The sequence below is a fragment of the Eutrigla gurnardus genome (assembly GCF_963514095.1).
Source record: "Eutrigla gurnardus genome assembly, chromosome: 20".
Taxonomy (NCBI): Eukaryota; Metazoa; Chordata; class Actinopteri; order Perciformes; family Triglidae; genus Eutrigla; species Eutrigla gurnardus.
The window spans coordinates 17,422,088-17,547,996 of record NC_139931.1 but is presented as its reverse complement, the minus strand read 5'-3'; the positions used below and the strand labels follow the sequence as shown (position 1 = coordinate 17,547,996).

Sequence of the window (125,909 nt, the reverse complement as noted above, 5' to 3'; positions counted from 1 at the left end):
AACACCCTTATCTATAGCACTCTGATCATAGCACTGTTGCTCTTAAGGTACTACTTTACTCAGATGAGGACCTAACACTTGTTCTATTTTTAGCTCTTACTTTATCGGCAATGATACGTTGTGGTTTCTTTGTTTCCTTCTTTTACCAAATGTACTCATTGTAAGTCGCTTTTGACAAAAGCGTCTGCTAAATGACCTAAATGTAAATGTAAATGTAAATTTAGAGTCTTGGTTGGTTCGGTTCTCTTTGAGTGACATTTTGCTGTTGAAGGCCAGGGGGCCTCTGACACTTTTGGCCCCTGGGTTTTGGCCCTGTTAGGCCCACAGTAATCCATGCAGGGTGAACTGCTCTACCTTTCTAAATATTTCAAGCCTATCTAGCTTTGAGTATCTGGTTTCAATCTGGAGAGAAACAGTCAGAAACAACGATGCACCGGCTTGTGTCCTCTCTGGGACGGTTCTGCCGGGTCAATGCATTCACCTGCCTTCTGCCTTCTGCCTTCTGCTACCTGCTCTCCATCCTGCTGAGAGGTCTGGTGTTCACGGCCGTACACACTGGACAGGAACTACAGTTATATATCAGATCTGCAGAGCGCTATCCTGTGGCGAAGGTTGTCTTTTTAACCCATATTGAGCAGATATTAGGAGTATTTTCTTAATCTTAAAGTAACATGACTAAACTGTGGGCCTTATGGGCATATAATCATCTGTGGGAAATATATATATATATATATATATATATATATATATATATATATATATATATATATATATATATATATATATATATATATAAAATGAAAGCAGTGGTGAAGTCATGACGTATGCCACCTGTGTTTACACAATAGCCACTTAAAGCCACCAGGTGGCGCCGCTGGGGCGGCTTATCCCGTTGATGCCCGGCCTGCCAGCAGAGAGCAGTGCGTGGTTGGATGTGAGCACCACCGATCTGTCTTTACTTCCAGATCGAAGATGGCGGTCTCAGGTTTCCCCGGCGTGCGGCTCCTCTCCATTGGAAACGCGAATGGAGACATACAGCGACATTCAGAGCAGCAGCCTCTGCGGCTAGAAGTCAAGAGCACACCTGATGCTGTCCTCATCAATATAAAATATATATATTATACATACAAAATATCCATGTGTAACTTCTTATCTGATTTATTTATTTCTATTTATGAACATCACCCAGATCAGTTTAAAATGATTGTTATTATGAATTTCTTTCATTTGTACATTATACATACACAATCTGTGTTTCAAAAAGGTTGAAGATATTTGAGATTCCTGTTCTTTATTTTTTGGAGGAAAGGGAGCCTTTAAATATCTGTAAGCCTTCCAGGGAAACACAATTCATGAAGCAAAAGAAACCTTTGTTTGAGAAAAAGAAGGACGTATGGAAACCTGATGAACTTGTACGTTGATGGTCCGGTTCATACAGTTAACAAATCTCAAGTGCATTCAATTTAGTCACGTGTATGTTTTTTTCATTTGTCTGTGAAGCTCTTTGTAGCATCCTAGTTTTTAACAAATAGCAATGAATTACACTTCATATTATTGTCAATTTATTGTTTTTTCCCTGATGAAATACGATCACATAAATCAAGTTTTTGATGGAATTTCAAGACCTTTCAGTGCTTGATTTTCCAAGATGTCCCATCAGCATGCTTGTGTTTGAAAACCTAAAGCGAACCTTGCTAAGTCCCAGTGATAAGACCAATGATAGCCTGAATAAATATGCAATATCTGTACTCATGCTGCTGTGTCGACTTACAGTGGACAGCTGCAAAATACTGAGAATAAGTTAGATATGCAATATAAATGTTAGTCCAACGTCAGTGTGTCATGATTCCACATAGCTCTGCTTGCATTAACAGCTGATATACATCATGACCTACACATTACGTTATTATTACCACAATAAACGTGTCATGTTTTTGGTTACCTCATAATGTTTTTCTCCTGGGAATATTGGGAAGTCCAATGACGTGAGAAGGCCCCAGAAAGATCAGTCACTCAAGACTGTAACGTCAGACAGACCAACCTGTGCATCAAACAACAGCAGTGTGTGTAAATACACAGACTGTACATATACACATCAATATACAAATATATATATATGTATATATAGACAGTGGGGGAAGTAATTATTTGATCCCCTGCTGATTTTGTCGTGTCTCCATCCACAGAATGAACATTAACTCTCTTTTTGCTCCGCTTTGGTCTCCACCAAAATGTCTGTCTCTTCAGCTGCCGAATGCTTCCCAATGTCTGACTGTGTCTGTCTGCTGCTTGCTGCCGGTACAATACAGCGTTGCTTTTTTCACATTACAGAAAACAGTCGACTGCATCTGCTATCTTCCCAGTGAGCTGTGATAAAACGCGTGTCGTCACCACGGTAACTGGAGCGGCCATTATGAAGCACTTATTTAGACTACTCTTACATTAGATGTCAACATTCATTCATACACTGATGGCTGATTTATCCCCTTCAAATGAACCGGTGGCAGTTACAACAACTGACCACAAGGTGTCACAACGAACTAATAGATGCAGGTTTGAAGAAAGACTGAGAGCCAGCAAGGGTTTGATCAACACACGAGTTTCCAGGACTACCTGGAGTTCATCTTCATGATGACGGGATCTAACGTCTCATATGGGGGGAAATTAAATGTGTGCGCGTCAGCAAAACTGTAATAGTTCTTCTCACATTTACTTTCTACAACCTGACTTAATTGTGCATCTTGTGGAAACACTGTTTACGTCCACCGCTTTGTTGGAACTGTTCAAGCTTGAGATATATAAATCAGTGAAACATTTGGGTGTGTAGTCTTTCTAATGATGACCTTTGACACTTCGTACTTCAGCTGTTCTGGGATAATATGTGACTTTCCAGATGTGAAATGTATCTTTTAAAATGACAAACATCTTCATAATTCGTTGACTACTGTACATATTTATCCAAAATCAGGTCCGGGAACACCGGAAGGGGCGTGGCTTTGGCTCTGGATAGTCAAAAAGCAGGAACATCAGATGTTTTTTTGTTGGTGTTGTGTTTTCAGCGGAGTCACAAGTGAGTTCCCTCATTGCCTTTCTGCTAAGTTGGACCAAACATTTCCAGAACCACCAAAAAATATAGAAAATCGGAAGTAAATGCAACAAATCAGATCCCCATGGGAGACACTGAAAGGGGCGGGACTTCGCCTCTCTATGACAACTTAAAATGCATATTTGTTTCTCCCTTCTCATGTGATTGGTTGGATTGTAGCCGTGCTGAGGCACAGAGAAGACTCCAAAAAACAACTTTGGACACATCAGCATATTGTCCTCTTTTCCATTGATAAAGCCAAGTAATTATTTTAGGGCTGCAACTATTATTCTAATTCTAATTATTCTCATTATTTGGTTTTTTTTGTTTTGTTTAATATTTGTTTAATATTTGTCAGGTAATCATTTTTTTTTTTTTGCTTTAAATTTTTTTTTATTGGCAACCAAGAAGTCAAAAATAATGAATCACAATCAAATTAATCATAATTTACCAATACATTTTTTCAATTTATATAGATAGAAATCAAAACAAACAAACAAAAACAAAACACAACACAATAAAAAACATCAGACTAAACAAGCATAAAACTAACACAAAAAAGTATAGATACTGAATCACATAGATTAATTTAGAAGAGAGAAAAAGGAGAAAAAAACAAACAAAAAAAACAAACAAACAAAGTGGTGGTGTACAGATGTCGTAAATCTCAGTAGTCCAGAAGGAGGGAAGGGGGGAAACAGATTGTAGGCAGTTGAGGACCAGGCGTATACAGTCTGTATGAGCTCAAACTCACCCTTAAGACACTTAAGTTCTCTTGAAAGAGGGTATCCTGCGTATCTTATTAATTATCTCTCTCCATAAGAGCTGTTCCTCATTACACTTTTCCAGAAGATTAGAAGCAGCTCCCTCCAAAGAAATTGTCTCGAGGAAAGTTTGCAACCATCTTCCCATTACCAGATGGTCAGCATTTTTCCAATTGGTAGCGATGAGTCTTTTGGCCGTCATACATCCAGTTATTATAATTTGTTTGTGATCTTTGGGCCAAGATCCAGAGGCCATATAATTCAATAGACAAAGTACTGGGTCACAAACAACATATTGACCAATCATTCCACCCAGGGATTGTGTTACACTTTCCCAAAAGGATTTTATTTTTGGGCAGGCCCATACCATATGAAAAAATGTACCTTTTTCTAGTTGACAGTGCCAACATCGGTCAGAAACAGAGGGGTTCATTCTATGAAGTCGAACAGGGGTAAAATATGTTCTATGCATAAAATTAAAGTTTATCATTTTGTTCTTAACTGATTTTGATACTTTGTGTAATTCTTTCCAAATCTGTCCCCATTCTTCAATTCCTAATGAACTGCCCAAGTCAGTTTCCCAATTTCTTTGAACCATATTCCATTCATTTCCTGTTGGGCTGTTCAACATTTTATAAAGTTTAGAAGCAATCTTATGTTTCTGTTTGACCATAGATTCAAGTAAAGTTTCAGACTCTGTCACTGTGGGTATTCTAACCACTTCACCTAGGTAAGAAGCCAAGTGAGATCGTATTTGCATATAAAATAAGTAATCCTTGTTGTTAATTCGATATGAATTTAAAAGTTCAGCAAACGATTTCAGTTTTCTGTCCCTGGGATTTATCAAGTCACCAATAGTTCTTATACCCTTACTTTCCCAAAGTTCATTTTTGAGAGGTTTTTTCATTCAAGGTAAATTTATAGTTGTTCCATAAGGGGATCTTTGGAGAGTTATTGACTTTAAAATGAATCATCTCTTGGATTTTTTTCACCATAGAGCAAGAAAAGTTAATCAGAGGGTTGTCGATTTTATTGCATATCGGAGCATACCACAACCCTTGTAATGAAAGCTTATCTTTTTGTATATCCAATACTTCCTGTTCAATGCTTTCCCAGCTAGTATCTCTAAATTCAGCTCCGTAACCCCACTTCAAAGGATATCTAGCATTAAATGCTATATAGTATTTGTATACATTTGGGAGGCCAAGGCCCCCTGATCCCCTGTCCACGTACAGGTTTTTTATACTGACCCGAGGATACTTGTTATTCCAGATAAAGTTTCTGAAAAGAACTTCAACTTCTTTGAAACATTTTTTATCTAGAGGAAGTGGAATGGCAGCCATAAGAAAATGTATCCTCGGTAGGACATTCATTTTTATAGTATCTATTCGGCCCCAGATAGTTAATGGGAGGCTTTTCCACCTTTCAATATCTACCTTGATGTCATTAATAAGGTTTTTCAAATTAAATGAGGCGATATCTTGAGGGTTCGATTTCAAAATTAAACCCAGATAACGCATTCCCTCAGGAGACCATTTGAATGGCAAACCAGTAATATGTGACTTAAGACAGTAAGGATTTAAAGGTAAAGCTTCAGATTTCTCCCAATTCACCTTATAACCCGAGATGGAGCCAAAATCTTCCACTATCTCCAGAATATGTTTAAGGGAGGTGGATGGGTCAGATACTGTCAATAATATGTCATCCGCAAAAAGACTTAGTTTTATTTCTGTTACAGGGGCTGGGACACCTTTAATATTCTGATTATTTCTAATTGAAATGGCCAAGGGTTCCAATAATAAAATAAAAAGCAAAGGGCTTAAATTACACCCTTGCGGGGTCCCTCGATTAAGCGGAAATTGATTGGAAATTATACTGTTTGTAATAATTTTAGCTTTTGGTTGTGAATAAATCAAAGAGATATACTTAATAAAATTGGGACCAAATCCAAATTTAGACAATGTTTTGAAAAGGTAAGGCCATTCAATACGGTCGAATGCCTTTTCGGCGTCCAACGATACCGCAATAGCTGGAGTAACAGATGAGTTTGCATAGTGCATTATATGAAGTAACTTACGCATGTTGTCTGCAATTTGCCTTGATTTTACAAATCCAATTTGATCTCTATGGATAAGTTTAGAAATAATTCCCTCTAATCTTCTTGCCAGGATTTTGGCATAAATTTTTCTCTCAGAATTAAGGAGAGAAATAGGGCGGTATCCCGCGCATTGCAAAGGGTCCTTGTTTGGCTTAAGCAGAACTGTAATAAGGGAAACTTGGGAAGAACCTGGTAAGTGACCTATTCCCTTAGCTTCGTTAAACACCCTTTCCAATTTATCCACTAATAATAGGGAAAAGGTTTTATAAAAATGTATACTATAGCGATCTTCCCCTGGAGCGCGACTGCTAGCCATATTGTTGATAGCAATTTTTATTTCAGACTGAGTTATTGGTCTTTCAAGGTCCTCTTTGTCTTCATTTGTTAAAGCAGGCAATTCTATACTGCCAAAAAATCTATCTAGATCTTCTAAAGAGGGTTTAACCTCTGAAGAATAGAGAGATTCATAATATTCCTTAAATCTTTTATCAATATCTACAGGAGTTTTTAATATTTCACCATTTTCTGATTTAATGGCAGGAATAAGACGAGAAGCCCTGGCCTTCTGAAGCCGATACGCCAGCAATTTCCCGGCTTTATCACCATATTCAAAATATTTTGATTTCAAACGATACAAATCAAATTCGTTTTTTTTTTGTTCATTAAATTTTTAACTTCAAATTTAGCCTTTTGTAGTTCTGTATACAGCTTATTATCTTTTGGGTTTGCCTTATGAGCAGCTTCCAACTGATAATTTTTTGGAAGAGTCAATTATATTTTTAGCTCTTATTTTCTTTTGATTTGAAGCAAAACTTATAAGCCAGCCCCTACAGGTGGCTTTGTATGCCTCCCATGTGGTAGCAAAGAATTTAACGGATTCACTATTTATGTCAAAAAAGAATTTTGTCTCTTTATTAATTAATTCCACCAAACTTTCATTTTGAAGCAAAGAATTGTTGAGTTTCCACATGGATGACCTATGACGGTGTAAGGAGGAGGCAAATGTCAATGTCAAAGGGCAGTGATCGCTGAAAATCATATTATTGATTTCAGAGGACCAGACATTGGAGAGCACATCTTGTGTAACCCAGAATGCATCTATCCTTGAATAAGATTTGTGAGGGCTTGAGTAAAAAGTATAGTCCCTTGAATCAGGATTCATCAGCCTCCAAACATCAAATAAACCTGCATCCTTACATAAATTTATGAGGGAAGCTGAGACTGTTCGATCAGAAGGCAAGGGCTTACTACTCCTGTCTATAGTTGGGTTGGAAACCGCATTAAAATCACCTGCCATTATTATGGGTTTGCCAACATATTGTGAGAGAATTGTATTGAGGCCATTAAAAAAAGGAACCGAGTGAATGTTTGGACCATATATATTGGCAAAAACTATAGGATCGTTATACAGTAGACCTTCAATTATAATATATCTACCTTCAGGATCAACTAAGGAGTCATGAAGGACAAAAGATGTTTTTTTATGAACTAAAATAGTTACTCCCCTACTCTTACTGTTGAAACCTGCATGGAAGACCTGTCCAACCCATTTTTGCTTTAATTTAAGGGCCTCAGACTGTATTAGATGGGTTTCTTGCAGCAGGGCTATCTGTGTTTTAAGTTTTGCTAGGTGGCTTAGAATTCTAGTGCGCTTCACCGGACTATTCAACCCATCCACATTCCAGCTACAAACTGTTACACCATTTAATGTCTGGCTTGCCATTTTATTTCAGAAGACAAATATAAACATGTATCTGTAAGGTCCTTATCTCACTAAACCTAATATCCATTCCCCCTAGCCCATTTTCCAACTTGATTATTTGTGAACCTTCTGTACCAAAAACTAAAGAAATAACAAAAAAGAAGAAAAGGAAAAAGGAGAACACAAAAAAACAAAACAAACATTAAGGCATAGCAAGAACTATGCTCGATGGAGCCAAGGGGATCCATAAAAAGGTGATTAAAATAAAACAAATACTTCCAAAAACCGTCCGACAACGCTACTGTGTGGCCCGTTGCCTGAGCGCAACTCCAGTATAGTCCATAACTTTGTATATGGTTTTCCCCTTTTAAGAAAATAAAAAAACGAGCAAAAAGAAAAAAGAAAAAAGGAGGAAACAGCCAGATATATATTTTTTTTCCCCTTTCTTTTTCCCCATTGCAAAACCCATTATTTACATATCAAGTGCATATTCGCAAGACAGAGTAGCCTCCATACTATTCTGTATGTTGGCGCGAGCAAGGGAGCAGGACGCAAACCACATGCACACGCAGAAATTAAAATTAAAATTAAAAAGGGAAGAAAGGAGGAACTCATTCACAGTCCAAACGTAATCGATCAAAGCACACATTGGCTAAAGTAATAACTTATATCCACTCTCTTGACAGTTCAATCGGGAGTAGTATAGAATTCCCTCTCTACATCTGTATCGAAACTAACAAAAAGTAGTACAAATGAATTGAAATTAATTAATTAGCCTAATTAGGCCTAATTAAACAAAAAAAGGAGAGAGAGAGAGAGAGAGAGAGAGAGAGAGAGAGAGAGAGAAAGGAGGAGAGGGACAAAAATACAGACCATGTGCGCTTCACTAGTCCCTGAGTCTAATCAGAAACGGATAGCGGGTAGTAGACGTGGAAGAATTGTCAGGTAATCATTAAGTTCAGAAAGTAGTGTCCAGCCAAAGGCCAAATAAATATGTTGAAATGATATGAAGAAAAGAGAAGAATTATTTGAGAAGCTAAAACCTGAGAATGTTTTTGGCATTTTGGCATTTTGTAAACCAGGTGTGACATACCAATAGTGATTACTGTGAACAGAACAGAACAAAGAAGAACAGAAGAGAGAGAGAACAGAAGAAACTTCAGAGAATCAAGGTGAGCTAAATATAATATCTTATTTCAGCATGCTTGACCCTAGCTGAGGACTTTTATGGTGAAAGGTGGACTAAGCATTTGTTTCTTGTTATGTTTTGTTCGTTTGCTTGTTTGTTTGTTTTCTTGTAGAAATGACTTACACAGCTTGGACGAAAGCCGAAGTGTGCCATTGGCTTGAAAAAGAGGGTTTTGCTGAGATTTCTATTATTGTTACAATACGTAACATTTTGAGTACTTGTAACATAACACTGATAGTATTTTAACATTATTTAAATCAATGTGAAAACTTTGTGGGGTTCCCTCACTTTCTCATGATTCTGTTCCACTGTCACGATTACTACATACAGTATGTACTCTGATTCCTTTCATTGGACCATGCATTATTTTATTGTTTGTAGATAGCTTACAATAAGGCACAGTAAATGCACCTTGGATTGATGGAACTAAAACTCTTTTTTGTCTCCCCTTTCTGCCATGTCACCATTGCTGGAGATTACACAAATCCACGACTGAGGACAGCATGATGTGTCTGGCCTGTCATGTTGCTGATTCCACTGGACCTATGCTGACTTTTGACCTGTTCTCCCCTGGGACCTAAACAGCCTGTTCTGTTGGACTATATTTAAATAAATAAATCAATGTCAACATGATAAATGACCACAATATAATATGAACGTATCTGATCTGTAGAATACAATATGGTTCTTTATAGAACCCTCAGAGGACAAGACAGTTATTTGTGAAAACCTTTGAAAAGGGATGTTTTTAGATCCCCCTGTGTGAGGTCTAGATTAAACCCTTGAAACATGGAATGGTTCTTGGTGGAACTCCTTTTATAGGTTCTAGATGAAACCCTTGAAAAACAAAAGGGTTCTTAGTGGAATTCCCTGTGTGGGTTCTAGATGAAACCCTTGAAATATGAAAGGGTTCTTAGTGGAACTCCTTGTGTGGGTTCTAGATAAAACCCTTGAAAAACGAAAGGGTTCTTAGTGGAACTCCCTGTGTAGGTTCTAGACATAACCCTTGAAAAACGAAAGGGTTCTTAGTGGAACTCCCTTTGTGGGTTCTAGATAAAACCCTTGAAAAATGAAAGGGTTCTTAGTGGAACTCCCTGTGCAGGTTCTAGATGAAACCCTTGAAATATGAAAGGGTTCTTAGTGGAACTCCCTGTTTGGGTTCTAGATGAAACCCTTGGAAAATGAAAGGGTTCTTGGTGGAACCCCCAGTATGGGTTCTTTGTAGAACCTCTCATGGGGGGTTCTGGGTGGAATCTTACACACACAGTTCTAGGTATAACCCTTTATGTGGGGTTCTCGGTAGAACCTTCCAAAAGGGTTCCAGGTGGAACCTTTATAAAAGGTTCTACCTGGAGCCAAAAAGGGTTCTCCTATGAGGACAAGCCTTAGAACCTTATATGGTTCTACTTAGCACTTTTATTTCTAAGAGTGTATGACAACAAACGAGTATGAATTGTGAAAAATGAGGATGTAAATTACAACAACAAAACAAAATGAAAATATAAAGTGCAAAAGAAGTAATAGTAGCGCTAATGGAGTGGAGTGGAATATATATAGTACAGACCAAAAGTTTGGACACACCTTCTCATTCAAAGAGTTTTCTTTATTTTCATGACTATGAAAATTGTAGATTCACACTGAAGGCATCACAACTATGAATTAACACATGTGGAATTATATACTTAACAAAAAAGTGTGAAACAACTGAAAATATGTCTTATATTCTAGGTTCTTCAAAGTAGCCACCTTTTGCTTTGATTACTGCCTCGCACACTCTTGGCATTCTCTTGATGAGCTTCAAGAGGTAGTCACCTGAAATGGTCTTCCAACAGTCTTGAAGGAGTTCCCAGAGATGCTTAGCACTTGTTGGCCCTTTTGCCTACACTCTGCGGTCCAGCTCACCCCAAACCATCTCGATTGGGTTCAGGTCCGGTGACTGTGGAGGCCAGGTCATTTGGCGCAGCACCCCATCACTCTCCTTCTTGGTCAAATAGCCCTTACACAGCCTGGAGGTGTGTTTGGGGTCATTGTCCTGTTGAAAAATAAATGATGGTCCAACTAAACGCAAACCGGATGGAATAGCATGCCGCTGCAAGATGCTGTGGTAGCCATGCTGGTTCAGTATGCCTTCAATTTTGAATAAATCCCCAACAGTGTCACCAGCAAAGCACCCCCAAACCATCACACCTCCTCCTCCATGCTTCACGGTGGGAACCAGGCATGTAGAGTCCATCCGTTCACCTTTTCTGCGTCGCACAAAGACACGGTGGTTGGAACCAAAGATCTCAAATTTGGACTCATCAGACCAAAGCACAGATTTCTGGTCTAATGTCCATTCCTTGTGTTCTTTAGCCCAAACAAGTCTCTTCTGCTTGTTGCCTGTCCTTAGCAGTGGTTTCCTAGCAGCTATTCTACCATGAAGGCCTGATTCACACAGTCTCCTCTTAACAGTTGTTCTAGAGATGTGTCTGCTGCTAGAACTCTGTGTGGCATTGACCTGGTCTCTAATCTGAGCTGCTGTTAACCTGCGATTTCTGAGGCTGGTGACTCGGATGAACTTATCCTCCGCAGCAGAGGTGACTCTTGGTCTTCCTTTCCTGGGGCGGTCCTCATGTGAGCCAGTTTCTTTGTAGCGCTTGATGGTTTTTGCGACTGCACTTGGGGACACTTTCAAAGTTTTCCCAAGTTTTCGGACTGACTGACCTTCATTTCTTAAAGTAATGATGGCCACTCGTTTTTCTTTACTTAGCTGCTTTTTTCTTGACATAATACAAATTCTAACAGTCTATTCAGTGGGACTATCAGCTGTGTATCCACCTGACTTCTGCACAACACAACTGATGGTCCCAACCCCATTTATAAGGCAAGAAATCCCACTTATTGAACCTGACAGGGCACACCTGTGAAGTGAAAACCATTTCAGGTGACTACCTCTTGAAGCTCAAGAGAATGCAGAGTGTGTGCAAAGCAGTAATCAGAGCAAAAGGTGGCTACTGTGAAGAAACTAGAATATAAGGCGTATTTTCAGTTGTTTTACACTTTTTTGTTAAGTACATATTTCCACATGTGTTAATTCATAGTTTTGATGCCTTCAGTGTGAATGTCAATAGTCATGAAAAGATAGGAATCTCATTGAATGAGAAGGTTTGTCCAAACTTTTGGTCTGTACTGTATATATATGCCCTCTATTCAAAGAATACGATGATATATATATATATATGTACTGTGTGTGTGTGTTCTATTATGCACTATTGTTAACCTTACACACTTTATATTTATTGTAATTTACTGGGTGCCTTTTTATTCACACTTTCTGTCTTTAATTGTGTATACCTGTATTGAGACGGATCACTTGAAATGTAGCCTGTAACTGCTGTCAAGTTCACCCTTTATTTAAAGGAGATCTGTCCTTTTATGTTTCTTTGTGATTCTTTTTGTCATTTAGAATCTTGGTTGGTTATATATATATATTTTTTTATTTTATTTTATATTTTATATAATATAAAATATAATATAATAATAATATATATTTTTTTTTTATTTTATATTTTATATATTTTTTATATATATTATATGTATATATATATATGTGTGTGTATATATAAAATAAAAAAAATCAAAGCAGTGGTGAAGTCATGACGTAGCCTATGCCACCTGTGTTTACACAATAGCCACTTAAAGCCACCAGGTGGCGCCGCTGGGGCGGCTTATCCCGTTGATGCCCGGCCTGCCTCCAGCAGAGAGCAGTGCGTGGTTGGATGTGAGCGCCACCGATCTGTCTCTACTTCCAGATCGAAGATGGCGGTCTCAGTGTTCCCCGGCGTGCGGCTCCTCTCCATTGGAGACGCGAATGGAGACATACAGCGACATTCAGAGCAGCAGCCTCTGCGGCTAGAAGTCAAGAGCACACCCGATGCTGCCCTTATCAATCTCTCCAATGGTGAGTTGACCTTTTTCTGCCGCTGCTTCTCGCATGTTCGGCCTGTCCTGACTGCCAGTGCTAATGCTATGCAGCGCTAATGCTTACAGCTAATTCGGCCGTACATAGCGTTAGCCACCAAGAAGCTAACGTCGCCTTCCCCTACTTATCACGAGGGGGCCTTCAAAACTCCGAAAGTGCTCGTCCGTTTGGAACTTTAGGCTTTCGAACTTCAAGCTCTCAGCATCCGAAGTTCACCGCTTTCGAGACCTCGACAAAAGTCGCATCCCCGCAGCGGAGTTAGCGAGCAGCGCCGCTAACTTGTGTGTAGTTTAATGCTAGCTAAACAATGCCACTAGCCCGGGTCCAGCGATGATGCGCTAACGTGCATCAGCACGCACGCATCAAACGTCTTATGCCCTTCGTCTTTCACTCACGTTTATTTTATCATACAATTAATAATTGTGTATCGTATACAATATTGTGGCTAAGATACTTGGGGAGCTTTATTTAGCTGTTTTAGCTTGTGAATTAGCTCGTCTGGACCAGAGGGCATCACTCCTGACCCGCCGCCGCGCATCGCGGTCCAGGCGGCCGCCGCTGCTTTTAGCTAGTAGCCCGTCCGGCAATAAAGCGGTGAACACATACACTTACGAAGCTTTTACTTTTTTGTTGTTAAAGCGGTTTGGCGTGTTTGGTTGTCGTAGCGGGACTGGGCCCTCATTACTTATGCATTCATCTTTGTTCTCATTGGAACAATAGCCGGGTCCCCGCCGCCTACTTCCCTCCCGTGTGGAGGCAGCATCAGAGACGCTCCAGTCCTCCGCAGCTTTTCTTATTCAATGGGATGTCCCGCTGAAAAGAAACAGCTGCGCAGGCCTCCCCTGGCGTAATGCTCAAGTTGAAAAAAAGCACATCGACGTTCATTGTAAACCTTTGAGCAACTTAAGTCTGTGTGCCACTGAGAATCGCCACACACATCTCCCGCGCCCCTTAAAAACAACAACTTTAAATTATGCCTGTAGCAATTTAAGCCTAAAAAAATAAAATGTATATGATTCAAGAGGGGGGAAATGCAGTAGCCAATAAGAGTTGCAATTTCTTGACAGAAAATGTGTTGCAATAATATACAAAATAGTGTGTTCATATTCTGGTGTGCCACTGAAATCAAGAGATCACCCTTTTTTGAAATATTACATTATTTCAAATTACATTGCACTGACATTTATTATTTTGTATTTGAGTTAGATATGTTGGTTTGTAAGCTGTCTTTGTTAATAATATTAGACATCATCATATATCATATGTAATCAGACCCCCCTCTTGTGCTGCATATAAGCTAAATAATATGCAGCCATTACATTTTGTATTTGTTTTCCCTCAGCTGGAACTTTGAATGCATCTAGTATGCACAACTTACTATTTATGTTAAAGTGGAACTGATGTTACTGGTCAACGTTTGTTTACACATGTTCTTGAGTACCATTGCATGTGTGTAAGCAGTATAAAGCCTTTAGTGTGTCCAGATGAAGCTGTGTGTAGTCTGTTAAAGGTCCTCAAGTGATTTCAAGAGTCACCGTCGGTTTGCTCTGAAGACTAAAGATTAAAAAGTAGAAAAATCTGGAAGTGTGGAGTTGGAAAGAAATGAGCTCCTCAGACCTTCTGTCCTCATCACGTTACTGAGAAATAGGTCTGTTGGAATGAACTTCGGGAATCAGATCTCATTTGAATAGTAAAAAAAAATCTGTACTATTCGAACGCTGAAATTAGTATTCATTTTTTAAATATTTTTTTTAGAAACACATTTCCTAACGTTAAATGTCGCCCTCCTCGCCATGGCCTACCTGCATAAACGGATGCTTTTTGACACATGAAGTCTGATGAACAATACATTTTTCTGAATCCCAATCTCACTATAAGAAATATGTTTGAATATGTTTTAGGAACGCCCTCTAGTGGACAGGAAGTAAAACAACCACATTGCCATTGGCAATGTATAAACCTGCGGAGTGTAGTTAATAATAGGCTGAATGTGAACATTAAATATTTGAATATAATTTGAATATTGAAAAAATAATGGAATGAAATTCTTCATTTTTGTCACTACGGCTGATTACTTTTCCTCACAAACATTCAGTAAAGAAGAGACCGGGGTCAGAGCCAATCAGAGATGAAGCCCTGCCCCTACGTGGGCCTCTGATTGGCTCAGACTGTGGCGATTCATCTCTGTATGCTACACACTGACGCTACACACATCAACAGACCCGCCGAATGGAGCACCGGAGTGACCAAGGAACATATTTAGCCGCACTTCACTGATTTTTGGTCGCATGTGCGCCCTGAATGGTCGCACTCTGGAGCCCTGGCTTCCTAAAAAACGGTCCGTGTGGAACAATGATCGCACTGAGCAGGCCGCATAATGCCGAGATAGGAATTTAACGAAGCTTTGAGGCAGAGTTTTTGCCTCAAGCTTTTTTTGTAATCGAGTTACTCGAATAACTCAAGTAATCGTTTCAGCCCTAGTCGCCGCATTGTTGTTTTTTGAGTGGAGTTCTGCTGATACAGACACATTGTCCTGCTTTAATTTTCTTTAAACTTCATTTGTTGACTCTATGCTAGCATAGTCCTGCACCTGCTGTTTATTTAACAACACGAAATACAGCATGTTAGTGCTGAATGCAAGGGAACATTCTCATTGATATAATTAGATGTTAGCAGCTGTTTGCATTGGTAAACGTCATGTCATAATTATAGCAAGTGAATTGGGTGTAGCCTACATTCAACAATAAAAATATGAGTAATGTCAATAAGGAAGGCGGGTAGAACAGCAACTTACGAGGTGCCGCACAAACGGCGAAGGGCAGAAAGTTTGTCCCTCTTAAATAATTAAAATGTACGGTTACCGGAACAGTTACATTTGTAGAGTCCCACCATGGGTTGAGACTATTTCAGCTGTGTCCCACACTTTTATAAGTCACGGTTAATAACCTCCGCAAAGTATACACTGGGCCATGGCTCCTCCAGAAGCCTCCTTGTTCCCTCTAGGTGTATTTAAGGGATTGGAAAATCCACCGTGATGGCGGAGGGGGAATGATTTACGGATCACGGGAGGAGAGAAGACTCGTAATGAATTGGCGTATTGTAAAGCAGCCCATGTCTCTGCTGCTCATCATGTATACGCATGTTTGTTCTTCATCTGCACAGTAGAGGAAGGTCACACTGTAGACATTCTCTGATTCTGCTTATATAACATGAGATCCCTGTGCAAGACTTAATTATTTATGATGTTGTAGTCAGACCAGGCCTATGCATGTACTCGGACTATCCCAGTGCTTCTCTAATTTTGTGTCCCTTAATGAGGGCCATGGCTGCCACACGATTTATTAATTTCTATTTTTAATTAATCACTTTAAAAATCAAGGTGACTTTCACTTTTACTACAACAGTAGAAATAAGAAATAAACATCGAAATCACCTGCACAGCAGTTAAACTCAGACATGACGGCTCATAGTTTCCAGTCATTCTAGTAACATTTACTGGGAGTGAACTTTTCCAGATCACAGTCGTGAGAAATATCGGCTGTCGGAGCTAGCGACAGAAAAATGGATGCAAGTGGAGCTCAGAAATGCTAAAACATCTCATTCCTCAACACAGCTCCTTCTAAACGTAATGCTTGTGTTTTATTCTTAGATTATTTTAGGCCTTTTATTTATCACATTATGACACCGTAGCTGGCCTAAAGCGAAGTCTGTATTACTATACAACTCGTATTTTACGTCCTCATTTGTTTGTTAAAATAAATGAAAATCATTGTCATTTGTAGGCGCTAATTTTTAAGATTTTTTTTGGGGGGGTGGGGTGGGGGGGGGATTTTAAAGTCACTATGCAGGCCTGCATAGTCGTCACCTGCCCAAGTCCGGCTTCTCTCACTTGGTCATGTTCAGGTCAGAGTCAATAAAGCACGCATGTCTGCAGCTGTTTATATAGACTAATGTAAGGCTGTCAATGTTCTTATGTCCTGTCCAATCGTGTGTGTTTTTGTGAGATTTAATTGCAATAAACAGATAAAGGATGCTGAAATAACTACATAATGATGGTGATTTTCAACCACTTTTAAAATTCTTATTTTGTGAATGAAAAAGAAGTGATTCCGTGAAGTTTTACTGCCATTTTAAGAGTTCTACGCATATTTTGTTGATATCACTACACAAAATGTAACGTCCTCCCATGCCTGGTCCTGGATCACCTGTGTTTGTATGGAGTTAGATGTTTTTTCACATTGTTACCAAGTGTCTTGTCACCTGGTCAACAGTGTAAATGATTTGTCGGAGGAGAACCGACATGTGTGGCTGGCGTGCCTCCCACAAGAGCTCTCTTAATCTATTTGCTGGATTAGCTCAGGCTGATTTTTGACGCTGTAGGCACGACCACAAACTATTTCCAGCCTTGGAACATTTGTGCATGGGACGGTCCGGAAGTAATTCTGCAAGGCTTTCATTCATCATGAAAAAGTAGTTGTTTTTCTGCCCCAGTTTTATTCCGTTGCATTTGTTGGTCAGTAGCATTTTTGAGTTTAGAATCTCAAAGTATTTGAGGACAGCAGAAGATGACTGCAGTAAGGACATTGATGTTAAATTTCTGCTGTCAGCACACAGTCATCAATTATTCTTACAGTGTGGAAACCAACTTCCACATCGTGAAACTTCCTGTTCAATGGTCTTTTTAGTCGGTTCCTATTTTTCAAGCTCTTAAAAAACACATTTTTGCATTTGTGATTATCCCTCCACAGTATTGAGCAGCGGAGGGAGATAAAGAGGCTGAAGGAGCGTTTTATTTAACTCTCCCACACAGGAACGGATTGGGTTGAAACTGAAATGTCAGGCCAAATGTATGCCTTTTCTACGCAAGAAATCTCTTTGGTTGTACAAAAAAGAACATCGAGGCACATTTTTGACCCGACTATGCACATTTTCAAATCGGTTGTGTCTGAGGAAGTCAGTTTTACAAAAGGCAAAAATATCAAATATTGTCATCTCCAGAGGACCCTATTTAAATTAAAAACACATACATGAATGTAAAGTTTCAGTAGCACTGTTTTTATTTCAGTGGCTAAATGTCAGAGAGTCTCATATTGTCCTAACTTTTTCTTTCCAGGAGAGGAGGCGAGTGTGTTCAAGTGTTCGGTTTCCAGGGAGACTGAGTGCAGCCGCGTGGGGAAGCAGTCATTCATCATCACACTGGGCTGCAACAGCGTCCTGCTGCAGTTCTCCTCACCTGCAGGTACACACAAACGCCCCGATACAATAGGACTGTTACATGCTGTTCGTCCGTAACACACGCACACACACTGCATGTATGAGCCAAAGTTTGTGACGCAAATGTAATGTTGGACAGCTGGAAACATTGTGTTTTTAGGTTAAAAAAAAATACTGCCAAATGAAGAAGTAATTATCTGTGTAACCAAACATTGGAAATACTGAAAAAAATAATAATGTGATTCTGGGTATATAATTGCCTGTGTTCCTCAGTGGCCTTTTAAAACACTTGCTCCAGCATGGCATTTACCAACACGGCGCCCATTTTCACCAGACTTCACCCTCAGGAATCTCCTGCAGACTAGTCGGACAGCTACATACTGATGGTGAAGTGGTGCAAACATTTTGAAAGCTTTGAATAAGTCTGTATAAAGTCCTCCCAATGTATCCAAACAAAAGGACACAGCAACTGGATAAGACAAACCAACAAGTTACGACGTTTGCTAAGTTGGCAAACAGCTAAGTTAATAGCTCAAGTTGTCGCAAGGAATCAATGTCTTGGCTTATCAATGTTAAAATCTCTATTTCGTCAGAGGGGACAGGACCAGCCAGCGTTAGTTTGACGTTGGTAAACTGATGATTGGTGATTTGACAGCGGGACACGTTACTGTCATCATTACTTTCCCCCAGTAACGAGCGGCTGTCTTTCTTTCCCTGTTTGTAACCCCAGTGTGAGCCAACATGCCAACGTTCGTTATGTAAGCAGTGAGCCTGTGCTTCCCACACACTTTCCATGGAGCGTGGAGCAGCACCATACACTAACATGCACCAACAGCCTTTATCCAATGAATCAATGGACCGTTTGCTTTCTCCTGAACAGTATTAATGTTGCAACTGTAACTAGACAAGCTTTAGACTTCTTCACGTGTTGAAGCTGTGCAGGTGAGGCTGTAGTAAAAGTCACAACGCAGGACGTGCGATGTTAGCAAATTAAGTCAAACATGTCCTATTTAGCTGCTTGATACGAAGAAAAACTTGATACGAAGAAAAACTTCTCATTTTCATGACTAATCCAGTATTTGTGATTAATGACCTACAGTCGAGGTCGGCCCGCCACAGTTTCATGATGAACTCTACATATTTTAACACTATTGGAGCACTCGCTTCACCCTCTCTACCCGAGGGAGGAACGGGCGACTGTCCCGAGTGGCAGGGGCCTGTGTTGATGTTGACCCGTCTTGTTAAACGTGTTTTGTTGTCACTTATTAGCTTTCATATCTACACACCCAGTGAGATTATGAATGCTTTTACTCACAAAGTCGTTGATATCTCCAGACTCTAAATTTAATTTTCAAAGTGCATCAAACTGATGCATTTAACTTTAAAGTACATTTTTATTTTTTCATATTGCTATATGTGCTGCAAGAAAAGACATTACAATGTCAGTTTTGTTCTAATATCGAGCAGCCCTAGGTTTACAGGCATTTTTAAAAAGCCCTGTTCAAGACTACCAACATCCACTGTGTTGTATTTCCTGCTTGCTGGTCTTGGATGGAGGATAACGTTGGCAGCTCTGTCCTTATTGTTTACACTCAAGCAACATCACTTGAGATGTTACGTTTGGCTAATGTAACAACTCAGTTCATCCTCATCTGAAAATCCTTTTCTCTTGTCATGTTAAATGTTTGAAAACGGGAACATAAAAAAGTATAAAACTCAGCGGCAGACCTCTTCACCAAGATCTTTAACAGAGCAACCAAAATAGAAACGAACCGTTAATGTGAAAAGGAGCCTTTGACATACATTCGACACTACTGTCTTTTTAATACTTGTGAAAAGTATGACCTGTAATTGTTCTCGTTTGTGTGTTTGTTCTGATTCAGACTTTCAGTCGTTTTATAACCTCCTGAAGAACAGTCGTGGACATGTCAATGAGCGCTCAGTCTTCAGTGACAGAACAGAGGACTCCTCTGCTGTACAGTACTTCCAGGTCAGTCCATCCAAAACACTGCTGTAATGATGGAAGTCATCAGTCAAAGTCCAGTGCATATTCTTTTCAGAAAGCCAGTGTCTAATGGATGCTTATAAATACATTTATTGAGCTATTTTGTTGTAATTTAAGTTCCCCTGGGAAACGGTTCTACCACATACTGTTTATGTAGGGCTTTTATTGTGAAAGGTAAGAATGAAAGGAGCGCTATACGCAATAAGCATATTTGTCCAAATAAATACGAAGTACTTTGTGACCGTCTGTTATGATGCTCTTCCTACATTAAATATATTAGTGTTTCCCATACATAGACCAATGTGTGGCGCAGCGCCACAGAATCAACATCGACCACCACAAATTGATTCTGGGGTTGTTTTTTTAGTCGACGCAATTTTGAAATATAAATATCATAATCGTATAAATATCATCTCCACATAGCACTCTTTCACCCTGTCACTCTCATTCACACTCACACACACACCAGTTTTTCCCATACATTGATTTGTTTGTGGTGGCTCGCCAGAATATCAACATTGACCGCCACATTAATTTTATTTAATTTTAATTTTTTCTAACTATTTAAAATGGGCAAACAAACCAATGCTCATGCGCAGGAAGGATTGTTTTCCCGCAGAGGCTGGCTGAATTCCCGAATAAAATCAAACTTTGCTACAAGTAGTCTGTGGAGCAGTCAATTAAAGTATTGCAATGGAGCACTCACTGAGCACCCCCTTATATATATATACTCAATCACTCTATTCTCTACTCTCATCTACTCTCATGTGCTGTATTATATTTTACTTCTTGAAATGTGGGAATACTTTTATATGTCCTTAGTCAGCATGTATGATATTGCCTTCATATAGATGATGGGTTTTCTTTCCCTGCAGTTTTACGGCTACCTCTCCCAGCAACAGAACATGATGCAGGACTACGTTCGGACAGGGACTTACCAACGGGCTATTCTCCAGAACCACACCGACTTCAAGGACAAGGTAACCTCACACCACTGTAGATATTATGGATTCATCATATCATTAGACTAACATTTAGGTTCCAGTCATAATGACCAACATTTACTGATGCTAAAGAGCAGCTAAAACTTGCCAAATACTAATTATTCTCTGAATTATTGATGCTTTGCTAATCTCCTCCATCAAAACTGCAATACAAGATATCATATTGAAGACAGTTTGACATGTTGTCTTTTTAAAGTGAGTCAGCTGGAGACGGGAGAAAGTCAGATGAGTTTTCAGTTGAATCCAGCATTGGTAAAATTGACACCCGTCATCTAATCTGACAAAGTTGACGGTTGGCTAGAAATGAGAAGCTGCATCCGTGTGAAATACAAAATGAGTGCAGTGCCCAGAGAAAACCAGCCTGTTTAGAATGGGCTTGGTCCTCTGCCTTCGTGTGCATTCTTGGACTGCTCAGATAAACAACTTCTCTCTGCGCCTCATCTTTCGGGAAGCAGCAACATAAGCATGATGGTTAATATGCCACCAAAGGCTAACTTTCTAGTGGGTTCATTAAGTATTTTCATTAAGTCACTGTTTATTTGCCGTCGTCTCCAGGTGGTGCTGGATGTCGGCTGTGGCTCGGGGATCCTCTCTTTCTTTGCAGCCCAAGCTGGAGCTAGGAAGGTCTACGCTGTGGAGGCCAGCACTATGGCACAGCACGCAGAGGTACACACACACACACACACACACACACAGATTAATGCTAACATCATTTCCCTGACCCTGATATGTTTTGAATGATGGGGTTGATCGGTCGCTCTATCTAGTGGTAGCCAACACGAAGCCCACGAGAGCCTCTTCGCCCACAGGCACGTTCTAAAAATAACACAAGTTACTGGTAGAGTTGTTCGGTCAAAGCATTTTTTTTTAAATAGTTTACAATGGGAGTACCAGCAGCGGGATGAGGTGCTGATCGTACTCGCCGAGATGTTTCCTTGCACAAAAAATTGCAGCAAAAAATGATGCAAACTCTCAAACGCTCCAGACTGGACGTTTTCATAATAGCTCCTTCTGAAAAAACCTGCCGTTTGTCTCCTGATAAATGTAGCGAAGTGTACTATTCATTATTTAAAATTAAACTGACTGATGGGAATTCTATATCTTTTATAAAAGCTGATTGGTTGATGACCCCTGTCTTATTCTGACCCGTCCAATGCGGGCTTACCAGACTTGGTCTGATGGTTTACTCTGCCTTACAGGTGCTGGTGAACAGTAACCGTCTAGGGGAGCGCGTGGTTGTCATCCCGGGGAAGGTGGAGGAAGTGACGCTCCCAGAGCAGGTCGACATCATCATCTCAGAGCCCATGGGCTACATGTTGTTCAATGAGCGCATGCTGGAGAGCTACCTGCACGCCAAGAAGTTCCTCAAACCCACTGGTGAGCAGGTTTGGGGCACAGCAGAGCAGCTCCATGGGATGATATGTGGGAGATGGTAGAGTGGCGGGTGACTGTCAGGTGCCCTTCTGTCGGCTGTTTTAGATATCAGTTAACATGAAGAGGTCAAACGGCTACCAGTACATTAGGATTGTTTTTGACTGGCCGCCTCTGTGGTTGTATGTTTCAGGTAAAATGTTCCCCACTATCGGTGACGTGCACCTGGCCCCCTTCACAGATGAGCAGCTCTACATGGAGCAGTTCACAAAGGCCAACTTCTGGTGAGGAGGGAAGGATGGTGGCATGGAGGGGCCACGGTTTAAATGCATAACAACCAAAACAAGTGTCATTAGCCACGTTTTCAGCATTCAGCTCAGTTTATTACACATTCCAACGATTATATTTGTGTTTCCATTGCTGAAAGTTGTTGATGGTACCTGGTTAGAACATTTTTAGTACCACCTTGGTAGATACAGGAAGATAGAGTTGCTTCTTTAGAATTTTAACTGTGATCAATGGGCCCTCAGGTACCAGCCCTCCTTCCATGGTGTAGACCTCTCTGCCCTACGGGGAGCAGCAGTCGACGAGTATTTCCGCCAGCCAATTGTGGTACGTTATCCTCCACACACACACACACACACACACACACACACACACACACACATTTAAACACTGGCTAGGGAACAGTGTTGGATTTGAGTTGTGTGAAACTGGATTTGTTGTCGTGTTTCCTCCACAGGACACATTCGATATCCGTATTCTGATGGCCAAGTCGGTCAAATACACAGTCAACTTCCTGGAGGCCAAAGAAGAGGATCTCTACAGGTGTGTGTGTGCGCGTTTGTGTTCTTGTGCTGTAAATGTGTGTGCTTATCCAGTGTCATTAACGCGACTCTTTCCCTGCCCTTTGTTTTGGCTCCCAGGATAGAGATTCCCTTTAAGTTCCACATGATGCACTCAGGCCTGGTGCACGGTCTGGCTTTCTGGTTCGACGTGGCGTTCATGGGATCATCGTAAGTCGCTGATGGACACATGATGCCTCCGTTTGGAGAGGTTGAATCTTAAGAAAAACCTTTAATCAATCCCACACGGTTGTCTTGACCGTATACCATCTTTCTGCAGGATGACAGTATGGCTGTCCACGGCACCCACAGAGCCGCTCACCCACTGGTACCAGGTGCGCTGTCTGCTGCAGTCTCCCCTCTTCACCAAGGCCGGGGATACGCTGTCCGGCACCGCCATGCTGATGGCCAACAAGAGGTACGGTGCTCCATTCATTGGTATCCGTGGTAACCACACTGGAGATAATCACTGAAAAGAGATTTTACTCGTTTCACAAGAGTTAGAAATCAACCATGACACCATTTAGTTTCATAAAAGTTTAGTTAAGATCAGAAACTGATCAATAATATTTAAAGTAAATAGTTATCCCAAGTATCCCAACTGTAGTTTTGTTTTTCCTGTGTTGGTTTTACACTCAAGGTTTTGTACAAGTTAAAGAAACGTGTACAAAAAAAAAAATCCAACACAATAATAGTAATATGTTGCTATGATGTGATTTGTATGGTCTCATAATTCAAAGCTGATCTCCTCCTCAACAGACAAAGCTACGACATCAGTATTGTTGCCCAGGTGGACCAGACAGGATCAAAGTCCAGCAACCTCCTGGACTTGAAGAACCCCTTTTTCAGGTGAGTTGGTCTCTTGACCCCAGCTACACACCGGGATCTGACTGGCACCGTTTAACATGTAAGACGGGAGCGCTGTCGGTCGCTCCCATGTTAAACGTGCGTGTCTTTGTTAACAGGTACACAGGCACCACCCCCAACCCCCCTCCTGGCTCACACTACACCTCCCCGTCTGAGAACATGTGGAACACGGGGTCGTCCTACGGCATGGGTCAGGGGATGGCTGTGTCAGGTGAACACACCAAAACACTGGTGGATGCAACCAATCCTCCATGTGTTTACTTGAGGCGCCCAGCATCAGATTCTCAGTAACGTCTATGGCATTTAATAAGTGTCACCACCTGAACGCATGAAAACCAGAGTGGGTGATACGAGTGCACAGAGCCATATCCGCAAACGGACAGGCATCTTCACAGTGGAGCATTTCTGCTCCCTGTGTGTACTGGACTGTGACGGCTCGACTTCTATCTAGATAGGAAGATATACATATATCAAAATCTATCCAACTTCCCTTTAACTGGAATTTGAAAAGTTCCTCACAGTAACTTTTAACTAATATCTTTTACGTTGCATCTCCTCCCTTCAGTAGTGCCTGGAGGTTGGGTTTAGGATCACCTGTAGTGCTGAAAGCTGCATTCAGGAACCTGTGACAACGGCTGCACCTTAAGTCACAGGTCATTAAGTTTCCATCACGGAAAAAAGTCTTGTGTATAAGTAGGGATGGGATGATATCAGATTGTATCTCTGCTCAGGATAACAAACACAAGTTGTGACTTGGGACTTAATTCATAACTGTTGCATTCACACAAAACCGAGCGTGAAAGATGCAAACCCCATATCCCACCGTTTTCTATGATGTATTGATTTCATGTCATGTAGTGACCACCAGAGAAGATGGCGACTCCGTGTTGCCAAGTCCCAAGTCATATAATCACCAGGTCCTACGCCGATGACGTCTTCGGAGTTAGCGTTGATTGGTGTTGTTGTTGTGTCTCCCCTGCAGGGATGCCTGCAGCCTATGACCTCAGCACAGTCATTGGCAGCGGTCCGTCGGTGTCCCACAACAACCTCATCCCCCTGGGTACGAACCGCACTCCTGACTTCTCAACATCTCATGGTACTTAATGTAGTGTGGAGCGACAGAAGGTCTGCAGTGCAGCATGAAGCTGCAGACGGCTGGTTTGAACCGGGAGAAAACGATGGCGTAGTCTTTTTGCCACCTTTTGTGTTACCAAATGACACTGATGTCACATGACATGTGAGCTTAAAGTGATGTGGTTAAGTGTTTTAAAACCTACAAGTTGATGTTTACAGTGTCAGATTAGTAAATGTAAAATCTGTAATGATGAGGCCTTTTGTGTGAATCAGTAGTTGGTGGTGTACATAATGTTGTTCTTTTTCCTACAAATAACTGTTGCAGTGTGTGCTTCCTCTTTTTTTTTTTTTTTTTTTTTTTTTTACTTTTAATGACATTTCATCTGTTAGTCTTGCTCTTCATTCGACTTAGTTTTATATTTATTGATTATGATTTAAATCCAACTTGAAATCATTGTCTCGGGTCTTGGTCTTTGAATGTAAAACTCTTCTAACGTCCACTGTTTCACACACTATCTACTCCTTACTAGTGTTTTAACGATGCTAAAGTTATGACTTTGATACATACCTAAATATAAATACTGTAGATTATTTTCCTAACCATTTGAACAGTGCGTTTTGTGTAAATGGCCACTATAGATGACTATAATAAAGCAATAAAGAATAATATTGAGAATTGCTGACCGTGACTACAACTTCTCAATACCCAAAGCTGTCAGAGAGCCGACGATTAACGTGAAGGAGGTAGAAACAGCTCAGGCTTTAAGGTGGACCAGTGCTATTTTCATATGTAGTATTAGACAAAAACAGCCGTTTGGATCACATGGCGTACCGAAACACGTGCTGCACTGAACATTCCTGGTGCGACTACATGTACGTTTCCCCCGGAGTGTGTACCTGGTGTTATTATAGCTACTAACGGGAAGCCCAAGAATGTTGCAGTGCTGCACATGTCATTAACTGTGCTTTCCTCTGATTGGTCACAGTGAACACCGGAATTGTAAACCACACCCACTCCAGGATGGGCTCCATCATGAGCACAGGAATTGTCCAGGGTACGTCCACATGAGGAACAAATCAGGTTGCTTTACAGATAAACTAAACAGACCATGCAAACATGTTAGTGCGTAATGCTGATTTTTGATTTTTATTTGTATTTATTTTTTTTGCCCACCCCCCTCCCCCCCCCTCCAGGAGCCACTACAGGCCAGTCCGGTCCCAGCAGCAGTGGTACTTACTACCCCGTCACCAACCAGTTCACCATGGGGGGCGCTGCCATCTCCATGGCCTCACCGATGGTCATCCCCAGCAACACCATGCATTACGGCAGTTAAGACGAAGACCTTGCAAAGACCTCGTCGATCACCCCGCCCCCGCATGACAAGAGATCCCCAACCCCTCCCAGTGGAGCCCCCAGTCCGCCCTCCAACCCTGACTGACGCACCAACTGCAGCCAAAACCGATATACCAAAACCAGTGCTGTGCTGGCACTGCCTCCCCTTGTTCGTCCTCCTCATTCTACTTTGTTCAGTCCATCACCATCCGAACGGTCGAACGCTCTCGTATCCGTCCAGACTCTTGTCTCGCTAACAGACGAAACCCCCTCCCCCTCCTTGGATGTTTTTGGACTTTAACAAGTGCACAGCCGTTTATTATCCATCCCCTTCCTAGGTTTCCACCCTCTCCCACGTATCTCAGTCCCTCCAGTTTCTATTCTTTACGTGTCATAATGGAAGTGTTTTCATCGGATCCTTTCTTCCCTACGCATCGACTCGCTGCCAGATACCAGCACCAGTCCGTTCCCACAATGCTGTGCGCCTCTTCGACACTAAAGCGTTTCATCCGTACAGTCGGGCACCATGACCTTCACCTCTGGACTGCCGTCTCGGCTTCTCATATCTGATCCGACGCCCAAGGCCCCGCCACACTCCTCAGGAGGCCGACTCACGCAAGACAAATCACAAGGTTTCCCCCGCTTTCCATCGAGCCGGTCTGCTCCTGCAGATAGTTTAGGTTAATATATCAGCAAAGTGAAGCCGTCTGAATGCAACTACAAGAGTACGGGAAATATTTTACTTTAAAAGCTGCAAACGTGTTTTTGGGAGAATGGCATACTGGTCACCTTCCATGCTGAGCTAAGAGTTAAAGACACTGTCATCATGTCGTCCACCGTCTTTGCTTATACTTCAGCAGACACTACACTGGCTGGAGGCTGGCTCCATGCTAGCATGCGTCACCACAAGTGATAGTTATCTCATTGTAACACACACTGTGTTTTTAAAGCTGCAGGAATCAATATCTTCGAGGCTAAAAAGCCGAGTGTCACCTTTCACATTGCACTCGTTTGCTCCGCCATCGTCCGTGTTCGTACGTCTCATTGTGACGTCGTTAGCCTAGCTTAGCTCAAAGGCTAGAAGCACAATCTTTATGGAACGTTAAATTACACACCTGTCTTAGATATCTTTATATATTATTATGTAAAATCAGAAGTTTGCAGAGCAGTACGCTCACATAAGAGCTGCTGTTGTCGGCACCGTCCAAACTAAACAAAAACCAGGTGACACTTTTTAATCTTCTCTTACAACCAGTTAATAAAAGGAGTTGTTGGAAGTTGTGTTTTGTCTGATTTTCGACAGTTAGGCTAACATTTTGGCTCACCACCAGTCGTATATGTATGCACCAGGCTTAATTTCTGAGTCTTTTCATCTGACTGGGTTGGAAGACGAGCAGACAAGCGCTTTCCTAAAATGCTGCACGGTTCACTGAGCACCCCTGGGTGATGGTATGAACCCAGACAGGACGGCGTTTGGTTTCCAGGCATATCTGGGACTTCACAACGTCTACAAAGCAGCGATAGTGGTGATTTCAGCCATGATTGAGAACCTTGATGGTATCTACATGGAGGGTGACCAATGTGACCTGCAGCCCGTTCTCTAGGCTGAGAGGACATATCAGCAGCTCCTCCCCGGCCGCTCATTTGTTGAGCCACACAGCACAGTTGAGGGAGATTGTGACGGCGGAACCAGGAAGGACCAGTGACCCAGGCGGCGGCCAGCTGGCTGCCGGGATGAGAAAAGCTGTGCTGGATTGGCGGCGTCCTTGTTTGCATCCTCACTTCCCTTTCCCTCATTTCTCCTCCCGAACTGCTTTTGAGACTGTCGAAAAGAGACTTCAACGTCGAGGCGTGGAAGACGGGACCAGTCCACCCGCCTCCCTCCTCGTCCGTTCACTATGTATGACCTCCAACATATCACCCCGACTCCCCCAACGCCTTCCCCCTCCCCCTTTTATCAGTCGCGGAGAGAAGGACTGACACATTGTATGCATTGTTTCTAGTGTCACAACTATTGGACTCGGTTCATTTGGAATTTACGAGTTAGGAAGTTTTAAGAGAGCTGAGAAGAAAAAAAAAATCTTTGTAGGATTAACCTTTTTGTTACATTTTATTTTTTGTTTGTTTTCTTTCACAAAAAACAACAAACGATGAGAAAAAAAGAGAGCAAATTAAATGTGGTGGAGACGTTCCAAAACCATCCTGGAATCAGGTGTTGTAGTACTTTTGATTTGTTGAATAGACTGCAGACACACCAGATGTTTACTCGCCCATCAGCCTTGTGATGTGAAACAAGGGGTTACCAGGGAAACAAGAGGAATTTAAAAGAAGAAGAAAAGGTTAACAAAGAGGCACATGTTACGTCTTACATTTACCCAGAAACATTATTAAAAAATGAATATGGAACGCTTAAAATCAGAGGAAGGGGCTACATTACACATCTGGTTTATTCTTCAATCAGTTATTTTGCTTATTCAAGCTAAGAAGTAAATAAATGATTTGACGAATAAGTCTCATCTGGGATGACACGAGCCTGGAAGACGTTCAAATCAGGCAGTACATTTTTTAAATAAAACCCCACATCTTAAACGTCTTCATAGTAGCGTGACATGTGAAAGTGTCCCATGTGTCTTTGTCTCTCAACCTCCAGCCACTACCAGGTGACATCAGATAAGTCCCTGAGGGTGCAGGGTGTAGACCTTAAGGGGACCATCGACTCACCAAGTGTCTCTCTGTCCTCGATACTGTGGTGAGCGTTCAGGTAGAAGCTTCTGCAACAGTTTGAAACATACTGGCTCAATGCTTGTGTTTGTGAACGCACAGCAGAGAGAGGAAAGTCAACGGGAGGCGCACCATGTTGGAATCTGTCCCGGATAAAGCCCATTCTTTACCGGTCAACTCTGACGATGAAAAATATATATTACACAAACTACTTCTTTTTACTTACTAATTTGGTCAAATAAGCTTATTAACTCCACATTTACAACAGCTGCTTTCTTTCATACCTTTCACAATAAAAGCTCTCAACATACACAGCATCACTGCTGACCAGGGGATCTTAAAGTAAAACAAGCTAGCTTATAATATATTTATTACGTCTCGTCTATATGGTCCTCATACAGTCCTACATGGTCCTCTACATAGTTCTCTACATGGTCCTCTTCATAGTTATTTATATAGTCCTCTACATGGTTTTCTATATTGTCCTCTACATGGTCCTCTACATAGTTATAGTCCTCTACATGGTTCTCTATATTGTCCTCTACATGGTCCTCTATATTGTCCTCTCTGGTCCTCTACATAGTTATCTACATTGTCCTCTCTATGGTCCTCTACATGGTCCTCTACATAGCTATCTACATGGTCCTCTATATTGTCCTCTACATGGTCCTCTACATAGCTATCTACATTGTCCTCTCTATGGTCCTCTACATGGTCCTCTACATAGCTATCTACATTGTCCTCTCTATGGTCCTCTACATAGTTCTCTCCATGGTCCTCTACATAGTCCTCTACATAGTTATCTACATTGTCCTCTCTATGGTCCTCTACATGGTCCTCTACATAGCTATCTACATTGTCCTCTCTATGGTCCTCTACATGGTCCTCTACATAGCTATCTACATTGTCCTCTCTATGGTCCTCTACATAGTTCTCTCCATGGTCCTCTACATAGTCCTCTACATAGTTATCTACATTGTCCTCTCTATGGTCCTCTACATGGTCCTCTACATAGCTATCTACATTGTCCTCTCTATGGTCCTATACATAGTTCTCTCCATGGTCCTCTACATAGTTATCTACATTGTCCTCTCTATGGTCCTATACATGGTCCTCTACATAGCTATCTACATTGTCCTCTCTATGGTCCTATACATGGTCCTCTACATATTTATCTACATTGTCCTCTCTATGGTCCTCTACATAGTTCTCTCCATGGTCCTCTACATAGTTATCTACATTGTCCTCTCTATGGTCCTCTACATGGTCCTCTACATAGTTATCTACATTGTCCTCTCTATGGTCCTCTACATGGTCCTCTACATAGCTATCTACATTGTCCTCTCTATGGTCCTATACATGGTCCTCTACATAGTTCTCTCCATGGTCCTCTACATAGTTATCTACATTGTCCTCTCTATGGTCCTCTACATGGTCCTCTACATAGTTATCTACATTGTCCTCTCTATGGTCCTCTACATGGTCCTCTACATAGTTATCTACATTGTCCTCTCTATGGTCCTATACATGGTCCTCTACATAGTTCTCTCCATGGTCCTCTACATAGTTATCTACATTGTCCTCTCTATGGTCCTCTACATGGTCCTCTACATAGTTATCTACATTGTCCTCTCTATGGTCCTCTACATGGTCCTCTACATAGCTATCTACATTGTCCTCTCTATGGTCCTATACATGGTCCTCTACATAGTTCTCTCCATGGTCCTCTACATAGTTATCTACATTGTCCTCTCTATGGTCCTCTACATAGTTCTCTCCATGGTCCTCTACATAGTTCTCTCCATGGTCCTCTACATAGTTATCTACATGGTCCTCTACATAGTTCTCTCCATGGTCCTCTACATATTCCAACAACGCAGGACTTTCGTTCCCACCAGGCATCAACTTCTATAAAATGTGAAGCCTGAACATGCATTCTCTCTGCTGGCCACCAGGAGGCGACTGCTCTCGGGTTGCATAGATCTCTATGTAATTCATTTTTTGTTGTTGTTGAGGGGAATCAACTTCCCTGTACAAACACTTGAATAGCCCTTATTTTAATCAGATCATACTCCTATGTTCCTATGGTCTAAGATAAATCCCAAAAATATGAAAAACTCGATGAATAGGGAGAGTTGATTAAGGGGAATGTTCTGAGGATTTTCTGTTTTATTAAGCTCATTGGGGTGTAAAAAATATGAAACTATACAGAATAAGCTCACATTAATTTTCTATGGAGCAACTCCAGACTTTATACACAAGACTTCCTTATCTGGTTTTTAGCTTTGAAAGAAAGAAGACACTTTTGTCTGCCACAGAAACAACATTGTAATTCTTCCCCTTTAATATAATACAAACACCTTTACAGTAGATTCTTGTAAATCATTTTTTATAGATAAATACATAATAAACAGAGGAAAGGATATGATTATTTTGTTTCCACTGTTCTCTGTTTAATTGCTGAACATGGAAATGAATACTTTTATCAACAGTAGCCATCATAATATGTGGACTACTTTTCTCTGTTGTTCTTTGATGCATTTTCCAAAATATCACGTGATGCATAACAGGGATGAGTTCTTTGAACTAAATCCTTTAGCGAGTGCTCAGGTAGTGAGACTAAATGTGATTTCCAGACTCTATCATTTTGCTGGCGTACCGCTGCCTAGATCTTCTGGTTTCTTTCCGTTTTTGTATTTTTAATGGTTCGGACTCATCACAAATCCTGTCAAAACACTGCATTCAGACTACAGGATATCAGCTGAGTGTAGCCCGAGTGTCGCATCGAACATTTTGCAGTGTGTCACAGTAGATGACATCATGTCATGTCTCCGCCAAGTCGGAATAAGACTTTATGACTATAATAATAATCTGATATAGTGAACATCATATCCGACACAATCATCGTTCCGTCTGAACCATTACCTTTGTGTTGGATCATTCATAAGATGTCTGGTGTTGTGTGTATTTTGGCGTTCAGGTTTTGTTTGAAGAAGAAAGGCGTGTGTGTTTACAGCCTGTAACCTCGTCACGCCAAGGCAACGATCTGTCTCTACTCCAACACACACACACACTAGTGTTGTGGTGACTGCAGCTGCAGCAGCGTGTTCAACAAAAGACACGAGCACGAAGCGTTTTGTTGGACAGCATTTTACATAAATATGTAACAAGCAAAGCCTATTACATTAACTAATAAATGAGCAACAATGCACAGAAACAGTTACATATATCTTATATGACACAATACTTATAGATAACTATATACTGATCTCAGCGGAGGCCTTGTGTGTCAAATACAAGGGAAGCATTGAACAAATATGCCTTTTTTTATAATACCTGTGAGAAAGAACATGACGAATACAAAAGGTCATATTGATTCTTGGTATCAAACAGTCTCAGTAAACAACTTTTTTTTTCAACACTTCTCAGTAATTTGGTTCATCATCAAGGTTGTACTTAAAATATACAAACGTAAGTACATAGTTCAAAAATAAAAAAAAGACCTGATCTCATGGCACGAACAGCCTGAGTTACCAACACAATCAAATCAATTGTCCCTCAGCCCGAGGACAATCTGCCCACCTTAGTGAAGGAAATCCATTCTGAGGCGTTTCCTGCTGACAGACAGAGAGGCTGAAAACATAACCTTCATCGCCGAGGTGATGAAACCTCAAGTGTGAATCCAATAAAAGCATTGATAGCAGTATCTGACACATCAGGACGTGTAATGTAATATATATATATATATATATAATGTCAAAACACATCCGCCCCATATGAAACTTTATGGATCATAATGATAGCCCTATTCTCTGTGTGTGTGTGTGTGTGTGTGTGTGTGTGTGTGTGTGTGTGTGTGTGTGTGCGCGCGTTTAAACACATCCTTAAAGTCAGTAGTTAGCACTACTTTAAACATTAATAAAACATTTTTTCATTCTAGTATAATATTCACTTGCTATAAACTGACAGAGGGGGCGGGACTCAAAGAAAAAGGTCCCTTGCTAAGCCCCGCCCACTTCCACTACTGACAATGAAGTTAAAGAACAAATCCGGGTCGGCATTTATTCACGGTTCCAATCACTAAAAAGCATTATATAGTATACATTCAGTATACCTTCAGATGATAGAGAGTAACATAGAAGTGCTAATGCGGGTTCATGATGTAATCTAAAGCGTAGTTTTAGAAACATATTTCTCCTAGCAACCTCTCCGGGTAACGAGTGTCACTATTTCACAACGTTTAACCGGGACTGGCTCAAAATCCCCCAAACCAGCCCGAAAATTAAGAAAAATAGAGGGCGGGACTTAGCGAAGGGTCAATTCCAAATCTTTGTGCTGCTTCAGCACCACGGACAGCGCCGCAGATGAATCCGTATGCAGTTCGGCTGCTGATGTTTCAGAGCCAGAGTCCGTCTCAGTACGGAGGAAACCAACCCTCACACTCTAAAGTCTGACTGATGAAGGCTCGTTTGTAGATTTTTGCTTATTCATGGTTTATTTACACAGAATGGAATCCAGCCAACACACTTATTGTCATTGACAGCTGCTTACGTAACCTTTAAGTTAGCAACATTACTATATGTTTCATTGGCACACTGACTAGCAATAGCAGGACAGGCACTGAATAACAAATGCAACATTCATAGGTAATAAATATTTGATGTACTGGTGCCGGACAAAGAGCAAGGGGTCACCTAAATGCCATTATGAGCTACACCTGTAAATGACAGTGGCATGATTAATGGCCCAAATATATCGGTATAAATAACTGGGTAGTCCTGCCATTCATAACATAATAAAAATAAATAAATACTAGAACCTGATGTTAGTTCCATGTGGATTCTCAGGTCTTGCAATAAAAGTAAAGTTAAAAACAAATAATTATTAATATCGATGATGCTGTTTACATTAGTTATGCAGCATTTAAAGTCAAGCCGAAATATAATTTCCAGAGTATCTTGCATCCATATGGTGACTTATATCTGTTTTTGTAATTTTTCGCCACATATTGTTGAATAGGTGCACATATGACCGGGGATGTCATCTAAAAGGTTTTCATTTCAGCTGGACATTAAAGGCAGAGTATCAGAATTGGACTTTGAAGACATCACCCCGGTATTATTATTTTCTCTGACTTTCTTTTTTCGGGTGAGAGCATTTAATGTATTCATGTTATGGGGGTTTCAAGTAATATAACAAAGAATAGAATCACCTACTCAGCCTTTAATTGATTATAAATTGCCCCCCTTTTTTAAATCACTGCGTCAAAGTCTCACATAGTGGTCGTGGAGTGCCGTGCGGTGAGCGTGCGGAGGCGGCGGGACGGCGCGTGACTATGCACGAGGCTTTGCACTGCGTGCCTGTACCTGGCAGACATCAGGTTGTACAGCAAAGGGTTGACGGCGGCGCTGAGGTAGAAGAGGACCGAGGACGCCAGGTTGAAATACTGAGACAGATAGTATAAAAAATACAAGTGTGCGTCGGGCTGCGTGCGCGCGTCGTCTGGGCGCGTGTCATTGTGCTCGCCGTCACCGTGCAGACGGGTGGGTGTCACGGTGTACGCGTGCGCGGCGTGAGGCGCGTCATCAGGCGTGTTGTTTTCCGAGATTGTGCAAACGAGCGTCTCGTTTCGCGCGTTCAAACTAGTACGCGAACGTGCCGCGCGCGCAGCGGCGTCCGCGTCGGTGCGCGCGTCGATGTTGACTTCGGTCGTGGTGCACGTGGCGCAGAATATTTGGGCTCCCTCGGCTTGAGCGCGGCTAACGGGTTCCGCGTGCGCGTTGTGATCTCTGTCTACGCTGACGTCAGAAGGAGGCTTCATGTGTAGGTTCGCATCCGCGTCCGCGTGCGCTTCGTGGCTGTAGGAGCCGGTCCCCAGAGAAAGAGAGAAAATGGTCCGGCCCACGTGGAAGGGCAGCCAGCACAAGACGAACGCCAAGACGATGACTCCTGGAGAAGGGAAGGGTGGGGAGAAAAACAGGGGGAGGGGCATAGAGTCATTAACCCCGCCTCAAAATACTGTACTGGAACAAGTGTTCCTAAATCCTTTAAAGGTCCCATATTGTAAAAAGTGAGAATTTCATGATTCCATTATAAAGCATAGACTTATGGAAGTGGACGTAGTCATGGTGACGTCAGCCATTGGTTTGTGGACTACGTTTCTGAAGCCTGGAGTTCGGCATTTTGGCTGTCGCCATCTTGGATTTTGTGACCAATGTTGTTCAGTGACATCTGAATCTGCATTATACGTATATATGGTGTGAAAATGAATTTTAAAAATGAGTGCGCTTGTTCCTGTGTTTCTCACCCAGCATTTTGACAGTGTGCCGGTGACTCTGGTCCCTGCGGCTGCTTTGTGGGCGGAGCCACAGGGCCCGTCCAATCAGGCTGTAGACCAGTGCCAGGATGCAGAGGGGTACCAAGAAGTACAAATTGGAGAGAATCATCATGGCAGACAACAGTCCGGAGGAGACGGCGTAGTCCGTGCAGCGGCACTCTCTGTTGTCCATCTCTCCATCAGTGCCTTCTTCCTCTCCTCCTCCCTCATCTTCTTTCATTTTATTTCCCCGCTCTCCCTCCACTTCCATCTCCCCTCCTTCGTTATCTTGTTTTGCATTTGTCATTTTCCCTCCGTCTTCTTTCCTTTCGTCTCCATCTTCCATTCCCACTTTTATCTCTCCTTTCTCTCCGAACCATTTTAACTCCCCAGCCTTTTCTGCCCACTCTCTTCCTTCTGACCCTCCTTTCATTGAGGACATGTGTCCACTCCCTCCACCTGTCAGGAACCCTCCCTGTTCTCCTTCCCCCCCGCTCCATCCTCCATCCTCCCTCCACCCACCGAGCCCTTGCTCCTCCCCCCCGACTTCCTCCACCCCGACCATGATCAACACCGGTGCTGCGCTAACAGCCGCGCCCAGCCAGAGGCAACCAATGAGAGCCCTTGTTCTGCGCCGTGTCACCAGGGTCTTGGCTGTGATTGGCCAGCAGACCGCCAGGTACCGCTCCAGGGAGAGGAAGGTGATGTGGAGGATGGTGCAGAAGGTGCAGCACTCCGAGAGGAACATCGTCAGCTTACAGACCAGGTCTCCGAGGGGCCAGGGTCTGGGCCTCCAGAGCTGGAAGGGACAGAACAATTATCTTACCCCGACGACATCTTCCTTTCCACCTTTATTCCAACTCAGAGTTAATTACGTCACTTGTGTCACACAATTAATACATGCCAAATCAACAGTGACATTTAAAAAAAAATGCATATCGTTATTTTGTTGAGTTGCTTCTGAAGTTCCCCTGGTAAGCAGTGATGCCCTGTGTGTTGAGGGCTTTTACTGTGAAAGGTAAGAATAGAAGGAGTGGTAAATGTTGCTGTTGTCAATGTGAAGCGTATTTTCCCAAATAAATCAATACATTCCAAGTACATTGTGACCTGTGGGCTAATACGAGCACGAAACTCATTAATGTGAGGGGAAGGCAACATACCATCGTACCACCATCACATGCATGCATGAGGGAAAGGTACGTTTGTGTGTGTGTGTGTGTGTGTGTGTGTGTGTGTGTGTGTGTGTGTGTGTACCTTATACAGATCCAGAGGCAGCAGTAGGAGTATCAACAGATCGCTGACAGCCATGCTGCTCAGGTAGAGGTAGGTAGAGCTTCTCATGTGAGGGCGGAGCCAAACCACCAGAATAGTCAGAATATTTCCCAGAAGGCCAAAGAGCATCAGCGGTATGTAAATGACAGTCACGCATGCTAGAATATGAAACACGTTGTCAGTATGAATGGAAATGAAATGAAAACTCCTGAATTTTACAGCACCATGCACTTCTTGTCCGTGGACATTTAAAGGACTCATTTGCCATTTTGGGAGTTTGGCTCTGTTAAAAAGTTTTTTTTAGAGCAACAGAGCTAAAGTTAATTAATTAAAATTTTATAACTTGAACCAAAAAGCAATTACAACATTGTTATGTGCCAAACTCTCCATACCAAGTACTTCAATGAAACAAGATCAAAGTCAAAGTGAATAGGAGATAATATCAGTTGCAGCCCCACTTTTTTTTAATCTCCACCAGGAGGATGGTGCGAGTGTGAGTGAGTGAATGTGCACCCCTGTGTCTGTCCGGCAATATGGCTGCATCCTCACAAACCTCTCGTGGCTGCGGAGACTCAAGCTTAGTCAAAACACCTTTTATTGCCTGTTTTTGCACTTTTAAGGCCCGAATGGGTCATTATTGAGAACGCAGCTGAGAGTATCGTTGAGCTGCTATGCTGCTGCCAGAGACAGTGGCCGGATACAGTCACATACAGGTGGCAGAGAGCTTTCCAGCTTGGTTTTGTTTTCCCCTAAAGGCACCTTATGTCTTTTTACCTACCTAACTCAATCAATCCAAACATGGGCTCCTCCCACTGGCACTCTTGGTTCAAGCAGTCCTCCGGGAAGACAGACGCGAGGCCACAGTGTTCCCCCTCACAGCCGCTGCCCATGTCTCCCAACTCCTCAAGACCCATGACGACGCAGGGTGGGGTTGGACAGGAGAAAGGGACATCGGCGGGGGGGAGGTGCGTGTCCCCCAGGTTACAGGGCGCGGAGGTGACGCACGCCGATGGATTTCCTATGGAGCTCAAACCCAGCTAACAGTGAAGGGGACGTGAGGGTGGGGAGGCACTGAACAAGAAATCACACAAATGTAATGCAAATGTGTATAATAGTGTACATATATGTGTAATCACACATGCAGGTTGCCATACTAAGAGGATGCATACTCTGAGACAAAATTAACATTGTTTATGTTACTTATTACTTCCAAATCTATTAAAAAAATGTGCCATATACATAACAGCCAACACATCTTCAATATCAACGCAGTTAAGGTCGATTTATCAGAGTTTTAATTCCCACTTTTGTTGTTTTGTTGAACTTTAAATCACTGATATCATCAATATCAACGAGGATTAACCAAGTAACAAGTCAACTTATCATTTTTACGTCCACCCACGAAACAATCTGTACATAAAACTGCACGTTAGAGGACATTAAAACAATACACAGAAAACACACGCGGGAAAAGGTCAAATAATGTACGTACTCACCGAGAGGAGCACCCTGTCTGCTGTATCTCTCTGCTGCGACCACACACTTGTGCTAAGCCGTCACTTACATGAACACACACACACACACACACACACACTTATCTCCCACCTTACTCTCTCTCTCTCTCTCTCTCTGTCTGTCCTATTCTGTTTGACATTGTGTCACTTTTAAATATTTGCCAACAATCATATTTATCACAATAAAATGACCTTTTCATTGCAAACTAATAACTTTTTTGTCGAAAACATTTGTCATTTTTGTTAAGTTAATGGCGTTTGATCAGTAACATGAAGTCAACACTGACTATAGCCTCCAGGCAGAATTAGGTCCTATACCGTTAGATTTTAGAAGATGGTTGCATGTTGGAGCCGTCTACCGGGTAATGAAAAGCCTAATAAGTTTATTAATAATGTATTCAAAATTGCTGTGAATACAGCAGATTCCAAGGTGACGCCCTTTGCTGGGTAACAAAGAATAAATCAGGCTACTCCTGAGACTTGAAGTAGACCGAACGCAAAGAAAGAGAGTGAGAATCTGACAAGGCATTATCTAAGTATCAAATATCATAGCTGTTTACAAATATGAGTAAGACCACATTCAGAGTAAATACACTCAGGGTTCTGTTTGGTTCATGTAGGCATAAAGGGAAAGAAGGAAAGGACAAAATAGACAAAAAAGGAGAAGCTAAGTCGCTGCTCAGGAAAGAAACGGCTAATAAATGGTGATGAGTCAATTATCATCGATATCAATGCATGCAAAAACATGAATGCTCAGGGTGTTTAGAGGACACACAGGATTATGGGGTCAGATAACCATTTTGGTGTCCTAAGCATAATTCCTTTATGATGCCCCCCCCCGAAAAAAAAGCAATTATGGGGCACGCAGGTAAGAGAGTGGTTAGAGCGCATGCCATGTACGCACGTACGCATATGCCGTCGGAAGGTATTCCTCTACGGCCTCTTCCTCCTCCACAGCTCTGATCAGCAAAACCTCCGCTTCCTTCTCAGGTCTTTCAGCCCCTCCTTGCCGAGGTTCACATGCAGCACGCTGCTCCCACGTGGTTGCCCTGGTGTGGCAACTTGGTAGGTGGTTGGTCCAAGTTGTTTCTGCACCTCAAATGGCCCTTGCCACTATGCCAGGAGCTTGCTGGGCAGCATGACTAGGACCTTTGACCTGGTATAAAGGTCCTCTACCGTACTGACCTATGCGCCTCTGCCATGTGCTGCTGGGCCAGCTCAGTCATCCTTTGTAACCTTTCTCTCATCTGAACAACATAGGAGATGATATTAACAGCTTCCCCCCTCCCTTGGTTCCCCTCCCAGGCTTCCCTCAGTAAGGTCAGAGGTCCCCTCACCTCATGACCATACAAAAGTTTGAATGGGGAAAACCCAGTTGAGGCCTGAGGTACCTCCCGATATGCAAAAAGTAGGTAGGGTAGCCATTGATCCCAGTCAGAACCAGTGTCATTGACAAACTTACGGAGAATTTGCTTGAGAGTCTGATTGAACCGCTCCGTAAGGCCGTCTGCCTGTGGATGGTAAGGAGTTCCTGGGGGAAACCAACTCTGGAAAAGTACTGCAACCAATGTGAAAGCCACAGTCTTTGCTTTGACAGACTTGAGGGGGAAAACTTCTGGATATTTAGTAGCATAGTCTCTAATCACCAACCTATAGCAGTTTCCTGCTTTACATTTCTCAACTGGGCCAACTATGTCCATACCCAGACATCAAATGGCGTATTGACAATGGGAAGAGGCTGGAGCGGGGCTTTAGAGGGTCCTCTCCCTGAGGTCTTCTGGCATTGAGGGCACGTCCTACAGAACTGGGCGATATCTGCCCGCAAACCAGGCCAGTGGGTGTGTCATCTAATGCGAGCCAGGGTCTTGTGTTTCCCTAGGTGGCCAGCTTGTCTTGGGAGTGGCCCAAGACAAGCACCTTGTCTCACAATACCTTAGGAACCACTAGCTGCTAGCTGGACCATTCATACACCCTGAGGAAGGCGCAAAGTGTTTTTATAAAACATTGCCCACTAAAATAAAGGGTTTTTAACTTTTTCAAACTCACCTGAGTGCCTGTACTTCTTTTCTTTTTGATTAAATTACCCTTAGCCAGAGCACCGGTTAAACGGCGTTATTCCAAACACTGGCCGTGGGCAAGGGTTGAATGTGGGCGGTGTTAAACGTTTAACTCCGCCCACATTAAAGTCTACGGGTCTGCAGTCAGGGATACATGGCAGAATTAGCAGAAGAAAAGTAGAAGAAAACGAAGAAAAGTAGCTGTGTAGTCTCCGTCCAGAGACGGGAAGATAAAATGGCATTGAGAGCAGCGTTGAGGAATAAATGCGGCTGGGCGAGTATGTCTGCTTGTTTATGCACCTGGCATTCATTCATTATCTGAATTAGCTTTGTTAGATCAGTTTGCGGGCTGCACGGTGGTGTAGTGTGTAGCACTGTCACCTCACAGCGAGAGGGTCCCGGGTTTGATTCCCGGGTCGGGTTCAGGTTCCTTCTGTGTGGAGTTTGCATGTTCTCCCCGTGTAAGCGTGGGTTCTCTCCGGGTTCTCTGGCTTCCTCCCACAGTCCAAAGACATGCAGGATGGGGATAGGTTCATTGGTGACTCTAAATTACACATTAGGTGTGAATGTGAGAGTGAATGGTTGTTTGTCTCTACATGTTAGCCCTGCGATGGACTGGCGACCTGTCCAGGGTGCACCCCGCCTTCGCCCAATGACAGCTGGGATCGGCTCCAGCCCTTGAATACAGGATAAGTGGTAGACGAGGGAGGGATGGATGGATTGATCAGTTAGCTTGACAGAAACGGGAGCAAAGGTCAGAGGACACGGCATTAAAAATGCCCTCAGTTAAAAAACATACGCAACCTTTTTTATTTTATTTTGGTGCATCTACGCCTTATGTCATTTCACTTGTCAAAGGTGTAAAAAAACTGTTTTGGTTGGTCAGCAAGCAAGCTGAATAGGAATAAACACTTATTTTAAAGGGTGCAAAACAAGAATATGTGTACTTTGTGACCAGTCACTTTCCACACATCTTGGGTCATTTCATGCCAACTCAGCCACGCATGTACATGGTACCTCTCAGATTTAGCTGAAAAGTGGTGAAAATATGCCTTATGTTACCAAACCAGGGAATCTGAAGTTTCAGGTCAATATCTCAAACGTTTTGCCCGTGGCGTCCATTTGAATTTTAAGTGCCACACCCGTTTGACATAATTATTTTTCACTTTTTGGGTGCCCCTAGCACCACGATTAATGATCATATTTGTTCTAAACAGGATTATTTTTTACATTTGGGAACTTTGCTCTTGCCAACATGAATTTGAAGGGTATGGTACCACTGGTGGGGGTTTTATGGGGGTCCAAAAACCCTTTCGGGCAGAGGTGACTCTTTTGGAAGCCCATATTTTGACCCCCAAATGACCATGTGGGCACTTGATGATCCTAATGGGATTTATACCAGACTGGTTCATTGGAAACATTCAGATTGTTTTCATGCTTTATCATCACTAAAATGGTGCATTATGAAGAATAAATTCATATTATGGAGCTTCATAGTTTTTTTTCCATTAAAATAAAGAACAAATATGTATCTTTATCTGGTATAAATCCCATTAGGATCATCAAGTGCCCACGTGGTCATTTGGGGGTCCAAATATGGGCTTCCAAAAGAGTCTCCTCTGCCCAAAAGGGTTTTTGGACCCCATAAAACCCCCACCAGTGGTACCATACCCTTCAAATTCATTTTGGCAAGAGAAAGGTTCCCAAATATAACAAATAAACCTGTTTAGAATAAATATGATCATTAAGCGTGGTGCTAGGAGCACCCAAAAAGTGCAAAATAATTTTGTCTGTAAAAAAAATTTGGTGACCCACCTCTCACCCAAACAGTAAGGAATGTTGATTCTGCCCTAACCCTCCAGAATTGTGTAGTACAAACTACAATGAACTAACAGACCAATTTTCAGACTTCTATCACTATTAGAACAGAAGTTATGGGCCTCCAAATATGCCAACAAATGAAATGTGATATTCCAATGTGTCAAACGGGTGTGGCACTTGAAATTCAAATGGACGGGCAAACCGTTTGAGATATTGACCTGAAACTTCAGATTCCCAGATAATTGTTGTTCCGTTAATCATTTTTACTGCCCCTGAAACCATTAAATGTTTCACACACATACACTGTAGCTTTGTTAATTTATTCTTATTTAATGTTTTGAAGAATATGGCAGGTGTAGGGCCATTCCTGTTGAACAAACATATGATAGAGTTGCTCCTACTTTTACTACGGTTACTGTATCCTCTCGTCTCATTTAAAACGTTTGACTCCACCATTCTTAAGTGCAATTCTTACACGCTTGATCAATTGGATTGTCATAATATGACTGTAATGCTGCTGTAGTTTTAACTAAATTGTACGTTTTGTGTGCAGGTCTTCTTTCCCAGCGGTTATCCTGCAGCAGTCATGGCAGAGTACATGTGTCTCCTGTCCTCGTCTCTCAACAGAGGAGCAGCTCCACCTCGCCCAAGATAGAGGTGGATTTTGACCAAAACACTGGTAAACATTTTGCCAACCGATCAGTTCATCTTCTGTATGTTGAAAAAGCCATAGGAAATGTAAATCAGATATTGCTGTCGACCTTGATGGCCATCACAGTTTTTAACTGATTATAAGTTCAAATTAGAGCCTTGCCATCATCTCTTTTCCTTTTGAGACGAACCTGTAGGGAATTTATCATCTGAAGTATTGAGGTAGAACATCAGCATCTCGGTCTCTCTGCAGGGGTGGCTGTGATGCGTCTGCAGAATCCGCCCGTCAACAGCCTCAGTTTAGATTTCCTCACGGAGTTCTGCATCGGCGTGGAGAAGCTGGAGATGGATAAGAGCTGCAGAGGCCTCATCATCACCTCGGTACAGTATATATGACTTCATGGTTTCAAGCAGCAGAGCCTTTGTGTTCGTATTACAAGGTAGTTAATGATAGCGAAGCGTTATAATGCTTGTAATTGCAGTGTATGTTTTACAATGTTATGTAGATCATGTTCACTCCTGGAGTGTGTGAAACAATTTACTGCCTTACAAAAGACGTTCTCAGAAGTGTGTGTGTTGTTTTGTTGTTTGAATCCAGGGCCAGCCCAAGGTGTTCTCAGCCGGGCTGGACATCATGGAGATGTACGGGAAGAGTCCGGAGCGCTGTGGAGTTTTCTGGAGAGCCGTTCAGAAGATGTGGCTGAAACTCTACAGCTCCGACATGGTTACGATAGCTGCGATCAATGTACGTACCGCTGATGATCCCCCTGGTTGGAGAACGACTCAGACATAACATGCAGAAGAAGAATAAATCAAATCCATCTACCTTGTCGCTCCCTCCTCAGGGTTCCAGTCCTGCTGGCGGCTGTCTCATGTCTATGACGTGTGACTACAGGATAATGGCGGACAACCCGCGTTACAGCATCGGCCTGAATGAGACGCAGCTGGGCGTCGTAGCACCTTTTTGGTAAGGAATTTAAGGAAGGAGTATTTTTTCCAAAATATGATAATTGATACATTTTTCTTCAGGGAGTGAAGTTAGGGACTTTGTGGGCTAGATAGACAAACGGATTTCCATCTGCTTCCTGCAGGTTTAAGGACACCATGACGAACACGGTGGGCCACCGAACCACGGAGTTGGCTCTGCAGTTGGGGCTGCTCTACAACCCCTCAGAGGCCCTGAAGATAGGACTGGTGGACCAGCTGGTACCGGAAGACCAGGTCCTCACCACAGCCACACAGACCATGACCAAGTGGTTGGCTATACCAGGTACATTGGCACTAGGTTGCTACTACCTGTTGCTGCCACTAATACAAGTACCAGCATTAATGCAGGGCGGCATTTATTTTTTGGGGAATCTGTGAGCTAATCGTCCGTCCGTTTCCCTTTCAGACCACGCCAGATCGATCACCAAGTCTATGATGAGAAAGCCAACCATCGACAAGCTGGCGTCCAACAGAGAGGCTGAAGTCCAACACTTTGTCAACTTCATCACCAAAGACTCCATTCAGGAGTCCCTCGGCATGTACATGGAGATGCTTAAAAAGAGGAGGGGCTAGAGGAGAGTGCGTGTCGGTGGGGGTCCAGGGTGTTGTTGATGAGAACCGAAGGGAAGAAACTGTTTTTGGTCTTGACAGACCTCGACCTCTTGTGTTACGAAGACAGACTGCAGCTGATTTTGTTATGCGTCCCTGTGATAAACAATGGTATTAAATGAACCTTGTACCTTAGTTGACACTAACGATTTGTTGACAAATAAAGGTTTTCCCATCTACGTTTGGACTTAAGTTAAAATAACATCCACAATTCCAATTTTCTTTCAAAACAGCTGCTTATTTAGAGAAATAATCAGTAAGCAAGTTAGCTTATGCTAACAATTTTTCACGCTGGTGAGGTTTGTCTTGTCTTGGTTTTTTGTCTTGTGAAATTTCCTGTTTTATTTTGAAAGTAACTCCCCTCTTGTTTCAGGTCACTTGCCCTTCCTCATGTGTCCCTGGTCTGCTGTCATCCCTGATTCCTGATTGTCTCCACCTGTTGCCCATTATCCCTCTGTGTATTTAAGTCTGCGTCTCCCCTTGTCTTGTGCCAGTTCGTCTTTCGTCTCTCGTCACTTTGTCACGTCAAGATCCTCCAGCCACAGTCCATAGCCTTGCCAAGTTGCCTTGCCAGAACGAACTGGCCAGTATGGACTCAGCAGGGGTCAGGCAGTTTGTGGAACTCCTCCAGGCCCGAGAAGTTTGCTGTCCTGCCTGGAAGAGTCCCGGACAGCGATGGGGTCTCGACTCATACACCTTTCAGAGCAACTCCAGGGCTTACGGGAACACCTCGCTCCACCTACCACAGGAGCTCCACCGATCACAGCCAAGCTATCGGCCATGGTTTCATAAATCATAGAAAAGTGTTGTTTTTCTTTTCTTTTCTTTTTGTCTATTTGTGTTTTGTTTTGTTTTTATTAATTTACCTAACCCAGGGACGAGATGTCATGCATACTCCGTTACACTAGGTGGCGGTATGCACCTTATAGCTAACGGTTGCAAATAGCCAAGAAGAAGAAGAGAAGCAGCAGAAGTAGCAGAAGAAAACGAAGAAGAAGAAGAAGACGAAGAAAAGTAGCTGTCTAGTCTCCGTTCACAGACGGGAAGATAAAATGGCATTAAGAGCAGCGTTGAGGAATAAATGCGGCTGGGCGAGTATGTCTGCTTGTTTATGCACCTGTCATGCATTCACCTTCGGCTGTTATCTGAATTAGCTTTGTTAGCTCAGTTAGCTCGACACTGGTAACTGGAGCAAAGGTCAGAGGACACGGCATTAAAAATGCCCTCAATTAAAAAACATACGCAACCTTTTTTATTTTATTTTGGTGCATCTACGCCTAATGTCCTTTAACTGTCCTAGCATGTCTTTTTGGAACAAACCCCAGGCTCTTTGTTCAGAGAAGCTCAAGTTATTAATTTATTCTTATTTAATGTTTTGAAGAATATGGCAGGTGTAGGGCCATTCCTGTTGAACAAATGATAGAGTTGCTCCTACTTTTACTACGGTTACTGTATCGTCTTGTCTCATTTAAAATATTTGACTCCACCATTCTTAAGTGCAATTCTTACACGCTGAATCAATTGGATTGTCATAATATGACTGTAATGCTGCTGCAGTTGTAACTAAATTGTACGTTTTGTTTGCAGGTCTTCTTTCCCAGCGGTTATCCTGCAGCAGTCATGGCAGAGTACATGTGTCTCCTGTCCTCGTCTCTCAACAGAGGAGCAGCTCCACCTCGCCCAAGATAGAGGTGGATTTTGACCAAAACACTGGTAAACATTTTGCCAACCTATCAGTGCATCTTCTGTATGTTGAAAAAGCCATAGGAAATGTAAATCAGATATTGCTGTCGACCTTGATGGCCATCACAGTTTTTAACTGATTACAAGTTCAAATTAGAGCCTTGCCATCATCTCTTTTCCTTTTGAGACGAACTTGTAGGGAATTTATCATCTGAAGTATTGAGGTAGATCATCAGCATCTCGGTCTCTCTGCAGGGGTGGCTGTGATGCGTCTGCAGAATCCGCCCGTCAACAGCCTCAGTTTAGATTTCCTCACGGAGTTCTGCATCGGCGTGGAGAAGCTGGAGATGGATAAGAGCTGCAGAGGCCTCATCCTCACCTCGGTACAGTATATGACTTCATGGTTTCAAGCAGCAGAGCCTTTGTGTTCGTATTACAAGGTAGTAAATGATAGCGAAGCGTTATAATGCTTGTAACTGCAGTGTAGTAAATACTCTAATGTTTTACAATGTTATGTAGATCTGTGTAATTAGCATGTTCACTCCTGGAGTGTGTGAAACAATTTACTGCCTTGCAAAAGACGTTCTCAGAAAGAGAGGGAGGCTGTAATTTAAGTGAAAAGTGTGTGTGTTATTTTGTTGTTTGAATCCAGGGCCAGCCCAAGGTGTTCTCAGCCGGGCTGGACATCATGGAGATGTACGGGAAGAGTCCGGAGCGCTGTGGAGTTTTCTGGAGAGCCGTTCAGGAGATGTGGCTGAAACTCTACAGCTCCGACATGGTTACGATAGCTGCGATCAATGTACGTACCGCTGATGATCCCCCTGGTTGGAGAACGACTCAGACATAACATTTACATTTAGGTCATTTAGCAGACGCTTTTGTCCAAAGCGACTTACAATAAGTACATTTGTCAAAAGAAAGAGAGAAAGAAACCACAACATATCATTGCTGATAAAGTAAGAGCTAAAAATAGAACAAGTGTTAAATCTTCGTCTGAGTAAAGTAGTAGCTGTTCAGCAAACATACCTTAAGAACAACAGTGCTATGATCAAAGTGCTATAGGTAAGGATTTTTTTTTGGGGGGGGGGGGGGGGGGGGGGGTCTTGTTAGTGGGTCTTGCTATGCAGAGTCGAGGTGAAGTCTTAACAGCTGAGTCTTGAGCCTTTTTTTGGAAGATGGCAAATGACTCTGCTGTGCTGACATTAGTCGGGAGTTCGTTCCACCACTGAGGCGCCAGAACAGAGAAGAGTCTGGACTTTGCTGAGCGACATTTGTTTGATTTCAGCGATGGTGGTACCAGCCGGCCAGCTGAAGTAGAGGAGCGAAGTGCTCGCTTCGGGGCATGAGGTTTGACCAGTGTTTGAAGGTAGATGGGTGCCGTTCCATTGATGGCCCTGAAGGCCAGTGCCATCGTCTTGAATTGGATGCGTGCTGCAACAGGGAGCCAGTGGAGGTCACGGAGGAGGGGGGTCACATGGGAGAATTTGGGTAGATTGAAGATAAGGCGTGCTGCAGCGTTCTGGATACGCTGCAATGGTTTAATCGCGGAGGCCGGGAGTCCGGCCAGGAGAGAGTTGCAGTAGTCAAGGCCGGAGATGACCAGGAGTTGCGTTGCATCCTTTGTGAGGAAAGTCCGAATCCTGCGGATATTGTAGAGGGCAAATCTGCAGGATCGGGCCACAGGATAGTTGCTCATCGAGGATTACCCCCAGGTTCCTCGCAGTTGAGGAAGGCAAAACTGTGATGCCCTTGACAGTGACCGACAGGTCCATGCGAGGGTCTTTCCCTGGGATGAAGAGGAGTTTGGTTTTATTCAGGTTAAGCTTGAGGTGATGTGCAGTTGTCCAGACAGAGATGTCAGCCAGACAGTCCGAGATGCGAGTTGCAATGTGAGTGTCAAAGGTTGGGGGAAAAGAGAGGAACAGCTGAGTGTCATCTGCGTAGCAATGGTAGGAGAATCCATGCGATGTAATTACAGAGCCTAGTGATCTGGCGTAGAGTGAGAACAGAAGCGGTACTAATACTGAGCCTTGAGGGACACCCGTGTCCAGAGAACAGGGTTTGGACATTGGACATAATGTGCAGAAGAAGAATAAATCAAATCCATCTACCTTGTCGCTCCCTTCTCAGGGTTCCAGTCCTGCTGGCGGCTGTCTCATGTCTATGACGTGTGACTACAGGATAATGGCGGACAACCCGCGTTACAGCATCGGCCTGAATGAGACACAGCTGGGCATTGTAGCACCTTTTTGGTAAGGAAGTACAGATGCCCTCTTTTTTTGTTATTGTTTAACCAGAAAGCAGCCAAATACACCAGAATCCATTGACAATGGAAGTCATTTTACCGTGCCGTAAAAAGCACACTTCACTCAAATTCGGCAGAAACAAAATAGAATTCACCAAAACCACTTTTGGCTGCTGATCAAGTTTGACATCCTGGATATAAACTGCAACGTATATTTTAGACCCTTCTGTCTGTTTCTCTCTTATAGTTTTTCCAAAAATGTGATAACTGATACATTTTTCTTCAGGGAGTGAAGTTAGGGACTTTGTGGGCTAGATAGTCAAACGGATTTCCATCTGCTTCCTGCAGGTTTAAGGACACCATGACGAACACAGTGGGCCACCGAACCACGGAGTTGGCTCTGCAGTTGGGGCTGCTCTACAACCCCTCAGAGGCCCTGAAGATAGGACTGGTGGACCAGCTGGTACCGGAAGACCAGGTCCTCACCACAGCCACACAGACCATGACCAAGTGGTTGGCTATTCCAGGTACATTGGCACCAGGTTGCTACTACCTGTTGCTGCCACTAATACAAGTACCAGCATTAATGCACGGCGACATTTATTTTTTTGGGAATCTGTGAGCTAATCGTCCGTCCGTTTCCTTTTCAGACCACGCCAGATCGATCACCAAGTCTATGATGAGAAAGCCAACCATCGACAAGCTGGCGTCCAACAGAGAGGCTGACGTCCAACACTTTGTCAACTTCATCACCAAAGACTCCATTCAGAAGTCGCTCCGCATGTACATGGAGATGCTTAAAAAGAGGAGGGGCTAGAGGAGAGTGCGTGTCGGTGGGGGTCCAGGGCGTTGTTGATGAGAACCGAAGAGATGAAACCTCTTGTGTTACGAAGACAGTCTGCAGCTGATTTTGTTATGCGTCCCTGTGATAAACAATGACAATAAATTAACCTTGTACCTTTAGTTGACACTAACGATTTGTTGACAAATAAAGGTTTTCCATCTACGTTTGGACTTAAGGTAAAATAACACATTCAATTGTTATCCACAATTCCAATTTTCTTTCAAACAGCTGCTTATTTAGAAAAATAATTAGTAAGCTAGTTAGCTCATGCTAACAGTTGATGTTTGCGTCAAAGCAGTTAACCTGAGATTTCTGAAGGAACGATTGTATTCAGGTGAGAGGGTGGATTGGTGTGATTATAGAATTAATTTAAGGCTCCACAATAATAAAAATGTAAACAGTATGCTTTGAAAATCACTGTTGGTGTTTAAGCTATTAGAAAAAAAAAGTGCCTCTGAATAACTCTGAGTTTTGTTTGTGCTGCAGTAACATTAACAATAGAGCAACCAAGATAATTTGCAGATGAGTTTATTTTGTAATAAGTAAATTTTCTCCACATGATAATTCGGATTGAGCCTGGAGGTCCGTTGGACGGTTATGGGGATGATTCAGACGGCAGCAGTCTGGCCGATGAGCTCCACCTCCACAGGGAAATGGTCACTGACAGCCAGTGCCTGAAAGAGCAAATGACAGAATGTTTATGACACAAAAAGGACTTAGTCATCCTGAGTAAAAATAAGGAAAATACATTAAGAAACTTGTATGTTTGTTTTTTTGATATTTGCCATCAGGATGACATTTTTATCACTGCCAGAGGCTAACGCTATATGGGGGTCCTTGGCATGTGAACGTTTGGAACCCCTTGCATACATCGTTTTTTTTTCCTTGCACGCTAAAGTACGTTTTATAATAGTCAACAAACAAAACAAAAACTTGTAAAAAACTTCAATGCGCTGGTTTATTGGGGACTACTTCTCAGTTGATCTGGGAACAGGCATTTCCTCGAGGAAAAAATAGTCAAACATGCAACCTTCCGTAAAATGGCGGGTTGTCCTCTTGGTGTTTTTTAGATGTTGTTGTCGGCGAACTTTGTTACCTCTGCGTGGAAGTAGGCTAACATTTGATGCCCCTTTCCAGTCTTCGTACTAAGCTAAGCTAATGGCAATAGCTTTATATTTACTTTATAGCTAAATTGTCAGCTGTTAGCTAGCTAGCTAGCATGGGAATGTTCATTGTATTCCTATTTGTACTGTATGTGGAAACATGTATTCAAGTAATAACAAGAAAAGTTAAAAGTAATAAGTGTTTTTGTGTATTGCAACTATAGTGAAAACTGCAAATAAAGCTCAAGCCGTTTTTACCAGACTGTGGCTGAGATTCAAGTCCACCATGTAGTCGTAGACCTCGGCGCTGCCCGGCACCACTGCCTTCAACGAGTCGGTAGTGACCACAATCCTGCACAGACGGGACCAGAGGAGGGATGACGATACAGATAATTAAGATTGTAAGTGTGTGTGCATGTCTGTGTGTTTCCACCTGTCGTATGGGCAGTAAGTATGCGACACCGTGGTGTCGGCCTCGTTGCCGATCAGCCAGTGGAAGCTCTTGTCCGTAAAGAGACGAATCTTCTGCCAGTCGGAGCCGGACACATAATTGCAGCCAGTGTTGAAGTCACCCAGCAGCACGATGTCCTGCAGCCACAGCCATTTCTCACATTTACCAAATTAATTCTCCTTTGTTATGATGTGAAGTACTTTGAGTCTGCCTTGTGTATGGAAGGTGCTATACAAATAAAGTTGACTTGCCTTGCCTTGCCACAGTTTTCATTGCATATTGTGTGCAGGACCGTACTCACATTGGTGTTCCAGCGGAGGCGGACGTCGGCCACCACATCGTAGAGGGCGTTCACCTCCTCCACGGCAAAGTCTGGAGAGGTGTGCTGGGGGATCAGGACAAAGTTCCTCGCCGCTTTGAAACAGGAGGGAGGAAGGAGTAAAGACAAAGAGATGGATTGAGAGTTCTGGGTACATCAATCATAACCATTGGCAGGACAGAGTTGGGCCCTAATTGGCTGATAACTCTGGGGCAGAAAAAATTAAAGTGGAGCAATGTCAGGTTTTTTTATTGGGCTGAGCAGCTGTTTTGCCAAAATCTGCAAGGGTTGTTTGCGAAGCAGCTGCGTCTCAGTGTGATCGGGACCCAATGAATGAGGCAATCGCTACATCGCTAGCGTCTGACCACGAAAAAAGAAGAAGCTTACCAGGTTGTTTGGAGGTGAACATGACGACGAACGGCTCTCTGATGAAGGTGTCCGTCCCGCAGGGCTCGCAGCCGTCGTCGTAGGTGTAGTTCTTCACCACGGCCACCGTCTGCTCTCTAGAGAGGAAACACTCGACTCAGATTCATCTGTCACCGCCTTTCAACTTTCTTTTAAGGACTTTAAATGACCTTTGGGATTTCAGGGGATCTGTTAGCAAAAATAGAATATAATTTGAATAACTATTTTTTCATTTTTATTGTGTTAAATTGCCTGAAATGAAGAATCCTTGTGTTTTCGTTTCACGTTTCTTTACGGAGTGTTTCTACGGTAGCCCAGATCGGACAAACCAAACACTGCCACTAAAAAGGGCCTTTGACGTTTTAATTGTCGGTTCTCCGACGCACTTGGAAAGGGAGGGGCGAGCAGAAGGGCTGCCACTGAATCTTACATACTGGACCTTTAAATGCCTTTGTAAAGAAATTTCGATCGATGATGTGAGAAGCTGACGAAAGTGCCGCGTTTTGGCTCCACTAAGACCAGCTACAACATAACAAAATCAGCAATAAAAATGCACAACAAGTATTTCAGTGTTTGAAGCTCCTGTTCACCTGTAGAGGAAGAGATACCTCTCCTTGTAGGTGCTGCGACCCAGAGGCTCACTGACGATGTGACGGTACCTGAACGGAGAAGAACACCTGGGAAAACACAAACAGAGACGTCGATGAAGAGCATCGTTTCATCTCATATCAACCGACTAAACTTCAACTCCCAAAGGGCAGCGTGTTCTGCATGTAGTAATAACACTGTTAACTCTGACTTGTTGACGTGCTCCATGAGTCTTTTGGTCGCCGACAGATCGCTGTCTCTCACCTCCTGGATCAGAATGATGTCGTAGCGATGGACAATCTGAAGTACAAAACAACACATATCTGATTGAAGTTTGTGTAGCAGCAGCGTCTTGTTATAATAGTTATTCATGTATGGTTTTCCTGAAGCAAACATCTGTCATTATCGTTAAAGGGGGCACTCCACTGATTGGACAGTGTTTTATTTATGAGACCCCACCTCCTCAGAGAGAAAAAGGAAGCGAGACGCCCAGACGGCAACGTCCAATACTGAAAAGTGAAGCCCAGATTGAAGTGCCTTAAACTTTCATTCTCTCTGCTGGCCATCAGGGGGCGTCTCTTCTGATTGTTAAAAGAAGTCTGATTGCACGGATGTCTATGGGAAAATTACCCTACTTATCTCTTGATTTATTTATAAACATTGTAAACATGAGTTTCTTAAACTCTAGTTTCAAGTCTTCTTCAACACAGCATGATGTTCATTTAGTCAATGATGGTCCATTTAGAGTCAAAGAGACCAGAAAGCAGGGGGGCGGGGCTACCTGGTGATTGACAGGTCGCTACCACGCTACCAATGCAGTTACTAAGACGATTTCACTCTTAGCTGTAAAGTTGACTTTAAATAATGAAGCTAACTTTGTCAACAGCATCACACCAGAATCCAAATGGATCCAGATCCAGTAAGGATGCTGCTCTGCCCTTGTGTTCATCAGATCCACACGTCGCTCCTCCGCAGTCCTAATATGGTCACTTCCTTGACTGGTTGCAAAAATCCATGAGACAGCCAAAATCCAAGATGGCGACGACCAAAATGCTGAAGTCCAGGGATCAAAACCGTGTCCCACAAACCAATTAGACATCCCGACGACTACACCCACTTCTTACATACAGTCTGTGCTCACGACTGTCACATCGCCCCAGCTAAGGGTTCCCTCTTATGTTGTTAGTTCTGTCCTGTGCTTTATGTATTTTATTTTGGTACTCACCTTGCTGTCTCTGCCCTAGGTCCTGTGTCCTTCCCTCCTATGTGATTACCTGCCCCGCCCTGATGTGTTTCACCTTTGTCACGTTGTCCCTCCTCCCCTTTGTGCGTAAATAGTTTGTTCCCCTCACCTTCAGTGCCAGTTCGTTTAGCCTCGTCTATCGTTCCAGCGTTATTCCTTGTGTCCTAGTGTTTCTCTCCGGTTACTGGATTTTTGTCCCATCTCTCCGACCCTGCCTCTGCCTTAACCCTTGGATTTGTTTGCTCCTCTGGACTGCTTACCTGTGTACCGAACCTTTCTGGAAAATAAACCTGTTGTCTGTGTCCTGCATTTGGGTCATCATCTGTTCGCTCCGTAATAACGGCTTAACTACTTCCATCATCATCCACGATAAAACAATGTGTTTGAATGGGCAAGTCTGGATTTATTAGGCATTTTGCTTGTTCCTGATCGTTCAGCCCTACATGGGAAGTATTAATCCCACTACCTATGAAAAACAGCTGTATCGTGTCATTAACAGCTGTGGAGGAGAAAATAACTCCTTTAATGCATATGAGATGTCATGGGTGGAAAACCTGCAATTTAACCTTGGGACATAGAATTTAAAAGCCATGAGAATTCACCTGGACTTTCTAGATGTGTAAAAGAGTGCCCCTTTAATTTCCCAAATCCTCTGAACCAAACATTATTATTACTAAATCTTAACAACGTGCCTATATATATATATATATATATATATATATATATATATTGTGATTAAATATAGTCAAAAAGGAATACAGTTCCAGACCGTGCTGATGATGTCCATCAGAGTCGCGTTGGAGGACTTCTTGTCTCCGAAGGACTTGATGTTGAAGGCGCCCAGCAGCAGAGAGCTCGAAAGATGCAGCAGGGCCAAAAGGAGACCCGAAGACACCACCAAACGCATCCTGTTCCCCGAAGAGGTCAGATATTAAAGTTTGTTTAACTCTAAATCTTGATTGTATGATACTCGGACAGCGTGTGATAGTTAAACTCGTGAAAGTCCACTAGCTTCGCCGTGGGAGTCAGAGACGGACGTAACACCTGCACCGTAGACACAGGATAAACAGGATCCCTGTTCCTGGCAGGTTATCTCTCCGCACGCCTGCAACTTAGCGTTTTATGTGCTGCTTGTTTTGTTGTTGCAAGGGCTTCTGGGTAAAAGATTACTCCAGCTGAAAAATATGTTACCTTGTTACCCTGGTTACACTCGTGCGAAGGTGATTCCTGGTGTAAAGGTTGTCAAATGTGACTCTAGTGTAGACATTTTGTTCCGGTAATCATACTGATGTGTAACTGGTACATAAAGTACCACCCTTGTGTTTAATGAGACATGGAGCGCTGGTTAAAGATAATGTCTAGTGTTTGATTGTCTGCATGAATTGGAATTTGCAGCAAAAACAGGTTTACAATAATTATCTTCAATCTTACTGTAATTGTAACACAATGTTATTATTGCTCTGCTTCCATCTGCAGTTTTAATAAAGGAGTCTTAAAGAGGACATATGACACTTCTTTGACAATTCAAACGTGTATTTCAGGTTCCTACGAAACATGTGTACATGCTTTAATGCTCAAATCACACTTTAGTTTCCCATCAGGCTGTGCTGCAGCAGCTCTCCTCAGCCTCTCTCTGAAACGCTCCGTTTGACCTCCTGCCCCTCCCTCCCAAAAAGCCCAGTCTGCTCTGATCGGTCAGCCGCTTTGTGTTTGTCAGAAACGTCCCGACCCCTTACCATCACCAGATAACAGGTTGATCTGCTGAGGAATAGTGATGAAATGAATTTAAGCCCCTTCAACTTGGGGACATTTACGTTTGCAAAGCAGCAAACAGCGTCCCATGCAGATGTGTTACTTGGTGACATCATCACCACGTCAAGGTGATGATCACGTCAACATTTTAATTGAGGCGTTTGAAGCAGTTCTCTGTGGGTGAGAGTAGCTCTTTAGGCTTGGACCCTCTTACATCACCTTTTACATGCACAAAAATTAAAAAAACACACTGAAGGAAAGGAAGAAAAGCACAAAAGTTTAACAGGTTCTTTTTTAAATAAGAGTCGGAGGGTATCTACCTGCTCCTGTGAGTAGCACGGGGAAGGAAAAGGTGTTCAGCAGAGCACAGGGGCCGGCTTGTGTGAATCCCAGGAGGCTTTGCTGCGAGTTCTCAACTAAAGCATCGGTGGCATCTCTCCTGAGGTTTTTATTCACCTGCAAGTGCATGTGACTGGGGAGGGACGAAGGGAGGAGGCGTGTTGTGGAAGGGGGTCCGGGGTTTTCAGGTCAAACGGGTCCTTAGAGGACGCTTTTATATCTGCGTATCAGCTACAATGTGGCTTTGTCGTGGAGAAATTCAGAGAATTCATCAGGTGACGTACCGTGTTCGTTTGCCAAATGTGAGTCAGTGTGTTAGCTATTTCCCATGGTGATTATATGTCATGACATTATGGGTTATTTTAAGTTTTTAAAATAGCTTCATCTTTGTGTCATTTCCCTCCAGGTCCTCTGATTGGACCAGCAAATCAATAAAGTAAAAGTTCTGTCTTTAGGGAAATATTTCCATCTGTATGTCCGCACTGCATCATTGTTGTACTACTACTCTACTACTACTACTACTACTACTACTCCCTAAAGACATCTAACATAATTGATTTTCTTCTGTGCTGCATGGAAGTTTTCAGGATTTATACGCTGCATTTTGGATCTTTATAGAAAATAAACTTTGAAGCAAACACAGATATGATAAAAAGATAACGTGACCTGAATTGCAAAAATGCTGAGTCATTTCCAGGTTTTAGGACTCCTGCAGGACTTGATATCGAAGACCACATTTACTCGATTATTATGGCATTTTGATTCAAATGTAGCAGATTTGTCGGCTGGACATTAAATCTGTCAACTCTGCTCCAGCGTAGCATAACACAAATAGTGTTCAAGATTAGTAATCCAGATTACACCAAATGCCTTCCCTATGTTTGTGACGTGACTTAAATATAACATCTGACCATTTTTGTTGCCCCTTTTTAGGCGGCAAGGAATGAAATTTAGTCATCTTCAACATTCTTCTGTTATGATCCCAGAAATAACAGGCATTTTATTATCTCAAATGGCTTGAAAAATAGGGCGCACGCCTGTCAATTTAAACAGTAACTAAAGTAAAACAACTCTAAATGAAAGAAATTGCAGGATAATTTTTTATTGCAATGCAATCACCATATTAACTCCAGAGTGGCATCATGCTGTATTTTAATAGGTTGTCCTATTTATTATGTGTTATTTCAACCGGTCAAAGCACGCTCACCTCCTGAGCTACAGTGTGCAGATGATCAACAGAGGCTATTTTTACCTGCTCCAGCGACGGTGAGAAGGCTACAGGTGGCGTGAATGTGTGATAATAAGCGAGTTGATTTCGGGTCAGACTTTCTGCTCTATTGGGCGACGTTTACATGGTTTTCATGCCAAACTGTAATATATTCCAGTCAAAACACAAGATGAAAAAAAACTCAAGCTTGATGATCAAATATGGCTCATATCATCACATTCACTTGTTTACACATTACATTTATAAAATATAATTATAATATACATTTATATATAATAAAAAAAATGTATAAAACATTGAGCATGGAAATGTATTAGAATGGAAGCAGTACATTATTTAATATTCGTACTTGTATAATAATGACTTCTTTTCTACTTTTTAAATGCTAGAATTCAACACGCAACAAACTACACTGTAGTATTTGTACTTTTACTTACGTTAAAGATCTGAGTAGTACTCCTTTTAACACCAGTAGAAGCACAGCAACAGGGAGAGGGAGTAGATTATTTAATTCCTAGTACACTCTACAGCCCAGCAGGTGGCGACAAAGCGCTAACTTCACTAACATCTGACCAACCGGCGAATCACAGAAAGGAAACGCCGAGTGACGTCATTTGTGTAGCCGCAAACAGGAAGAAAACATCCAGCTGTTATCTAAGCAGGGAGAGCTCTCTGGCTATCTTAGCAGCCCGTGTAGCATTGGCACAAGAATGAAACGGCATTGAGAGTCGGGATATAAACGGACTGTTTTATCATGCTGTGTCCGGAGTAGTGACCGCATCGATAGACACCCAAGGAATATAACCCTCCTCGACTTTCCTCCGGCCCGGGTGTCGAAACGAGGTACGTTAGCTTAGCAACAGAACGTTAGCTTAGCAACAGAACGTCAGCTAGAGGTGCTGTGGTTAGCTTGCTTGCTAATTAGCACGGAGTTGTTATACTTGTATGAGACCACTTTGTCAGGTCACTGCCTTTCCGTCTAGTGTATTAGACTATTCTATTTATTTTATTATTTGGATAGCACGCTTAGGGTGTTGTTATCAGATAAACATGCGCGAGCAGTGACAGGGACACCAACTCCCGAGAATCCAAGCAGACAGCTACAATAGAAGTTGACGTTAGATGGATACTTGTTGTTATGAAGTGACGCTACAAACGTAATGCAGTTAAAACGATGCTTGTTGTTGGGGATTTGCCATCTCGTTAGCAAGGCAAGCACACCGCGACTCATTTTGTGCAGAAAATGATGTGTTTCAGCATCGTGATCACTAGAGACGGACATAATGCATTATTCACAGACGTATGTCTGCACAACACGCGCCTGCCATTAGTCGACTTTGTCACTAGTCTGTGACGATGTTCAACAGCAAAGATGAAAGGTCAGGACTTAGAATAAATGCCTTTACTTCCAGATGCCGTTACACAGAGCAGCGTGTGAAAATGAGCTGCTTTTCCCTAAGTTATAGGATGTTTTTATGTATTGATACACCAACAATTTCATAAAAAACATTGCAGCTTTATAATTTGAATAATTCAAAACAGAGTTATCGGCACAGATAGAGGCTGCAACTAATGATTATAGGATAATAGAAACCTGCCCAGCACAGTGACCCAGAACCTGAGGTGACGTTTTCAAAGTACTCCACAAATGAATTAGAAAAAACAGGAAATGTAATGGTGAAATTATTAAAAAGAGTAGAATAGAATAGTCAGTTTCCAGAATAATAATCAACTTTTCTTGAATAACTGATGAATAATTTCTGAAGCAATCACACCAAACACTGTTTCTAGCGTCTATTCAATATTATTAGTTATCGGACTGCTGGTCAGGCAAAACAACCAATTTAAGAGGAATACTTATCACGAAATAACCATTTGTGCACAATTTTCTCATTGTGTGTTACATTGAATTGAAAACTTTTGTTCTTCTCCCACTCTTCTGTGGCAAACAGAGAATTAAAAACCAGGAAAAGGGTTTGATTCATTAAACGTAGCCGTTGCTTTTAACAACATCAAAACCACACCAAAACATCGGTTCACCATTTTGCAGTAATTCATCAAGATATTCTCCATTTTCTGATTCTCTCTGTTCACCACGTAGGCATGCAAGAAAAAAATAGCTTTCTTCAAGAATTCAAGGTCACGCGTGAGGAATTTTGCCTGATCAGCACTCTGATAACTATTAATGTTTGATAGATACTAGAAACGTGTTTTGGTGTGATTGCTTCAGAAATGATAGAAGAAGACTTAATCAGTTATTCAAGAAAAGTTGGTTAATGTTCTGTAAATTGACTATTCTATTATTTAAATAATAATTCTAGCATTCCGATTCCTGGTTTATTGTTATTTATTTGAATTTGATGTTTTGAATAATAAAAGTACATACAAACACACACACAGACATTGAGTTGTAGCCTCCTTCATCTGACATAATAACTATAAGAGGCTATTTTCTGTTCTCGCTCCGTGTGCTCTTTTAGTTTCATGTTTAGGTCCGGGTTTCTGACTCGCTGTCTGTCCCTGCAGGTGTGAATGAGTGACGTGGTGTCTCCCACAGCTCTCAGTGAAGTCCAGCTCCGCTTCCTCTGCCACGATGACATAGAGAACGTCAAGCTGCTCTGCGGTGATTGGTTCCCAATCGAGTAAGAATCTGGTTTAGTGAGCCTGAGGGTAACACTCATTAACATTGGAGTTTGAAGCATTTCATCACGTCTGCAACCAAATCTGGATGGATGTGAACATTTGTACACACTTTGCAGGGGAAACCTTCAAATTTGCATTAATAAGTGCTTATTTACCCCAGTTTTGCACCCACATCAGCTGACTACGGCATGAATATCGTTTGCACTTCGGTGCATTCACAATTAGTTTTGTGCAAGAGTGTCAAATAACCTCTTTCACAACCATTGGCAACTGTGCAGCGTGTTATTCACTGGATGTTTGAGTGTTGTTCTTTGGTAGTCTTGTATAAAGTTCTCAGAGGACATATTTACAATCACGATTATTGGAGAAAAACATTTGATGTTGTGTCAGCAGGAAAAACCCAATTGCTGAGACTGTCTTCATTTTGTTTATTTTGAACGGAGGGAAGTAAAATTGTCCATTATAAAAATAAGGAACATTTCAAACACTGCTGTATTTCACTAAACAGACTCTTTCCCCCAAATGCTGTTGGCCGTGAAAGGCTATAAAACGTCTGCCTTTTGACTGCAGGTACCCAGACTCATGGTATCAGGACATCACCTCCAACAAGAAGTTCTTCTCCCTCGCCGCCACCTTCAGAGGGGGCATCGTGGGAATGATTGTGGCCGAGATCAAAGGCCGGACCAAAGTACACAAAGAGGTACGATGGTTGGCTCCGTTACACGGTCGCTATATGAGGCAGGCTATACAGGCTATATGAGTAGAAAGTCTAATTAATGTCATGAAACTGCAGGATACATGGCGGATGTTTGGTAATTACATACTGGAATAGAATTTAATCATTTGGGCTCTTCTCACTTCAGGCCATTGTTTAAGCTGTACGCTTGGTGGATGGAGTGCCTGGTGTCAAAGCTTAAACTTCCCTTTGGAAGTGTATTTGCATTTAAGAATCTGCCTTCCCAGTGGCTAATTTGCCTGAGCAAAGACCGTCTACTGAGGAGGCAGCACGCAAAACATGTTCAGAGAATTAAAACATATTTACTGTTCATAGAGAGCCAGCTAGTCCTGAGGCTTCCCTCCTCGAACAGCACAGCCTGGCCCAACCACATTATAGCAAAAAAAAAACACATTTACTATTGAACATCTATCACTATATACAGCTATTTGCCTCTAAACGGACGGTGCACGTTCGCAAACCATCATGACTGATCCCAGAGCAAAGTTGACACAAAAATGACATGTAATCCCCTTGATTTTGATCCACTTGACTAAAATGTAATGTCTCAAATCTGCATCTCACAAACACACGCACGTAAAACCCGTTTGTCGTCTTCCATTTTCTTGTTGGTTTTATATGCGTTTATTTTGTGGTACGCACTGAATTCTGTGTGTGCTTTGGCAACACTGTTCAACTGACATTCATGCCTATAAAGCACATTGAAATTGAAGAATGAAGGGTTTTAATCTGCAGTTCTCTCTCCATCTTTATGTGTGTGTGTCTGATAGGATGGAGACATCCTGGCCTCCAGTTTCCCTGTGGACACACAGGTAGCCTACATCCTGAGCCTGGGCGTGGTCAAAGAGTTCAGGAAGCATGGCATAGGTACCCCTCACACAAAATTGCACATTGGAGGACATTGCATTGACTCACAACAACAGTAAAAATTGGATGATACTGCTAAATATGCTGGAAGTTGGTCATTGTTCACTCAGAAATCTCAGAAAAACCCTCCTAAGAGGTTCATAACGTGCCTGAGAATCACCACCTTTTAACAGTTTCTTCCGGTATCACAGCGTTCCACTTGTAGTTGTCTGTACATGCACGAGCAAAACAGAACAGGAACCGCTAATGGCTCATTTGGCATGCTTTTAACGGATCCCATCCTCCAAATTGTCAACAAACACAGGCTGAAACACAGGGCTCAAGTTGTAGACAGATGTCGAAATGTTAATGGCTCAGTTGATTGAAATCTTACAGTGCTTAGCATCGTAAACGTCTAGTAACAGAGTTATTCCTGTCTTAGCTAGACGATGGTGATGCCGTGACTTTCAGCCACTAGGTGTCGCACTCCCCTCCCCACAGGGTTTTGTCAGGATCGGCAGAGATCCAGAAAGTAGCTCACCCCATGATCTCCACTGTTACTTCATAGAAATACGTCCATTGATAAGTAAATTGCACAACTTGAACAGCATGTTTTATGGTTTTATGGCCAAGCAGAGTGAGACTCAGACAGTAAAGTGATGATACATCGTGGAAGAGACACAAAAGTTGTAGATTAAAGTTACTTGATGCAGTTGTAATTGTAATCGTAATCCGTGGTAAAATTAGGATACGGCTAGTTTTAGGTTGTTCTACGTTGTTTGAATGGAAGCAACAGTTACTTATGCTAACGTAGCTGTAAGCCTCGTTAGAAGCAGCAATGAAATGTCAAATATCTCCAAAGAAGGTGAACAAACATTCATTTCCAACCAACATTTTTTAAATGATTAATTCACAATCAATCTTTTTTTTTTTTTAAGGAAAAGTCATACTTTTATCCGGCACCTTTCTAAATGTTCTGTGTATATGTGTACAGGCTCCCTACTGCTGGACAGTTTGAAGGAGCACATCTCAACGACGGCCCAGGACCACTGTAAGGCAATCTACCTGCACGTCCTCACCACCAACAACACTGCCATCCACTTCTACGAGAACAGGGACTTCCGGCAGCACCACTACCTGCCCTACTACTACTCCATACGAGGCGTCCTCAAAGATGGATTCACATATGTGCTCTACATCAACGGGGGGCATCCACCCTGGACGATATTATATCCTTTTGTGGAAGCTGGAAAACAAGACACTCGCCTCCTGTTATTATTATTGGACAGATTTTTAGCTTTTACAGCATCCTGATCGGAGGATTGTCATGCACACATCTTGATTTCATATTTAAATGTTTCTTTTGTACGTCACATTTACAAACATTTACAAAAATTTGCAGCATGACATGTCATCGAAGTTGAGTGAAGCGTGAGTGAAGAAGACGTAAAGTTTGCAATTTGTCGCAATTTCAACTCCAAAATAAGTCGTTGAGGAACGACCTTAAAAACATTTGTAACGACTAACTTAATCAAAGAGTAGAGAGGGTGAGAAAGTAAGACACCTGGGTGGAGCTCGGAGTAAAGCCACTGCTCCTCCAGTTAAAAGGGGGTTGAGGTGGTCCGGTCACCTGATCGGAGTCCTCCATCCGAGCCAGGAAGTGGCCCCCGGGGTAAAATCAGAATTTTAAAAACAAATCAGAAAAATCGGTGAATTGCAAAGGGTGCATCTCTACACATAAATGTTTGCATTTTCTTTAACTTCCTGTCTCACTGACTACATCCAGCACATCGGCTCCACCCTGGCCAGCCTGAGCCCCTGCTCCATCCCTCAGAGGCTGTACCGGCAGGCCCAGTCCCTGCTGCGCTCCCTGCTGCCCTGGTCCAACATCGCCTCTAAGACTGGCATACAGTACAGCAGAACAATGTGACGGCAGCATGGTGGGTGGGAGTCGCCGTGACAGCTTTGGTAGCTAACGACATGACTTTTTACTTCTGTCTATTAATCTCTTTGTTTTTTTGTTTTTTTTTCCAGGAGTGCAACCTCATCAGTCTTCCTCCGTACACACCGAGATGTACACTCACATTCTCAATCTCGTGCGGCGCTCCACACCCTGTGTTTGCCACGGGACTCAGGTCCAACCTGCGTTTCACACCATCGAAGTTTATTCCAGATTCAGCGCACATTTGTCAGCAGACGCCGGTGTCCGGCTGTAGTTCTGTGATAAACGCGGTCGCCACGTTTCAACGTCGTCAGAGGGGCAATGTTGCTTTTCACGCTGGCAGACAGTGTGATCTGGTAAAACCGCAGGACTTCATTTAGTCATTCAGTTATTATACTGTCCCATACACTTCCACACCATCCCGTAGTTACTATAGTAACCTGTGTTTACCCAGTCATACCAAAGCCGAGCAGGGTCGCACCAGGTTCAGATAAAACATGTGAATGCAGAGATGGTAAACACAGGCTGTAATGTTGGTGTGGTAAGGATGTAACACACACACACTGGGAACCCCACAGAGACTAAAGGTCCAACCCTGCCTACGTTTCTGTCTCCATCCTGTCCACCACTGTCACAGAGACTTATGTATACTGTTTGTATATTATATATACTAAGCTAATATATGAATTTATCTCAATATGTATGTCTATTCTATGCTGTTGGTAGGCCTAGTTCAAAGATAAACCCCTCCTGACCCCGCCTTTTTTGTTTTTTGGAGTATAGACTGAAGCCAGAGTGGATTCCACTTTGTAGAGAACAAGTAAATGTGAATCTAGCGATGTGAAGAGCCTAGCGGGGTAGAATTAAGCAGGAAACTTTCAGACACGCTGTTTCCAAAAACAGATTCTTCCCTTTTGAAAATTTGCGACATTGTCCGATTTGCTGTGCGTAACAGCGGCGCTGGGACCCGGACGTTATCGCGCGTTAACAGACACCTCAACCTCGTGTTATGCAGCTCCGTTTGAAACTCTCAGCTTTTCTACGCTGTTTCCAAAAGTTGCCCGCATGTAGTTCATGCAGGAGTAAGGGAGGGTTGCTCTGTCCTTATTTTAGAGTTTATTTTAAAGTGGCTGCAGCCTCGTCCACCTGCTCTGTGGCTGTGAAATCGCTGCTAATGCAGAGACATGTCCAGATTTTAAAACATGGTCCAAGATTAGATGTGTATGTGGGCCTGAAGAAGAGATTAGCAAAATGAAAGTAATGCTCCTGTCACACAACCTGTGTGCCAGCTTGCGTGTGTATGTATGTGTGTATATATCTATATATGTATACATATATATATAGATAGAAAGATATATAAGGGCTGTCAAAATTTTACATTTTTTAACGCATTGTCACAACATTGTTAAACAAAAGAAAGATGGAACAATCAATAAACATGCAACCTCATTAAGCTGCTCCTCTGAGTCTCTTAGCTTTTTTATCTTTAATATTCATATTAACCATGTAACTGATATCACAGTTAAACGGTTAATTATTATTATCCCTACTGCAAACTCTGCTCTGTTTGTATCAGGAAAACACAAATTTGAATGTTGTCAAAGTTATTGTTAAAACTGTGATGGTATTATTAAGTACCCCTATCAGTACTTTGTATTGGTAAGTACTGAAATGTAAGTACTTTTACTGAAAATCGGTGCATCTTCATACTCTCGTGCATTCTCTCAACAATATAGAGTAAAAATTAAAATTGGAATTTCTCGGGTATATAAACACATGATAAATAATAGTGATTAATCCACATCTATTAATCTGATACATCTGAAATGTATAATCATTTCACAGCCCTAATATATAAATATATATATATACATATACATACACACACACAGGGCCTATAGTTAGCACCCAGCAAGTGCCAAATGTTGGTCTGATCGGAGGAAGACAGTTTGAGGTTGTCAGTGAGTAACGTTGTAGGTTTTGTTTTTTTGTTGCACTGTGTTGCACCTGATCCACGTATGTATCGATAGATTTGATAAAGGAAATGGCACTGTAAAGTGTGAGGGCTACTCGTTGTTAAAGGGGGAGGGTTTCGGAGTGAACCAGCCCTGAGCAGGTAGATGGTGAGTTTCAGACATTGTGTATGCAATAAATGTGTTTCATTTGATTGATTGTAAAGACCGGCAGTGTGACTGCCCCTGCTGTATGACTTTCTCTTTCTTTTGTACATCTCCATTGTGATGTCACTACGTTGTCATAAACCTGAGCCTTGTTTTCATTCACAATATGCCGTGATTTCACCTGTTCGTCTTAAAGGGACACTCCGCTGAGTTCATGTTGCACTTCCATACATCTGGTGGACTTGAGAGAGACAGATTAGAGAATAAAAAAAGAAGAAGCAAGACCGCAGAGATATCTGCCTTTTTTCCTCCTACATCTCCCATAATGCAACGTGATAACACATTTTGTGAGACTCAACTTAACCCTAATGCCATGCTCGTGGTTATGTTGTCATCACCGAGAAGCCTCTCTGAAGGTTCTACCGCTCTCACTTGGCCCAGGCAGCCAATCAAATCGAGCGGGAGGTGGGCTTAACGGCTTGACCAACGGCCCTTCAGGAACAACCTGCTTGTCATATTACATTGTATACAATGTTTTCACAGGCTTAGTAGTAATCCCCACCATGAATAACCTGATCGGGATGTGTAGAGCTGGTGAAGTGTCCCTTTAAATACATGGAACAGGTTTCCATTGTGTCCTTGCCTCCTAAAACATCTGGTGCCACAGTAGCAGCATTAGCGTGCTGCCAAAACCATGCGTCTCAAGCACTTGTAGGGAACGGAAGATATTTCATAGGTTGTTTTTTTTTGTTTTTTCATTAAGCCTCATTCATTTTTAATATTGATTGCATTTGAAGTGGCTTTACTTGGTCCGGAACATTCATGTTTTATTGTTTCAATAATGGCTTGAAAAGAAGACGACTGCGTTTTTTGTGTTAAAAATCAACAGTGGATTTCTGTTCCTGTACACTACCTGTCTGTTTCTTGTTCTCTACATTGTACATTTATGTTATTTATTTAGCTGACGTTCTTATGTGTCGCTCATCCTCAACTGTCAAGCAGTAGTCATCTTCCACTGTTAAGGCGGCTCGGAGAGACAAAGGACGGCTCTTGAAATATCGGATACCCCGAAAAACTGATTGTCTTGAACACAAAAAATCAAATTTAGCCCCCTTCCTTTTGTTAAATCTGAATGTTTTCCTGCACTTCTCTGGCTTTTAAAGGTGGACAGAAACATCCAACGTCGTCGTTGCCACCGTCCAGCTGCATTGGTTTCAATCAGCCCTTGTGTTCCAAGGTTCCAAGTAAAATTCTCCTCCGGCCTAAATGTTAGGAGAAGGTGATCAGATAATAGTTTTAACACAATGTGCGCTCTCAGCGAGGGACATGTCTGGAATATGTCTGCAGCGAGCCATTTTAAGCACTTTGTGCACTCGCATGTTCAATTTTTAAAACGTTGACGAAGAATGAAGTCGTATGTCATCTTCCTGATTGGCCCCAATTAATTACGTCTGTATCAGAAAGGGATACAAACCATGATATATAACAATTCATGGTGAAAGATTGCAAATAGGGTTAGTCATGCTGGATTTACTGTCAATAAAGCTCTTTTACAGAACAAATGTACCTGTTTTTGTCATCCATATTGAAGCGAGATGGCTACTGGCACTAGGCATATGAAAATGTCATGTCACCATTATCGTTATTATTATAATTACCAAAATATGCTTAAAACTATTAAAATGGCACCACAACAAACAACATCCAAAGTGGTGGACGGCCGAACAAACATTGCTGGATGTTCATGAGCATAAATGATTCACATAATTGATGATTCATTTGCAAGGTGTTTATTGTAGCCAAAGTAACAACATGCAGGTTGGTATCTGATATCCTCCTTTTTTTTTTGCAGTGCCACGACAAAGTCACTTCTCTCTAAAGACATTTTGGTGTGTTTCCTTTTTGTTGCCTAACCTCTGAACATGTGAAAGGCAAACGGGAGGGGGTCATGTCCTGGCCTCACCCTTTGTTCCTGTTCTCTTTGTTTTCCCCCCAGGGTTGAACAAAAGGGATCGGCAGTGTGGTGGTGGTGACAAAAGAGAGCAATTAAAAAAGGAATTCTAGCGTAGTTATTCCTGCACACCCGCATTGTTTCTGCTGCAGCATTAGAGCTGGATCTATCTAGCTATTTCAAGCCAATAATGAAGCGCCTCAAACTTACATTCTCTCTACTGGCCATCAGGGGGCGACTCCTCTGATTGCAAAAAGAAGTCCGATTGCATTGAAGTTTATAAGAAAATGACCCTATTTCTCACATTGTAACCAGGAGTTTATGGTCTCAATCTTTAGTTTCAAGTCTTCTTCAATACAGCATGATGTTCATTTAGTACATAATGATCAATTTAGAGTCACATAGACCATAAAATAGGTACCTAAATACCGTTAGCTACCAAGGCAATTAGGTACTCAGATGACTTCAACACACAGCTGTAAACTTTACCTTAAATTATGAAGCAAACTTTGTGAACAGCTTCATACCAGAAGCCAGATGGATCCAGATCTCTCGCTCCTCTGAATCCAAATATGGTCACTTCCTCCATCCATCCATCCATCCATCCATTGTCTACCGCTTATCCTGTATTCAGGTTCATTTCCCAGACACCGACGGCCAAAATCTAAAATGGTGACGGCCAAAATAACAAACTAAATCAATCAATCTATCTATCTATCTATCTATCTATCTATCTATCTATCTATCTATCTATCTATCTATCTATCTATCTATCTATCTATCTATCTATCTATCTATCTATCTATCTATCTATCTATCTGTAGTTGTGTGCCTCTCTTGCATTCCCATTACAATAAGAGTCACAGAGCTAAGCCTCTAAAATAATACCTCAGAAGGTTGTTTAATTGGAAGCTTTGCGGGTTGTTGTTGTTGTTGTTGTTTTAATTACGGTACTCGTGTTTTTGAGGGCGCACTGTAGCATCCATTACGGTAAAGAGCCCACAGGTGACGTTGCTATGAAACCAACTACGCCCACTCAGAAACGAGAGAGAGAGAGGGGTAGACTGGGACGTTGAACCTCATAGACCCGTCGAGTCTTTCGCGGCGGAGGAACACAGGACAACTAAACTCCACTCAAAGGCTTGTCTCTGCGTTGTTGTTGGACGCGTTTTCTTCGGCTCACAACAGCCTCCGGGGAAGTTTTTGGAGGGAAACGAGGTGAGTGATGCACTCAAGACACTCAAACTGACAATTTGATCCCCGTGAACGCCACACGGGTAAGTCCCGCAGCAGTTAGCGTTAGCCAAGTTAATTTGTTATCAGAAGCTAGCTGTCAAGTTTTACGATAAAGCTTTCATAAAGAAATACTTTAGTTTATATAACGTGTTTTTTTGGAAATTGGGGTTGCTGTCGAGGTTGCCACTTGCTTTTTTCGTTCCAACTTTTTTTTAGTGGCGTTCAAGTCCACTGATTTCCATACTCTTCTCTTTCCATTACGGATACACGGTTACACAGATACATTCCTGGCATTTACTTTGGAGGTGAGGGCAAACAAGCTAGCAATGGGACACCGGCCAACAACAGAAAGTGTGTGTGCTCGCGCCCGTGAGCGTGCTGGATGAGTTCTGTGGGGGCTTTAGAGATGGAGGATGTTGCCAGCTTCTATCAGCAGCTCATTATACGGAGTGTGCGTGTGAGCGTGCGTTAACCACACACAGGTAGAGGCAAAGCCCTTGTTTTTAGCTCCGACCTGTTTTTAGTTGAAACAAAAAACATTCGCTGATGTGCTGGGTAAGGGATGTTTGTGAGTTTCGTTATTTTTGTGTCTGATAATAACATTTTTAAAAAAGTCCCAGATTACGAGTGAAAAATACTGCGTTGCGTCATCATCATCATATGACACAGTTTGTCAGGATGTGGTTGTCCTCACAAGTCTGAATCAGGCGGCAACATCTGGTTCTGAAAAGGGAAGCCTTCTGTCAACCATCCTCTAATTGTAAAAAGAAGTCTGATTGTATAGAAGTCTATGAGAAAATGAGCCTACTTCTCACTTGATTTATTATCTCAAAAACATTGTAAACATGAGTTTATGGTCTCAACCTCTAGTTTCAAGTCTTCTTCAATCCAGCATGATGTTCATTTAGTAAATAATGTTTAATTTAGAGTCGGATAGACCATAAAGCAGTGTATGCTTTAGGGCGGGGCTACCTTGTGATTGACAGGTCGCTACCACGCTACCAACACAATCAGATACTAAGATAACTTTAACACTTAGCTGTTAAGTTGACCTTGAAATATGAAGCTAACTTTGTCAACAGCTTCACACCAGAATCCAGATGGATCCAGATCCAGTAAGGTTGCAGCTCTGCCGCTTGTGTTCATCAGATCCACCCGTCGCTCCTCCACAGTCCAAATTCCTTCACTGGTTGCAAACATTCCTATGCCGTTGTCCACAAACCAATGGGTCACGTCACCATGACTACGTCCACTTATTGTTCAGACCATAGACTGTATATCAGGCTTGTTGTTATTACATAGTTATACTGTACGTTTTGTTCAGGAGCTGACTTCAACGCTTCTTTTACAAATGGAGTCAAATCTAAGGTTGCGCTCACATTTCTATTCCAGGCATTCAGTGGATATTTTGTCCGAGTACATGAGTTTGTAAATTAATGGTGGCGTTTTGGTAACATAAATTATTTTTTAACCATTTGGAATGGCAATCGCATCACCTTGGCATGAATAGAACAGCATTTGTGGCATGTTTACTATTGACTAATCCTGGTAGTATTTTGTCAGTAAGGAAACTAAATATTAATTAAAGTAATTTCCAGAGTATCTATCTTCCGTATCATGATGTATTTCTGAGAGAAACAGGACAGGAGGCGGGACTAGTTCACGGTGGGAGTAATTTGAAAGTTGAAAAGCTCACCATTTTCTTGAGCTCTGTGTGGCTAAAAGTTTCAGATTGATTGATGGATGGATGTCATGATATTATTGGTTGAAATTAGTTGGTACTAGCTGATGTAAACACGTACATATTTTGTTTTCCAGGAGGAAAAAACACATTTGATTTAGAAATAAAAATATAAGTTATTTATTTCGTTTTCGTGTCAGTAGTTTCAAACATCATTGTCTTCTCCTGACCAGCTGTTTGAGTTTAAATAACACTTGAATGCACACACCACTGCACTGGCCTTCCATCTTGACAAGCTAAACCGTAATGTGAGTAAACGTATATCGTATATCGAGGTCTTGGTATCATAACGAGGCCAAAGGTGCATAATCTGCAAAGCGGCGTCCTCGTGTATTTGTGCACTCCATCAATAATGCTTCTTGTCCACTGTGCTGTTGTCCACTTTAAAGGCTCACTTAGTGCTGTTTTTTACGTTTTTTACAGCCGCCAAGTCAGGGGCTCCTTGTGAAGGCCTTGCATGTTATTGTGCAATATGATCTGCTGTAATATTCCCCCGTGGGCAAGAAAGCAGTGATAATGAGAGAGGTGGGCGGGAGATAGTAGATGGAGGTTTGAGCATAAACAAGTGAACAGGGAGGCCGGGAGGTTTAATAATGCAGAGGAAGAACCAGAAAAGTAAATTCTCAAGTGTGAATGCTGCTTTTGGGTGCCGGTCAACACGAGAGCATGTGCAGCAGCTTGTTGGAGATCCTCTCACATTCAGGCTCCGGCAGCCAAACGTGCTCGTCCAAAGCTTCAGCAGTGGCGTTGAATGAAAGAGCACACATTTCCCTCCATGTTAACCTGAGACGAAGAGTGAAAACTGTAGGAATGAAAGCAAGTTAGGTCTTCGTAATGGGGTTGAGGTCAGGGCTCTCTCCAGGTCAGTCAAGTTCTTACACAGCATAGGCATCTTCTTCATGGACCTGACGTTGTGCTCATGTCGAAACAGGAAAGCGCCCTCATCCAGCTGGATGTCTGGAGAGAAAATATGTCGCAGGATGATAAAATGCGATAAAATTGAGTGATTCATGTTGTTGTGGCCGTAAACCGCACAAGCTGTGTGTGTGTGTGTGTGTGTGTGTGTGTGTGTGTGTGTGTGTGTGTGTGTGCGCGTGTGTGTGTGTGCGTGTGTGTCTTACCTGCTGCTTGCCTCCAGGGTGAATATTCCACTGAGTCACGTTGAAATATGACTGGAATGGTTTCAGGTGGCATTTTCCTTCAGCTTACTTCCACATCAAGCAAGCGTGTATTTTGGGAAACATGTGTGTGAAACCAGGTTGTGCTTTGTTAAACCCCAGTTATAAAGTGATAATCCTCAGACTTTGCGTGTGAAGAAATAGCCGCTATGGAGATGGGCTTGAGCAGCAACTTTGTGCACACTCTGGGTTCGCACATGAAACGTCAACCATCTTGGTTGACTCCACTCTGCCTTAGTTTCCATGCACACGAGTGACCGGCTTATGGAAATCCCAACAGGAAATCGGAGGCTGGGTATGCAGCCGGCCAGTAATCAGATTTCTCCATGCCTTAGCTTTTAGCCATCCGCTTGTAGGCGTGATATATGATGTAGACTAAACAGTTTTATTTTGTGTCTTATGTCCCAGCATTTGTACTGATTATGCAGTGAGAGAATGAAATGTGATGAAAGAGCAAACGGTTTGTGAAAATGTGTATGAAGTCCCAGTTAAATGAGAAATCAATATTCCTAGTTTTAATCTTATGTTTAATGTTTCTTTTTATATGCTAAATATACACTATATTGCCAAAAGTATTCGCTCACCTGCCTTGACTCGCATATGAATTTATGTGACATCCCATTCTTAATCCATAGGGTTTAATATGACGTCGGTCCACCCTGTGCAGCTATAACAGCTTCAACTCTTCTGGAAGGCTTTCCACAAGGTTTAGGAGTGTGTTTATGGGACTTTTTGACCATTCTTCCAGAAGTGTATTTGTGAGGTCACACACTGATGTTGGATGGGAAGGCCTGGCTCTCAGTCTCCACTCTAATTCATCCCAAAGGTCTCTATCGGGTTGAGGTCAGGACTCTGTGCAGGCCAGTCAAGTTCATCCACACCAAACTCTCTCCTCCATGTCTTTATGGACCTTGCTTTGTGCACTGGTGCACAGTCATGTTGGAACAGGAAGGGGCTGTCCCCAAACTGGTCCAAAAAGTTGGGAGCATGGAATTGTCCAACATCTCTTGGTATGCTGAAGCATTCAGAGTTCCTTTCACTGGAACTAAGGGGCCAAGCCATGGAAACCCATTCCATGAAGCTCTCTACGCTGTTCTTGAGCTAATCTGAAGGCCACATGAAGTTTGGAGGTCTGTAGTGATGACTCTGAAGGAAGTTGGTGACCTCTGTGCACTATGTGCCTCAGCATCCGCCGACCCCGCTCCGTCATTTTACGTGGTCTACCACTTCTTGGCTGAGTTGCTGTCGTTCTTGTTCTAATCCCACTGACAGTTGACTGTGGAATATTTAGGAGTGAGGACATTCCACGACTGGACTTGTTGCACAGGTGGCATCCTATCACAGTACCAGGATATATATATCTATATATATATACACATCCTATCACAGTACCACGCTGGAATTCACTGAGCTCCTGAGAGCGACCCATTCTTTCACACATGTTTGTAGAAACAGTCTGCATGCCTAGGTGCTGCTTTTATACACCTGTGGCCACGGAAGTGATTGGAACACCTGATTTCAATTATGTGGCTGGGTGAGTGAATACTTTTGGCAATATAGTGTATGTTAAAAAAAAATCATCATCAGAGTATTTTTTACATCAAATTGGTGTCTTTTCTGGAAACAGGTTACAAATGTTTGAGGACTCATCCTGCACTCGCATGAGGACACATGTGGTGAATGGTGGTACTACACAAGACAGGGCAGCACACACACTGTGGGGTTTCATTGTAATATGGATTGTATGGGGATCGCTGTATTTGTCACATGACGTGCTCGATAAGCGACATGGTATAAAATGCGAGGGGAGGTGGATGTGTCAAACAAACACAGGAGTTAAAGTATGTAAGTTGGAGTAAGTGAAGGGTTTTTAACTTTCGTCTTCCTTTCATGTCCAAAACATCACTTTTAACAATGTGTGTGTAAGGTTTCTGGGGTAACACTCGCTGGCGTCAGGGCACCATGGTAACTGTTCATTGAGCATGTGGTATGAATCCACCTGCAGAGATAGAAACCAGAACCCAGACTGTTTCAAGCATTAAAAGAAACACACTTCCTGTCAGTTTGCAACTGATCTTATCCCAACTGGGTTTATGAGGGTGAAATCTTTGGAACCAACAGGGTTGATGTACTGAAACTCTTAAGCTGCTATAAGAAACCTGACCCAGCGTGTCAAGTCTTATTTATGTCCTTGACATTTCATCACAATCCCTTTCCTTGCTGGTCGAATTGCTGCTTGTGTCTTGGTCCTTCGCTTTGAGTCCGTCACCCCATCAGCACAGCGAGGCTGGAACAGGTCACCGTGGCCCAGACTTCACATGAGTCCATCCACCAGAAAAAGCAACAATTTCACAACGGCAGGAAATTCACTGGCAGGTTTGTTTGGGAATTTTGAAATTGAGTAAAGCAAGTTTTGAAAGTTGAAAGGTTATAATGACTTGACTGTTTTAACTCCTCCGTATGTAAGAAATGACTGTAAATAGTGCTCATCTGAATTCAGGGTTCTGTTGGGAACATTAGTGTGTCGCCTCCTTTCAGTGCAGCTTCTGCTATTTCGTGCTGAATTCTGGTGAATGGTTTTAACTGAAGTTGATGTGGCAGTTTATGGGGGAAATGGATTGGCTAAAACTTTAATTTCAACGCTTCACAGATTAACAGCAGTAAAATTTGATGAGAAAGCAGTGTATCGGTAATTTTCAGGTTAGTGGTCTCATTGCAGCTATAGAGCTTTGCTGCATAGTCTGTTTGTCTGATGGAGGGGGCACAGCTCATCACAGCCTCAGTTTCACTATCTAATATGGTGTGATGCCATCCTTTCAATAGCAGAGTGATATCTATCACAGACAAACCCAAACCTCTTCCATGCGGTTCATTTATCAAACTGAATTTAATGACTCTCATAAGCAAAACCCCACAAGCAAAGAGGAAAGAATAATGGACAGTAGAAAAAAAGGTTGTGGAAATGATTTTTTTTCACTATGAATGTCTAATTGTTTTACATGCACTACTGCTGTAATAGATTCGTAAATACATAATGACAACAATTTGTAAAAAGTCTGAAGTCATGATTTGTTAGGTCGACAAGCAAACACTTGCTTAGTTTTTGAATGGAGTTTGGATGAATCGGAGCTAGGCTATGCTAGCTGCTCCATCAACACTTAAAAATAACGTCATGTAGACAGCGACCTTGTTGTGTTTTGGGCCTTTTTGCCTTTATTAAGACGGGACAGAGGGGGAGGGGGGGACAACACACAGATAGACAGAACATGCTAATCAACAGCTTTAAAAAAGTTTGATCAGAGGACATGCTGTGACTCCTCACCTACTCTCCACTGAAAGCAGCCATATATGAATAAATCATCCCTTCAAATGAACTACTTCTTTTGATTTTTATTTATGAAATGGATCATCCTCATCCATAGAATTTGAACACACAGATTGAGCACTTAAAGACTCTTGTTTTCTTTTCAATAACCTTATATATTCATAATAAATAAGCCAGGTTTAACGTTAAAGATTGGGTTTTTCAATCGGTCTGTTTGGACTCCCGTTATTAGAGCTATAAGAAAAAGACACTTTACAGCAGTGGTTTTCAAGCTGGGGGGGTCTAGCGAGTAGGGCCCTATGATTTCCTCAAAAAACATGGACCAAAAAAAGATATCAACGAAAAACACGGAATTTGAGAAAATATAAAACAGAATCTGCAAAATGAAAACTGATTTCATAGAGTGGGGGGGCGGGGGAGGGCTGATCTCGTGCCCTCAGGTATCTTCATGAGCAGGTAATTGTAAAGACGCCGATGACTCAACTCTTACATAGAATCCCATTTGCAGTATCTGTGGATGGACGTGACGCCAGCGCTCCTCGTGTGAACGCGGAGGAGGCTGCTGAGCATCGCCGTGTGTACGTGTGGACCGCATGAATGTGTGCGTGCTTGATGTATGGGACGGACGCTGCATTGACGCACTTCGGAGGGTGAGTCATCACATTGAAGGATCAGGACCATTGCGTTGATGCTCAACACCGACTGCGTGGTGCGTCCTACGCAGCCTCTCTCATTACTAGTGTCCGTAATTAATCCTCAATAAACCTGCCCGGAGCTGTGAACAAACCGGGCCACACATTTTTTTTTTTTTTTTTGCAACCACTTATCTCAAACCACAATGGCTACAGAAGCTCTTTCTTGGTTTCCGAAAATGTGAAATGCCCATTCACTATTTTCTGATATTTTATGGATCAAACGGTTGTTTTGTTTATTGGTCAGATTAGCCGATGATGATCATATTTTTTGTACTGCAATGTGTTTTAAATTGGTGGAATGCCCCTTAAGCTTTGAAATACCGGGATTTGCATTCATATTTGTGATATTTTAGCAGCTGTGATGTCGTTTCTTTAATACCTGAGACTTTAAAGTGACCAAAAATGTTACAGTTTACTCTCATGAAATGAAACCACCCTGTGAAAGCGTTAACGTTGAAAAATCAAACCACGCTGAAATAGTGACCTGTCAATCACACTAAATCATCCCCTACTTTCTGGTCTGTTGGACTCTAAATGGACGAGAAGAAGAGACTGAGACCATAAACGCATGTTTACAATATTTACTGAGATAATAAATCAAGAGACAAGTAGGATTATTTTCTCATAGACTTACAAGCAATCAGACTTCTTTTGACCAGAGGAGTCGCCCCCTGATGGCCAGCAGAGAGAATGCAAGGAGAAGCGGGATAGTTAAAATAAGCTAACCTAACCGACTGCTGACAGAGTGTGGCATCTATCTTCTCATCCAGCTCTTCAGATACCAAATGACCAGACACCTGAATGTGTTCGCCTTAAATGTCCATAGGCAGACCTTACGGTAAAATAACGTAGCATGAAGTTTCGTAACGTTGGAGACGGTCGCCGCCCACAGAAAAAAAAATCCACTCCGGTACAAAGCTCCTCCAACATATAATTACAGCAGACCCTCCTCCCGCTGTCTCTTAAACCTGTGTTAGTTCACTTTCCTTGCGTTTCTTTGTGTCAGCTCGTCCCTGCTGACATTGCATCTCCTTTCTGTTTCCCCCCCGGGGACGAACAAGGAACTGAGTGAACGTGTGAGGGAGGACGGAGAATCGAAAACGCCGGAGGAAATGACAGAGATTCCTCACACGGTCGTCCTGTCCAACTTACTTTTGTTTGTTTTTTCTCAACACTTTAACTTCCAGTGTGTTGTCTCATCATTTTAAAAGTATTATGGTTTTATTGTTTACATTCTATTTTCTCCAAATGGCAGTTTATAATGTGAACAACCTCATTGTGAATGATAAGAGCTGTTAGCTCATAACTGAACTGACATGTTGGCAACATCTAAAAGAAATGAAATAAACTCTCCCCCCCAACCCACCAAATTCTGTTCTCAAATCTACTGTTTCTTTAAATATTCAGGTTCAAGGTTTTTCGATACCTTGTCAGACCGACATAACCGTGCCGTATGCCTGATCTTACATTGTTATTCTGCCGTTTTATATTTTCTGTTTTCTTAATAAGTGAGGAAAAGGACTTAAACTTACATTGCAGACTTTTGTCACTGGGACATACAGGGATTAAATGAACCTTTGAAAATGTATTTGTTTTTAAAGAAGATGATTATAAACAGTATTGAGATATAAATCAGACAATTTTATTTATTTGGGGGAAAATGAATTGTTAAATGTTTCTAAATTAATCTTTGGAATACATTTTTAATTAGCCAGTAGGTGAATGGACTAATCAGAGAAATGATTGTGTCTTTGTTGTGTCTGTTTGTCTGTCCCTGGTCCAGCAGTGAGCTCTCAGCCGGATGGGAGGGGACAGGACTTCCTGTCACCAGGTCAAAGATTTCAACAAAGACCAACAGAACAGCTCAAACTTCCACAACCACAAAACGTGGACAAAACAAATGAGCAGAGATATAGAAATATCAAGTCATAACAACTATGCAAAAATGCAACAGTCATAAAAACACAGATAATAATCGAGAGGGTGCTCGTTTTCAATCGATGCTCTCACTCAGCAGAGCAGCCTCGGCCAGGTGTTGGCCAAGAGTCCAGTTTTTATTGGAGAGTGAACGCTTACTCAGCAGAGGCTCAACACGGCTCGGATACGTCTGAAAACAAGCTTAAAGGGCAACTTCAGTGAGGTTGAATTCTTCGTGTTGCACAGTATGTCGAATCTAGAAATGTACTGCTTTAAAAACGGCATAACAATACTCCATTTGATTAGTACTGGTACTTTCAGAATGAAAGTGTTTCATCAGGGCTATTTCCTATGAGTTGTGTCCGTGTGTGACAGCAGTGTGGCATCGAGATAGGATCCCGCAGGAGTGGGCGGTTTGAATCTTACTGCAGGTGGGAGCGAGCGGTCCAGAAATAAACCCTGGGTTACCTGGAATTACCAAAAGGATGGAGCCAACAAAAGAGGTTGAACAGATGCTTGAACCGTCGTCGTCATCGTGTCTAACCAAAACTCGCTTGAGAAGAAGTCTGAAATCTAAAAAATGAAATGAAAAAATACCTCAGTTACCCTTTAATATTCATTAAGGCGAATGTGGGGGTTCATGATGGAAATGTTCTACTTTTTATTAGATCGTAAATACTACACGCAACTGTGCGTCAGATGGTCTGTGTTTAGTACAGAAGCAAAAAGCTTCCATGAATGATACAATGTAGCGACACATACGATTACTGATGTAGAATTGTCACGGCCTATCCCTTTACAAATGAGATCCCTTCTCTGTGAATGCAGCTATAGATGAATGGATCCGGTCCCGTAGAGAGTGCCAGACTGAAACTCTACACCAGTGAATGGATTTGTGAAATGTATGATCCTGCCAGAGACTGTGGTCATATAGTATAATGGCTTCATCACATGGGGTGTGTGTGTGTGTGTGTGTGTGTGTGTGTGTGTGTGTGTGTGTGTGTGTGTGTGTGTGTGTGTGTGTGTGTGTGTGTGTGTGTGTGTGTGTGTGTGTGTGTGTGTGTGTGTGTGTGTGTGTGTGTGTGTGTGTGTGTGTGTCTACTGGACTGGTATTTGCCGTATCAGCAGGGTCCCTGGTCATGGAAAATTCCATAGGAAAGGTCTAGTCGTGTGTGTGTGTGGTTGCCAAAGTTCGAGATAAAGTCTCAATACCCTTATTTTAACCTGTGCTACGACATTTTTTTTAGCATTGTATCGCCCGTCATCTGACTGATTATTGATAACAAGCTTAATATTTTAGAAGTTGGGGTGGTTTTTCATTTGGTGAACTTGGGTGTGGATACTCGCTAGTTTTGACCACCACTTCGGTCCCGACTGAAATATTGCGCTCTCTGTGAGCATGTTTTATTATCAAAGATATATCACATATAATATGAGTACTATTATATCAAAATAAAAGATCTGGGTAGAAGCAGCAATCCCAGAGGCGATGGACCAGTTCTGAATAAATTACTCAAAAATGAAATACAACTTTGGGTTATGTCATTCTGACGTTGAAGCTGAACACTGAGAGCTTTGTGGTGGCAACTTGTTTGTTTTCCCAAGAAGAAAAGTCGACCGCGGCTCTTACGTCAACAGAGAAATTGTGGTTTGAACTCCTCACAGATTAGTGTGTTGGTAATAGTTCTTAGTTGTAGGTGGCAACTTCAACACACACACACACACACAGGCCTGTTATCATGTCTGACCTCCTTTTTCAGCCTCTCCTTATCTCCCATGCTCCTTTAGCTCTTCCTGTTTTGCACCTCTAAAGACTCATCCACCATAAACGTTCATGATGGTGGTCATCATTTTACGCTTTTAACGGCAACCTCCTTTCATCACACTCTCTCTGTAATAACGTCGTCATGTCTTCCTCCGTTTTAGCAGCGATGAGGCTGCAGGAGATGGCCTGCTACAAAAGTCACCTCACCCGGTTTTTCTTATCACTTCCAGACTTGTTCGTGTTCGGCCCAACCGACGCCGACTCGTGTGACATCGCTTGAGGCAAGTTATCGCATCATGCAACACCCCTTTTATGTTGTTCTACACGTGGCTTGACAGTTGCCAAGACCTGAGTTCCCCTTTAACGTCAGCATGTTCACATTATCACTGTCTGAATGTTGTACACTTGGTTACTTACAGAAGAATTAAAGAGAGAGATCCGTCTTTTGGCCAGCTGTAATAGCGAACACAATGTCCTCCTTCATACAGCGCCGCTTCTTTCCATGCCTTTTTGAATGATTTGAATATCATGTTTTATCTAGATCTCTTCGGTTATTTCAAATAATAACAATCGTGTTCAAGTTGATTAACATCCCCCATTTAGCTTGAGGGCTGATTTGCCACTGTGTGAATGAATGATTAAAAAGTGTGTACGTGAGTGTGTATGTATGTGAGAGTGTGTGTGAGAGTGTGTGTGTGTGTGTGTGGCTGCTTTCCTCCAGCAGGAAGCATGCCGTCCAGAGAGGCTGTGATTACATTAACCTCGTCTATTGGGTTAAGATGGATCAGACACTCTGCTCTGTGCTTTGAAACTGCAACACTTGTTCAGCCTCTTGCTGCCGACGTTTGTAGCCAACCGTGTGAATCCTGAGCAAACCTTCCTATAACCGTGTAATAAACCGCCAGAGACGAGACCCGCGGAGGATTAACACCCATCGGTGAATCTGGGAAGAGGCCGTCGGCATCTGTAAGCATGACGCCGATCATCAGCCATCTCGATCAGTGCTATGTCTCCGCCTGTCGTTGCTGTTATTCATCCTTGTCCAACACGGAAATCAGATTCCACAGAGCGAAATGATCAGAGTCTTGATCTGCCTTCGTTCCATCTGATCCGTGCTGATTGGGCCTGACTGAATGCTCAATCTGGTTTCTGTCCGTCACCTGACAGCCACAGGAAGGACATTTTAGGACAAACTTGTAAAACTTGTAAAACTAGTAAAACATCTTTCCTCATAATCTTTACTGCTGTTAAACAATGATCAGAAAACAAGCTAATTGTCTGTGCTCCGTAGACTCTCATCTAACCGTTTCAGATTTTTGTTCACTTTCCGGTTGGTTTTGTGGATGTCGAGCTATCCTTCCATCGTCTACCGCTTTATCCTGTAATCAGGGTCTTGGGGGCGCTGGAACCGATCCCAGCTGTCATTGGGTCACCTGGACAGGTAACCAGTCTATCACAGGGAGACATGTAGAGACAGACAGGTAACCAGTCTATCACAGGGCCGACATGTAGAGACAGACAGGTAACCAGTCTATCACAGGGAGACATGTAGAGACAGACAGGTAACCAGTCTATCACAGGGAGACATGTAGAGACAGACAGGTAACCAGTCTATCACAGGGCTGACATGTAGAGACAGACAGGTAACCAGTCTATCACAGGGCTGACATGTAGAGACAGACAGGTAACCAGTCTATCACAGGGAGACATGTAGAGACAGACAGGTAACCAGTCTATCACAGGGCTGACATGTAGAGACAGACAGGTAACCAGTCTATCACAGGGCTGACATGTAGAGACAGACAGGTAACCAGTCTATCACAGGGCTGACATGTAGAGACAGACAGGTAACCCGTCTATCACAGGGCTGACATGTAGAGACAGACAGGTAACCAGTCTATCACAGGGAGACATGTAGAGACAGACAGGTAACCAGTCTATCACAGGGAGACATGTAGAGACAGACAGGTAACCAGTCTATCACAGGGAGACATGTAGAGACAGACAGGTAACCAGTCTATCACAGGGCTGACATGTAGAGACAGACAGGTAACCAGTCTATCACAGGGAGACATGTAGAGACAGACAGGAGGAAGCCGGAGAACCCAGAGAGAACCCACGCTAACACGGGGAGAACATGCAAACTCCACACAGAAGGTATCGAACTCTGGCTGTGAGGCGACGGTGCTACCCCACGACACCACCGTGCAGCTGGATGTCAAGCTAGTCGTGGTTAAACGGTAGTGATGCTCGTGGAGGGGTTGGATGGAGAAACAGAAAACGTGACGTTTTATGTAAAATGCCATGTTGAGTCGTTGAGAGACAATCCTCCCAATCTCATAGTATGCACCGTTACACTAGTATAATGATTTCATCATCTTAGTTTAAGCCTGTAAGCGTGCTAACATTTGCTAATTATGAGGCTGATGGGGAATGCTGTTAGTTTTGCACATATTAACAGAAATAAGGTGTCGACCCGATGGTGGACATAATGTCCACGACAGTTATTTCCTTTGGGTAATGACAGCATGTCCATATTTGTGTGTATTTCGGTATCTCGACCATAGAGGTCTATATTTAAAAAACAGTGAGGTCTGTTGAATTTTTTTATTATTATTGCCCAAAGGAAATAAAAAATGCAAATTTTAAATTTTCCCATTGCTTTTTTCTTGGTGCGCTGTAAAACAGGATGGGGTATAATCTCAAAGGGTCTTTACATTTCAGCTTGACTTTATCTTCGTTTTTAATTATGATTTAAGCTTTACAGTCATATAGTCTTGAAACCTGTGTCATGGAAATATTGATGTGAGTCCAGTAGCACACAAACCTGCTCCTGGTGCCTCTGTCATTGTTTGCCATGTTTTTCTCTTCTCTTTGAACAATAGAGCCAAATTTCAGTCATCGGAGGTTTTCTTTTCTGCCTTCCCCTAATTGGTCGGCATAGCTCATGTTGTAATGATCGGTGATGTCAGTCCCACGCCGTGGTGAATGAAGGGACTGTTCTTCTTGTGGCATCACCGGCCTGTCCTCAAACTGGTGTTGCCACGGTAACCAGTGGGTCACCAATTTGGTGTGTGTGAGAGACGATGCTCTCCTGAATCAGAACAGACATGTTTTTAAGTAATACTCTGTGATGTGTGTATACGTGTGTGTGTGTGTGTGTGTGTGTGTGTGTGTGTGTGTGTGTGTGTGTGTGTGTGTGTGTGTGTGTGTGTGTGTGTGTGTGTGTGTGTGTGTGTGTGTGTGTGTGTGTGTGTGTGTGTGTACACGTACATGTGTGTATACGTGTACGTGTGTGTACGCAGGCAAAACAAATGCTGACTACTAGCTCTACATATCTCCTCCTCTCCCCAGGTGTTCAACCTCCTCTGCTGTGCTCCCTATTGAGTGACGCCCCCCCCTCCTTCCTCCCCACCTTTTGACTCAATGTCATCTCAGGCCACGCCCATCCAGGGGTCAGTGACCCCTCCGTTAGCCTCTGCAGGATCCCCACGTTCTCCAGTGTCACCAGGTAAAAGCACTTTTTAAGTACTCCTGAGACTCTTGACTAAATGTACAGCGCTGTTGTGCACCCGGAGGAGTCGCCCCCTGATGGCCAGCAGAGAGAGTGCAAGTTTAAGGTATTTCAGCAGTGGAAATGGTACGATATATTCCGTGGACGGAGAGTCTCAGAAATTAAGATTTAGCGATTTATCGAAAAGCCTGCATTTTGAACTTGAGTGTGATATTTGACAGATATGGAAAGTTACCAAGGAAGGGAAGGAAGCACCTCAGGAAAGATGCAACCACTTTGCATTATGGGAAAGAATTCAGCACTTTTGGAGTTGATAATTGTGACTATGAGTCCGATGTCGGTGATCTTGCCGCTGCATCTGAAACTCCCACTTGTTGGTTGGGGAGATGGAGGGGGGGGCAGTTGCAGTTTGGTGTGAAGGAACAGCTGGCGCCACCTTGTGAGTCAGAATGGAAATGGCAACAGTCTGCAGTAGTTAATGATGCATCACTGTATATGAAACACTGTATTTTGATAGTAGCACATGCTTCATAGAGGTTAAAGTTTACTTAGTACATTAAGGCTTTACTCGTTGACCTTTTCCATCTACTCCACGACGATTCAGAAGGAAATATCACACTTGTTGCTCTGCTACATTTATTTAGTTACGTTTCAAAATACGATTTTACATCAAGAAGAATAAGAAGTAAAAAGAAATAGCAATAAGCTCATGAAATCCAACAAGCCAGGAGTGTCACGCCTTTGTGTCATGTGATCTCTCACAGCAGAGCGTTGTGTCGTCGGGGCTCTCCTCATACGTCAGATGTCCACAGCCGTGTTTCCATTCAGAAATATGGTGCATGCTTTTGAAGTATCTCTACTATCTCATTAGAAAAGCTGTGTGGAAATGGCAAAATTCAGATTTCTTCAAAAGAACAATTCAAACTCGCAGACAGTTAGATGACCAAAACCTCTGTCCACTTTGGTGGTTTGCAGCCATGCACAAAAAGCCTACCCTGTAGCGCCATCTTCTGACCAAACTGCACTGTAGCAGAGTTTATCCGCTCCCAACGAGTTGCTGTGTCTGATTCAGAGTTAAAACGAGCTTCAACTTGAGCATCGACAACAAGAGCTATACTACTTTGTGTGGCGTGCTGTTGGTCCCGTTGTAACAGTGTTTGTTGTGCCGTCAGATTCCCTGCGTCCTCCAGCCTGCAGGCACAGAGACCGCTCCCCGTCCCCCATGAGAGGCTACCTCATCCCCAGCCCTCTGCCCACACGCAGAACCAGGACCTGCTCAGCGTGAGTACATGCACTCTGTTCAACCATCACTATTAGTCTGTGTGATATTAGCTGCTACATTTCCATCGTACGAAGGGGATGTCTTGAATTCATTAGTTACTGGGGGAAACACAGATACAACATAGTGTTGCCGATATTGTACACAGACGCCAAGTATTGATGGTTTATTAGATTTCGGTTGAATTAATGCTGCAAATTGTACAAAGACAGAACTCTCTCCCCAGGTGCATTATTAAAACCATTCATGCCCTTTTAAAACAGCAATACACGGAAACTGTAACTGCTCCCCGCGTCTTAAACAAAAGTAGTAATAGAGACAGTTAAGTATTTTATTGCCTCACAGCTACAACCAATGAAGGCAGAGCTCTTTCAAAATAATTAATATAAAGAAAAGAATGAGTCCTTTGATCACTAAAAATGTCTTAAAGTTGGTGAAGCTCAAGTTAAGGAGTTGGAGAAGTTCAGGTCCTCGTGCGTGCATAAAGTTCTGCTACTTTTCCTACTTCTACTTCTACTACTACTAGAACTACTACCCAGGTAGAGTGCTTCCCTTATGCTAACAGTTGTTCTGTGGTGTGTCATACTTTTCATACCATTTTAAGTCAACGTTTTCCAGCAATCTGCTGTCCAAGTTGCTTGAAAGCCTCCTGTAGGACTGTATTATTTACATACACAGCTCATTAGCTCTCCCTGGTGGGGGAAACATGTAACTACACATCTAACACACGCTCACGATGAGGGTGAACAATGTGTCATTTGTCACATTGCTGGAAAAAGTCAAAAACCATTGATTTGTTGTTGATATTTGACAACAGGGCCATTCATTCACTTAATATCATTAAGCATCCCTGCACTCCCACTTGTTGCCATGGTAATCCTAACGTGGTCATTTCACCATCGCTGAAATCAAACAAATGTCGCTCAGCAAAGTCCAGACTCTTCTCTGTTCTGGTCCTCAGTGGTGGAACGAACTCCCGACTAATGTCAGGACAGCAGAGTCATTTGCCATCTTCCGAAAAAGGCTCAAGACTCACCTGTTCAGACTTCACCTCGACTCTACATAGCATGACCCACTAACACCAAAGTTCACTTCTTCCTCCCTCTTCCTCCAGGACGGCTCGTGCATCCGAGGGTCCAGCGTTTTCTGGCGTCTGCAAATGTTTCTCCCGCTCCAAAGGCCACGGCTTCATCACGCCGGCCGACGGGGGCAACGACATCTTCGTCCACATCTCTGAGTGAGTGTGTGAGGAGGAGCTGTGTCTGTGGATTTTTGCGCTTCAACCGTCTCCTAATCTTTCTCTCCTCTCTCTCTCCTCCAGCATCGAGGGCGAGTACGTGCCGGTGGAGGGCGACGAGGTGAGCTACAAGATCTGCTCCATCCCTCCTAAACACGAGAAGGTCCAGGCGGTGGAGGTGACCATCACCCACCTGAACCCGGGAACCAAGCACGAGACCTGGGCGGGCCGCGTCGTCAGCAGCTGAGCGCTGTCCCCTGGCCGGGGGGTGGGCGGGGTCAAAGAGGCCACGGCGGGTGGGGAGGGAGGGAGGGAAGGAGGGTTGAGAAAGTATGGGGTAACACTCCTGAGACCGCCGGGAGACAAAGAGACACGGCTGGTGTGTTGACTTGTAAAGGAGGATCATCTCATAGTTTACTGATGTTGACGTGTGGGAGGCGTCGTCTGCCCGACCTGAGGGATGAGCAACCACACTTTGGTTGGTTGAAAAGGAAAAAGAATAGATGTATATGATTACGGTGCTTCTTACTTTAGTTTTCTCGCTTAGATTTGTGGAGCCGCCGCGTTGACGTTCGATGGTGCGTTGTTTGAGCTCGCACTTCATTGCAGCTGCGCTTATCTGACTGGGAGAGAGCGGGAGCGCTGGCATGCAGTGTTCCACTGTCCAGCAGGGCGGCGTTATTTCCCAGATCTGCTCTGCTAGTGCCTACTTCTACCCAGAGAACTTAACAGCTGTGTTTGTACCGACTTATAGCAACCTGTCATCTGTATTTCATCACGTGTGGTTGGCTATTTGAGTGAATTAAAGCATTTTTCATCTGGTACATCTTGGAGGATTCTGAATTTTTTTAGTCAACGAGTACTACACACATTATCAGCATCATAATGGAAAAACACACAGATAAGCCCAGTAAACATACAATACATATTTGAATTCATTTTAATGTCATTGTCTTTCAAACCAGCGGGTAGCTAACACGACAGCACCTGGGGAGCAGTCTGGTGGTGAACCAGCGCATTTCTTTGCTTCCCTGAAATGTTTCTTGGCCGTATGTTTGACGCAGTGGAAGACTTCGGTCTGCTGCCCTCCTCTGTCCATGTTTGTTTACTACAGCTCGACAGCTCCGAGGTCATGTTCATCCATCATTTTCACCACAGAGGAATTAAAAAATGGAAAATTATGAGTATAGAAGTGATAATCAGTCAATAATTAGATGTTGAAAATATAATAATACATGGTGCAGGGTTACTGCATTACTATACAAATAATTAGCACATATAAAAAACACCATTGATGCTTCTAAAGATGAATCATAATCTAAATAGCAGTATTCCCTGCTAGCTTCAACAACAGACTCCAACTGGTCCAGACTTCTAACCCACACCAAAAACCTGGCACCACGTCACTCCAGTCCTAAAAGACTTCCTTTTCCCACCAGATAACTACACAATCCTGGTCTTCACCTACAAAGCCCTTATCCAACTGGCCTCAGACCTCCTCTCCCCCGACCAACCCTCTCGGTTCCACAGATCCACCTCAGAATCCCAGACTCTGGAAACCCCCCCCCAAGACATCACAGACCCTGAGTCCCATCCCGCCTCAAGACCCATTTCTTCTCCACGCTGTTGTTTGACCCATCACCTCTCCTTCCCATGACAAAGATCAACAATAAAGTGTTCTCAGAAAAGTGTGAGATTGGGAGACTGCAGATTGCATCCAACTGAATATCCCTCCGCTGGCCCCTCCCGTTTCCAAGTGTGTCGGAGAACCCACGGTGACCTTCAGGTAAGGCGGCCTCCCTGTGTGGATACAAGCAGCTCATTCTAAGGTAGAGAAAAGACAGACTCTTAGTGTCGGGTCATAAATATACAAATGAAAACACACTTTTGACTGTTGTATTCCAACACTGCTATATTATTGATCTTCTTGCTCCCCTACGTAGTAGTAGTAGTAGTAGTAGTGGTAGGAGTAGTAGTAGTAGTAGTAGTAGTTGTAGTAGTAGTAGTAGTAGTAGTAGTAGTAGTAGTAGTAGTAGTAGTAGTGGTGGTGGTAATGGTAGTATTGTGTAAATGTACATCGCTTCCACCTCATTTGGCCAGCAGAGGGCGCTAAACCTCCACGTCGTAACTGAAATGCTCCATTCACGGACCTGTTTTTTCTGCCAAACCGCTTGTAAAAGTCAGCCAGCCCACCACAAGAGGTAACCAGTGAGTTAATAAACCAGTGAGTTAAACCACTCAGTGAAACCAGTGAGTCATAATGAGAGGTGTAGTAGGTTTAATCGGCTGTTTCTCGCTGTTTGAAAATAACTTGATAGCAATAAAAGGCATCTGTACTCCGTGAGGTACGAATGTTAAAATGGTGTTGCATCTGCATCCACTGACAACTGTTTCTAATACACCTGATGGGGGAGAGGGGGGAAGAAGGGAGTATAAAGGTGAAAATAGCAGATGGAGAGAAGGTGTGAAGTGGAAGAGCGAGGAAAGACGAGTGGAAAGGACGCAGAAGAGTAGCGGAGGAGAGAGGGATGGAGGAATAGGATGGGAGGAGGGGGGAGGAGGAGAGGGAGGAGCAGGAGGGAGGCTGGCACTCAGTCTGTTCGCTCGCAGGAGAAAGCAGCAGCAGCAGCAGCAGCAGCAGGACAATGGGCTGTCTCCAGCACGGATCCTAACGGGCACCGGGCTGCTTCTGACGAACTGGAACACAAGGTACGGTCGACGGGGCGAGGCGGCGCGCGGAGGCTCGGTAACGGTTGAACGCGGTTGAACGCGCGGTCTAATGTGCCGTTTGTCCGTGAAAGAGGAGAGGCTGCAGGAAGGAAGCGACGCAGCGCAGCAGTCAGACACCCAGCGGGGCCTGTCGTCCGTCTGCCGCCGGGTCCTAAACCGACCGGCGACACGTTATAACGGCGTACTGCTAACGTCGGTCTGTGTGCTGGATTGCAGTGGTTTAATAACAAACAGCAGAACAAAAAGCCAAAATGCCCGCGCCGCCTTCTCACTTCTCCGGACAGAACAACACGCCGAACCCCCTTACGAATCTAGCTGTTTTTTAGTTCCCGTGCTTACACGTTGAAGGAACCACCTCTGCGGATGCAACCTACGATTAATTTGTATACTCCGAGGGCTTCCGGCGATTTCGGCGCATGAATTATTCATCAAAACTTGTTTATTTCACACAAAAAGCTAGTATCGTTGTGCGAGCCCAGTGCGCGGCGCCTTCCGTTAAAGCGTATGTTTGACGGAAGGGTAACACGCGAGCAGCACATACTAGTTGACATTTTCACAGCAGTTTAACGCCGCTCTGCCTGTCACCAGCACGCCGAATCAACGGGCGTCGTGTTGTGAGTCGCGTTAGCTGTTCAGTTGTATTATTTACCAATGAACAACATGCTCCAGCAGCAACGCCGCAATACATGCTAGGCTTTTTGGATGGAAGTTCGGAGCTAGCAGCATATGTCGGGTATGCCAACAAAGCCTCTCTCTGGCCAGCAGCAGCAGCAGCAGCAGCACGCAGTGTGTCTGCCAGATCCGTTGTTGCACTAGGCCAGGCCTGGGAGTCTACCCGACAGATGCGGGGATTGTGGGGGTGAATAGATGGAGTCATTGTAGTGGCTATAATGTGCCCTCTGTTACACGGCGCGTGTGACGCACATAGACGGGCAGAGATGCGGAGATGCTGTGCAGGCATGGGGACTTAAGGGCTTATTATTGCTCGGGTTGCCATGTCAGAAGCACAGCCTCCGAGAGCGTGTTGACCACAGACAAAGACAGATGGGACTTGTGTTGCACAGCTCCAGTGGGGACTGTTGCATCATATGAGACAAGGTCATTTCTGGCACCCAAACACTTTCCACGGGTCATTTAGGCTACTTGTGTGTGGCCTGTATTCATTGTGCTCGCCCACCAATAGATCATAAATCAATAGCATTTACCTCCATATGCTGAGGATTATTGGTGCAGGCAGGCTGTGGATGAGCTGTGGTGGTTTTATTTTAGATTGTGTTGACCTGTGTGTGTGTGTGTGTGTGTGTGTGTGTGTGTGTGTGTGTGTGTGTGGGGGAGGAGGAAGGTAGCTTTGGGTAAATACAGTAGATTGTTACAAAATAGATAAGTCAGAACGGATGGAAAGAGCACAACATGCTATTAAACAATTCCTGCCACAATCGACACAATAATTGCAGGTGCTGATAACCACCAAAAAATATGCTTAAAACCTTTAAAATGGCACCAGAACACACTGGAATCACTCTACATTTTGTTAAGTGACAAATATTTCTGTTGCCTCACAGATAAGACACATCTTTTATTTTGTGAAAAACAATCAAGTCTTAAATCTCCAAAAAAAGTGATGATCATAAATCATTAGGTCTCCCTGCATAAATAAAGACATAATAAATGTATTATTGTATCCTGTATAGTTCCTTTTTAAAGCAGGCTCTACCATGATAGAATGGAATTTTTTTTAAGTCACTCGTGATCATATTTACAATTAATCCTGAAGGAAATTCACCACAATCAACTTATTGTGAGATATTTTTGTGAAATCCTACATCGTCCCATCTCGACATGTTTTATTCTTTAAATGAACCAACGTCTGTTGACGTCTAATATGCGTTTAATAGATGCATATTAGACATCTAGTTTAAATTCCGGTTGAAAATGAAGGTTTGGACGTCGTCTAGTCTTATCTTAGACGTTGCTTCAACTACTTTTTTCTGCATTTTTAATGATGTTTTTAAAATATGGTCTCTGCACCGCTGCCACTGGTGGTGTATGAATGAGTGAACAAGAGGAACATTTTAAAGCTCTTTGTCCTTTTAGGTAGAAAGGCACTGTAGGTATTCCTAAAGACAAGTTCTCTGCGTCTTCAAGCGTCTTAATCACCCAAATAATGCCACCGAGATGCTTGAAAATGTCCTCAAACGGGACGACCAGTCAGGAGTGAGAACCCAGATAGTGTGTGTCAGACGTGTGGTTATCAGTTGGAACAGGACCCACCAGATTCACCACAACAATGACAGGAACAAAGCCAGGAGAACTTTCAGCTCTGTGTGTGTGTGTGTGTGTGTTTCTAGAGGCGCCTGTGAATTGCTTTACATTGTAATTTTCTCACATGATCAGTGTGTGTGTGTGGGGATGTACTATTTGGCAAGACGCTGTCACGAGACACACTGCGTGTGTGTGTGTGTCATTCTCTCTCTCTCACTCACTGGATGTGGTGTGGCGTCCCGCAGGGACCTAAATGGCCTTGACAACATTCCCCAGAATGCATGTCTGTTATGTTTTCATCAAGGTTTCATATATTTTCTAAGACTGAAAGGCAGTTTCGTTCTGACAACACGGCATCTGTTGACGGCCAATCTGTTGCCGTTGTCATGGCAACGGACGTAAACCACCACGCAGACGGCAACATGAGCCGACGTGTTTTGTCAGTTCCCACTGTTGCCTCTGTGATGGAAGAGCTTTGTGTGCCAACAAAAACTTAAATGAGTTCCTACTGTAGGAAGCAGTGAGAGTGCAGAAGTAGACCGACGGAAAATTTAGCATTTTGATGATTGACAAATGTAATTTTTCAAGCAAAAACATTTCCTAATTGCTTCTAAATTTTGATGACTTGCTTTGACTTCTATGACAGTAATCTTTTAGTTGGACTTTTGGTCAGACAAAATCACTTTGGTGATCACCTGACTTTTCCTTTTTTTCACCAGGTAACTGTTTCAGCAAATATGTACTTTCTGCTAATTAGCATGCTAACACACCTAGAAGGTGATTATGGGGTCATTCCTACTGAGCAGCAGCATGTTAGCATTGTCATGCTCAAAGCACCGCTACGCTAAAGTACGGCCCCACCGAGCGGCCAGCATGGCGGTGGACTCGTTGGATCCCATTTCTTATTTTAATTAATCCGGTGAGAAATAATTTCCCAGCTGAATCAATGATGAATATAGCTGCAGCCATAATTTAACTATATCCAGCGCTGTAAAAGACTCCGTGCTGCACTTTTCAACCTTGTAACGTGCATCACTGCTGCACTGGACTTTCACCCCGACGCAACCGCCGCTTCTCAAGAGCCAATGGAAAGTTACACCGCTATGTAGAAGCTTGTTCAAACTCCTTTTAGGACTTTTCGCGGAACTAAACGCACCACCAATTAATGATGACATCACAGAAAGCTGTTGCCGGGCGCCCACGTTTGGGTCTCCTTTGGGTGGAAAATATGGCCGTGTTCATACTGCTTCACACTGGGTTTGCTGCATATTGAGTGTTGAATCCAAAGAAGTACACGCTGCATCATCATCTGACAATCTTCACACCTCAGCTGTGAATTTTCACACAAATCCCACAAACTGTCTGTGGGTGGGGGGGTAAACCAGATGCGTCTCTGGCTCGGTCCACATTTGAATAATAATAATTGAACGCTTGAGTTGCAAAACCCTCTTGTTTCGCATTTCACCATTTAAAGTGGTTGACAGCTATATACTGTTGTTATTTAGCAGCAGCACCTGTTTTCAGAACGGGCCTGTGGTGTTCACAAGCTTTCACAAGAAGCACTCATGCAAACAACCTCACATCCGACACTTCACTTCCTTGTCCTGAGCAGGCAGCAAACTCTGAAAAGTGAAGCTGTTGTTGAAGTGCCTTAAACTTGCATTCTTTCTGCTGGCCATCAGGGGGCGACAACTCTGCTTGTAAATAGAAGTCTGATTGTATAGAAGTCTATGAGACAATGACCCTACTTCCCTCTTAATTTATTATCATTGTAAACATGACTTTATGGTCTCAATCTCTAGTTTCAAGTCTTCTTCAATCCAGCATGATGTTCATTTAGTACATTATGGTCCATTTAGAGTCCAACAGACCAGAAAGCAGGGGATGCTTTAGGGGCGGGGCTACCTAGTGATTGACAGGTCGCAACCATGCAACCGATGCAGTTAGCTACTAAGACGACTTCGATATTTGGCTGTAAAGTTGACCTTGAATTATAAAGCTAACTTTGTTAGCAGCTTCACACCAGAATCCAGATGCATCCAGATCCAGTACGGTTGCTGCTCTTGGTCCCGCTCTGCCGCTGGTGATCATCAGATCCACCCGTCACTCCTCCGAAGTCTAAATATGGTCACTTCCTTCACTTGTTGCTGTATTATAACTAATTTAATAATGATCGGTGTTTCACAAGGTTGGTCTCACCGCTGGGAAGATGTTGAACTATTAGTGAACCCGGATCAACCCTCCCCCATTACCTTAGCATGGATCTGACAGCACAAACTGCAAACGCAACCAGCCAGTTAATAGGATTGTGATCTTGAGAAAACAGCTTGATATCTGGGGACCGCACGCTAAGTGCTCACGCGCCGCCGTTGTCGCAGAGTAAGTCTGCGGCCACATGAAGACGCACATGACACGTGGGGCGAGGTCACAGTGCGTCATCGTTTTAACTGGATTATTTTGACAGCTCCCGGAGCGCCACGCGGCCTGCTATGAAATACCGTTGTGTTTGGCAGTACTGCAGTTAGTTTTCTGCTGATCGATGAAAAACTCAAAGGGGGGTTACTCCAGCAAATTGGTTTCCATAAAGTTGGGGCATTTACAAAAGCAGACATATTAGACTTAAAGCCCAATATTCTGCATTTTAAGCTTCCTGCATAGCGGATCAATGCAGACTTTCTTACTCGAGCCAAATCTGATGCCACAAAAGACAGTATACTGACACTGCAAAGCAGTACTTCTGATGTGTAAATTTGGTGGAGTGGCCCTTTAAGGTGGCCCACAGGTTTGATGTACCGGCCGTGAGCCTCAACCCTCCTGGTTCAAATGGTCAATCAGGGAAAAACCAGTTGTATCAAAGTTGAATGTCATTTTGAATGAGGATCATAAATTGAGTAAATGAAAAATACAGCATACGTAAATATATTTGCTTGTTTTTCACCAAAAAGGATGTTCACTAAACTGCTTTGGACGTAACTCATCTTGTGAAACTGTTATCATTGATTAGATATCATGACATCACAATTATGACCGATCCATCTGTCTGCTCCAGGAGGTGAATGTCCAACAGCTCCAGGATGCTGCCGTCCTCATCCCTGCCGACCTGCTGTTCACCAGGAGGCATCTGATCGACCAAACATGATGAAGACTGAACCCCCCTCGGCCACGGGGGGCAACGGGACCTCCGGGGGCAGCAGCGGGGGGAGCGGGAGCTCCAACCTGCGGAGTCCCTCGCCCCACCGCAACGCGTACGAGGCGGGGCTGGCGGCGCTCAAGAAGGCCACCGACCACCTCAACAATGCTGCGAACGGAGGCTCCGGCCCTCCGTCCAAACCCGCTCCTCTGCCCCGGCCCACCGGGAGGGGACGCAAATACGGATCAAATGTTCACCGCATCAAGAACATGTTTATGCAGATGCAGTCTCCTGGTGATGAGGAGGAAGGAGCCAAAATGATTGGTAATTCACCTCACTACCTCCCTTCGACCAACCTTAGCCAGCTACAGACTCATTTCAGCTTGTCTGACAAAAGAGTAGCAGATCGGAAAAAAGGTATAGAAAGGTGTATTTTTAGTATAACGTTGTGCAATGAATGAACCACAGACCGGCGCAGAGCCGTTTTATTTTTGGTTCTAGCTAATTATCCATTGAGGTTTTTAATAAAGATTTAATAAAGCTGTTTTTGTGTGTAAAACCTCTTGAATTAAACCCAAAGACTGATTTTTAATTATTGTTTCCACATCAGTTTAAAGACGGGCAGAGACAAAAACATGCATATTAAAATGGTTTTATTGACTCAGGATGAATCAGAGAGTCGAACTGAGTTTGATGAGGTTAAATCAACTTCCCTGTCTTTGGCAGGTGTAGAGCAGTCGGTGAAACTGTCCCTACCGAGGGCCTCCAGCCTTAACGAGAACGTGGACCACAGTGCCCTGCTCAAACTTGGGGCCACGGTCTCGGAGAGGGTCAACCGCTTCGACTCTAAACCGGGTGGAGACGGCGGCGGCTTCTCCAAGCTCCAGGAGACCAGGAGGATCTTCGAACAGCGGACTCTACAGGTCAGTGTAGCGCAATTCTGTTCTACACTTGTGTGTTCTTATTCTGATCTGAGACTGACCGCTGTCTCCACCAGGAGAAGCAAGCTGCCACCAATCGGATCCTGCTGAAGAAAGAGCGAGCATCGGGCTTCCAGGACAGCCGCCTCGACGTCGTGGCCCGCTTTAACGGTTCTACCGAGGCGTTGGACCGACTGGACGACCCCCCTGCTCCCGCTGCCCCTCCTGCTCCAGCTGCCCTTCCCGCCCCCGCCACTCTTCCCGCCCCCACCGCTTCGGTCGGGCCCGGTGACGCCGTCAGCCCCACGGTGAGTCAGCTCAGTGCTGCGTTCGAGAAGGGTGAACCGCAAAGCACTAGTGTCCACCTCCCCCAACGCCGGTCAGGTCCCGCCCTAGCACCAAAGCCCAAACCGCCAGCCAGAGGGGAAGCTACCGTAAGGAAGGTGAGAAGATTCTGCTTAACTTTAAAAAGTGCAGCAGGAAAAACTCTTGAATTGATTTAATGACTAAATGCTCTGTCTCTCTCAGGGGAAGGTGCTTCCTCCAGGTGAGGGGGATCATAAGGAGGACGCATCAAGTGTTGAGCGCGCCAAAGCAGTAGAACAACCAGTAGTGACGGGAGAAGTAACGGCCAGCGAGGAGAAGGAAGGATCCGGACAGTCCGGAGACCAGCTCCCCAACTCCTCCTTCTCCTCGGCCTCCTCGCTCTCTGTGGGAGTCAAACCGGAGTCGGAGGCCCAGCCGACGGCGACTGAAGCCCGAGGCTCGAGTACGGCGGATGAGCGGGAGCAAGAGCCGCCGGCTGACGAGCAAGACGCCCCCGACGGTGCGACTGAGGCCGGAGCCCGGCTGGTGCAGGCCGAGGTCCACGCCTCGCTGGAAAACGGAGAAAAAGAGCCTCCAGGTTCCTCTCCCTCCTCAGAGGAGAGAGGAGAGGACTCTGAGAGGACGGGCGAGGAGGACGAGGACGAGGATAACGATGAGGATGGCTCCAGGAAGGAGGATTACTCGGAGGGGGATCTGGTGGATATCAGTGCATACAGCGGGCTCGGGGAGGAGGACTCTGGGGGTAGCCAGCTAGACGACGAGGAGGACGAGGAAGACGAGGAGCCGTATCAGCCGGAGACCAGCTGCTCCGAGATCGCGGGTCTCCCTGAGGAAGAGGAGCCGCCGCCAGCCAACAGGAAGATCCAGTTCAGCACTGGGCCAATCAGGGTGAGTGAAGTCGACCATCGCATAATCCAGAAGAATTAACACCAACCATTAGGGGTGGAGGAAGCATCGATACAGCATAGTATCGCAATATATTAGCATTGATCTTTTATTGTATAAATTATTAACATTGAAAATACATGTGAAACCTTTTGGGAACAATTGCTTTTTCAGTCCACTAGAGGTGTTCATTATCGTGTTAATATCGTATCGTGGTAATATCGTATTGTGGTAATATGGGGCCCCAAACTGTGAATAAGTATTGCATTTGTAACTTTGGAAGTTTACCAGTTGATTGTATTAAGACACCGCAATATGAAAGTGTCAGACAAATCAAATACTGACAATGATGCTATTCTTAAATTCTTATCTTTAATTATGTAGATGTACTGATATCCTCTGGGGAGCATGATAACTTCTTGAATTGTAATGCAGTCAGTCTGCAGATTAGTATTAGTATTTTTTATTCATGTAGCCGATGGTGATGTTGGAGGAAAGTGTCACCAAACATTTTCAGATTCGTCTTCTGGAGGGCATTTTAGAATCTTTCAGCTTATTGTTTTGGTTCTACGGCAACTGTACTGTTTTTGTTCACTCTCACCGTCCTCATCAACCCTAGCAGCAGCAGGCAGCTGTTTTCAGCGAGAAAGCTATAATGCCCACATTGCCCAGCACCAAAATAGCAACTAGCTTGTGAGCATAGCGAAGCATTTAGCTGCTAAAAAAATCAGGATGTTCAAGGAGTCGGAGGAGACCAAACACGGAGCTAATGCAAAGGATACTTTTATCACCTCAAACATCTCAAACACAAGCACCTAACAACTTATAAACCCTTCTACAGTTTCTAAATAATGACGACATTCGTAACTGTGCTCACACAGTCTGTAACGGAAGTACATAGCTTGTCCAGCTAGGGCATTAGCTAACAAAGATCGCAACCTCAACGAATTGACTTTCCAGATCCGTGCTATTAGTGAAAGTGGCCCAATATTTATCGTCCACATATATACATGTATTTACTGGAGAAATCTAGTGTCTAACATTACAAACATAACGGTCACTAGATGATCCAGCTACGTTATCTGTGGTCCAGAACGTTAAACACGAGGACAGAGTTAGCATTTTCGGTTTTTATTGAGTTTTACAACAAGCGCTGCAAACACTAGCACTTTATCAGTCCATTGGTAGTTAACACGTTTAATAGCTGGCAGCCGTAGACGTCGCAGGTGTTTCAGTTTAATGAGTGACCGTGTTAACAGGTGACTCTCGGCAGAATCTGTGCGTGGTTGCTCGTAGTGACACACAAACGGAACAAGTTGTAGTCCTCGTAAAAGTTTCAATCAATTTAAAATGCATACACATCAGTGTTACGTATTTACACCGCTCATTTACATAAGTTACTACGAGCAACCGCCGCCTGGCTGAAAGTCACCAATTAACACGGTCACTCGTTAAACTCTAACACCCGTTGCTCTGAAGCGGCCGCGATCCCGTCGGGATTCTGTTGAACCGAACACGCACAGCAGACATTTTGTAAAAGGGTCTGTAAGGAGCGTTAAGTTGAGTTCCAGCTTGTTCAAATCAAATCGATGAATGCAGACGATGAAATACTGGGCTTTGGTTACTCGATTAATATTTAGATCCCAGGACAGCTGGTGTCTAATTATAATTACATGTTAGAAATAGGAGGAAAAAAAGAAGCTGTACAGGCTTTTTGTGCCCTGCTTTCTACTGGAGCATGGAAACTAAAAGAGAAGAGAGTAAGGAAATGAGTGAAAAGACTTCCTCCTTTGTTAACGTCACGGGGGAGGGAGGGGGAGGTTCGTTCTTTGATTTCGCCACACTATTTCCTGCTGACTAGCTCAAACTGTGCGTGTCTTCTTTTGAACATAGATCTTGATTTAACAGAAGCTCTTTTCCGAGTGCTCATTTCGGCTGGTGGACCTCCAAACATGTCTCAACGCGCCGCAACCAAGCCAAACCTCCTCACTGAGAATATAACAGGATGATGTACCATGTCCCACACAAGACACGAGCAGGGATTGACAGGCGATGTGATATTTGGTAGAATTTGACAAAGAATGAAGGCGGATCACTCGGCCTGTTCGGTTATGCAGACGTCAGGTCAAAGAGTGGAATTCTTCACATTTCTTTTGACCTCTTTAAAATATTTAACCACCGACCTCTTTAGCCACAGTGCAGCTAAAAGTAGAGCCGCGGCCCGAGGCAGTAACCGCTGCAGTTCGCTGGCCAGCGAATAACCGCCGCCGTCTGCTGCTGATCTGAAACCACCTGCTCTCACATTCAGAACAGGTTTCTGCTCAATATCGTAAAAGGGTTCCTTCTTATTGCTCTGTTGTTGGCACACGAGTGTGACACACATAAACCTGATAGATGTTTCCTTTTTTTTGGATTCATATTTTTTTTTATTAGGGACACAAAGTGCAAATAACAAAATGGAGAAATAACAATACAGAATTACAAGTGTTACCCTTTTTTAAGTTATCAGGAACAGTGAACATCTGTGCATTAAAGGGAAATAGAAGCTAATAACATAAAACATGTTAAATGTTTTTCAAAATAAGACATGTCATGCGGACACAGTTCGGTAAGTACAGAAATAAAGTACACTTTGCTAAAGAAAAAGAAAAGATCAATAAAATAAATAAGTCACAAAAATAAATACAAATCGAATCAAGTGAGATAAATGGGCAGAATAAAATAAAGATGAGTAAATGAATAAATTAACAAAAAGAGGTGATGTTTCTTATGCACAAATTAAACTAAACTTAAATTAAACCTTTAAAATGCTCAATTTATACAGTATTATATTTATAGACAGCAAAACATACAGAGACATTATATTTTTTGGGAGAGGAAGCAAAGCATCTGTCTCATCTCCTTGGACATGCACTGTCACAGTGACAACAACATTCAAAGTGATTCTACATCCACCGCAGCCACCGATAACACTGTTATGAGGTTGAAGATATGAAATGTGATGGGAGGAAATCCGTTTTCACAGTTTGAGCAGAAAAGGAAATTAAAGACAGGCTTCTTGTGTTCTTGTGTGTGCAGTGACCGACCTGTGTGTTGGTTGGTGAAATAGTTTTCTACAGCACAGACTTAGAGATTGATGCATTTAGCGTGAATATGTTTTTTCATATGGAAGAAAAGAGAGAAATGTTCAGAGAGGCGTTCTGTCTGGACACGTTGGATGCTGTTCCACCGTCTCAAAACTGGTTTGTAATTGTTGTTGACATCATGGAGCTCCGACCTTCTCTAGTACCTCGCGAGTCTGGTTCCAACAGAAATGTCTTTTAGACGCTTATTTTGGGTGTTTGGGGTGAGAAAGGATGGACGGCGGCCTGAAGAGAACCGGTTCCTGTAGCTACGTCGACCCGCGTCTCGCTTCTACTCGCAGAGCTGAGTCGTATACAAGGCTGACCTCTGTACGTCTGCAATAAGCAGCTGGAATGTAGCTGGGTGTGTTTTTGTTAAAACACACACACACACACACACACACACACACACACACACACACACACACACACACACACACACAAAGGCAGGGAGGCTGATTGATAGGAGTCACACAGTGGAGCTTTGTATGGAAGAAATGACACCTGGTGTGAGTTTTGATGTGAGCTGAATAGCTAATTGAGTCTCAATATCTCTTCACATAGCTTAAAGCAACAGGAGGAGGAGGAGGAGGAGGAGGAAGATAGATTGTGGATCTGTTGTGGCAGGAAGGTTTCGGCCTCTCTTCACCTGCAGCTCTCTTAAGTGTCTGAAAATATTTCTGTCATAAATCCTGAAGTTGTTGAGTTCATTATGATAGTAGGTCGATACGGATGCCAATACCAGCTGTTTATTAATAATCTGTATACAAGTGAGTGGGATCATTCTTCTTAACGTGCAAGGCAACGCCCGGCTTGAATTAAACGTTGCTCACCTAAGACCTCGATCTACACTGAGAAGAGTCGCAGCAGCCGCCGTGAAAACAGCTGATCAGCTCGTGGGCAGGGGGGTCGATGTGCAAGCAGGTGATCCGGTGTGGATTCAAGCAGGAGCTCTGGATGTTGCTTTGAGGAGGAGGAGGAGGAGGAGGAGGAGGAGGAGGGGAAAACAGGGAGGAAGTACTCTTGCAGAGCCAGACCTATGTCCACGCTAAGGTGCGGCTCTCACTTGTTCTCCGGAGGCAGAGCGTGACATTAGCGAAATGGAATAACCCCCAAAAAAAACAGGCGATCACTCGGTTAACAGCTGATGTGTTCATCCAATTGCCAAACGCTAATATGTTGATGGAGCAGCTTAGCTTAGCTATAAGACTGGAAAAGGCTAGCCTGCCAACGGTTAACAAAGACCACCTACCAGCTCTGGAGCTCACTAATCTCCTTTGTTTAATCCGTACAAACAACAATTTGAGTTAGATTATTTATTTGGTTGACAGATTTAGTGACTTTTTGGACGGAGCCAAACTGTTTCCCCCCAGTTTCTTTAGGATGTGTGAAGAAAACAAACAAGCCTCTTTATGAAAATGTCAAACCATTGTTTTATATTTCTTATTGCTTTCTCGATGTGTGCTTCATGCCAGTAAAGCCAGAGAGACGAGAGTGTTTCGTAGTGTCCTTGCCCAGTCTTGATCCAGTTACCTGCCGGACATCCAGACCGGAGTGACTAATTCAGCACTCAGCCGACGTGGATTAGCAGCGAGTCTGCCTCTGTTTTTAGCTGCAGCTTGTAGTTTTTAATTGTTTTATTATTGGTAGCGTTTGAAAATGTTCAAATTTATATGAATGAAAACCTCGTAGCCTCATTAGTAGACCTGCTATGTTTCTATAAATGACCATTTCGCCACTATCTGTAAAATTGATTATTATGTAAACATTCTACGTTTCCTCATTGTGAGTAACAAGTTGCAAAACCAACATGTTGGCGACATGAAAACAAAAATTCAACACCACCAAATTCTGTTCTCAAATGTAACACTTTACAGTTTCTTTAAATATTCATCAGTTGATTTTCCAAATATTTATTATCAGTCCCTTTTCTAAATCCGCATGAACCGCTCTTCACATCGGCATTAATTCAATAAACAGAAACAAAACAGAAAAAACTTTACTTTTAAAACGGTTGCTGATCGTTTGCTGACATGCAAATCCAACATTAAAAAGGCTTTTTTTTAAATGGAGTGTGTGTGTGTGTGTGTGTGTGTGTGTGTGTGTGTGTGTGTGTGTGTGTGTGTGTGTGTGTGTGTGTGTGTGTGTGTGTGTGTGTGTGTGTGTGTGTGTGTGTGCGTGCGTGCGTGCGTGCGTGCGTGCGTGCGTGCGTGTGTGTGTGTGTGTGTGTGCGTGCGTGCGTGCGTGTGTGTGTGTGTGTGTGTCATATGCTCTAAAGTGCCTTTGGGGCCAAGCGGAGCTCGATGTGAACACTGACCTCCCTGTTTAAGTGCAGAATTGATTAATGCATTTATCAAGTGACTGAAGTTAGTTAATGATCTGACAGCCGCCGGCCAGCCAGGTTTTAAAGTGAGGCACAATGTTGGCAAGAGGAGAAGGTACCCTCCAGCCTCCCAGTCAGCCGTTCGGTGCAAAAACCGTGTCATTTTTTTGCATGCGGCACAAATGTGTTATTTCGGTCTATTCTAAAAACGGTGCATTTTGGGTATTTCTGCATGCGGTGGTCTCTAAACAGTGTTACACAACGTCTGTGTGACGCTTGCTTCAATTTGTTCCAGAGCATCACATGAGTGGAGTCACACCGCCAAACTAAAAGCATATTATTGTTGCAGTGATGAGCTTTTTGTCCATTTTATCGATTGATTCTCCTGGCAGAGATAACTACATATTTATCTAGCATAGAGCTGTTTAAGCTCGCATGACATCTGCCACTATCGACTTGTGCTGACTTTTTTTTATCTTTATTTTTTTTATCGTGATCCACGATGAAATCCTACATCATTCCATCCGTTGTAAAAAGTTTTTAAATTGTATATATTGTAAATATTCATGCAGAGACCCTGATTTATGAATCTTTTTTTATTATTTTTCACTAAAAAGGATGTTCACTATTCATTGTAGTGGTGAACATGACCTTTTTTTTATTATTTCTTGGTGTGCCCTCGCGTCAGTATTTCTGAGTAGAGATTGTGTGTACAGGGAAACACACACACACACACACACACACACACACATTAACAGAGCTTTACTCAACAGGAAGGAAACATGACTACAGGAAGCAGTTTAACAATCACGCCCTCTGACCCCGTTTGTGTGTGTGTGCCTCAGTCTTCAGCACTCAGGAGGATGTAAACAAACTGTAACAATAATAATAATAATAATATAATAATAACATATACACATTAAGACCTTTGATTCGTCGTCCTCTGTACGTTGTCTCACACCTATGAGCATATCTGCCAGACAGGGAGGGAGGGAGAGAGAGAGAGAGAGCAGGTCACTGCCAAACTCATGCTGGGCAAGCCTGTGGTTGCCGCGGAAACGGAGCCACGTGATCACGGAAATGGTCACCGGGGAGACAGATGCTGCTGACCTTCTCGAGAGGGGGAGGGGCGTGATAGAGAGTGGAAGAAAGGATGGGATGGAGATTCCATATTCTTTTTTATCCTCTGAAAGGGCGATGTTGCACATATTATATGGAATCATATCTACAGCATCTAAGTATCTTATCTTTCTAAGGGAAGCGCATTATGAGTCAGCACGGGCCCAGAGAGGCTGCTGGGAGATTTTATTACCCAACACCGCTCTCTCAAAGGTGCAGAGGCTGGAGGCAGGTTGAGTCTCTGAATGGAAGGTTTCCAATGATGGAGTTTGTGTGTGTGTGTGGGGGGGGGGGGGGGGGGGGGGGGGGGGCTTATTGGTTCTCTGTCATGACTAAATCATTGCTTTTTTCATATATATATATATATATATATATATATATATATATACACTGTATATACACACACACACATATAAATCAGAACAGGATTACCGTGTATTTAAATAGAACTGAATGTTTCTAGAACACGAGCTGTAATGTTTACGGTGTCAAAGTCACGATAAAAACTGAATCTCTTACTGCGAACAAATCTGAAATGTCAATCAAATAAATAATATTCCGATTTGGAATTTGAATAACATTAGTGCAGCCTTGTATTTATCTACAACTGTGCACAAATACTGGGTTCAAACTGAATGAATGAATTAATGTAAGACTCTTTTATAAATTACATTTGTACTGCTGCATAGACGTTTATGTGTGGGACAACATCATCATTGTATTACATGAAGATGTTCAAACATACACACACTGAGGCACGCAATATTCACCACCAGGCTGTCTGACCTTTGACCTTTGCCCTGTGTGCAGGTGTTCACCACCTACTCTAACGAAGACTACGACCGGCGTAATGACGACGTCGACCCCATGGCGGCCTCCGCCGAGTACGAGCTGGAGAAAAGGGTGGAGAAGCTGGACCTATTTCCTGTAGAGCTGGAGAAAGGTACACACACACAAACAAACAAACACACACACACAAACACATACATACACCTTTACAATCATTGAGTCACTCTGTCAAGCCTCTTATGTTTCTACACATACATGCACACAGCTGACAGGGAGCTGTTGGTAGACATTCACTGTCTGCTAACAGCTCCATTATCCCCTTATGGGATTACATTTAGCGCGGATTAGCCTAATTAGCAGCTAGCAAATCTGAAGGTAATGGATTGGAGCCAGCAACCATCCGTGACGGCTGCTCTCAGCTCAGCACAATAGGTAAAATACTGACTTCTGTTGAATTTGTTTGAAGCATACATGTGTTAGTGACTGTGAGGAACCTTTAGCTGGTTATGAAACGGTCTCAGGGTGACACTGAAGCCTCTAGATGAGCTATATGAGTAAACAAGACCACCAGAGAGACTTCTGGCCGTTTCTATATAGTTCGTCTTTGGTGCCACTCGGTCAGATTCCTTGCAAAATCAGACAAACTCACCAGGTTCACCAGAAGCTCCTTCAGCTCAGACCAGCTGACCACAGACAGACCCGGACCCGGGAGGTGGAGATCTATGTTGATGTTGACATCATCGTGTGTCTGTCTTTGTGTGTCTGCAGACAGCGAGGGTCTGGGTATCAGTATCATCGGGATGGGAGCAGGAGCCGACATGGGTCTGGAGAAACTGGGGATCTTTGTGAAGACGGTCACCGATGGAGGAGCTGCACAGAGAGACGGCAGGTACCCGACTGTCCACCTGTCTGTGTGTCTGAGGGGCTCACGCTCTGTTACAGTAAATCATGTAATAATCGTTTTAGCTGTATTGGATTGATGTTACAGGTATACCTAATAATAATATTAAAATGCTTTAAAGGTGCCGTGATTGAGAGCATCTCTGTTGGTTCTCGATGGCTCTCAACATGGCAACGGCTGAGCCGGCAGCTGGCAGCTAACAGAACTTTCATAAATCGCTCTCTTTTTTTTAAATCCTCATGTTTCAATGACATAATGATAATATTAATAATAATATTTGCATAGCACCTTTTCATACACAAATGCAGCTGCTTTACAATAACGACAAATAGACATGGAACAACATGGAAAATAAAACACTTGATAAAATAAGATGAAATACAATACATGGAATGCATAAAGCAAGATGTACTAAAAACCAATAATCATAATCCTATTAAAATGTGTATCCATATCTACCAATCAGAAGAAGGTTGGCGGTCTGAACTCTGAAATGATGGGAGACACCAAATGTGTGGCGGGTGTTGGGGGTTGTCTTCCTTGTCCATGTGTCCATTCATGTCCACACACGTGTGTGCAGGATCCTGGTGAACGACCTGATCGTGGAGGTTGATGGGACCAGCCTGGTGGGCGTCACCCAGAGCCTCGCCGCCTCGGTCCTCCGCAACACCACCGGCACCGTCAGGTTTGTGTTTGCAGTGTGTTTGAATTTCTCAGATTTATGACGACGACGTGTCTTTTCCAGATTGTTGACTTGACCGACAATTTTTCTTTTGCACATGCTCCCAGGTTTGTGATTGGTCGGGAGAAGCCGGGGGAGCAGAGCGAAGTGGCTCAGCTGATCCAGCAGACCCTGGAACAGGAGAAATGGCAGAGGGAGATGATGGAGCAGAGATACAAACAGTACATGGACGAGGACGAGGAGGTAACGTGTGTGTGTGCGCTCGTGTGTGTGTGTGTGTGTGCGCGCGTGCTTGTGTGTGTGTGTGTGTGTGTGTGTGTGCGCTCGTGTGTGTGTGTGTGTGTGCGCGCGTGCTTGTGTGTGTGTGTGTGTGTGTGTGTGTGTGTGTGTGTGTGTGTGTGTGTGTGTGTGTGTGTGTGTGTGTGTGACAAAATGTCGGTCTGTGCCACCACGTGGCCTGCACTTTCAAACTCGGTCCAGCTTCTCCACCTTGTGGTCAGAGAGAGTTAGGGACAGTTCTGCACCAGAGCAACAACCACTAATCACTAATTAATGGTTGTTGTAGTTAATTGCTAATTACAATAATAATAGTAATCACACATTGAGGTTTTCCATTGCGAGATCATGTCCACTCCAAAGTAACGTGGAAATGTAGGGGTCATAATGGCAGACAGAGGAGTTGCTATGGTTACCTCACATGTTGGGTGTTTCAAGGCTGATTCTGTAGTATTTTCTAAATTGTGTGTGTGTGTGTGTGTGTGTGTGTGTGTGTGTGTGTGTGTGTGTGTGTGTGTGTGTGTGTGTGTGTGTGTGTGTGTGTGTGTGTGTGTGCGTGTGTGTGTGTGTGTGTGTGTGTGTGTGCACTATATATATGTATGTATGTATATATATTTTTGGGAGTAATAATTATTATTATTGTAAGTACATGTTAATTGTATGTTGTGCTTGTTAGCATTTCTAAGTAAAAAATATATAAATACAATAAAAATTATTATTATTAGTAATTATTATTATTACAAATATTTTATATATATTTGACTTTTGTAAATAGAATACTAAAAGAAAACATTTGCAAAACATTTACAGGCAATGACTGAATGATTTCGGGCTCCAGTTGCTATTTATACCCTTTAATTAACTAAATACTAGGAATGAAATTAAACAGCGACTTTACCAGCCGCTAGCGTTAGCTTCATACTTGTCGAGTGGCATCAATCTTCTCATCAAACTCTTGATGACAACTCGCTGATGAAGGCTCTCATGTGCCCCCGTGTCGTTCCGTTGCCCTGCAGACGGGCGAATATGCGACAGACGAGGAGGAGGAGATGAGTCCAGTATTTCCCAACTCCATCGAGGTCTTCGACCTGGCCGAGAACCAGGACATGATGTCCCCTGTGGAGCTGGACCCCGAGAAGCTAACCCACAAATTCAAGGAGGTATATATGATTTTCTTTATTGGAATGCTGCATTTAATTATCTGTTGCCCTGTTTAATCAGGCTTTTTCTGTCTCTGTCCGTAGCTCCAGATCAAACATGCGGTAACCCAGGCTGAGATCCAGCTGCTGAAGAGGAAGGTGAGAACGCTTTCACGAATGAAACATGCTGTAATATCCAGGTTACACTGCAGAATGTTCACTGGCATAACGTCAGTTCCTTCGCTGGCATAACGATGACTTAACGCTGGCTCTGCCTCCCACACACCTCCCCCTCCTCCCACATTGCCTCCCCTTACCTCCAGCTGGCTCACGCGGAGCAGGATAAGTTGCGTTGGCGGATGGAGCGCGCTCAGTTGGAGCAAAACATCCGGGACAGTAAAGAGAGGATGGAGAAACTGGAGGGCTACTGGATGGAGGCACAGTCCCTGTGTAAGGTAATGTCCCAGAGAGGGAACATGGAGGCACTATCCCCATTGGAATGGATTTCCTCATCATTTAACCCTTGTGTATCACTTGGGACCTTTTTTGGCATATGGCATTAATTCAATTTTTTTTTCACCCTGAACTTATAAACTGCGTAGCCAAAATACAAACACTCAGACCATTAAGGACAGAAACGTTCCCATTGAAACCACTGTTTTTGATCCCACCACCATTATTTATTAGTTTATCATTTTATCATTATAACATTAAAACATAAAATCATGAATTCTTTATAAAAGCCTTTTATCTCTAGCAAAACAGTGCATTGCATCAAAATCAGTGTCTTTGCTAATCATTGACACTGCCACCTGGTATGTACTATGCAGAAAATAAGCATTAACATTTGGTAAATTAATCACTGATGTTGGCTAAATGATTTTACCGATAACATAATGTATTTTTATAGCAGTGTTAGGAAGGAGAAGTCTTTATTCCTGAAGGTAATACGTTAGAATAAGGGAGGTTTTTTTATTTGGCACTGCAAAAAATAAATGTATGCATGAAAATATATGCCATGGTTAATCATGGACATATCCCAGACTGAAAACAAACTGGCATTTAAAAATATTAAAATAACAATTCTGAAAGTGAATGAATATTTCATAGTTATGATAAAGAATGATTTTTTTTTAAAGATTTAATTGAGTGAAAGTGGAAAATATAATACAAATATAAAAATATTATATATATATATTATATATTATATATATTATATATAGGGCTGCACGGTGGTGTAGTGGGTAGCACTGTCGCCTCACAGCGAGAGGATCCTGGGTTCGATTCCCGGGTCGGCCTGGGTTCCTTCTGTGTGGAGTTTGCATGTTCTCCCCGTGTAAGCGTGGGTTCTCTCCGGGTTCTCCGGCTTCCTCCCACAGTCCAAAGACATGCAGGATGGGGATAGGTGACTCTAAATTGCCCGTAGGTGTGAATGTGAGCGTGAATGGTTGTTTGTCTCTACATGTCAGCCCTGTGATAGACTGGCGACCTGTCCAGGGTGTACCCTCCCTTCGCCCAATGACAGCTGGGATCGGCTCCAGCCCCCCCGCGACCCTGAATACAGGATAAGCGGTAGACAATGGATGGATGGATGGATGGATATATTATATATATTATATAACAATATAAAACATTTATTTATTTTCCATTTTGGCATGCACAAGGGTTAACAGTTCTTCTAATCTCCCTAAAACTGAATTTACTTATTTTTATTTACTGACCGGTTGTTTGTTTGTGTGTTTTCAGGCGGTGGATGAACACCTGAAGGAAACCCAGGGTCAGTACCAAACCCTCGAGAGGAAATACAGCAAAGCCAAGAGACTCATTAAAGAGTACCAGCAGAAGTAAGCAAAGAGAGAGGCGTTAAAGGTTTTGAAAGAGGGAGTAAAAAGAGACCAAAGCTCTAACGTGTTCGCGTTTATTTCAGGGAGATCGAGTACCTGAAGAAGGAGACGGCTCAGCGTCGGGCACAGGAAGAGAGTGAGGCGACGCACAAAGAGGAGGCGGACAACCTGCAGGAAAAGGTTCGTAAAATACTTACGCTAACCGCACTGTGGCAAGAGCTCTGTGTCATTTGAATCCGTTTATATTTGCATTTTACAAGTAAAAATGTTTTTTTGTTGATTCAGTGGTACGCAACAGATTTGCAAAAGCATCGCATTATCCTAACGACTTTCTGTTAATTGAAGTAACCAAAGAGCTTTTTTATCTGCATGATTTTAGCCACACTTTTCATACTGATAAACATGCTATTTTGTTGGATCGCGTTGGAGGAGAAAAAGAAAGACGGGCTTCAGGGATACTGCATTGAACTGGTTTAAAATGTTTATTTGGTGTTCCCCAAGGCCCCATCCTCGGGCCCCTTTCGCCCTCTTATTTTCATGCAATGCAAATGTGTTTCATGCAAAAAATGGTTCATGTAATCAAACTGTTGCTAGTGGTCTACCAGCGTCTCCACAGTGAAGTGCTGCATTTTTAATCACAATACAGGCAGATTGTGATGGAGCTCGTTCAGGTCTATGCTGAGGCGAGCACTGTCCTATCAGAGTCTTATCCTCCACTGTGTTGTTGTGTTCACAGATTACAGACTTGGAGACCAAAGTGGATGCCCTGAAGACCCCCAAACCCTCCTAGACCGCTGCTACTCCCTACCTCCTGCCTGTGACTAGAAGAGGAGGAGCTCAGCCTTCATTCATTCCAACCAACCATTCACTGGACAGGTAGTGGGAGGGCAACACTCAAAAAGGAAAGAAGCTCATCTGACATCTGCCAGAGCTCTGTCAGTCAATAACCAATCCCAGAATGCTCCCTCTATAATACCCAGAATCCTCCTTGTGTGTCTTCCTGGCAACCAGCTTGGCAATCAACACAGAAACCACATTCAACAACCCGTGCTTTAAGTTATGGATGATCTGGTTCTCTCCTCTATCGATAACAGTATCGTACCCGGATTCAGAACATTTTTTTTTTTTTTTTTAAAGCACTTTTCTTGAACAGGCTCGTCACAAAGTGCTTTTATGGAGTGGCACACGGAATAAAACTAGAAAGGACAACGGCTGGTTGTTGTACTTTTAAACCAAGCGGTTGCTGAACCATTCCTTTTCATTGTCTGGGACCCAGATTGGATCCTTATGAAGTGGACTAACGGTGTTGCATTGCATCGATCCAAAACCACATGGAGAAACGGCCACCACGTTTTTAAAGACAGATTCTGAAGTGGAACCTTGGTAGGAACCAACACCAACAAGAACAAAAAAAACAACTCTGAAAGGAAATAGCCACCACCTGCTGATAGTTGAATCATCGAAACAACATGGCCGACACATTTCCGATTTTGGTGAGAAAAACTGTGAAACGGCCGAACGCCCGCCCTCGCCTTTGGTTTTTCTTTTCTAACTCTCAGCGAGCGATGGAGGGAATCGGTCAGAGGCGTGCTTCTGCACGTCTGAACTGTGGGGGCAAACTGTTTGTATATATTCTATACATGTATTTAAAAAAAAAAGTTTAAATGGCTTAAGCAATTAAGGGGGTCTGATATCCGAGAGTGAGGCGGTGCAACGAGCCCGAACGACTACGGAACGACCCGTAGTTCTGATTCAGTCTGTTTCATCTCTTTTTTTAATGAACATTGATGGCAAACAGGGTGTGAATAGTCTAACGTGTGCTTCTAGAGCTTCTTGTTGGTGTTTACTACAGTATCTGAGGGTTTACGTGCACACTGACATGCTGTTGTTCAGGGTTTCGGGAAGCTCCTCTGATCCAGGATCACATAAGACCTGAACATGCTGGTTCGATACTAGGAGGCTGTTTTGTGTACAGCTTCTTGAGCTCCATGTGAAACTGTGAATATTCAGTTAACGGGTATACGACAGGATCTCTTGAGGTGCACTTTGTCATGTCAGCTGTTCAAACATTTCCTGGAGGCAAAACTGCTCTTCAGTTGAGGTAACACCCACTCACACCACTGGACTTTTGAGGTGAACATTTTTTTAAATGCATAATGTTCTATTAATACATAACCAAACCAAGTATTTGTATTTAGGGCACCTAAATTTGGTCATTAAAGATCGTTGGACAACATATATAGTCTCCGCAAATGACCTCGAACAATATTTCTGAACCATTTCTGTTTAATTATCAACTAAAATGAACTGATAATATTGGCTAATACGGAAGCAAAGAACGGCCATAAAAATTACCCCAAAAAAGTTGTATTACTTTGAAATCCATTCAAGGTTTCCAGGTCTTATCGGAAGATTTCTGTCTCGGATCGCTAAACTGACAAGAAATAAAAATTTTCATGTTCGATTTAAAACAACCAGATTTTTTTACCGACTTGAATTTTGTGAAAGGAAATGTTATTATTTTATATAATATTTGAGTCCTATACTTTCATCTGTATTTAAATAGCACTTCAGTAGTTGTTAGATTTTAAAATGATAGCTGCTTATACAATTCTAATTATTATGGCCTTTCTTTGCTTCTTTGCTTTTTCAGTATTTGTCTTTTCTAATCAGCTAATGAAGGCTTGTCACGATAGTTTTGCCTCTGAGAAATGTTCGTCCAGCTCCAGTGTTATTCAACCGTGTGCATGTAAACACACTACACAACTCTTATATAAGGTGCAGAGTAGAAGTCCCGGTGTGAACATAAAGGGGTGAAACATGCCTGACAGTCCAAACATGGGGTGAATGCAGAAGTGTTGCTGTGGTCGTCGAACGGATCGTTAAATGATAATTTTTCTGCAGTTTATTCTTAAGTCAGAGAAATCGGATGAGTTGCAAACACAGAAATGTTATTGCTTGTCAAATAAGTCACTTTTCTTTTAAGAGTTTTCAAATTGGCTAATACAGAAATCACAAAGTAAGACACAGTCTCTGTTTATACCATATGATTCCATATTTAATTGTTCTGACTTGACTATCATCCAGTAGTTCATGCTGACCCTTTTATATTCCAGCTATGAAGTCCACATTTGCATTGTGGACGGCAAAATGGTGCTGAGTAAGACGATGGTCACGCGGGCCAATGGTTTATTCCGCTGCTCTAATGTCATCGGTCACCATGGTGATCGGTTTGTGTAAGTCTTTATCGGGATGAGACGGCTTGCTGGCAAGCTCTTGTTAGGTCGCATTCATTGACAGCGCTGACTCCGATAACTATTTGATGAGCTCATCAGTAATTCAACCAAACCCAATCCTTTCATGGTTCCGAGAGAACGAGTTGTAATGACTTTTCCTCCGGCACCATCTTCTGGTCAAAGTCTTAACTCGCCAAATACTTTGGTTTCCAAACAAAACATCCCCTTCAAACAATACATTACACGTAGTGCTAATTAGCAAATGTTAGCATGCTAACACACTAAGATGGCAAACATGGTAAACCTTATACCTGCTGAACCTCAGCATGTTAGCATTGTCACTGTAAGCATGTTAGCATGTTAACAATAGCATTGAACTCCAGGCACCGCCTTGATAGAGCCACTAGTGAGGCTGTAGACTCTTGCTATCATTATGAAATATAAATATATATATTTTGCTTGTTTGTCATCTTGCAAACACAGAAAAAAGTTCACAAATATGACCCACATATTTGCGAATGTTTTTTTTTTGTTTGCCACGAAAATAATTCTATTTTAATGTTGAACTCCCGAGCATAGAAATAGCTAACGGTTGTCATGGAGACGAGCTTCTCCTGGTTTTGTAGTATACAAACGCGACTTTTAATATAAGGCATAATCTCTCAAAACTTGATTTGTGCCGACCAAGTATCGTTCCCTGTATGCTAGCGACCTATGACCTACAGGAAATAAATTGTTAGCTCAAAAATAATTTAGTCGCAATCAGGATATGATAAAAGTGCTGCAGGAATGACGTAGTTTTTGTACGGCAACCAGGAGGTTAGCATCGCACTGGTTCCCGTGGCAAAATTTGGGGAATTTTGGATCGGCGCAGAAAATAAACTCTGCGACAAACATTTAGGATACGTTCACGTTTCGTTCGTCAAGATAATCTTCGCTAATTTTGTGATTGTTGAAGCGTGAATGCAATCGACAGAAGTAAAAAGCGAAATCGGGCTGTAACCAAACACCACGCGGTTACCGTAAAGGCGGTGAGGCTGTGGAGGTGGAGCCGTCGCGTGATTGGAGCGTTGTAGATGGAAGTCATTCCTGCATGACGTTTGAATGACACTGATTCAATCTGATACAAGCAGGTCTGAGTGAGACGAGGTGCAGCGACTACAAACTCACAGTATGGGGTTGATGTTTTCACGTCAGATTATTTTCATCTTAAGTATTTGTTAAAAACATGCAGTATTATTACGTTGTCGTCCCATCGGACAGGAACGAAGGGGCGTCGAGAGCATTTTTAGAGGAATGAAAATCAGCCATAAAGCGACTCACTTGGGTATTTTTACTTCTGTAGTATTTTTTAATTACAGTTTCATCTCTCCATCAAACAATGTGAGCTGTACAGTTGCCGTTTTCTCAACGAGTCGAGTCACTTTGGGGGGTTGAATATCAAAAAAACGCAGGAAGTTATCACTTTGCCTTGTCGTGACTTGTTCTCATTAGTTTCACGTTGCTGCTTTTGCCTTCACGAAGCCTTTCGGACGCGTGCTCGCTGCAGCCGACGTCTTCCCATCACTCATAAAAAAACAAGTGTTTAAAGAGTGTTTGCCAGTGAGTACAGTACAGATAGACCGCCATGTTGGACTGACGGATTGTAGCTCTACAGCATTTAACTATTATCACAGATTGTAGATGGATCAATGCCTTTCTCCACGAATATCCTCTTTCCCCTGCTTCACATTTCCCCGCCGGTGGCCTCTGCTGGAGGCGAGAGGGTTTAGTGCCTTGCTTAAGGGTTAAGGAGAGTGGGAGGGGGGGGGAAAGCACGCCCACATATCACCAAAGCTCGACGCGTTCACCGCTTTTGTCAGACCTCAGTGCATGTCGGTGAGCAACGCCGAAATGTGAACGGACCACTTTCTCCCAAGTTTGACCTTGACAACTGGCGAATTCTGTGCTGTAACCATTGGTAACCAACCCGTAAACACTTTGCAGTAGCATGTTAGTGTTAGAAGCTATGCTGATGTGGGGTCTTTCTCAAAGTCAAGGGTCCTTCCCAGTCGGGTCCTGGCATTCAGAGTGTTACTATCATTTCTAGAGAAGTTAAATCCAGTGACGTAGCATTCCTGAAATTCTGCCGTTCCTTGACGTTGAGAAAGACCCGCGATGTGTTGCACAGCAACGTATAAGAAAAAAGGTTTAAAAACGCAAACAAAAGCACTACAGTTAACGTGGTAGTTTTTAGAAAGTGTTTTTTCCTGAATTTTCCATCTGCTTTGTTCCATTATACTCCAGTACCCAAACCCTTTTTTAATTTTTTTAATAATATCAACTCTTGGCTTAACTTTAAATCCATTGGTGACATGATAGAGTATGCTGGACGGAGCGGTGCCAAACAGCGTGAGCAGGACAATCTGACGGCGTATAAGCCGACCTTTGAGTGCGTCTTGGGTCTGAAGCGGATTTCCTTCTCTGCCTGGTTCTGTTCTTTAGTCGATGCCACCATGTTTGTCTGAAACGATACATGTCTGTCAGCATTAATAAATAAACATGAAATATGTTGAACAAGTGGGTTTAACTGTGCTGATGTTCAGAGCAGAGGAAGAGGTGCGACAGCAATCGAATATAACGGTAAGTACAGTTTTCACATAGTTGTACTTTACATGAGTATTTACATTTTTTGAGACAGTATTTTATACTTTTACTCCACTACAGTTCCGGGGAAATATTGTACTTTTTACACATTTGACACTTTGTTTTTTGATACTAAGAGTCCTAGCTGAAGCAGCGTTTCAAGTGTAAAACCTTGATGGACGTCATATTAGTGGGTGAAACTGGTTGGTCCTAGCCGATGTGTGCATCATATTTTATTTTCCAGTTAGAAAAACTATTTGATTTCAATGTAAAAATACAAAGAAATTGTCTTGGGGGGGTTTCCTGGCATATATTGTTTAGTAGGTGATAAATGTGAGGAGATATGTAATCTAAAAGGGTTCCAAAGGCTATTTTTTTGCCAATAATATTTTGGTACTACTATATTATCCAGGATGTTCACTTGTAATGGAGTATTTGTAAACTGTTGTATTTCTACTTCTACTTTAGTATGGGTTCTGAATACTTCTTCTGCCACTAGATCTGACCATGTTAAATGTAAAAAATACTCCGTGACAAGTTAATGTACTGCAGTCCAAACAAAAAACACAGTAGTCTTGTCTTTCATCGGTCATATTTATTCATATTAAGTGTTGAAAATAAATACAAAACATTTTTGTAACACATCTGGTAAAGTGACAAAGGCCTGCTTCAGTCAAGTTTTGCTTATCAGGGGAAAAAAAGAACATTTTCAGCTTTAACTGCTAAGCAAGCGTCGGTCTCTCATCATGATCGTGGGCTAAATAACGACCTTTGACTTCTGACCCGAAAGGAAACCTGCAACCGGTAGCTGAAGGTAATTTGACTTCCTTTAAATCCAGAGCTCGATAAGTTGAAATGATGGCACAGTGTTACATGGATGACTCGTGAACGCGGATTTCACAAGTGCACCGCCATAAAATCTTTTTTAACACCCCAATTAACCAGATAGGGAAATATGTCCTGCATCAGTTCCAGTTCCACTTTAGCGATGAGTAAATTTGACACAGATCAGCGTCCGAGTGCTATGGCAACCACGCACGGCTAGCCGGTAGCCTAAACCAGCTTTATTGGTAGCACATTCAGACACCACATAAATAAAAAAAACAAATCAGAGGGTTAAACACGCACTGATACTCTACTCTAAGTTAATTAGCTGGGAGCCAAAGGGCCGTTACTCGTTAGCTGAGAAGTGATTGTGTCGCGTTCTTGTCCTGTAAAGGCACTGGCACTCGATACCGTTTAGTAAAAAAGGAGATTCTAGTCGATCACTGATTAAAACAACATTCATTTCTATGGAAACCTACGGAAAGAAAGGGAGACGAGATGGAGAGGTGATTGAAGTACCCAAAGGGAAATTAAAAAAGATGAGGTGTGTGCTGTTGGACGAGGACAGGCAGTCGTCCATTACGGACACATCAGCGTGTTTGCTCTATCTGTGTGCACGTGTGTGCTTTCAGTCATTTCATGTAGAAAGGGATAGTTTGGATTTTCTTTTTAAAGTGAGGTTGTATGATAAGTCAGTGTATAACTACAGCAGATAGTGTTTGAGAAGCAGCGACGCAAAGCGCTGCTGCAGACGTGGGCAGCAGGAAAATGGGTTTTACACCCAAAACAACGTCTTTTTAAATAAATCAATCAGTTCAAGTGTGTTAGATTTACAATATTTTCATTTCATCTCGCCGTCCGACGGGAAACTGACGCTGCTATTTGGCGCTCTTCAAGGACGCAGAGACTCCTACAAAAACAGTAATTCAACCTCACAGAAAGCCGGAGCTGCTGTTCTGGTTTGTGTTATTGTGTAACTTTGGAGAATACGAAGTTACCCTTTAAAACACTAAAGTCACATCATAACACAAACAAACCAACCGATCCAGGCAGCGATAGATCTGCAAATCTTGTGTTCCAACGTAAAATTACCATTTCTGTCAATGGAGTCTGGTAGCTTTAAAAAGAGTGAGATAATAACTTTGTTGGAAAGAAGTGTCCGACGGTGAGATGAAGTGGCAAAAATATTCTAAATATAGTGTACGCTTGCTTTCTTTCAGGTGACTAATACAAACGCATTTAAAAAAAAAAAAAAAAAACTAAATCCAAACAAACCCTTTAAGCTGCACTCATATTGGTATGTTATTTTACAAGTGGGCCATGGATATTTTCATGTGTGTAGCAACTTCAGTGTTTGACAACATTCACCTCAATGTTTCTGAAGAGACCTGAAAAGGCAAAGTGTGTGTGTGTGTGTGTGTGTGTGCGTGTGTGTGCGTGTGTGTGTGTGTGTGTGTGTGTGTGTGTGTGTGTGTGTGTGTGTGTGTGTGTGTGTGTGTGTGTGTGTGTGTGTGTGTGTGTGTGTGTGTGTGTGTGTGTGTGTGTCTCAGGCCGTTCAGTCGTCCACTCCGATGTTGCGGAACAGGTAGGACATGGACTCTCCGTTGTGGATGCGGCGGATGGCCTCCGACAGGATCATGCTGATGTCAACCGTTTTGATCTTTGGACACTTGAGCTTCTGGAGCTCGTGGGGAATGGTGTTGGTCACCACCACCTGGAGGAAGACGAGATTACAAGAGATGGCGGTCGTCTGCAGCAAAAGTAAGTCGACACGGGAATGGTTCAAAGTACGCACCTCGTCGATGGCCGACTCCTCTATGAACCGGGGTGCGTCCGATGAGAGGATGCCGTGTGTTGCCATGACGTAGATCTTGTAGGCGCCTCTCTCCTTCAGCGTCTCCGCTGCTGCCACAAAACTGTCCACTTCGTCGATGATGTCATCCTATGGGACAAACGCACCCGTCTCAAACAAGCTGATCACACACCAGTACCAACTCAAGTACGTTTTTTCCCCCTAAAACATCCAACCAAACAATTATTAATTACTAAACGGGAAACCAGGGCCGAACAATTGATTGAATATTAATCACGTTCACGATTTTGGCTTCTCACTTCTCATCATATCAAGCACTTCCTAAACTGGCAGCCAGCCACCAGGGGGCGATCCAGATGTTCTGACTAGAAGAGTCATATACCGAGTTACAGAAACCACACAGGCTAAATGAAAAGGCACTGAATTCAGGTGACGACGAACCTAATTTCAAGTCTGATTTTTGATGCCGTGTTAAAACTCACCACTATGATGGCGATGCGTCCTCCTACATCTCCCACCACAGTGATGGGAGGCTTCTCTTTAGGGATCAACACTGGAAACACAAAGAGGATGTGATTCAGAGGCAACACTTCTCCAAGTCATGTGATATTTATCGAACGTGTTACACGGTGGTGGTTCTGGGATTTGTCGTGAGTGTGTGTGGGCATTACATGGGATCTCCATGCTGGGGTGAATGGCTCCAGTGGCCTTGACGGTGGGTGGCGAGTGTCGCCCGTCTACCTGGTCTGACTCTGCGTCCTGAGCTTCGCCGTGGATCACCGCTATACCCAGACGCAGACGCTCAGCAAGCGACTGAGCCCTGCACACCCACACGGAGACGACGGGTCAGTACAATTTACTTTTTGTGTTTTTGTCAACGGCGATGATAGATTTTGTGGGCGGAGCCAAACTGCTGTCAGAAAGTGACAGCTCTGTAGTAACGTCACATGTGAGCGTCAAAATCAAAGAATATCTGGACATTATCTGGGACTATTTGACAAACTGACATTAATAAGCTAACAATTATCAATGTGGTCCGTTTCCTGAACGGATCCAACAAAATAAAGTTACAATGGACGGACATCTTATACAACAGGTGGAGAAACCTAGCATCTATAAAAAAGTTTTAAAAAAATAATAGTAAATGTGACATCCACTCCTTTGTTGCCATAAAAGCTTATCGGTCACTGTATGAAATGTGTAAAGTTAAGACTTCTGCAGAGGTGGCCGTATGAAATAATAAAAACAATACTGCAGCAGACAGCAATGCATGCTCATGCAGTTTTGGGGGAAGGAACAGGTGGAGAGAAGCTTGATGATTAACTCAGAAGTTAACAATACAATATAATGAGTTGCAGCTCAGCACAGTTGGAGGATGTGTGATTTCATTATAGAGGAGAAGCTACTGTACCTTTTGGCAGAGGCTGGGGATTTGGCCACGATCACAGCATTTCTATAGTCAGGGATCTGGAGGTACAAAATAAAGACACGTATTAAACGTCAGTACAGTTCCACTTTAAGTCATGTTCTTTATGTCCACATCTGCTACTAGGGCTGGGCGATTAAACCGATCTCGATCCGGCATCACAATCAAATTTGTCGATTTCTGTTAAATGGTTATTACTATTATTATATTATTATTATTCGGCTTGTGTTAACCACAGACCTTATTTCAGGTGAAACCCATTCAAACAAGGCATTGAATTTGAGGAACAAGAAGTGCAAACATGCTGACTCATTTCCATTCCTTCTCTGTTTCAGAGAAGAGAAAGGACAAAGGTTCGACGCCGCTCAACAGCGTGGGCCTCTCGACTGTCGTGGGGTTGAAAAGGTAAAAAGGATTTCCTTTAACATGCAGGTCATGATGCGTGTGTTTCACCTCTTCCTGTATGTACTGCAGCAGGAAGGGGGAGGCTCTCAGATTGTCCACTGGGATGTTGAAGAAACCTTGAATCTCCTTCTGATGGAGGTCCATGGTGATCAGGTGGGTGAGACCTACACAGAGTTGTGGATTCACTCAGACGATCCGTAAAATGTGACAGTCGGCGACGTTGCAAGCCAACACACGTTTCACTACTTTTCCCTGCAAAGCGCTCACCGGCTTTACACATCATAGAGGCGATGAGCTTGGAGACGATGGAGCCCCTCTTCCTCATCTTGCACTGCTTGCTGTAGGGGAAGTAAGGGAGGACGCCCGTGATGCTCCTGGCGCAGGACGTCCTGCAGGCGTACACCAGGATCAGCATCTCCATGATGGTGGTGTTCACATCCCTGACGCGGAGCAGAGGCATGTGAGTGACATTTACAAAAGAAAACTTGAAATACTCAACCGTGTGCGTGTTCCGTCTTACTTACTTGGACACCGTCTGGATCACAAAGACATCTTTGCCTCGCACCGACTCTTGGACCTGCACCCGCGTTTCTATGGAAACAAACAGGATGTGAGAACGGTGAGCGCTGCACGCACTCCTACTTCATCACCGAGCCTGTGGGGGCCGCCGGCTTCATTAGAAGCCCCTCCCCCGCCATCCACTGGAGATACTAGCGTTCTAAAAATGTGCCTCCCACTGACAAGGGATCAGGAAACAAACTGCTTCCTATGCAGCAGAAACACACAGGAACAGAGTCAGAGCTGCTAAATATTATACATTTTATATTCACGTTGAATATTTCGCTCCATCGCCTTAGAAGCAGAGAAAACAAGACCAATATTCACCTGCAAGCAACATAAACGTTACACCACCATATATGTTTCCTCCTGCACCGCTGCTAAATTTTCAGATGATCATTAATAGGATGATGCTCGCCCTAAATGTCTGTCGTGCTCGGATAAAAACATGCCAACGTCTGGACAGATTGTGGTTTTATCTGAGCTATACAAGAGCATATTCGGTTAAGAGCCTCTTCGTTCTCTGTGACGTGTGCCAAGAGATGTAATGCAGCCTTGTAGTGTTTCACAATGTTCTTTAAATAAAGTGCTGTGTGGTCGTCTACTTCAAACCCAGGCCTGAGGAATATTCATCATACTTCCTCTATACTACTAAACACTTTTAGTTAAACAACGCTGACTTTTGCCCGTCACCTATAAAATATGCAGCACATTCTAATCTCCGTACGTTTTAGACTGAAGTTCTACCTTTCAGGCAGTTTTTAATGCATAATGTCCAAACTAAGGACCATCATGGACAACACCTTCCACAAACCACTCCACATTTACAAAAGTACATTCAGCCACAGACTAATCCGACCCCGCTGTGTTGAGGAGCGATGCAGGAGGTCATTCCTGCCTCCAGCCATCAGGCTGTGCAGCTCCTGTACCCCTGCACTCTATTATATTGTATATAGTCAAATATTTGATTTTTATTATATTTTTGTGCTGTATTTAATGTTGTTGTATTCTATTTATTGTTTTTTTGCACCTTTTCTTCAATGCTGCTATGAAAATGTAATTTCTCTTTGGGGATTAATAATAAATGACTCATCATTTAATATTTTATTGTGATGAGGTTTGTTTGTCATTATCCTTCACCTTCACAGATTAACGGTGAAAGGTCTTCAGGAATTTGTTATTTCATCGGCTACTACTGACCTTGGTTAATGCTGTCCAGAGACAAAGCATTCGCATGTTATGGGAAAACCCCAGAAGATGCAGACAACAGAAACAGCTGATCAGTCATGTGAGATACATGTTCGCCATGTCAGAATAAAAAAAAACAGATGTGATTGAAACAACTAATGGGACCACCTGATAAAATACATAAGACATGCACAAGGATCTGTTGTCTATCATCTTACCTCTGTTGGCTTCCTGGTACACCTGCACCTTGCCAAGCTCCACCCCCAACCGCCTGGGAAAGAGAAGTAAAAGATCATTTGAGCTCAGGGCTGCAAAGTCAGAAGACGTTTGTGTATTTAGATTTGAACAGAAAAAAGGAATGCTAAGAAAAAGCAACGTGTGTAATTTCCTCAAATAATGCATGAAAACAAAAGAAGGGAATAAACGATACTGTAACACATGTAGTTTGTACATTTAACTGTAAACCTGCTGTGTTTCATGTCATCTCTCACACAGAGCAGAGCTGCCAGTGACTGTCGGACACAAGCCAGGCCGACTACTATTTGTTCCATAAACATGCACTCAGGAGTCCTGGTGTGTATTCCAAGTACGTTTTGATTATTGTGACGTTCACACGTAACACCCTTAAGGCTGCGCAGACAGTCAGAATAACATCGTCACCGCGCGTGGCGTCCATTAGTTTATGTTAGCCATCTTTGTGTTTACTGTGCCACGAACTGGAGGCTGTGTACGCTTTGACATTTGTTTATTGGATCTGCAAACTTTCTGTTGCAGTCGTTACGTCAGCCCGCAGTGAATGAGAGTTGGATGTATGACATTTGTCTGTATGAGAGTTGCTACAACTAAGGGCTGGTTCCTGGCAAACCTGCCAAATGTCCGCTCTCTTTTTCCAACGGTCCTACATTTTGCAGCCACCTTACTAAAAAGTGCTTACCCGTGCATAAACGGCGATTCTGGTAGAACGCAAAGCACTTCCAAACATGAAAAGCTTGTTTCTAAACAAATCCCAGGTGCGAAAAACAGAAGGTGACAAACCTGTTCCAGAAGGACACATGTGGGCAATTTATTACAGTGTGTATTTGTGCAAGATGTCAGCCATGCCTTGTGTACTCACTCTGAAATCCTCTTGCCCATCTCGCGGCTGGAGGGGTGGGAGTTGGCAGTGAAGATGACCAGGCCGCCCTTGGTGTGGTTCATGTCCCTTGGGTCTCGGGCGCTGCTCTCCCCACACTCGGGCAGAGGATCCTTGGGCACCCACGCGGCGCTGAGCCCTTCCTGCAGTGGAGATTGATGAGCGTTTACTTCCTTAAAAAAGCAATATCTCAAGTAGAGGAGCTCAAGTAGAGGAGGGACAGGAAACGTCCGAAGCTTCTTTTGATTGACAAGTTGGTACATCTGTGTGTCAAAGACATTCTTGATCCTTCTGGGTTGCGTTGAAGTTAACAACCACATAATATTCTTTTAGAAGAGAAAAAGAGAACTCAAACGTACCCAAGAACATGACTTGTGGGACTTTTTTTAATTTCAGGAATCTAATCATAATCCCATTAAAAAAACACCCACTGACATTAAACAATGGAACTGATAGTGTAAAATGCCCACTCATTTCTGGGTTTTAGGAATCATTCCTGCTCCGCTCTTAACTTAGGACCAAATGTGCAGAATTTGCAGTAAGTGAATTTCCTACAAGACGCTAGAAAAACCCTGCACAGTATATGCCAAGTCTAACCAGTCAGAGGATAGCTGACATGTTTATTACATCCCGACAGCCGGGGATGGGAAGATATAGAAGTGACTTGAAAAGGTGTCTAGCTCAGTCATGGTAGAGAGGTGAAAAATAGATACTCATTTTTATAATAAAACAGGATCCAAAATTATTTCTTTTAAATATACAGTATGTATCCTTTATTTACGCAGGGATATGATCTATGATGGTCTTATTTATGTTTGTTTTGAAAAGTTGTGTCTCTCAGCCATTTGCGTCACATATAGTTAGGAAAATAAAATATTTGTTTCCTAACTATATGTACAATTATTCCAGTGTTTTTAGCTGCCATTTTTAAAGTTTTAAGCACATTTTGATGATTGGGATAGAATAGTGAATAGCAATTATTTTGGCTAGGATAATTATTACATTACATTTTCATATCCTCCCAAGCCTACCGACAGAAATAAATTACTCAAATGCTCTGACAAAAATAGATAAATAAAACCAAACAGACACCTGTGGCTGCCTCCGGTCTGTAACCTTCCTGTTTGTCACCGGAGACCTCCACGAGCTCTTAACGGCTGGGAGTACCAGCATCGTCCGTTATCTACGTTCATGATGATGATATGGGAGGCGGGTGTCAAGTATCATATGTTGCAGACTTCCTGGCTACCGGTATATTTAGCTACTTTTGAAGCCAGTGCTGCTAGCCACTTTGATTGGAAACTTTTGAAAATTAGTGTCACGTTAATCTTGAAAAAACGAATTTAAATGTTATCCCTCGTTAACTTTATTTCATGCACGTGACGCTATTTTGTTTTTGTGCTGACTACATTATGTAATTATTATTGTGCGGTTTGTTTTACTTAATAAAAGGAGGGAACTGTTTTAGCGAGGCTGCTTGTGTGGAACAACAACACAGCAAACAAAAACGTGTGTTGCAAACAGATGCCATGTAACCATGTGCAACCAGAAACTGTGCAATAACTGCAAGGGGGTTATTATACATGATGTCAAACGTGTCTTATATTGCAGGAGTTTCGTTTAGGGGTTCGGTGACGTTTCATGGGCTTACTTGTGATTTTTAACATGAGGTACAAGTAGTTAATCCCAACTATCAACACAGTCACGACATTAGCTTTCTCATGTTGCTAAGCTAGCACGACAACACGGGGTTTTGCCTTTTAGCCTTACTGTTCGTTAATTATTGCGTTAAGAAGCTAAATAATGCGCTGACATTGTAATCACGTGCCCGTTACGTAAAGAGCAGATATAAAAGCGAGTCTTTATCATATTAACGTCTGCTAATATTACGTTTGGCTCTAACATCACGAGTTAACGTTAGCTAACGGTAACACGCAAGTACTAACGCGATAGTTGGCCGAACATAATCTTGCCGTGGCGAAGCTCTTGAAAGCGCGAACTGAATTTCAGAAAGCAAAGTCTTCCTGTGTAGCTAGTAGAAGACAGCATGGCGACTGCTGAATTAAACACAGCACAATAACACTCACCAGTTTGAGTGTTTGGTCCGGTTACAATCTGCAACCAACTGTATTTGAATATAGGAGCTCTCTCTGCTCTTTCCAACCTGTTTCCCTCGGTGCGACTGCTGCTTCTGCGTTTTTGATGGACGTGCAAGTTCGACCTATCAGCGGCTAGAAAACAAGCGAAGGGGCGGTTTTTGAGATGCGTTCAGGTGCTCTTTACAAACTCGTAAATAAATCATATTTTTCTTGAGAATAACGTGTCGTCAGTACGGAATTCATTATTTTTTATTCATTTTTTAATTTGTTTATGTGTATTTTGCCCCTCATTAAAGTTCAATCACTACACGAAATTTCAAATTCCTAACAAAATCATGTGTTGCATAGAGGTTTACCCAATTCCCGACAATGTTGAACTCACCCGTCTGACGTTTCAAAAGTAAAAGGGCACTAAAACCATAATACAAATTGTTTTGTTTATTATTTATATTTTCTTTTCTTTCATGATATCATATTTTCATACTGAAAAGCTAACTGGGATCATTTATTTGACTTACAGCTTGTTATAACCGTATTTGAGCAACCGGTTTATATTAATATTATATTATAATATTTATATATACTTAATGTGACTTAATAGTTTTAACAGCAGAAGTCTCAAAACTGAAATCTCTCCCAGCATGCTTCTTGACAAGCCACTTGAGGGCAGTGTGTTTTTCCGGATGCTGCAGTTCTTGTTCAGTGTCTCTCAAATATACATGGTTTCATGTCCAGTGTTAGCCTGATGCATTGCTATTGCTGTATCCTTTAACTACACACCAAACAGCTATTCTAATCCCTTATTCATTTGATCCCAACATGCAGCCGGGACAAGTCTCTGCAGAAAGAGATGCCCTCGGTGTGAAACGGTAAAGCAATGGTGTGGATAAATCTCATTAAGGTGTGACAACGTGACATTCAGCGGGCAAAACGTTTACTGAAATAGTATGAAATAGTGCCTGAGATCAAAGTTGCGTGTGTCCTTTAAAGCATTGCAGGTTGCACTGCTTGCTTTATCTCAAACAGCCAGCCCCCGTCTTTGTTTGATAGTGTGATAAAATGGTATGTGTGCAGGCATGTGCACATGCCCTGCATTAATTCCTCTTTAGAACACGGAAAATGAAAGAGAATCCCTCCCCCGTTGCCATGCCACACATATAGATGGAGAGAAAGAGAATAGGACTCTCTTTGAATGTTATAGAATCTGGACCTTGACAGCAAATTGTGTCTCAAACCAATTGTTTCTATCTAACAATGCCGGAAGAAACATGTACAGAACGAGGGACAATAGGGGTGGGTGGATGATGCAGGAAAAAATAAATAAATGAAGCATTCATATATGAAGTGTTCATATTACATATGACAGGGAGAGAGAGAGAGAGAGAGAGAGAGCTGCTTTTGCATTAACAGATTTATAAATACGCTCTCACTACCATATGGGCTACTCTTCAGCATTCTTACGTAACTCACTGGATGTGTGGAGGAGGCAGAGAGCAGCATCCACTGCACACTGCCCACGCACACACACACACACACACACACACACACACACACACACACACACACACACACACACACACACACACAATGGAGAGGAGAGTTAAAATATCTGGAGGAGGCTGGGTGGAGAAAGAAGATGTTAGATGTTGAGGATAGAAGTCAGGGTCACATTCGCTGATGTACTGTGTGCTCTTCTTTCTCTAATTGTCTTTATGATCACAGCATATGTGCAGTCACCATTGGTTCAATTAGGGTGTGTTCATTGTTTATTTTTTAAAAGGAATTAATGATGCCAAGCATAAAAACTTACTGTATGCTGATGTGTAAACTCAGGGGGGGGGGGGGGGGGGGATCATATTATTTCTTTATCATTAGGGTTAGGGTTAGGTTAAGTCCTATTCATAATAAAATAAACATGAATGAACATATAAACATGAATAATAATAATACGCTATGTGTATAGCACTTTTCTTAACAATATTCAATATATTAATTATTTTAAATGATCAAATAATAAAACAAAGAAATAAGTTGCAATTAAATTAAATTCACACAGATATAAAAGCTTTATCAAATGATAATGTTTTGACAAGATATCTTAAAAGTATTGATGACCCTGGACTCTAAAAAAAACTGATAGTCCACTAGTCTGACTCCGGGAATGCTGAGCAGGGTCAGTAGGTGGGTCTGGCTATTTAAAACCCTGAAGGTCAACGGTAACATTTTACCAATTCCAAAAGTGAACTGGGAGCAATGCAGGTCAGTCAGACCTGGAGTTACATGATCTTGTTTGCTCAAACCAGTGATTATCCGAACATTTTGGATCAGTTGAATATGATGGAGGGAAGCCTTGTGCTCAAGATAACCTCCTGCTGGTGGTTTCTATTCAACGTGGAGTGTTGATCTTCAATGCCAATGTATTTCCAAAAATGTTGAGCTATCACTTTCAATACGGAAACATACAATATATATATATATATATATATATATATATATATATATATATATATATAGAGAGAGAGAGAGAGAGAGAGAGAGAGAGAGAGAGAGAGAAAAAAATATTGAAAAATATAAAAAAAAGGTGGAATATTAGTTTCATGAAGACAAGTGGCAGCATTTGGTCATTTAGCAACAGCAACAGGAACATTTCAAAGCAGTGCGATATTCGTGATTATCTCAAATATGCCACTCAAAAAAGATAATTGAGCAACAACAGGAAATGTCAGCCCTATTTGGTCACAAACCAAAGTACTGGATCAATCAAACAAACAAACAGGTTAAACCAAATGTAAATAAACAGGCTTTCTTTGGATGGGAAAAGTCCTTTTATGATAATTGGATATTAACCCTGATCTTCTGACTATATTGGCTTTGGGTACATTTTTCTGCAGTGATTTGTTGACTGAAATACTTCCCGCCAATTTTGAGACAATGTGCTAGCTGAGTGGATTTATGGTGTTTGGTCTGCCACGTTGCTCCTGACTGAAATACCCAAACAACTGTTGTATTGCTTGTTGTGAAAGTTTTTTTTAGGCTAAAGGAAATATAAAAAGGAAGCATTATACTTATAGGTAATTTATTTCGTTAGGAACCTTCCTAAGTAAAAAAGACTTTTCGACCTCAGCTATAGCCTCTTTAGGGAACAAAAATGGGAGGGGGCAGGTTTTTCAGGGGAACTAGATTCCTCAATACACCCCTGCTCATGAAGGCAGGTGAGTCTTTGTTTGTAGAGGCCCGCAGTCCTGAAAACCACTTGTCTCGCATGGCGTCCACTCACTGTCATGGATTACATGCAACTCTGGCATCACTTCGGGAAGCTAGCATAGCTAATAAAACACGTTGAACGCGTTCATATTTCGCGTCGTCTG

At 42.9% G+C, this 125,909-nt stretch overlaps 9 protein-coding genes across 14 annotated transcripts; 6 read left to right on the top strand and 3 right to left on the bottom strand.

Moving 5' to 3' along the window:
• The first annotated feature begins 12,584 nt into the window (after positions 1-12,584).
• carm1 (coactivator-associated arginine methyltransferase 1) lies at positions 12,585-28,720 on the top strand. 3 transcript variants are annotated; one of them, XM_084038020.1, is made up of 16 exons: positions 12,585-12,778; positions 17,913-18,038; positions 19,897-20,003; positions 20,894-20,998; positions 21,578-21,688; positions 22,222-22,399; positions 22,587-22,677; positions 22,924-23,005; positions 23,136-23,221; positions 23,320-23,409; positions 23,519-23,656; positions 23,998-24,087; positions 24,204-24,316; positions 25,088-25,165; positions 26,166-26,234; positions 26,374-28,720. In XM_084038020.1, exons 1-16 carry the CDS (start codon positions 12,637-12,639, stop codon positions 26,511-26,513), a joined length of 1,746 nt encoding a protein of 581 aa, XP_083894146.1. In that variant the 5' UTR covers positions 12,585-12,636; the 3' UTR covers positions 26,514-28,720. The 3 variants fall into 3 exon arrangements, with proteins under 3 accessions (XP_083894146.1, XP_083894145.1, XP_083894147.1); XM_084038019.1 differs by having other exon boundaries at positions 25,088-25,201; XM_084038021.1 differs by having other exon boundaries at positions 25,088-25,201; positions 26,166-26,260; positions 26,374-26,512.
• Positions 28,721-34,505: 5,785 nt separating this feature from the next.
• LOC311031485 (motilin receptor-like) lies at positions 34,506-39,561 on the bottom strand (the record flags this gene model as incomplete). Its single annotated transcript, XM_084037790.1, has 7 exons — positions 34,506-35,182; positions 35,541-35,731; positions 36,068-36,348; positions 36,804-36,979; positions 37,600-37,858; positions 37,976-37,991; positions 39,521-39,561. 7 exons carry the CDS (start codon positions 39,559-39,561, stop codon positions 34,506-34,508), a joined length of 1,641 nt encoding a protein of 546 aa, XP_083893916.1.
• Positions 39,562-40,549: 988 nt separating this feature from the next.
• LOC311031629 (enoyl-CoA delta isomerase 1, mitochondrial-like) lies at positions 40,550-44,446 on the top strand. The gene is made up of 7 exons (XM_084038024.1): positions 40,550-40,670; positions 42,767-42,892; positions 43,118-43,245; positions 43,463-43,609; positions 43,710-43,831; positions 43,956-44,134; positions 44,258-44,446. The coding sequence occupies exons 1-7, from the start codon at positions 40,628-40,630 to the stop codon at positions 44,422-44,424; spliced, it is 912 nt and encodes a 303-aa protein (XP_083894150.1). The 5' UTR covers positions 40,550-40,627; the 3' UTR covers positions 44,425-44,446.
• Positions 44,447-45,411: 965 nt separating this feature from the next.
• On the top strand, positions 45,412-49,394 carry eci1 (enoyl-CoA delta isomerase 1). Its single transcript, XM_084037907.1, has 7 exons — positions 45,412-45,555; positions 46,048-46,173; positions 46,399-46,526; positions 46,796-46,942; positions 48,274-48,395; positions 48,737-48,915; positions 49,039-49,394. Exons 1-7 carry the CDS (start codon positions 45,513-45,515, stop codon positions 49,203-49,205), a joined length of 912 nt encoding a protein of 303 aa, XP_083894033.1. The 5' UTR covers positions 45,412-45,512; the 3' UTR covers positions 49,206-49,394.
• Positions 49,395-49,545: 151 nt separating this feature from the next.
• dnase1 (deoxyribonuclease I) lies at positions 49,546-55,495 on the bottom strand. Its single transcript, XM_084037908.1, has 9 exons — positions 55,414-55,495; positions 54,111-54,249; positions 52,310-52,398; positions 52,101-52,187; positions 51,493-51,608; positions 51,088-51,200; positions 50,769-50,923; positions 50,594-50,687; positions 49,546-49,906 (listed from the first exon to the last, which is right to left on the bottom strand). The coding sequence occupies exons 2-9, from the start codon at positions 54,246-54,248 to the stop codon at positions 49,841-49,843; spliced, it is 858 nt and encodes a 285-aa protein (XP_083894034.1). The 5' UTR covers position 54,249; positions 55,414-55,495; the 3' UTR covers positions 49,546-49,840.
• A 1,811-nt stretch (positions 55,496-57,306) lies between these two features.
• On the top strand, positions 57,307-66,500 carry naa60 (N-alpha-acetyltransferase 60, NatF catalytic subunit). 2 transcript variants are annotated; one of them, XR_014599087.1, is made up of 8 exons: positions 57,307-57,503; positions 59,187-59,302; positions 59,874-60,003; positions 60,810-60,906; positions 61,880-62,114; positions 62,659-62,825; positions 62,920-64,774; positions 64,805-66,500. XR_014599087.1 is itself a non-coding variant. In XM_084037700.1 (7 exons), the coding sequence occupies exons 2-6, from the start codon at positions 59,193-59,195 to the stop codon at positions 62,813-62,815; spliced, it is 729 nt and encodes a 242-aa protein (XP_083893826.1). In that variant the 5' UTR covers positions 57,307-57,503; positions 59,187-59,192; the 3' UTR covers positions 62,816-62,825; positions 62,920-66,500. The 2 variants fall into 2 exon arrangements, 1 of the variants encoding a protein (XP_083893826.1); XM_084037700.1 differs by having other exon boundaries at positions 62,920-66,500.
• Positions 66,501-67,947: 1,447 nt separating this feature from the next.
• On the top strand, positions 67,948-85,609 carry carhsp1 (calcium regulated heat stable protein 1). 2 transcript variants are annotated; one of them, XM_084038028.1, is made up of 6 exons: positions 67,948-68,116; positions 78,986-79,036; positions 82,110-82,266; positions 83,442-83,550; positions 84,663-84,785; positions 84,870-85,609. In XM_084038028.1, the coding sequence occupies exons 3-6, from the start codon at positions 82,182-82,184 to the stop codon at positions 85,030-85,032; spliced, it is 480 nt and encodes a 159-aa protein (XP_083894154.1). In that variant the 5' UTR covers positions 67,948-68,116; positions 78,986-79,036; positions 82,110-82,181; the 3' UTR covers positions 85,033-85,609. The 2 variants fall into 2 exon arrangements, with proteins under 2 accessions (XP_083894154.1, XP_083894155.1); XM_084038029.1 differs by lacking the exon at positions 78,986-79,036.
• Positions 85,610-87,367: 1,758 nt separating this feature from the next.
• On the top strand, positions 87,368-109,192 carry LOC311031624 (neurabin-2-like). 2 transcript variants are annotated; one of them, XM_084037998.1, is made up of 15 exons: positions 87,368-87,494; positions 92,827-93,231; positions 93,640-93,830; positions 93,905-94,270; positions 94,356-95,042; positions 102,414-102,546; positions 103,161-103,281; positions 103,874-103,978; positions 104,083-104,218; positions 105,268-105,411; positions 105,496-105,549; positions 105,714-105,845; positions 107,137-107,234; positions 107,318-107,414; positions 107,971-109,192. In XM_084037998.1, the coding sequence occupies exons 2-15, from the start codon at positions 92,913-92,915 to the stop codon at positions 108,022-108,024; spliced, it is 2,637 nt and encodes an 878-aa protein (XP_083894124.1). In that variant the 5' UTR covers positions 87,368-87,494; positions 92,827-92,912; the 3' UTR covers positions 108,025-109,192. The 2 variants fall into 2 exon arrangements, with proteins under 2 accessions (XP_083894124.1, XP_083894123.1); XM_084037997.1 differs by having other exon boundaries at positions 93,634-93,830.
• Positions 109,193-113,740: 4,548 nt separating this feature from the next.
• LOC311031585 (phosphoribosyl pyrophosphate synthase-associated protein 2) lies at positions 113,741-121,666 on the bottom strand. Its single transcript, XM_084037941.1, has 11 exons — positions 121,535-121,666; positions 120,425-120,585; positions 119,529-119,581; positions 118,089-118,155; positions 117,832-118,004; positions 117,613-117,728; positions 117,145-117,200; positions 116,405-116,553; positions 116,216-116,286; positions 115,716-115,862; positions 113,741-115,634 (listed from the first exon to the last, which is right to left on the bottom strand). Exons 1-11 carry the CDS (start codon positions 121,613-121,615, stop codon positions 115,476-115,478), a joined length of 1,233 nt encoding a protein of 410 aa, XP_083894067.1. The 5' UTR covers positions 121,616-121,666; the 3' UTR covers positions 113,741-115,475.
• Between the last annotated feature and the right edge of the window lie 4,243 nt (positions 121,667-125,909).

Coding starts and splice junctions, on each gene's coding strand:
- carm1 (XM_084038019.1), top strand. CDS start 12,637: ATGGCGGTCTCAGTGTTCCCCGGCGTGCGGCTCCTCTCCATTGGAGAC. Junction 20,004..20,893: donor CTGCTGTACAGTACTTCCAG/GTCAGTCCATCC, acceptor CTTTCCCTGCAG/TTTTACGGCTACCTCTCCCA. Junction 20,999..21,577: donor ACACCGACTTCAAGGACAAG/GTAACCTCACAC, acceptor CGTCGTCTCCAG/GTGGTGCTGGATGTCGGCTG.
- LOC311031629 (XM_084038024.1), top strand. CDS start 40,628: ATGGCATTGAGAGCAGCGTTGAGGAATAAATGCGGCTGGGCGA. Junction 43,832..43,955: donor GGCGTCGTAGCACCTTTTTG/GTAAGGAATTTA, acceptor TGCTTCCTGCAG/GTTTAAGGACACCATGACGA. Junction 44,135..44,257: donor CAAGTGGTTGGCTATACCAG/GTACATTGGCAC, acceptor TTTCCCTTTCAG/ACCACGCCAGATCGATCACC.
- eci1 (XM_084037907.1), top strand. CDS start 45,513: ATGGCATTAAGAGCAGCGTTGAGGAATAAATGCGGCTGGGCGA. Junction 46,174..46,398: donor GGATTTTGACCAAAACACTG/GTAAACATTTTG, acceptor GTCTCTCTGCAG/GGGTGGCTGTGATGCGTCTG. Junction 46,943..48,273: donor TTACGATAGCTGCGATCAAT/GTACGTACCGCT, acceptor CTCCCTTCTCAG/GGTTCCAGTCCTGCTGGCGG.
- dnase1 (XM_084037908.1), bottom strand. CDS start 54,248: ATGCGTTTGGTGGTGTCTTCGGGTCTCCTTTTGGCCCTGCTGCATCTT. Junction 50,688..50,768: donor ACTTACTGCCCATACGACAG/GTGGAAACACAC, acceptor CCGTCTGTGCAG/GATTGTGGTCACTACCGACT. Junction 49,907..50,593: donor TGAATCTCAGCCACAGTCTG/GTAAAAACGGCT, acceptor TTGCTCTTTCAG/GCACTGGCTGTCAGTGACCA.
- naa60 (XM_084037700.1), top strand. CDS start 59,193: ATGAGTGACGTGGTGTCTCCCACAGCTCTCAGTGAAGTCCAGCTCCGC. Junction 59,303..59,873: donor GGTGATTGGTTCCCAATCGA/GTAAGAATCTGG, acceptor TTTTGACTGCAG/GTACCCAGACTCATGGTATC. Junction 60,907..61,879: donor GTTCAGGAAGCATGGCATAG/GTACCCCTCACA, acceptor ATATGTGTACAG/GCTCCCTACTGCTGGACAGT.
- carhsp1 (XM_084038029.1), top strand. CDS start 82,182: ATGTCATCTCAGGCCACGCCCATCCAGGGGTCAGTGACCCCTCCGTTA. Junction 83,551..84,662: donor AGAACCAGGACCTGCTCAGC/GTGAGTACATGC, acceptor CTCTTCCTCCAG/GACGGCTCGTGCATCCGAGG. Junction 84,786..84,869: donor ATCTTCGTCCACATCTCTGA/GTGAGTGTGTGA, acceptor TCTCTCCTCCAG/CATCGAGGGCGAGTACGTGC.
- LOC311031624 (XM_084037997.1), top strand. CDS start 92,913: ATGATGAAGACTGAACCCCCCTCGGCCACGGGGGGCAACGGGACCTCC. Junction 93,831..93,904: donor TCGAACAGCGGACTCTACAG/GTCAGTGTAGCG, acceptor TGTCTCCACCAG/GAGAAGCAAGCTGCCACCAA. Junction 107,415..107,970: donor CGGACAACCTGCAGGAAAAG/GTTCGTAAAATA, acceptor TTGTGTTCACAG/ATTACAGACTTGGAGACCAA.
- LOC311031585 (XM_084037941.1), bottom strand. CDS start 121,615: ATGCTGGTACTCCCAGCCGTTAAGAGCTCGTGGAGGTCTCCGGTGACA. Junction 117,729..117,831: donor CTCTATGATGTGTAAAGCCG/GTGAGCGCTTTG, acceptor AACTCTGTGTAG/GTCTCACCCACCTGATCACC. Junction 115,635..115,715: donor AGGAGTCGGCCATCGACGAG/GTGCGTACTTTG, acceptor GTCTTCCTCCAG/GTGGTGGTGACCAACACCAT.